Source organism: Accipiter gentilis, chromosome 5, assembly GCF_929443795.1.
Source record: "Accipiter gentilis chromosome 5, bAccGen1.1, whole genome shotgun sequence".
NCBI classification, from domain to species: Eukaryota; Metazoa; Chordata; class Aves; order Accipitriformes; family Accipitridae; genus Astur; species Astur gentilis.
This window is the reverse complement of record NC_064884.1, coordinates 6,029,313-6,143,013: the sequence shown is the minus strand read 5'-3', so window position 1 is coordinate 6,143,013 and position 113,701 is coordinate 6,029,313. Positions and strand designations below refer to the sequence as shown.

General features: G+C 41.7%; 2 protein-coding genes across 5 annotated transcripts; both read right to left on the bottom strand.

The window, feature by feature from the left end:
• Nucleotides 1–33,859: 33,859 nt before the first annotated feature.
• On the bottom strand, nucleotides 33,860–94,214 carry SIK2 (salt inducible kinase 2). 3 transcript variants are annotated; one of them, XM_049799801.1, is made up of 15 exons: nucleotides 93,970–94,214; nucleotides 83,371–83,487; nucleotides 80,175–80,238; nucleotides 65,349–65,510; nucleotides 51,900–52,024; nucleotides 49,619–49,742; nucleotides 47,298–47,518; nucleotides 45,676–45,828; nucleotides 43,066–43,230; nucleotides 39,569–39,797; nucleotides 38,538–38,822; nucleotides 38,195–38,358; nucleotides 37,004–37,120; nucleotides 36,276–36,367; nucleotides 33,860–34,677 (listed from the first exon to the last, which is right to left on the bottom strand). In XM_049799801.1, the coding sequence occupies exons 1-15, from the start codon at nucleotides 94,117–94,119 to the stop codon at nucleotides 34,095–34,097; spliced, it is 2,751 nt and encodes a 916-aa protein (XP_049655758.1). In that variant the 5' UTR covers nucleotides 94,120–94,214; the 3' UTR covers nucleotides 33,860–34,094. The 3 variants fall into 3 exon arrangements, with proteins under 3 accessions (XP_049655758.1, XP_049655759.1, XP_049655760.1); XM_049799802.1 differs by lacking the exon at nucleotides 37,004–37,120; XM_049799803.1 differs by lacking the exons at nucleotides 80,175–80,238; nucleotides 93,970–94,214 and having other exon boundaries at nucleotides 83,371–83,475.
• Nucleotides 94,215–98,855: 4,641 nt separating this feature from the next.
• Nucleotides 98,856–110,908, bottom strand: LAYN (layilin). 2 transcript variants are annotated; one of them, XM_049800923.1, is made up of 8 exons: nucleotides 110,773–110,908; nucleotides 109,417–109,440; nucleotides 107,887–108,184; nucleotides 105,432–105,589; nucleotides 105,024–105,062; nucleotides 104,571–104,654; nucleotides 103,720–103,822; nucleotides 98,856–102,996 (listed from the first exon to the last, which is right to left on the bottom strand). In XM_049800923.1, the coding sequence occupies exons 1-8, from the start codon at nucleotides 110,837–110,839 to the stop codon at nucleotides 102,639–102,641; spliced, it is 1,131 nt and encodes a 376-aa protein (XP_049656880.1). In that variant the 5' UTR covers nucleotides 110,840–110,908; the 3' UTR covers nucleotides 98,856–102,638. The 2 variants fall into 2 exon arrangements, with proteins under 2 accessions (XP_049656880.1, XP_049656881.1); XM_049800924.1 differs by lacking the exon at nucleotides 109,417–109,440.
• Between the last annotated feature and the right edge of the window lie 2,793 nt (nucleotides 110,909–113,701).

Here is a 113,701-nt window from a genome sequence, read left to right as displayed (position 1 = left end):
AAAGGGTCAAACCACAAATTGCTGATCTGCCTCAGCTGGATTCCCTTCCTAGAGTTTGCCTTGGGCAGAGAGGGGTGTTGTGACCAAACCTGTTGAGTAGCACATCAGGATTGTGTAGGCAATCCACCTTTGTCTCCTTTCTGTCTTTGGAGGAAGGGCTCTTCCTATTATTCTGGCTGGGTCTGGAAAAGAAGGTATCTAGATGGCTTTCTGCAGTGCTGCTAGTGTCTGGCCTGACATGGTGACAGAAGCTGGTTTCTTGACAGAACCACAGATGGGCACAACCTTGCAGTCATGACTGTGGCTAGATCAGGTGTCTTGCATGAAGCTAAGAGATGGCGCAAGACACTCGCAGTTGGTTGGAGAATGTACAGGGGTTACAGTATTCCTAACCTCCTCTTTGCTGGCAGTATTTCTCCACCTTTAAATTGAGGCTGAGAGCACTGCAGGTTGAACAAGTGCTGCTGTGAAATACTGGGACCCAGTAAATTTCATCTTGTCTGAGCTCATCCAGTCTTTTCAACAAGGAGCACTGAGGTGGAGAGTCCCTGAGGAAGTGCCAGCAATGAGACAGATTGACAGTCTCAGAAATAGGCTGAGGGAAGTCACGATTTCCACAGAACTATTTTTTCCTGCTTGTCTGCTGCAGCAGGATTTAAGGTCCATTTCAGTTTTGCTCCTGCTTTTTCTGCCTGTTCCTGAGGTTCAGCTGCAACCTGCTCCAAAGGCAGGTGTATGTGTAAGCTGGTCATCTCCACCTAGGGCTCTGCCTGGGCTCAGGGGCATGTCAGAGGGCACTCCTGGACTCGAACTTGTGTCCAAGGATCTTCAATGCAAATTTGCTGTTTCTTGAAAGGAAAACATAAAGGACACTGCATCTCCACAGAGGTGATACTTAAGATTTCCTTGACTCAGGTTCTTTTTCCTGTTCGAAGTTTTTTGTCTTCTTTCTGTAAGAAAATGATTTGAAATAATGTACTCTCTTAGAAGTCAGGAGCTGAGAGTGTGTGTGAAGAAGTAGGGGCAAAGGAGTTGAGGTGTGTGGAGCAGATACCTTGGACATGAGTAACAGTGAATAAAATGTTGAGGGCTGCATGTAGGCAGGGAAGGCTTCAGGCTGGCTTAGCTGGGAATGCCACGGGCCAGCTTTCAGGTGTGACTGGCGGGTCTGCACAGGAGCTGGTTGTTCTAGGACAGATTTATGGCATGCTAGCAGCTGGTCTGTCGTATCTAGAGTGCAGCTGCTGTTTGACAACTCTTCCCTCCATAGGGATGGGGAAGCACTTTCACTTGCCATGTTGCATTGGTGGGAGGAGTTATTTCCAAAGCAGACTCTGCATCCTCTGAGTGATACCAAAGGGACCGGACCGAAGTTTGGTACCTGAGACAGTGATGGTCACTGTCAACAGCAGCTGTTTCCTCTCCCCTATTCCCCCGGCTTGTCTCTAGTGAGCGTAATGCTTAGACAGTTCTTAGTTGTGGCCTTACTGGTAACAGCTCTTTCCTTGCTAATTGTACTAATCTCAGAAGTAGGGATTATCTTAGTATTTGAGTCCACCTCACATCCAACAAAAGGTATTGAGTCAGTAGGTTCTGTTTTTATTTTGTTGCTGTAAGAAGGGCTCAAACTAGCAGTGGAGAGAGGCCCTGGTAATGAAATTCTGCAGTTTTGTGTTCCTAGCTCTCCCGGCACTGCTGGAGGAAAGAGCTGTGAATTTCTTTCTCCTCCAGCATCTGTCAGAACCTGAGCATTATCGCAGCCCTGCTGAGATTCAGCGCATGTCCCCGTGAATAACTGCACATGTCTCTATCCACTCGCCTGGAGAGGTACTAATGAGGCCCCATCTGTCTGCTTTGCAAATTCCAGCTATGTCTGCTAAGCAGCAAAAAAAGGTCAGGGTGGATGTGCAGAGTGAGAGAGCATCATGGCCTAGCAGGACTCTCGATCAATGCCTTCCTGCCCAATTCTTCATCCAGAGGGTAACTGCTGTGGAAGACTGGAGAACTGCAGCCAGGACTGGACAGAGGTGCATTTTGTTGTGGGATCAGTGAAGAGGCAGGGTCTGAGGCTGGATGCAGAGGCAGAGACTCCCTGGTCTCCTCAAAACAAGTGCATATGACTGGATGCCTGACTAGAGAGAGACTAGACAAGAGAGCCAGCAGCCTGGGTTCTCATGCAATACTGTCACTCACTTGTCCTGTAACTCCATGAATCCTGCTTGGGAGGTGAATTACTAGGTAAATGTTTAAACATGATTGACAAAACAGGCTTCAGACAACTTTTTCTAGAAAGGGACAAGCTTCTCTGTGTTCCTCCCAGCACAGAGAAGGCTGCTCTGGCCTTCTCTGGTTTCTAATAGTCCACGTGACATTGTAGGACTTGTCCTGCCTGGAGTGCGCAAAGAGGCATTCTCTGGGAAGTTTCCTCTGTCCTTTGTTGAAATGGGCTGGTTGGGAAGACTGTCTAGCGGAGAACAGGGTGGAGAGCTGATGACTGCAATTATTTTGCCTCAGAACATGCTGTCCAGGTGCTGCCCTATGCTGCAGAGCCCAGCCCTGTTTTCTCCCTCATACAAAGAGGCAGCTGTTTTGACCTTTCCTGTTTTAAATCCTCCCCTCCTATTTGGCTGGGGAAGCTGCACTTTCAACACATTGTGTCTTGAGTCAGCAAGAAACAACAGGGCTGCTGGATGTGGTTTTTGTGGTAAATTCATAAGCAGTTGCCCATGCTACCAGGTCTGGTTTGAGACCAGCCCAGTGCTCAAGGCATAGTAGCAGCAATCTGTAGACTTGGGTTTTCACCTTGATTTTGGGACAGGTAGCTTTCCACATCCCTGACGTTCTTTTCCACTGCTGCAAAATATTTGAGGTAGGTGCAGTCCTTGCCCACATTTCACAGTGCATTGCACCATGGTTCCTGGACTCTGCTCAGTGCTGCTGCAGGTGTGAGAGAAACCAAAGGGTCAAAGCAAGATGTGTCATTATCAGGCTCCTGGCTTCTTTTCTGTTTCAAGAGAGGGAGTGGGGTGGTTGGCTTTCCCTGGGAGGAGGCTTTTATACTTCTTCTGCACAGCCCAGTTTGCTCCAGCTTCTCTGCTGGCTCTGACTGCACCTCTGAAGAGACAGAGCCTGCTGGTACCCTGCTGGCTTGAACCCACTGCAGCTGGACTTAGGCCCTCCTCTAACTCACAGCTTCTCGAGAATACGCTCTGGGGACAGGCAGGAGCTTTCCAGCAGCTTTATGCAATGCTGTCTGAATCATGCAATAAACAAGTCCAAACCCTATTATTAGACTTTGGAAACTGCTGCCTTAGAGACAGGTTTGCTTATAAATATCCATTATTTTCTCTCTGGATCTTCACTAGGGAAGCTGGCACAAAAAGGGATCTCTGCTTCTCCAGAATCTGCCTGCCACTGCTGTTATTATTGCTTCTTCCCACCTGAGCTCATCCTCCTTGCTTTTCCAGCCTCCCAAGTTCTAGCTGTGCTAATGAGACATCTGCTCCAATGTCAGCAGGGTGGAAAACGCCAGCTATTTTGGAGGGTGACAGGAAAACACAAGTGATAAGCAACTAGGCAGAGCACTTGCCACGGTCACTGCAATGTGTAGGTATGCAAACCTGCTGCATTGGTGGCTAAAGCAGAAGTACTGGGTCCAGTTCCCTACTCAGCTCCAACAACACCCTGCATGACTGTGAGAAAGCCCCAATGCCTCATGAAACAGGGATGACAGCACTTCCTTTCTCTGCCTTGTTTGAGGAGGGACAGATTTAAGGCTTGCCAAAAGTCAGTGGAAATGGTGACTTCAACAAGCTTTGCAGCAGGCCTCTGGACTGCACAGGCTGTCTTGTAACGTGAATACATCTGGCCTAACAGGACTGCTGTCTCATTCAAGGCTGTTAGGTTTCCCATCCAAATGAAATAGCAGCCTTCTCCCCATGCCAAATCTACCCAGCACAGATTCTCCCAACTCTCCTGCCTGCCGGTGCTGCTGCGCTCTCTGCCTCTTTCAGTGGTCTGGCATGAGTACTTTTAGCTGTAAGGTGCTTTATCTTCCCTTGCAAAGCTGATTTTGTATCTTGTGCACACAGTATTTGCTCCAGGGAATTGGGTTCAGCTTTCTGTCAGAACCCAGGGCTCCTCTTCTTACCTACACTTGTTAGGTAATGCTCTGCTATACATAAAAGCCCCAAAGCTGCTCAGACTGCACCCTGTGTCATTCTCTCTATAAACTGGGGCAGGCACAGAATAGCCAGAACATGCCGTAGGCTTGGAGAAGGGATAAAGGAGGTATTTTTAAAATGATTAAAGAAATGGCCAGCTCCCCTCCAGTGGCTGTTGCTGTTAAGGGTGTGGGGGAGGGCTTGTTTGGGAGCTAAAATCTCAAAAACATTTCTCATTCTTTCTCCAGGTGACTGCCTTGCAGCCCTGTATTACCTCTGTTTCTTCTAGCTGAGCCTGGCAAAACAGGTCTGTCTACCAGGTTGGGCAGTACACTCTGCAGTGCAAACACAACACTTGCATGTTGCCATGCTCCCCACACCCTGCAGCCTGCTTTGCAAACAGCTGGAGCCAGTGTCTGGTGCTGCATCCCTAGTGCAGTGAGGAGGTGAGAGGGAGGAGACAGTATTGCACGTCTCCAGTTGGCTACCTGTGCATCTGTTTGCTGGGGTCCTCTTTCTACATATCTTCTTTGCCTGCAGATATGTCTTCGTCAGGGGAGTGTTCAGAGAACTCAAAGGCTTCCCTCCTCTTTGACACAGGGATGGGTGTAGAAGGCAATGGGTAGTGTCTTTAAGGAGACGGGGTGCTCGGATCACTCACCAAGAGACACCAGGGAGATTTAGAGAGAAATGTGTACAGCTGTCTGGCCTAGGCCGGTTATACTGGGTACCAGGCAGAAACGAATGGCTTCCATGAAGAAGGAGAGTGATGCAGGGCTATAAATCTCTGCCTCAGGCTTGCTGGTGAATTCCAGGGAGTGGCCGAGCAGAGGGGGTGGTAGAAGTGAAAGAGCAAAGGGAGCATGTGTGTAGGGTGTAGCAATAGGAAGAGGCTTTTGTAGTTTTTCAGCCAGATATATACAGTGAGGGTGGTGTAAGGCATAGAGACTGTAGGGGAGACAGGACAGGAGGTGGAACCATGTGGAAGCAGAGGTGTGCTTGTGTGAAGGAATTATGTTGGCTGAGGCATCTGAGGGAAAGAGTTGGAGGACCAGCCCTGCAGAAAACATGTTCATTTCCACTCAGCTTCCAAGCATTTTTATGATCCTTCAGCTTTTCTTACTTTCCATACAGCATTCTCTGCAGGCTGGTGGTCAGTGGTGGCAGCTCTAGGAGATGGGGACGGCAGTTTGCAAAAGGAGAGCTTTATTCTTCTTCAGTTCTGTTAAGATGGTCTGCCTTTGGAGGCCATGGCCGACAGAAGCTCATATAAGGAACTGGGAATCACAACTAACAGCTGGGAATCTCTGTTTTAAGCTTCCTCCCTTCCAGTCCCAAGGCACTGGGTCCCTTGTGGGAACCTTGCTGAATTTCACCACCCCACTCCGGCTGGGAAACGCAGCTCCAGCCTCTTCCTCAGGCCCCCAGGAGAGGGCACCGTGCTCCACCAGAAGTGGGGAGAGACGGGGTCTTCAGGGCTGCCTGCTGGGCTGAAACTCTTGGGGATGGGGTGGGGAGTTGGGGTTTTTGCTACAGGTAAGACCTTGGGTTTCAGGACGGCAACCTTGCAGCTGTGTGGCAAGGCTGACCTTGCTGGGATCCCACTGGGAGCGGGGGAGGAGGTCAGCAGCTGACGCCTGGGTGTTTTCTCTCCAGAGGGACAGATTATAATAGAGCTCCCTGCCACTATGCTCTGATAGCCTGCTCCTGGCCTCCAGGACCTTTGTGCTCTGGCCCGAGACGACATCACAGGAGGATGCAAGATGCTCCTGGAGGGGCTCAAGCCAGCAGCTGGGCTCTGGTGCTGTGTGGAGACAGGGCCTGGAGGGCTCTTCCTACACAGGTGGGCAGCAGGCTATGCCCAGCATGCTGGGCAGGCAGGTCATTGCACCCTCCTCTCTGCTTCAGTAGGGATGTGAGGGAGGAGGTGATGCTGGCTGTTGTTCTCCCTCTCTGCAACCACAATTATGTATCCCTTGTTGCTATGATAGCAGTGAAGTTTCAGTTTAGTTGGTTCAGGTGGCTTTATGGCAGCCAGACCCTGAATGAAGAGGATGCACCAGCCCTTCCTCAGGGGGTGCAGAAGTGCTCATAGCTGGAGAGGGAGAACATCCCTCTCTTTACATCCTTAGGGTAGTCTCCTGCACTATGGTCAGTACTTCAGCTTTCCAGAACACACTGTTCCTCCTCGTTGTTTCAGTAGCTTCTGTAAAGTCCTTTCGTTGTGATGGTCCTGTCTGTGAGGTTGTAATACAGCCAGCTTGTGTGTGTGTATGTGTGTGTGTGTCTGAGCATCCCACCAAACATCACTCAGGTCTCCTGTTCCATCACAGGAATGCATCTCTGGCCTTAGTTGGCCAAGGTAGGTAAGCACTGTGCTGCCTGTTGCGTGGGGCAGTCTGAACCCAGCCTGCACCTGGCATGCATGAGGCTAGGAAGCTGCAGACTTCTCACCTTCAAATCCTGGGTGCTGGACTGAGTGAGAGCAGAGTGCCTTGCCTGAAATCTTGCAGTCAGTGGAAAAGTTTTGAGCATATGTGTATGCACATGTTGAATTTCTGTGCAAGTTGGACTGCTGCCTGGCTGGGGGAGAGCCTCCTCCACTGCCTGTGGAGTGTGTGGTGTGCTTTCCAGATTTCTACAGACGTTTAAAGCCACACACAATTGATAGTACAACCAGGCAGGGTGGGAGATGGAGGTGCTGAACAAGCAGGGAGTGAGGAAACTTGATGCCACCCCACCATGCTGAGACTTTCCCTTCTCCCTTCCTCAGGGATTGCTGATGGTCCCTTTGCTACTGGGCATAAGATATGAGAAGCTAAACCAGGGCCTTTGGGCAAAGCAAGTCCCCTCCCATTCTTGAAGCAACCCAGAAAACTTCCCTGCCTAACTGGGATTATTTCTGGATCTCATTTTCTCTAGAGTTGACACTTATTGATAGATAATCCATGTCTGTAAGGAAAACTAATGATGAACTGCTTCCTTTCAATTAGGCTCCCTGTCCTCTATCTTGCAGAATTTGCTAACAAATATATTATCTTTCTGGCAGTCCAAAATAAATAGTTGGCCTCATGTGGGAGCTGGTGCAGAATGCAAGGCTGTACTTGTCTTCACCAGCACTAGGAGGCCTGGAGATCGGAGTCATTTTGAAGGAATAGATGCAATCCTCATTCACTTTTTTGGCCACAGACAGGTGAGAGGGAATAGTAGTAACTTAGGCAGAGAAGAAATGGGTGGTCTGATTTCTATATTTTGTGAGAATGTGGAGAACAAGGCAGAACTTCTAAGTGCAGGACTTTTTTTTTTTTTTTTTTTTTGACATCAGAAAAACTCCCTGGAATTTTGGCTACGGCATATATTCCATGGTGTTCAGGCAGGAAGGTGTTTTCTCCTAAACACAGGGAAAGAAAAGATTACAGGGAGCTTGCCAACAGCCTCGGGGTTAATGGGACATCCTCTTAAATGTCAGTTATGGTCTAACACGCCTGCTGCATTAATGATTTACAGGAATAGCAGTGTGTATGTGTCTGAGCTTTCATTGTGAGAGCGACTGTGATGTCTGTGAGAGTCAGATGACTCTAGAGCTGTGTTACAACTCCCAAAAGCCTTCTTTTACTTTGACTGTCTGGTAGTTACCATGTAGGGCACTCCAATTACACTAGTAAAGGACTGTGCATGAGAAGGCCTGTGAATAGTAATGTTTTTTACTGGTGACTTCACAGATGCATTTCTGTGGACTTTGTACCTAACAGTGGGGTGATGAAAACTGTTGACGTGCTTTTGTGCTTGGTCTTCATGCCCTAAATAGCTTTGGCCAGTTCTCCATCAGCTGACTGAAATGCTGATGGTGCTTAGACAGCAAATACTGCTAAGGAAAGCTGGTGCAGGAAACAGCTGAGTCGTTCAACCTCTTGAAAGGACTCCTTGACAAAAGAGGGCAGACCAGTGTCCAACATCTGTCCAGGAGGAGCTGGGTTTAGTTTCCTGTTCTGCTGGAGCACTTGATGTTTCTGGCAATCTGTCCTAACTCTGTGGCCATCCTCCTCGGCTGGGACAGGGAGGTGTGCAGACAACCCAATCCTGCTTACCCTTGGTGTCATGTGAATTCCTTTTATGTTTTTAGCTTACTCTCTAGAGGCTGCAGACAGGCTCTGGGATTCCTTTGTTCATGAACAGAGCCATTGTGCAGATCAGCTGTCCAGTGCCACCTCCCAGAAATATTTGCTAAGAAACTTCCTTGTAGTGTTTTGTAAGCCCAGTGTGCTTGCTAACTTGTGAGGGCTTCTCCTCTGTGCCAGAACTGCCCTCACTAAAAAGGAGGATGAGCTGGCTTTTTCCAGTTAACTAGTCAATATTTACTCTTCTAGGCAAGCTGTTAAAATGCTGTTGCTCTCTTGTTTTGGTATTTGTTTCTCCTGTCTTGCTGGAATATCGCCCCAAAGTCTCCCACACTGGCAGCTCTTGTTTGTGTAGCAATGACATGTGGGCGTTCATAAAAGACAAGGTTGTGGGAGCCTTCCAATGATTGCCAGGTCATGTTTTCATTTTCTGTTCTGAGTGTGGAGTGTGTTTCAGCCCATCTGCTTCAAGAAAGGCTGGAGTTTGGGAAGAGACAGCCACAGGATCATTTCAATCCCAAGGTGAAATCTTGCTTCCACTAAAATCCATGAGAAAAATCCTGTTGACTTCAGTGGAGTTTATTTGCATCCTCTGTTATCAGGAGAAAGGCATCCCAGATCTAGTTTTGGCAATTCCCATCTCCCCAATTTCCTGTCTTCCTTTTTGTGCTGTATGCTGGGGCTGCAGCCCTAGTGTTCCCCTGCATGTCCGAGGCAGCACCCTGAAACAATGACTGAACACATAATAAAAAGTGAGACATTATGACCCTGCTGAGTATGAGGGGTCAGCCTGTGTCAGGGGCATCAGGAAAGCCCTGTCTCCTCTGTCCTTCAGTACAGTGATGCTGGTGTGCAGGTGGCTTGTCCCTCAGGCCTTTTGCTGAGTTCAGTTCAGCCAAGGCAGGAGTTATGAAGATAGTTCCACCTTAGACTGATAGAAATTAAGCTGGCACTCCTCTTCCATCTCCCCCTCGCCCTAAGTATTATAGCATGGTTTTGATCTGTAGTCTTAGAATGATTTTGTATTTGCTAGATGGAAGGATACATGGCATTGAAAGGATGTACAACTTGTATATGGTGATAAATCTCAACCTAAAGCTCTGTGCCACAGATCCATAATTCTCCCATGCAGACCTGTTCTCGGCAGGATACTGGGGCATTCCTCTTCAAAACCCCAGGGGAAAAATGTTTTTAAATGACATTTATTAAAACTGTTTGTGTGTTAATGCTTTCCCACAGAAAGTGACAACTCTTTGGACTTCTCAGATAACCGTGAGTCTTCCCAGTATAGAAAGGGAGCAGAGATGCCTTAAATTAAGAAAACTCCTTTGAACATGTCTGAACAGATCAGTGCAGACAGATTTCCACTCTGATACCATGTTTCTGGCAGTTGGCATGTAAGCCAGCTCCCATACAGAAAACATATATCAAGTTAGCAAACTGTTGCACCTGTAGTTTGCTGAGGCAGAGTGGTTAGGACAGTTCTGGAATAGCCAGCTCAGCACATGCACTGGAGGGGTCAGTTCTGGCTGCATTTTTCTATGCCATCAAGTCCTTTGCATGTGTACTGTAATAATGCTAAGTTGGGCTCTGGTGATGAGAGTCCACACTTGTATTACTTACCTGCAGTGTAAAAGTAACAAGGATGCTCTCAAGCAATAGCTTTTTTGGAAGTCCTGATAGAAAACCTTGGCCAAACCCTGTCTTAATGGATTTTTTGTGTATGCACCACTTGGATATAACTTGTGTGTAACACTAGCTGGAGCTTTGTCACTGCAAGTCCTTGGTCTAGCAGTCCTCTATGTTCAATTATTGTGACACTTAATTTCCTTATTACTGCAATTTCCTATAAAGCCCAAGCATTTTTTAAAGAGAGGAATTACATTTGCTGCCCTACCTTTCAGTGCACTTGCTGTTGCCTTTCCGGTTCACTAACAAGAAGCTTGAATATCTTCACCGTGCAAATTGTTTAGTTTGTCAAATTTATTTGGCTCCAGTAAGAAACTTTTCTCCTCCACTAGTAGGGGAAAGCAGCATGGTCCTTAATTGCATTCTGCAACTTAGCCAAGTGAAATCTATCTTTATGCCCCTGGAGCTGAAGCCAAAAAAAATACCCCCCACTGGTCCCTCATGCTTTGCAACTCCTCACTGAATGAGCCTGTTTCCAAGTGCTTGTCTCTCCTGAGATTTGTAACCATGGGGTAGTTAGCTTGATGGAGAAGATTTAAAGCTCTTGCATGCAGAAGTCCACATTGGTTTGAAGGGTGATTTGCACTAGTTTATCTTTGTTTAAAAGTCCAGGTAGACAAGACTGGAAAGAGTTTTAGTGAGAGAGGAAGAGGATGCCCTGGACAGTTTCCAAAACCGTATCTCACTGGTGTGTATTATGTTTGTGTTGGTGGCTAGATAAAAACCCCTGGCTTGTGACTAAAGGCACTGAACTCACTCAGGTCTGGAGTTCAACATATAACTTTCCTCCTGTGATAGGTTGTAAGTGTAAGTCCACACCATCACCTCCCATCTGTCTGGATGTACAGTAGCAATGGTATTCTTCCTTCTGATTGAGTATGAAAGCCTCCCTGATCATTGCAGCTCCAATGGACTCCCCAGAAAGTCCTCTACAAAGTCACTTCAGTGCATCAGTTACCTCCCGTTCTGTCCTCCAAACTCCACTATGCCGTAAGGTCAAAAAACGGGTCCAGTGGTGTTGTGCTAACCAGCAGGGCTCCTTGTCCTTTGGCCAGTCTCATTGTCTGTCGCGAACTGCAGTCTCTGGCCTCAGAGAGTGAGCTCAGGACAACTGTGCCTTAGTCCTGTTTCTGTGTGGGGCTAACAGTTCTGGGATGGCTCTGCCTCAGAACTGTGAAAGTAGAAATTATTCATAAAAAAGGCGTTCACTTGCTGGTACCTTTTGGTACCAGCTGGATTAATCTCTCTTGTTGGTAATTATTTGTTCAAATCATATCAATTTTAGTTTGGTTGGCTTCTGTTCTTCCCTTCTGTCCTTTGCACTTTTAACTATTTTGAGAGGTTTATTCAAAATCAGTTTCATAAATTCTTACCCCTTGCTGATGGAGTCAAAAGTACAAGCCACACAGGTTGGAGAGTGGGGAGAAAAAATCCTGGGAAGCCTTGAAGAGAGTCCTAGAAACTGTGTGGAAAATCATGGAACCTTTTCAGGTACTATTTATATCCTTGCAGGGCAGGGAGGGGATTAAAAGCTTGGGGGCTCATCCAGCCCCAAAGACAGGTTGTCGTGATTTTGTCTTTCAGTAGTGCAACTGGGAATGTGTTTTCCTAAACCTATCAGAGTATTAAAGCCCCAATTAGACTGAATTTTAGGAACGCAATGAGAACCATTTGCAGCAGCTATGGGGCAAAGTGAAATAGGCATTTTTCGTGCAGCTGTGGAGTACACAGTTCTCCTTTTGCACAACTTCTGTTGCTTTGACTGCTTTATTCCAGAGAGCTGGTATACCACAGCACTGGGAGCAATTTCACAAGCTAGAAAATCAGCTTCCAGTGCCTGCTTCGCTGGCAATATGGGCAGATTAGTTTGGTTGGAGGGAAAGGGGTTCTCCACCTCTTACAGGTGTATAGTGTTAGGTAATAACTTAAGAAATGCTGTGGCATGTTTTTCTTGAAGGGAGACTTTTGGATGGTTACATTCCTTTGACTGATGATAATTTACAAAGCTTAAGTGGAATTTTTCAGGTGATGCTGGGTTGACTTGGTGTGTGATTAATGAGCAATTATGAGTAGATATAAGTAACAGTGGATTTAAGTATGTGTAGATGCTATAATTAAAAACTAATAATATTTATTAATATTTAATTATAGATGACAAAGGTTGCCATATAATTCTGTAGGACTTGACTGATATTCTTGGGGAGGGACCAGCTCCTCTGTTTAATTACAACAGTGTCTAGGGAGTAAAACCCTGCCTAGACCACTGTTGGTCTTAATGTGTGAACTTAGTGGCTGGAGCCTAGTTAGCTTGCTGGGAAGTGCCTGGCTTTCATGACAGTGTCTTTCCGTAAGTACACTAGGTGTCTTCACAAACAGAAAGGCAGGATGACCCCATAACAGGGCACTGTGGACACAAAAGGTTGTCTTAGAGCCTCTTTGCTCATAGTGTCTAGGACATACTCATGGAAGTAGGTGCTATGCACTCTGAGTAACATGTCAGACCTGGTCCTAAATGAAACATGTCTTCAAAAGTGAAACAAGACAGTAAAGGTGGAGTGATGGGTAGAGGAGATTAGTAAGAATCTGGTTCGTAAACGCGGAAAATCTTTAATGCAATGGGTGCTTTATTCATGCTGTGTGAATTCAGGTTGCCAAATGGAGCAAATGCTTTCTTTGGAAGGAAGGTTAAAATAGAATTTGTTCGTGTTTGCAAAGCTCTTTGCACTGGAAAAGTAGAGTTTCAGTTTATAGCACTAGCTCCTTTTCAAAGGTGGTTTCCAGCATGCTGGCTGGAGGGGAGGCATCTGGTAGTTCAACATCACCAGGAAAATACAGCTCAGATGGGGTGAAACTACAGTAAATGGAATGGGGCCTTGTGTGTATGGTATGTGCCTCTCTGAATGCTGGCATGTACCTATTGAGAGCTCCTGGCACCTCCTACCTCTGGGATCTCTGCCAGAAGTGCACTTTGTATGAGATACAGCACAGGAGACTGCAGATTAGCAGCTTTCAGCTAGGTGCTTACTTTAGCAGTCAGGCTCCCCCAGATACTTAAAAACTTGTTACTGATAAAAGAAGCAGGTAATTGCCTAATCCAGAGGGGAGGACAGGTCAGGAAAGCAATGTGAAGAGAGTTTTTTACTGTCTTTGGGAGGGAAGCTGAGCCACAAAATGCCACAGTCTCCAGCAAGCATAGTGGCAAAGTTGAGAAATTAAGTGCATGTCTCTTGAGTCCCAGCCTGGAGCTTTCTTGGATGAGGCTGTGCCATGTCCTGTTGAATGCAACATCCTGCCTTACAAAACAGTGGCAGCAAGGAGATTGAACGCTGCTTGCATGGGAGATGACTTACTGACTGCAGATGGTTAAGTACCTCTGGGGGAAGACGGACTTCAGGTGGTTGCTGCAGTCAAGGAAGCAGGACTACAGGAAAAATTCCCTGCTGCTCTGTAATGCTGCTCCCTACTTTCTTTGGGCTGCTGGGTCCCCATACAAGGCTCCAGTTTTTTCCATGTTTTCATATTGCTGATTGCCTCTAAAAGTTGGCATCTCTAAAGTCTTTTTAGAAGGAGATAATCCTAGATGCAAAAATATTTAAGGAAGACACATGTATTTGCCTGTGTGCCAGCATCAGTGATTTGTGAATGACTGAGCACCACACCTTCTGGAGGGACAGGAGTTGCTGGAAAACTGAGCTCCTGTGCCCTTTTAGTAAGGACACCCTTGTAATGCTTTTTTTTGCACAGCACCTGGGGGAGCAGAGGCTTTGGTGGGGCAGCTGAGCGCTCCTACGGTGTAAACATGCACCTGTTACATTGCAGCAGATCTGCTGGGCCCCAGGCTGCTGCAGCTATGTTCCCTCGCCAGCTGTAATTTGCTGGTACAATCCTGTATTGTCAGTCATCAGGTCCTAAGACCGAGAGAGCCCCAGATGCCAAGTTCATCAGGTGAAGGCTTCGACTCCAACACTCCTATGCTGGGCAAACAGGAAAGCCTGTACTACTAAACAGGTTGAAGGAAACTGGCTTTTACCAATTGCAATTGTAAACATGCCCTGGGTTTCAGCACAGGGTCTCCAGGGTCAGAACAGCTCCTCTCTACAGGAAAGGTGTTTCTTTGAACTGCTGGGCTCCCAAAAACCACCTGAAAAGCGTCTTTAGAACCCTTTATAATAATGCATTTGGCTTGGGACCAGCTCCTGAGTTCAGCAGAGATTCTGGTTGTGTTATTGTTGTTGGAGTTTTGTTGTTGTTTTACTGTAGCAATAACTATTACCAAACAGCAGCCTTTTGGTCAGGAAAGTAACCAAGGAGAAAGGCTGAGCAAACGGACTCCCTGTTTTAAGTAAATGCTGGTATGTTCAGTACTCACAGTCCACAAAGTAACACAGAAAATGTGTTGCTGGGCCTCCTCCGATGTTCTCCTGGCTTGTAAAAGTTCAGCTTTTTATAGTAAAAAATTACATTCTGAAAGGTTAGGCAAGCAAGCAAGTAAGAGAGAGTGTATGACTTGTGTGGTTTCCCCCTTCCCTTGCAAAGCAGCTGCCAAAATTTGATTTAAACATTGATGTGTGAGTTTATAAGAAACCATGAGCTCATTCCTGGGGAATCTAATGGCATGAAGGACCAGACTGAACCAGCCAAAATCTGATTTCCATGGTGCCCTGATAACAATGGGCCTGACCATGAATGGGGCTCCCTGAAGGTTTTCTGTTTGCTCCAGTGCATCCTCCCTTAGATGTGTCTCTAAGGGGGTACCAGGAGATGCTTAATTTCATATTGGTGAGAGAAATGTAAAAGTTGATTATTTTATTATTATTATGGAAACATGACGAAGTCTTGTTGGGCAGATGCTCAAGTCTTGCGTTCTTTCAGGGAAAACTATTTGGGAAAGTCCTAGCCTGGAAGAAGTCTCTGCAGGTTTTGCACACACCAGCAGGCTGATGTAAATGTCTCACCCATGTGTTTATCTTGATCTGCTTACACATGTAGAAGGGACAGCAGCTATATCTCCACTACGATTTCTACCTGCTGTGAAAGACACTTCTTTGAATGAGAGAGTAACATCAGTGAAAGACAGCCCCCCATGCAAGCAGCATTGCCTAAACAGAAAAGGCAGCAAAAGAGCAGGAAGGAGATTAATTGTGAGGGCAGGGAGGAGACATGTCTGAGGTCCCTCCAAAGCAGTAGTGGTGGCAGGTCTTGGAAAGCTGCCTTCTGTTCATAACCATGGTCATGACAGCACTGTGCTTCAGCTGTGCTAGGCCAGATATCTGCTTAGTTCAAGAGCTTTGATTTTGGTGGAATTCCAGATTTTTCATGGAAGCTCTTTGGTTTTATATGAAAGGCTCCTCAGAAAACTGCCCTTGCATCCCACAACCTACTGTGTGTAAGAAGGGAAATGTTTACCTGAATCCCTGCTATGGGACTCTTCACCTGTCTCTGAGATAGCTACCTTACTTAGTGAAAGCTGCGAACACCCCTGTGCTAATATACTTCAGTTCTCTTATTTTTGCCTTTGGTTTACTGAGCAACAGTAAAGACAAAATGTTTTTATGCTCCTTCCTTTCCGGGAATGGGACAAAATGACAAGTTCTCTCAAAACAGCCCCACTTCCAAAGTGTGCACTTCCCTAAAGACAAAGGGTGAAATCCTTGAACACTGAAGTGAAATTAGAACTTTGCCTGACTTCAGTGGAACCAGAGCTCCACTACTGAGGACCTGAGCTTTTGTTCTGCCTCTAAAGGAGTGTATTTAAGCTGCTGTGATCACTTGAGTGAGATGAATAATCCTAATAGCCTCTAACTGATTTGTTTCCTGGAAGGTACAACAAATACAAGACCGTCAACATGAAAAGGGAAACCAGACTTGTTTATTTTAGAGGCTACCTTGTCTACATGTAGTTGACTCTGCTATTGGGCAGTGATGTCATTCACAGCGCAAGTGCTTGGTGAAGGGTCTGGTGTTAAAGCAGATGGTGTGATGGGAGTGGACATTTCTTACAAACAACCTTTTAAAATGAAATTACCCAAGGCTGAGAAATTTTAAGCATCTCTCTGCCTACAGGCAGAGCAGGCAGGGAACTTGCTTTCCAGAGCTGGAAAATGTGTTTTATGGGGCTTATCCTTTTGGGTTGCTCTTCCCTGTTCCAGCTGGTGCTTTGTTCCTGTCTGTATTCTCTAAGCAACAGTCTTTCAGGCATGACTATATTAACTCCAGCAACTCCCCTGTAGGCAGGTCAATGTTTCAGACCACTGCAGAGAGGGAACAGTTGTACAGGAAGCTAAAGGTATCACCTGTACACCCATGAAAAGTTGGAGTTACAGGATAATTCCCAAGAGAGCCATTCAGCATTGGGTACCGTAGCTTTCCAGAAATCCCGAGAAAGTGATTTGCCCTTCAGCTAGCAGCAGTTTCTCTCTGTTGGGAACTGACAAGTTCATCCTTCAAGTCCTCAACTGTAGGCCCACAGAACTCTATCAGTTTCAGAGCCAGTATGGCAAAGCACGTGTTTCTCCCTGCCTTTGTCTAACATTCACCTTGGTTAGTGAATAAATGGGGGCATTGGTGGACCTTCTCCAGGGAAACCCTCAGAAATGTGTAGCTAAGCCAGATTAAAGTGCCATGCAGCAGTGGGGAATATGTGACTCTGCTAAATTTACACACCATCTCACTTGTTGGGTATTTTTGTGTGACCTTGGAAATACCCTTGGTGCCTGGAGCTAAGCTTGTCACTAAGGCCTTATCCTCACAATCTGGTTAGAAAAGTCAGATTGTTCCCAGTTATATTTTTAAAACCATTCAGTTGAGGTTTTGGATATTTTCTTTTATTATAAAATATGGAGTGTTACTTTCTGTTTCAAAAAAAAAATAATGTTTTTTTTACTTTACAGAGAATTTCTGTCCTTTGAGACTGCAGACTTGGTAGTACTGTCTCCAAAATCCGCTCTGACAGAACAAATCCCTCCCAGCAAACCCTTTAGCCTCACCTGCCTTGTGACTGAGACCTACTTCAAAAACAGGGAGAAGGGCACTACTGAAAACAAAATGCAGTGGCTGATCCTGGCTCCAAACACCCTGGGTGCTTGAACTGCCTGTTGGCAGCAGGAGATCAGATGCTACTGGCCATCAGCTGCCCCTCCTCTTAAGAAATGTTTTGGCCATTTTTCTTTCTGTTTAGATACAGCCTCAATTGGTGCACTAGCCCAATAACCCCTCACATGCTGTCTTCACTCTACAAAAAATGCTGTGTTTCTGGAGAGCGAGGGGAGCGTGTTCTGAGCTATTGTGTGAAACCCAGCATAACCCAAATCCTGGGGTCCTTGCTGGTTATGGAAAGACCTTTGCATAGAAACAGTGCCTGTGAGGGCAACGTCCTGACTTTTTTCTATTTTATGAACCAAACTCTAGATACCAGCATCACACTGAGGGATGCTCTCCACAGATTAGGGCACTTGGTAATAAGAAAGAGCTTTTTACGTGCCTTACGTTGTCTCTTCCTGAAGCTCTCCTTTGTGCTTGCAAAAACTGATTGGATCATGTCAGCCTTACCCCAGTGGCTTTTGCACCAAGAACACCACTAGGACATGTGAATTGTTGCAGGTGTGCAGCAGCCAGACCATGCAGAGTCTCCAAAGCATGGCCCCCTGCCCCTCTGGGCTGGTGGGCAGCACAGTCCTCAGCCTTCATTCTGTGCTTCTGGAGCACCTGTGCCTGCCTGGCTGCTGCTAACAAGCCCTGATTGCCACCACCTGGGTGGCACTGAGCACTCAAGAAGTTTCTCTGTGGTTAAGTTGGACGTAGGTGGAGGATGTGGTGACTGTGCTGTGTGGGTTTGTTGATAGCTAGAGGCATAGAGGTAAGATGGGAGGAATGAGGGGGGTTTGACTGTGGGGTGGAGGTGTGTTGGGAGGAAGCTCTCTAGCTGGCTGGGAGGGTGGCTGAAGTGTGGCTGAGGGCTCCAAAGGTACATTAAGGTGCTCTGCTGATTGAAGCAGGTCACTGCCAGACAGGATTGAGGGCTGGTGTGTTGGCAGGACAGTGAGCTGCACCTCTGGCTGCAGGGAGCCTTGTTTATTCTGAGTCTGTGTAGAGCTTGTGCTGTGTGAGATGTGGCTGTGCTTGGCAAAAACAGTAGTGGCTCCACAGCACCAGTGACTCCCTGTAACCACAACCTGTGATGCTGTGTTTCTGTATCCTGTTTGTAACATGTCTTTGTTGGGCACTGTATAGACAGAGCCCTGAGTGGCTCCTAGTCTTGCCTAGGAGGTGGTTCCTGGAAGCCTACAGTCAGATGCCAATAGCCATGACAATGCTCTCTGTTCAGGGAAAACAGAATGCCCTTGTTTATGTAGATGACTTGATTTGAGAGTTGAGGATTGCTGTGGAGAAGTAGCTACTAAGTATAGGTCCTTCTGGTTACCAGGTGAAGTGGTGTGGCTGTTTCCCTTTGTTGCTTTATAACTGAATGTCTCTGAGCTGCTCAATGACTACAGGAGGTCTATTGGCCTGTAAAGTAGGTTTCCCCCATCCCCCAGTGACCCAGCTAGGAACAATGGAGGCCACACAGTACAAAGAGTGCTGTAATAAAGCTGCCAGAAGCTGATGTTGCTTTCTTCTCTGAGTTTTTCCAGACTTATTTTTAGGCAGTTTACAATAAATTCTTTTGGAGAAAAAAAAATAAAAATTGCCATTGTGGCTTCTAAGAACTGTTGATATAAAAATCAGCCCTTTTAAAGACTGGTATTCTGGGACAAATACCCCAGGGAAAGACAAAAATCTAGATATGTCATGCCAGGGCTCTAGGCAACAAGTTCAAAATAAAGCAGAAATGCATGGGTATTTCTTGCACTTTGTACTTTTTACTCAGTCTCCAGTTCTGAGTCAAGGGTAATACATGTATGAGCTGCTTATGAACCTTTGTTTTTTTTTTGTGTTCCTGTGTTTATCTTGATCAAATCATGTCATCTGAGCAGGTCAGAAGGGAGTTATCGGGGCTTCTTGGAGTTAAGAAATGCTTGTTCGGGGAGCAGACTGTCTTTGTAGGCTCTTTGAAGTAGGTTCTGTGAGCCTTCCTGACAGTGATTTTTGGAAAGCTTTCCCCAAAATTCTGGTTGTCATTGTAACTGCTTCTGCTGAAATGAAGTGAATGGCACTCGGAGTGTTTGCTTTCCAAGTCCATTTTGCTCTATGGAGTATTAAATGCACCAGTTAATTGTCATTGAACAATATTTAGGCTAAATTGTTCTGGAGAACTGAGAAACATCTAATCTTTTTAGACTGGCAGTACTGAATCAGAGCTCTGGCATCTCTTCAAATATGTGATTACTTTAAAGAAACGTTAATAAAACGAGGTGAAGTGCTTGGGGCCACAAGAGTGTCTTTGGAGCTAGAGGTTAAGGGCCTGGATTAAATTAGAAAGGCTAAAGGTTCTAGGAGGAGGTCAGAGTCTTGCTTATTTAACTGGAGCTTGGCATTAGAGTGCTATGTGGCAACCTGAGGTATTAAGGGGAAAGATAGCCTTCTGGCTTCGTGATACCTTGGCTGGGTTTTGCTTACTCTCACTCTTGTTAGAGGCTTTCTGAGGAAACAGTAAGTGTCTTTTGACTTTTATTTTCACAGACAATGCTGTAAACATATAGCGTTAACTTCTCCTGCCCTGTACAGCTTGGTAGGAGCCTCAACAGTTCAGTGCCAGGCACAGCTGCTCATTCAGGGCAGCACAATCAAACAGGTCCAGGGAGGAGCAGGGTCCCGTGTGCGTGCACGCTCTTTGTTCAGGAGCACACAGCCAGTGTTTTGTTTGACTTGGCCTAATCCAGTCCTTGATCCAGGCTTGTCTGGAGCCACGCAGGTCTTGGAGGTTGCTGGGCTTGGCTCTGTCAGAACAGAGGGTGAGGGTCTGGATACTACAGCATCATCTTGCAGCTGGGGGGTGCTCACGGAGACCCTCAGTCATTTGCTGTTTCTGCTGCAAAAGGGTCATTTATCTTGTGGCTAGAAATAGGGAATCCTGAGTTGGTATGCCTTGTAGCAATAAGCCTTACTGTGGTGAGGTCTGTGTGCAGGTGTGCTGGCTGTGGGCATGTTTTTCTAAGGTTTAGAGTAGGATGTGCAGAGTGTACCTCTCTGTGAGCCTGCTGCTTATGCTGAGTGGGAATCATTTGCTGCTGGGTATAAGACTATCTGGTTTGTGCCTCAGTGACTTAGGCTCTAGGCAATTGCTGACAGACCAGGACTCCTAGTATGGAGCTGTTGGGTTTGGGGGTTTTTGTGTGTGTGTGTGCTTTTGTTGTTGTTTGTTTTTTGGGGGTTTGGTGTTAGGATGTGGTGTTTTTTTGTTTGGTTGTTTGGGTTTTTTTTTAACTCGCTGCATCCAGAGGAGTTGGTGGATCCTGTGGCAGGGCAAATTTGGTGGCTATTTCTATTTCCATCAGTAGCTCTGCAAATTCTGTCTGGCTTGCCACTGCTCCAGCCATCTTCCTGGGGAAGAGCTTGCTCGGTGCATGAAAAGGGTTAAAGTAATTCAGAACCTTCCTTGGCTTTCTGTGCTAAATTACCTTAAAGTTTTGACAAGTAGGATGGCCCAGACAGATGTGTTGACATGGCAACCGCTCCAAGGAAACGCTTGTCAAGAAAGGAGAGCAGCTGGCCCCCAGACATGACAAGGTACTGCAAGCGGGAAGCTGCAGCCATTGCCATTGATGTGCCCCCAGATCTTGCTGTCAGTGCCCTGATTAGTGTGACTAATTCATACATCTCTCCAACAGCCTTTAATGTAGCTGCAGTGACGTGAGCAGTGCTAACAAGACTCCACCACTAATTTGCTGCATTAATAACGTCCTTCTGCTTTTGCTCATAGCAAGTGTATCCAGGGAAAGAGGTTAAAGCCAGGTTTTCTGCATGGGTGGTTCCAGTTGTTGTTCCCCTTTTCACCTCAGACAGACTGATACGCTTGGAGCTTACAGTCTGCTAGGCTGGTAATGTGGGGTGGGAGTACATGCCTGAACTCTGACAGGCAGGACCCCTGGTTTTAGCTCCTCTTCTGCCTTCTCTGAAGGCAGCAGACCCAGCTTGCTGGAGAAACAGTGTGACCTAGTGGCTAGGGTGCTGGGCAGGGGTTTGGGAGATGCTGTGCACTCACTTGCCAGCTTTGGCACTGTTTCTCCGAGCAGAGGTGGGGGCGATTCTGCCTTTATAGGTATTTAAAGAATTACTTGCCTGAGTATCTGCTATTAATGTACCTACCATTTTCTGGGTGCTGTAGTCTGAGACCCTGACAGTATTTGCTAGCCAACACTGCTGTGCAGTTCGCTTTGGTTGCTGCAAATCCCCCATGCAGACCAGCCTTGGTGGGCTGTCTGGTTGAAGGAGAGGACCCCAGATCTTGCAGACCCTAAAAGGGAACTCTCCTGCCTTTGTGGACACATAAGCTCCTGATTCCCCAGACCAGCAGAAAAGTGGCCTCTCCAAGCAACTAAGATATAAGCTGTTAGCTGCAAACAGAACAGCCTGTCCAGGAATAGGGAAGGTTGCCTTTGCTCTCTTCTGAGAGGTTTTGCTATTTGACATCTGTGTATCATTGTACCCAGCTCTTGGTACGTGACCTGAGCAATGGTGCTGTATACTGTGCTTTCAAAGAAGGAGACAACCCTGAGCCCCAAGAAGCTTAATGTATTTATTTTTTCTTGGGGGGTGCTGGTCCTGGAGAATATTTGCTGATCTGATGTAGCATTTTCCATGCAAGCAGACACCTGGGTTTCCCAGACTGCTTTGCAGCACAGTGTGCTCAGCAGGCTCTGTGGAATGGGTAATGCATACCCAGGTGATTTCAGTACATGGTATTATTTACCCTATTGACGTCAGCAGCTGCGTGCTCTCAGCTTCTCTCCGCTATAGCAGCCTGCAGGAGACAAGCTGCAGAGAGCTTATGAACTCCCTAAATGTGCCTAACCTTTCCAGAACTCAGCATATAATTCTCAGCTAAGTAAATGTCCATTTGTGAGTATTTTGAGAACAAACCTCTTATGAGCTTTCTGTGTGCAACTCATTTTGCTCCTGTTCTGCAAACCAACACCACATAGATTCTTAAAAAAAACACTGTAGCCTTTATTTGCTGATAAGTCAGTTCAGCAGGGACTGTTACATAAAACCATTTACAGCATTTTCCTTGCAGAAAATTGCCACATTTAAGTACCTTTTTGGGCAAAGAGATTTCTTCTCAAACAGCTGTATTTAAACTCTTTCATAACACGGAGTTGCAGCTTATGGGAAATGGAGCCTTCCCATTAGGGATGTTGTATTGATTCTTCGCTGGAAAGCCCTGGAAAAATGGACAGAACTCTTGAAATAAACTGGAAAGATAATATCTGGTGTATGAGTCGTCTTTTGCTGAATAGCCTTTTATTGATATCGATGCTTGTAGGGGAACAGAGAGAAATCAGTGTGTCTCGCAGCATAACTCCATTTTCCTTTTAGCAGCAGGTTGGGCATGGACAGAGTGTTTTGGGCATCCTGGTATTGTCATGTGGTGCTGCTGTTGTGTGCTTCAGTCTCAGCTTTGATTATAAAGTCTGGCTGCAGTAGTTTGGGTTAGAAAAAGCAGCTTTGATGTCAGCTGAGTGTAACTGGAGCAGAGGAGAGCTGTCTGCCTGGGTTTGCAGACAGTTTTTGAAACAAGCCACTGTGAGCCACTTGGTGAATTGCCCCTCTCATCTCTGTAGCTTTGTGAGGCCGGGTGGGAGGTGACAAAGGTTCCTGTTGCATACTCCTGCTGTCTTTGGCTGGTGGAAGAGGGACGATCCCACACATAGGCTGTGCTCTTTAGAAACAGTTGCAGATAATAATGTTGTGGCAATATAGCAAACCACAGTGCAAGTTCTTAACAGGAGGGGAAGGTGATTTTATTTTAAAACAAAGCCTGACTTGAATTGCTTACACCCCTGTACCCACATGCTCATGAGCATGTCACCATGATGTGTGTATGTATATATGTGTGTGTGTATATATATATATATATATATAGCCACGTGGTCTGTTTGGGATTCCCTGCAATGATGCTGAGGACAGGGATGGTGCCTTAGGGCATCCTGCTTGCATTTCCATGGTTATTCTTAGATTGGTGGTCATGTGTGGGTTTTGGATAAGCCTTTTGACCCCTTTAGGAGCTGCAAGGTTCAGTTTCTCAATCTTTACACCCCTCCTGGGCCCCACCTGGCTCTCTGAACCCCCAGGATTAACTTCTCATCCTTTGTAATATTTGTGGGTTTTCTAACATAATACACAGTTTTGCTGTTTGATGTTAGCTTGTGGAAAGTGAATTACTGGCACTGAATGGTATTCTCTGTCGAAACTGTAGATTTGACTTTTCATTTGGGGTCTTTTCTTTAAAATTAGAGGATACTGTGAGCTAGACATGTCTCTTCCCTGGTTTCAGTTTCCAGTCTGTCTTGGGATTTTACACTCAGATTAACCTAAAATTTCTTGGTCTGTCTGCATGTCCATGTTCTAATTACTCTTTGTTCTACTAATTTTCAACCACTGAGAATCAGAATAACCTGTCCAAATTGGGTTAATATCATGTTTAGTTCACACAGAGTATATTCCTTTAGACTTGGAAACGTTAGTCAGTGGCATAATGTTATTCTCTGTATCTTGAGGTGTAAGCAATAGTGCAGATGCCTTGCAATCACCTCCTGTAATCCTTAAAGCAGTGGAGGCAGAAACATGCATTATTTTGCCATTAACAGTAAGAGGTGCATGAATCTCCACTGAAAGAGTGAGCTTACCTTGATTGGTGAAGCTTTCAAATTGGATTTTTTTTTTTCTCTGCCCTTCCTACATGCTTTTACCTCCCTCCTGATCATCCTGCTCTAGTTTTTCTTGTGTCTTCCTTCACCTGTGGTATTTGTTTATAAGGAGGGTTATTTCTGTTAAATGCTGGAGGTTCATCTGTTTATATTTACAAAAGGGCCTCCCCATTTAGACTGTAGATTGTGGGGGTTTGGGGTGTCAGTTTCAAACACACAACAAAGTCTCCTACTCCCATATGAATACTGGAGGGCTCTGTAACCCCTCTGAAAAAGGAATCGCTACCAGACAATATTCATTGCTGTGGGCTGTTATTGTCCACTTAGTCTAACATGTACTTGTAAGCCTGTGTGCAGTCTGACAGCCTACTGGGGTGGCACAGGGAGGTGACTTGTGTCTTTGTCTTGCCTCTTCTTCTGCACATTTCAATTTTGGATCCAATCTCTTGGCACCTGTTTCTATTTTTGCTGTTCCACACTGCTACTTAACTTATCTTTTTCTAGTTATCATGTAAAAATGTTATGACATCAGTTTATCAATTCCTCCTTTTCCTGTCTGCCTTGGTCCTGTTGTTTCTGTTGTGCCAAAATAACAGCCATTACTAGTTGCTCCATGTGCCCCAGGCTGGCTGCTGCTTTAGCTGCTAAATCTGCCTTATTTCTTAGTTCATTTTCCTGATTCTTATTCCTTTGAGTTTTTGTGTACCTAATTCACAGTTGATTCCCTGTGAGAGTCACCCAATTAGAAGTTTCTTTTCATCATATTTAAAATGAGATTTCTGCTATCTGACCTCCAGCCCAAACATGCAATATAATATTCCCATCAGAAAATAATCTGAATCAGCAAAAATCACAATGCTTTTGTTGTCTTAACTTGCAATTCTCTACACTCAGTTGACCTGCTTGGCAATGTTCCTCATATTTTTGTCTCCATGAGGGTCAGGGCTACAGAATTTATGCACCATTTCCAGTTTTGCACTTCAAGTGTCCAGTAGTGGAGGGGGAAATGGAGGAGGGGGGAATTAATTTCTGCTATAATTTTATATTCAGTCTTGCGTGTTCTTCAATTTTATGTTTAGGGTGTTCTCATAAATAATTAAGTAGTCATGCTCTACTCCCTCATTAGAAAATACACAAATTAAGAGATTAAGTTCTAGCCTCTGTTTGTCATATAGTATTGCATTCAGTCATGTCCTCTGTAGTGGCAGCTAAATATACTTGCAAGTCTCATCTTGCATTGCATTCCCTGCTTCAGTATTTGTGAAGTCTGATTATCATTGGTCTGTTGCTGTTGTGCCTTTTTGTTTCAGCTCTCTGCTTCTGAGAATATTCTTCTCTGTGTTCTGACCCTTTTAGGGGGCATGCCATTAAAGGCAAAGAGGGTGCCCTTTCTCTCCATTTACTTTATATAAAGTAAAGATTTTACAAATACTTATGTGTTTGCATAGAACAGTATTTACTAAATATGCCTTATCAGACAGGTCTGCATGTCTGAAACTGCTTTAGCCGTCCAATGAGCAAGTCCTTCTCTTGGATCAGCTCCTTCAGCAATATCCTCTAGGAACCTTTAAAGAGCTTACCCACTCTGTCCATCTTAGGGATAAATTATCTGAGTCGTTGCTTTTTTTTGGTGTGAACGTAAACTTAGTTGAGCCTTTTCAGATCTACTAGAGAACTTGCAAAATGCAGCCCTCTGTCTTTCAGGATGTGCACATCTGATGTGGCTGCCAACTTTCTATTTAAGCAGTTCCAGTCTAAGTAGATCCAGCTGCTATTTGATGTGGCGATTAATTGTAAAATTAATCCACAATATTTTTTTTTGTTTGTTTATAAGTAATGCAGCCCTCTGCCCATCAGCTCCATTCTTATTTGGAAATAACAGCCGTTAGGATAAGACTGGTTGGTTGGTTTTATTTTTTCTCAAATTCCCTAAACCAGCCATAGCATAAAGCCTGGCATATGTGTTTCCCCTTTGCGTTGTCCAACAATTAAGTCTATACACATTCCACCTACACCTTGTGTTCTTCAGTTAATGTGGAAAATAGTGTTGCAACAATGTGAGATCTTAGAAGAGGGGAAAATGTGATTTCAATTTAAAATAAACTTGATCTCACTTGCACTTTCATGCCCACATGCTCGCAAGCACCAAGATGTGTGTATCCACGTGATTTGGTCAGGATTCCTTGCAATGATGGAAGATGGGGTGATGCCTATGGCATCTTCCTTGGGTCTCCTGGATTCTTAGATTGGCAGTGAGATGCTGGTTTTGGATGTACCCTTTTAGGAGCTAACAGTGATCTGTCTCTCAAACTGCTTCACTCTTCTACCCCCCACTTATTCTGTGAGCTGTCAGGATTAACTCACCATGTGCCGAGATCTGAATGTGCTGTTAATCTAGATGCCATCTACACCTTCTGTTCTTAAAGCCCTTCTTCCACACTTTGTTCTTTTCAGTGCTTTCACACCTGGATGTTCCCATTCATTCTCCATTCACATCAGCCCTCATGTTTATGTCATGTTTCTCTAGGCAGTGGGCAGCAGGAGGGGAATAGTACCCTCACCTCCTGGAGGCTGAGTTGAGAAGGGGCAAAGGAGAAGAACTGAATCTAAAAAGCACGTGGTCCCAATGAAAAAGGGATCGTTTGTCAGGAGACAAAACCTCCAAAGTCTTTCTCGTGTCATGAGACAGTCCTTTGCCTGGCTTGTGTGCTGCTCTTCAACTTCAAGCTCTGCTTTGTTGATTGCATTTGCCACCTCACAAGGGCTAGATGAAGGTATGGTCAGCAGCAGACATGAAATAAACTCGTCCTTCTTAGTGCTGCAGGGTGTTGGGCCTGTCAAGAAGAGGTGCTGGTGAAGCATTTATTATTTTGGTGCTTGCTTTTATGGGCCTGATGTTTTGCTGTGGGAGAAAGTCTGCCTCTTGGGAGGAGCTGTAGGAAGGAAACCAGCTTGTACTTGCATGCACAGTCCTGCACTGGCTGTTGCTGTAAAGCAGATGACTTCTGTCAGTGCTATAACGTTTGGCTCCAAGTGTCACAATTCCTTGACACGTGAGCAAAGTGCACATCAGCATGGGTGTTGTGTGCAGGCTTTGCACAAGCTGGGAAGAAGCATGGCTGTGATGTGGAGTATTCCTCTGGGCAGCACAGGACTGGGCAATGCTGTTGATCTGAAGGACTATGCTGAGCTCTGCAGCTTGTCTATGATGTTTCAGATAATCCTGAGTTAGTATCTCAGCAGAGCTGGTGAGGGAGGGGAGACTTCATCTTTAGCCGACAAACCTGCTGTTATCAGGAAGTCAGCCAACTCTGTTTTGCAGCTGGATAGGTGCATCCTTCCAGTGTCCAAGTCAGTATAGCTCCAGGTAAATGCATGCAGCCTTGTTGCCGTTTGCTGTTTACCTATCCAAGTATACAAATCTGCCTCTACTGGGAGAAACAGTCTAGATTTGGCTGAAGCCCTGCAAGACTAAAGCTTCCAGCTGTTGGCTGTATCGCTGTTGGAGCTTTTCTGGCCACATGCCTGCATTCTCATCTGCAGAAGTCCTTCCTGCTTTGTGCATGCAGAGGATCAGGTTTTTGCAGTGCATGTGTTGTAGGGGTTTGTGTCTTTTTGAGCTGTTATTGAGAGTACTTGCTACCTGCTCCTGCAGCCTTCTCCAAGATGGTCACCCTTTCCTTCTTTCTAATGTACCAGTTCTTTCATGGGCTTTCTCTCTGCTCTTCCTTCAACTAATTCTACCACTCCACCCCCACACTGCTTTGCTTTGCTCTATACAAAAAGGACTTGGTGATGAAGCTTTTCAAGGTTTATCCTGCATGTGTTTAGGAATTCAGTGCAAGGTGAGCAGAGGCTGAAGCTCATACCCATAGAGATGTTATGCACCAAATTCAGATGCAGTTTTAAAGCTACACTCAGATTGTAAAAGCCTCATCAGCAGAAGAGATGTGCATGTGTTCTGCTTTCACCCAGTGCATAAACTGTGCTGATAGTCGGCTGCTGCCTTGTGTGTATTGTGTTCCTGTGACAGCCTTGCTGCTGATCCATCTGCCAGGGACTTAAATGAGCACTGTCAGCCAGATAATGCTGAAAAGGAAAGCTCTGCTGGCCTGAGGCCCAGCAGAGAAATGCTGTGCTTTGCAACTCTGCAAGGGATTTAAAGGCTCTGACCTAGTCTTAAGTCAGAACTTATCCCAGTGAGGGAGAGGGCTTTCTCCTGTCTCCACTGGGATAAGGAGGGCTTAGCTTTTGCATTGTGCGGTGGGGGGGAGTGGAGTGTCTTCCAGACAGCTTTTAAGGTTAGTTGAGGTAACACCTTAAGGTGGGACCTTCTCTGGTTTTGCTTTGGCTGCTAGCAGTGAAAGACTGTGTCTGTATGGGAAAGTGTGTTTGTGTTCTTTTTCCTGTCCTGTGTATAGCCTGTTTGTGGTGCTGTTGGGGAAGGAGTGACTAACAGTCCCTGTCTCTGTGCAGCTTGAGTCATCCTGTGATCTCTGACTTGACGTCTCTGGTTAAGCGGGACATGCAGGCAGATATGGCGCTTCACCCTTCTTGCTTGGATCATTGCCTAAGACTGTATCAGGAGTTTTGGGAGTCAGCAGAGGACTAGGGTGTGTGGGAAAGCAATCGTGTTGCACGTGTTGAGCTTGGTGTTAAGGCACAGCATTACCAGTATCCTGTCTGGGTGCGTCTGATTCATGGGAACGTGGATGATCAGTGAATTGGTCAGTACTGTTACAAATTCTGTTGCAAATTGTTTTGTGTCCCAGTGGGTCATACTAACTGCTCAGCTGCAGCTGTTCATGGCCAGTTGTAGCTGAGGTTGCTACAACAAATGCAACAGGGATGGCAGTTTTGGTGTGGAAAGACAGGTGAATCTGCTGTGTACTACAGTAACTTTTGCTTGACGTCCCTGAGCACCACACTTTTCTTCCTATTGGAAGCGTTTCTTCAATAAACCCTGAGGGTCACAGGAGTGTTGCTAGTGATGTTAAGAAAAGAGCTATAAAGATTTTAATTTTTTTTTTCACATATATACATACATGTCATGACTTTTTGTGTCCTATAACTGTTGTTTCAGTCCTATGAAGAACTGTAACGTTTTCCTGATGTTAGTTACCTTCTGGTCTCTGTTCCCTCTGTGAAGAGCATGGCATTTTGCTTTTCCACAGAGCCTCTTCTGGAGTTGCCTGTTCTCTTTGTGAATGTAGACTTTCTGCCTAAATTACCAGAGAACAGATAAGGTTCACTTTCAGTTTTCATCCTCAACAGGACAGTGGTGTAGTGCTTCAAGAAATAGAGCAAGACAAATTTTTCACTGTTGCTTATAGTTCTAGAGGAAAGAAATGTCTATTCTTGGACGAAAGTCCTAGATTGTCTTAGGCTAAGTCAAAGTAAGCCTATTAACACCCCAGATCAGGGTAAAAGGCTTTAAGGAAAGTAGTTAACAGGAGATGCAATTAATGAATATCAATGTCTTCCATTCTTGGGAGTGGGGCTTTTCTTCTCAGGTCTCTTTACAGGCCAATTCAAACTTGCTGTCTGAGCAGAGAAGGGGGAGAGCAGTAAACATGATGAGTAATCTTAGTGTTTCTGATTCCATAGAAGAAAAGTTTTCCCCACTGTTTACCTACTGTTTTTTGATCTCAAGTAATTTTGAACGAGTCTTCTATTAATGGTAGTGGAAAGTACTGTAATGGTGTTGTGGCAGGAAGTTTTCCAGTCTCTACAAAAGACTGCAGTGTCCCATGCAGTGCCTCGATTCTTTGGTCTGCCTTAAACCTTGTTTGTATGTGGACTGCAGAAATACAAACCCTTGGCAGTTGGTAGCATAACTAGCTCGGTAGGACCTAGTTGTAATTTACTGTTGCATGAGTAGCTTTCCAAAACACTCTTAATTTAGGAACAGTCAGTAAAATCGCCATGTGGTACTGACACCTATTTCCAATCAATACAGTCCTGTACAGCTATGGAAATATAACCATTGTAAGAGACGCTGGATGGTATAACCATATCTATAGCATTAGATTGTACTAATCAATTTTTTTAAATGAAGAATTAAATTAGTGGAAAGTATGTGTGGTCCAGATAATGTAATTAACTTTAAAAAGAACCTGTTCTTCAGTTCCCTAACAGCTGTTCCTATGCTATCTAGAATGGCTGTAACAGGAACCTATCTTTTTTTTTTTAAACCTTTTTCTTTACAGAGAAAGGTAAGAGTTTAGGACACTGTTTTTATTTGACTCCATTTATTTTTAGTGAGAAATTGAGTTGCTTTTGTTTATCCCAGGAAAGAGTCGATTTAATTTTTTGAGGTTCCCCCATCCTGTCCCGAACTACTTTGCTTTGCAGAGTTGCTAAAACAAAATATCATAGAGAATGTACAGAGGAGGAATGTTTTTACAGGTAAAGATAATGTGGAAAACTAGAAAAGCAGGTAAGCAGATCTGTCTTGTGGACACAATCTTTTTTTTTTTTTTTGATTGTACTTGATGTAACAGGAGACAGATGAAAAATCTAACCTAAAGAAATTTCACAGCAACTTTGGAGTCTTGGGGAAACTGTTTCAGTATGATGTCTAAAAAGAAAAGTCTAATTTTTCTTCTGTGAGGTAGTAATTCTGATCCCAAGCAGCTCCCCCTGTAAGTGCTTTTTCTGGTCAAATTGAGGCTGGTACTCTTCTCAGTAGAGCATGGAATGACATAGTGGTGTGCTGTGATTATGTTAGTAGGGAAATTATGATGGATTCCCTCTGGCACTACCCAAGCCCCCATCCCCTTCACCCAGTGTTCCTAGGGTTTAGCATTATATGATCAGCATTAAACTGCTCTTGTAGCATGTCTTGGATAGGGTATACTGATTAATGTGGAAAAACATCACAACTGATAGTAGTTTTGAGAATAGGTTTCCTCTTTCAAAGTCAAGGCGTTATACCACTGACAGATGACCTTGCCTGTGTTGAAGGCATGTTCCTGCACTGTTTGACGTTCCAAGGCATAGCAGGCAGTAAAGAAATGCAGCTTTTTTTGTTGAAGCTATTAGAATACTTTGTCCCCATTCATATTTGCCTTCAAAAGTCAGTGATATCAACTACCCCAAGTATGTCAAAATGATAGGAAGCAAACTTCAGTCTAGCAAATCCAGCCTTTGCAGTAGATGTTCATTTTCTTGTCATTTGTAACTTGGTGCCTCAGAGAGAAAATAACCTCAATATAATACATGAGGCCACTAAGAACACAACAGTGGCAGGGGCTGCTTCAGCTCACTAGATATTTAAAAATGAAATGCACATACTCTTTATTTTGTATTAATACACTGTAATTGCTTTACAGAGTCCAGCATATCAGTTGCATGTAAATACTACAGATGAACTTACCAAACTGGAGCTCACAAAACTAGTGCATTTATCCCAAAGCAGAGACTAAACCCTCTAACTCCTTAAAAAAATACATTAAAGAACGTACCACACACACACACATATTGCACTTTTCTCCATGTGAAATTTTTACCCCATATACATCACACCAAAGTCTCTTCAAAGGAGTAATACAAGATAATAAAAGCTAATAATTATTACTCTAACAGTAGTGTACACAGTTCTCTAATGTTAGACACGATGGATTTGAAGAAAAAAGCCACTTCAAAGTAGTATGAAGTGAGTGCCCAATGGATAGTCTGCCATATTAGAAGGCATTAGAAGCCTTTTATTCTAATTGGCTTGAAGGAAATTACATGAAATGTTAAATATGCTTGAGGGGAAGAGTCAGTCTAAACTATATTAAAAAACATTGTAGCTTCCCCCTTACCAGCACCGCAAAGCTCAGACTAGTTGGCACATCCTGATAAATGAATGGCAGAACTCAAGAACAGAATTATTTTTATCTTCAAGTCCTGAAATGTACAGTATCCTAAAGCTGGATGGGGAAGGAAGTGGTTATAGTTATGGCAGTAACCCAGCTCCTGGAGCAGAACTGGGCCTGACTCCATAGGTATTGTGTGTCCTGTTAGCAGTTCTCACTGCATAGTTCCTTGAGTGCTTGGTCAGATATTAAAATACCAGAAAGTGTTTATTATGCTGTGGGGTAGGGAAGAAGGAATGAAAGGACAGGAACCTCTTTTTCTTTTTTTGCAGTAGTGAAATGCCTGATCTGTTATGCTGCAGTATTTGTCAAGCCGTTTCCCTTCCCTTTGTTAGTCACTGAAGGTGTCATAGGGGTTTCTGTGTTCCAGAGCTATTTACTCTGTCAGATGAGTTTCCTTTTGAAGGGAAACTACACAATAAAAACCTTTTCTCTCTCAGCTATTTACAGTAGAGCTTTCTAGCCCTCTTTCATCTTACATCATGTAATTAGTGTATGGATGTGATCTCTGTTCTTTAAACTTTGCTTTTCTGATGCCTTGAGAATCACTGTGATATCAGAGGTAGAAGCTGAGCACTTACAGATTGAGTCCAGCTGCACAACTGGACCAATATCAGAGTAGGCTACAAAGCAACAGGAGTTCTCTATTTGTAGTACACAGGAAGCAAGGTGCCTTCTGTCAGTTGTTTAAACCCTTCTCTCCTTCACACAGCCTACAATGCACTATTCCACACTTAAATGTGGTCTTATTGCTGTAAAGGCTGGCTGATTATCCACCTTTCTGCACCCCTTCATTATTTGTAGAATCAAAGACCTTGGCTCACCAAACTTCCCAGCAAAGAGTGGTGGTTTCTACATATGTGACCAGCACAGTTTCTCTGCCATTCTTTGTGCTTTAATAAATCTGCAATTGTGCTTAATGTTTGCTCAGAAGGCGGCTGAACTGTCTAGCTGTGAGCCTTGGTTGTCTATCATCCTGTAATGTCCCACAATACTTAAAGGCTGGAGCCAAAACCCAAACTAGAGATCTAAGCTTTCTGCAGATTCCTAAACAATCCTCCTATGACTTGCATTTCATGGCTGAAAGTTCTGGAGACACAAACTGCTTGTTGAGTTTAGTATTTCTTGAAATGGTTGATACATCAACAGTTCGTGATGCTAAATATTGCTGTAATACTTTCAATGTTATATATACATGAACAATCAAAACACTAAGGAAGTTAAACATAATGTTCCACATGGTGGAACATGTGCTCTGAAGGGACTTTGGCTATAGCAAGGATGTAAATGGGGTATTGTCTACTTGCTTCAGAAAAAAGCATATAGGCTGATAAAGAACTGAAAAAGGCACAGCACTATCACTTCACAGGGTTGTTTTTTTTTTTTTAAGCTCATTGTTTTTATCCTTAAGTTCTAAAACCCTAAATAATTGTCCAAATATACAAAGCTCAATAAACCACCAGCAACACATACTGCAAATTCAAAACACAGTTTGTTTGCTTGTTTTTAAAATGCAACAGAAGGACAGATGGATCCTTTCCAGTGATCGGAACTTCTCCAAGACAGAGCCCTCCACAAAGGCCTGTCAGCAAAAAGGGCTGATTTCAAAAGCCACCCAGGTGGATTTTTTTTTTTTTAAATGCCATTGGCTGCAGCTCTTGATTTTTCTCATGGTACTTCTTAGCTTCTATCTCTGTTAGCTAATCCTTTATCCTTTTGTACTCTGATCCCCACCCAGAGGTCTCTACAAACCACTGTGGTGCCCTGTGTCAGTTCCAGGTATCGTTTGACAAAGTCAAGATGTCACTTAGCAGAGATCCAGAAGCTTCCCTTGGTGGACAATTAAGAGTTCCTTGGCAGGCTTGGGAAATACTGTTTACTTGCTAGCAGGAGGAGGTGGAGGCTGCCCGAGATGCCTGGTGGTCTCAAAGACTTACCTTGGAGTAGTTCCAGATCAGTAGCTTAACCAGCAATTGGATGCCAAAGTGCAACTTTCCTTTAATTCCACATCATACTACTGTTTCAAGAGTATTACAGTTGCCATCAGCGCAGACCCAAATGTACCCTGAATTTAAATGAAAACCTATTGCTTTTATTGCCAAGAAGTACAGCACATTGTGCACTCATTCTTGTTTCTCCAAGTGAATGTTAGATGAATGCTGACAAACTCCCCAAATTTTTTTTAGAAGGGGCTACTTCCTTCCTCTAAAAGTCACTTTTTTGTGGGATGAAACTGCACAATCTTTTCTCTAGCCCCTGCCACCAGCAAGAGGAGCTAATGGCCAAACACTTCTCACCACCTCCTTTTTTTCCAGTCAGGTGGATTTTTAGTTCCCCTGTTAATTCAAGGTTTAAGAAATTACCATCAACTTTGGGGTAGGAACAAAAAAAACCCAAAAATTCACATGCTTCTCCATTTGTCCTGTCTTCTACTCTCATGTTAGTCACCCCATGGTATTAATTCACCAGGACATAGCCACTGTGCTGGGGATCTACAGTCTCCATCATTTCACAATCAAAAAGTCCAGGCAATTCTGACAGGGTTAATGCATCATAGTTTGACTGGGACTCATGAGATGCTGAGCTGCTCTGGCTGTCAGGCAATGCTACACTGCTCTGTTGTACTGGGTCCATGGCATACTGGCACTGATCTGGGTAGTCTGGCTCAGAAGAGGTGACAACAGGCAATTCACAAGTCTGATATGAATATTGTAAAGACTGTGGTGGCTGCTGCACCTGAACAGGTGATGACAAGCGTGATGAGCTGGTGATCTGGGAGGGTGGCAGTGGATCCAGCTGTACCTTCTGGTATTGACTGAGGAAGGGGTCATATTGCATTTGTTCTGAGGAAGGCTCTATCACAGGGCTCAGAGGCTGCTGCAGGCTGAACTGGGTTGATTGCTGCTGCTGTTGCTGCTCCTCCTGGCATGAAAGTGGCAGTTGACTTGACCTTGGGTATGAACTCTCAGCTATTTGCATCTGGTTAAAATAGGCCTGCAGCTGAGACTGCTTCTGGAGAAAGAGTCTCTTCTGATGCAGCCTGAATCAAGGACATAAACAGCAATTATTTTCACCTTCTGAAGTGTTAAGGTGCTAGCATAAGTCTTGCATGCTAGTCACTCAAACAGTTCCAGCAGGGAGTGAAGTACAGAACTGGAAGATTCCTGGGCAATCTTGTTTATTAAATTTTACAGCAGACCAGAATCTTCACCTTTCAGCAAATGTACAGAGGCTCAGTTTGTAGACCTCCTTTTGCTAACATTTTTAATACCCTAGTAAATTTCTCCTGTGCAATTAAGTTAACCCCATGCACTGTTTAACTTTGTTTGCTAAGAATAAGATGTATTGTATTTGTATTTCAAGCCTGCTCTTCACTGCACTGTGGAACTTGGGAGCTGACTTGAGTATCACTGGCTACTAATGCAAATGAAGAAAGTCTCCTTCCCCCCATATTCTTTTTCTCTCAACTGCACTGCTCCCTATGAACTTTTATGAAACTCCATGTTTTTGACTCGCTACAAACAGTAAGAATTTACAACATAACGCAAGGTTATAGCTACCTTTGACAAATTCCTGTGATATGACAAAGTGGAGGTCTCCTCCCAGCCAATTCCCAAAGCATGCAGAAATAGGAAGCCCACTACTGATGCAAGCCAATAGTGTTCAGAAAATGAATCTATTGCTTCCCAGCTTATTTCTCTATGCAGACCTTCTATTCTTAAAATACACCAAGCTGCTCTCAGTACTGTTAGTTAAATTCTTGATTAGGATTAATCAACTCTACAGTTGTCAGGAGTGGCCATAAGCTAAAAAGTAATTACAGATTGCATGCTTTCTGGAAATCTAGTAATTTTATACCTCTGCTCCTCAGTCCTTTTGTTCCAGAACACATGTAGCTAGGTTGTTATTTTCCTTTCTCTTTCTGTGATTCTTTTGCACAACTCGGGGATAGTAACTGTCTTTAGTATCTATCTTGCTTACTTGTTTGATAATTAACAAATGATGAGCTCATGAAGAGCTTACAGACCTTTAACTTGGCAATTAAAATCTTGTCTGCTGCAATACGTACAGTTATCTATTCACTCTTTACTGTAACTTTTTCAGAGGAGCATCACTTCTAAACTAATATTATGAGACAAGGAAAAATTGATTTACTTTACTGTAGAATTATTTGGTCATGGGAATGAGACAGGAAATACCTTAATGACTGCAGGGCTTCCCAGCAGGCAGAAATAGATGATCTGTGTTCTGACTTATGATAAATACTGCAATATGTAGGTTATAAACAGTGGGTGGTTGAGAGGATGAGGGTGAAATTAAGTACAACAATGTAAGTAGTAGGGTAGCTTCCTCCTATGCTTCTATACACCCATTAGCACTAAATGAAGCATGCAGGTATTTGCCGTTTACCTGCACCCTAGTAGTGTTAGCTGATAAAGAGCTCATAGCACAGAAATTTGTAAGCACATGGCAGGACTATTGTCCTTCTTTTAAAAGGAGGACTGTGTCCTTACAAATTTTAAAGTGGAAGTTTCCTTTTCCAAATAATTTCTAAATGGACAAATATTGTTCCAGTTCTTTTATTACTCTTGAGAGTAAGAATAAATAATATATCTGCATAGTTTGAAAGCTTCTTACCTGTGTTCCTGTAACTGCTGTTCCAGACTCCGGGGCAATTCTTTGCAATATAGCTGGCAAGTATTCTGAGCTTTTGATAGCAGAGTGGTTTTCTGCAAGAAAAGCAATGCTGTTTCAAATTGCATTTGGATTTAATGCATTAGTCTAGAAAGCAAGTGAAAGAAGATTGTCTGCCTTTATGACAACAGAACTACTATCTAAAACCACAGCCACTACTGCTTATTGCCTTCTAACCTTTAGACAAAGAATATCTTTGCATGATAGATTGTATGATAAAAATCCATAGAAAAATTTCTTCCCAAGTGAAAGAGAAGCTGCAAGCTAGAAAAAAGTTTTTTATAAACTAAAGCTATATGAAAATTGGTTTAAAAAGAAGGGGGGGGAAGGGAACAGTAAGCCCCAGGGGGTCAGAAGTGGCTCCTCAGATGGTGATGCATAACCTTTATGGGGTGCAACACAGATAATAATTATTCACTAGCAGTTACTTTGAATTGCTTTAATAACACTATACAGTAACAGACTGAGTAGGAAAACAGCAGTAATACAGTACACTTTTTGCATAATTAGGGTCAGTGTCTGACAAAAGAAAAATATAGCATAATTTCAAATTCAGCTGTTCTCTGCTAATTTAGCCTTTGACTGATTTTCCTGAGTAATAAGATCTAAAAGGCTAGTCTGCTGTGTAGTAACAGCAGCTTGTTTAATTTAGTGCAAGGGAGGTATGATACCTGGAGCCTCTGTTGTAAGTACTGTGTTTCTAAGCTCTGCCGCCTGGATAATAATGGGGGATGTGCACCATTAGGGAAAGCAGAGGCAGCTTCCTGCTGCTGCTGAGATGCTTCCTCCTGCAGAGAGAAGAGGAACAAGTTTCATCCCCATAAAAGGCTTTTCTGCCTCAACCCTTTCTTTAAGGATTTCCCCTGACAGGTTTCATAGTTGCCATATGGACTGTGCTCTGGTGTCACTTGCCACTTTCCCTGCATGGTGAGGAGCCTAAATTACAAAGCTAGCTGTGCTGCAAAATGGCAAGGGCTTAGATCTGTAACTAGAATGATATTAGTATATAATGTATTTTCTGACTTGCCCTCTGAAATAGTAAATGTACAGGGTTAGAAAACCATCCAAACTCTGAATGTGCTTTTGTGCAGCTCTCATTTCACAGCTTCAAAACAGAAGGTGAAAAGCTTTCAATAGTGGTGAAGAGGATAAGCATGGAGTAGGCATCTCTAGCAAGCTGGAGAATGCTGACATGGGAGGGGAGTGAATGGTTGTTATAAGAATACTATGAGCACTGTAGCATGTTTACATCAAGTGAGAAATTCTTGTGAAAACATAACAACTTTGTGGTTGTCAGAACTGAAGTTTTCCAGCAGTCAGAAAGTAACAGCTGGAGCTCTAGGAATAAATAGCAGGCTTCACCTGGAACATTAGGTGCTTACAGTGCCTGTGTACTTCTTACCAGTTTTATTTCTGGGGTTTAACAGAAACTTATTCCTGTTTGCTGTGACCTGTTCCATTTGAAACAAGTAACTAGGGAGCTGGTAGAAGGTATTCAGCATTTTACTATGCAAACCAGGCTAATTTATCACTCTGCTTTTGCACTTCTTACAACTATACCAGACCAACTCCAACCAGGAAAGATGTTATTGGGCTTCTTAAATCTAAAAAATCCTTCAGATTAAAAGTAGTAATAAAATGTTGGATTTGGAAAGCTAACAGGGCCATATCACTGACACCATGAGGATAGTAAAGGCTAGCCTACAAATGCCCATTCTCTATTCTGCAGAAGATGGAAAGGAGAAGAGGTAACTTTATCTGTAAGTTAGCTCTTCTCAGATCTCTGGAAAACCTTATCTTCTCCTTATCAGTCCCAAAGCATTAACACCTAAAAGATGGAGCTTGATTTCTGGTTTAAGTACCTGTGGAGGACTATTAATGAGGTCCTGCAACTGGGTGGCAGCTGATGTCAGAGAAGGTGGTTCTTCTGATCCCATCTGTTCATACAGCAACTGGACTTTGTTCAGTTCCAGGATTCCTTTGGTTCGTGCCAGATTCTGGAGGTGCTGTCTAAATGCTACAATTCCTGGAGAAGAGTTGAGCAAAATCCTTGTCAGAAAATCAGTTAATTTATATCTGGTTAGCGCAGCAAACATGAGATAAGCTGAGTAACAAACAAGTCACAAGGTGGCTTGGTGCTTCTGTGTATGGAGTACATTTACTACCATGTCTAGGTATAATGTGTCATGACAATAGTATAATTACCTTGTGTGAGGGATGTGTCAGAAGCTCTACGCCCCTCTCGGAAACTGACAGGAGAGCGATTGTGGGTCTCTCGCTTTTGGGAAGTGAGTGCCTGCATGGCTGGATTGGCAGGTCTCAGACCTATGAAAGGTGTTGTCATTCTGGGTGCTTGTTGGTTTGTTAGCACTATTTCTTTCAAGGAAGGGGTGTCTTCCAGGAATTTAATATCTCTCTGAATGGATCCCATGTCATACTCTGAATCAATACTGCCCAGAGACGAGTTTTCATCCAATGAGTAGACTTTCCCTGTGACAAAAAAAACAAAAGCCAGAATAAAAGGAAAGTGCAGCAAAAATTTAGCAAAGCAAAGGAATTGCCACAGGCTCAAGCTATTCCTGCCAACAGTGACTGTCTTAGAGGAAATGAAACAAAAAAATCAAGTTTCATAAAGTAATTGTAATTTAACAATTGCAGTACCAGAATGGGGACTTGCTACTGGCTTTTGCACTATTGCAGCAATAAGGTGCTATGCAGATAGTGTTCACTTCTTGTTTGGAGATCATTCAGTGGTTTGGTTGGTTGTTTTTTTTCCTCCCCATAGATATTCCTGACAAGACTGTAGTGTGACCTGAAAGGCTTGGTCATCTTGCTGGTGAATTCTCAGGAATACCTGAGAATTTAGAGGTTTTTGTTTCCCCACTGTCCTCTTCTGCCAGCACATCTTTAGCGGGTGAATAATTTGGGGACAGTTAGTTATGTGAAAAAGAACAACCTGCCAGAATTTACCAGGTGCTATTGGGGTTGTACATGTCTGTGGCCAGCTGTGTATTTGCTGCATTAGTTTTATACTGTCTGTGCATCCTGTTTGGGGGTATTGTGCTGTGGTTTTTTTTTTTCCCCTTTGGCCATTACAGCAAATGCTAAGCAATAAACCCAAGAAACTCTGTCTTATACTTGCCACTCTTAAAACCTAGTGTTTTCATCCTGGGCTTATTAGATTGAGTGCTGAGAGCAGGAAATGACCTTTGAGATGTCTGTACTAACTTCTGTACCTGTGCCTGGCATCATCACCAGCTGGTTGGTAACTTCTGCCAGAGTGTGACGTCGCTTCCCACAGCGAGCTGCTTGAAGGGCTGCAAATGCCTGTGCGGGGTCATCCTCTGACTCGCCTTCTGTCTCTATTCCTTCATCAATAGAAGTTTCCATCATGCTGGTAGGCAGTGATTGGCATCCTTTCCTAATCACCACAGGAGGTACAGGATCTAGCAGGCACCCATTTACCTAAATGGCACAAGGAGAAGATGGACATCTTTCAGTTATGTACATAGAGCATCACCCGGAAGTGCAGGAAATCTCTGCCTATCACGTAAAGTGAAGGCAGCCTGGATATTTAAAATGCATGAACCTCCCTATAATCTACTGAGTTAAGTAAGACTTGTTAAGAATTGCATGTGACAAGCAAATCCCTCCAGGTTAGACCACCACTAACATTCTCTTAGTACTCAGCTCCCTAAATATATTCTTATATCCACAGTAGTATGTTCTCCAGGGCTGCTTTTTTTTTTTTTCTTCTAAGAGTTATTAAAAACCTTTGCCAGCTTAGTCACAAAAATAGGATACTTCTGGAATGTTGTTTCCCCTTACTATACCTATTGTGCTCATTTATCATGCTCAGATAAGCTCTAAGAAAAAATAGTCTTGTATTTAATTCTGCAGCATTCTTGAAGAGACATGTTCAAGAATAATACATTAATACACCCTTTCCAGCAAAAGTCCATTTGATTCATGGTGCTCCTCTGCAAACAAAGCTTGCCTAGAAAGGCTGTGGAATCCCCCTCCTTGGGTTCGCTCAACTTGATAAAGCTCTGAGCAACCTCATCTAGCTTTCATGTTAGACCTGCTTTTAGCAGGAGGTTGGACTAGAGGGCCTTTAGAGGTACCTTTCCAACCTAAAATACTCCTAGGATTTTAATTCTGTTTTTATTCTCTGAATCAGTTTGTCCTGAATCCTTCTGTACCTTAACTAATTCTTTGCCATATGCAACTGCTTGTGTTTTGAGGACCATGGCCTGCATGTCATGCAATTTTGGGGTGGGTATTCTGTTCTGGAATACTTTTGAAGGTCTAATTAGTGTCCTGTTGCACAAGCCACTCCTACCATTTTGGTAGGATCAGGTTGCGTAAAGTATGGATGAAACAATGCATTCATTTAGCATAAAACCTGGCACTGTTACAGGTGATTTTATATAAACTGTTGACTGAACCATTCCTGAATTTTCTTCCAAGTTCTTCAGTATTTCAAAACCAAGTGTGTTTGGAAAGAAGTTTCACTGCATTAACAATAGCTGTTAACAAATGGTCTTGCAAGCAGACTATATGGTAGTATTCTAGGAAAATATTTAAAGCAGTATCAAGAAATAGCTATATTTTGAGCATCAGTAAAATGATGATGCCTGTACAGGAAAATCCTGTATCTGCTGCCTCTAATTTAATGGATTATATATTTAGGCTTAATTTCTTGCACACCTTATTTTCCATTTGTGACTTTCCTATTCAAATGCCTTCTACTGATCTGGCAGCAAAAGCACTGGAAATACTATTTAGTGAACTGCTGGAAAGGAAAAAAAGAACCAATACCATGTGGGCAATTGGCTCTCTACAGTTTACCACGGCACATGGATCAGAGCTTGGAAGTCTTTAGCAGACATGTTCTATAATACTTAAGACACTGAATATTCCCAAGTCAATTGTGATTTGACGCCTCACTGTTGTCACCATTTGTTGGTCTACTCTGTCCAAACAGCATCTATAAAAGCAAAGGGGGATGCAAAATAAAGTTTATTTTAATTTCCAAATGTCTTTGAACTGCCTTTTGCTTTCCAGCTGTAAGAGACCACACAAGGAGTTACTTAAAACAGCGATGAGGATCCAGGGCCACATTCTTAGTGTTGGTAACTAACCAGTAAGTGAGCAATAAAAGCTTCAAAATGGCAAGCATGAAGTCAAAGCCCTAGCTGGCACCAGACAAAATACAATATGCTGGAATTAAAGTTACAATGTGATGTGATATGAGAGAGAACAACAGAAGTTTCATGACAATCATAATATACTTCATAAATGTAATTCTTTTAAGCTATTTCCCCTTCCTCACAAAAGCTCTAACTGCTAACTCACATGTATTTCACTTATTCTTTGCTACCCTGCAGAGTATTGTCACAGACCTCAAAGCTGAATGGCAAAATGGATCAGACTGTAGATCCCTTAAGACACTTAAGCTGTAACCATACATTTGTAAGGCTGTGGAGCCGTCACATCCTATTAGTTGAGTTCAGTTAAGTCTGTTAACTGTGGAGGTGGGGAAAGCCTACACAAAGTCTTCCAGTCTGATTACAGGAAACAAAACCTACTGGATGGACCTGTGATTTTATATGGTCTCCAGTGAAGATTTTACAGGCGTTCCTAGTTACAGAAATGGCCTAGCTGAGAACTGCTACAACCTGAGACGCTGCAGTTCTAATAGTTTTTGACAGTCAGAAGGTCCTTCTGGGTATTTACTATTCAACAAAAAATTAACAAAAATGTAACTCTTTTGGCTAGCTTATGAAATTGGCAGAGATACAGAATTTTGGGTGCATGGTATTTTAATTGCTTTAGCTGGCAATGGAAGCTTATGTTTAAGTTTCCATTATACCTTCCTGTTCTCATTTGTCTGAATTTTTGGATGAGTAGCTGAGTTAGGTTACTGTAGATACTCAGCAATGAACCCCTTATATTTGAAGCTATATATGAGGAGTCTTCATCAGGGCTCTTAAAAATACATTTGAGAAGAAGAAAAAACCAACCACTGTTGTAGGTTGATTTTTCTTTTACAAATGACAGTGTGGTAAGATTGGAATGTAAGCAAGTAACACAAGAGGCAGATTAGTGATCAAAAAGACACAGCTGTTTGAAGTTATATGCAAGGAAGAAGTAGAAAGAATCTGGAATACCTAGAACTCCGACACTCAGAGAATACTTAAATTTAGGTAAACAGGCACAATGTGTTTTGTCCAGCTAGTACAAGAAATGCACAAGTCAAGTGTTCAGATACTAAAGGTCTTTGTATTTGACATTCTGTCTATCCTGAGAGGTTACCCAGGAATGAGAACTTGTTGGAGACTGGAGTTTCGGGGACAGCATATGCTTAAGAGTAAGTGCCTGGAAGCATGCTGAGAACATTGGTTCTTTGACAAAAAGGCTACTGAAAGCAGAGAGAAGCAGCAGGATTCTCCAGCTCAGCTGCCTGCAAGTGTCAAAGCATAGGAGGCATATTAAGGTCAATGAAGTGACATTAGTTTGGATTAGCAAATGCTCTGGTCCTGACTCCACAGTGCTTTGTGCTAGGATGATGAACTCTACCCTGTCAGAAGGAACTGGTCTTCAATTAACTATTGAAGATCTACAGCTACTATCACTAGCTGTGCTTTTCATAGGCAGTCATTTAAAAGGCAACAATATTTTTTAGTCTTAATGATTTTTGACAAAACACTAGGGTGATTTTAACTTGTACCTTTGGTGTCTCAACTCTTTCTTCCTCCATAAATGCTGTCTCTCCCTGGCAGTTAGATGGAGGGAATGAAAAGGCTTCTGCTCCTGAAGCTGAGGGAAGACCTGGAGACTGCAACAACCTTGCATTTTGTGAATGCAAGTTAACTGAGGGTACCACAGCTTGTGCCTAAAAAAGATTTTAAGAACTCCAAAACCAGAACAATTTTAGGTAGAAAACAACACACAGTCATGAATTAAAAATAAACAATATCTAGTCCATTTCTGAAGCAGCAGAAGTATAAGATTTATTTCCTCATTCTTGATGAATTACATTCTTAGTCTTTAGACTTTAAAAAAAGTACACACACACACCCCCCAAACCACACAAACACATACCAAACCCCAAACATCATTAAGCCAGCTGCTTAGGGAAGCTGAGCACTTACGAGTAGTAAAGACAGCATTTGGTACCCTTTGGTGCCCTCCAACTTCTGACATGCTAGAATTCCTTTTTATATTCAGTACAAAACCCCTTAATAATATTACCATGAGGCATAGGGCTAGTTTCAGTGCTTTTTCTAACATGCACTGATTCCTGTAGAAAAAAAGCATGAGAAAGAATAGAGCAGGCTGGATCTAAAAGAAGGTATTTCAGAGAGAGCACTGTTGAAGGGAGAGGTGTGCCTCAGGGAAGGCAAGCATGGCACAATTAGGAAAACAGTGGTTTTCACTATTTCTTAACCTTCATTTCCTGAAGTGCAGTATCCATACAACTTGCCTGTCCAAAAGGAAACAAGCAGCCTTATACAGGAGCCTGTGGTGCCACCGTGTGTGAAAACAAATTATCTTGTTACTCAGGATAACTGCAAGATTGCTTGCAGTCCTGAGGAAAAAGTGCTAATGCGGCTATGAAGTACAAGAATTTAGTACAATAAGGAACTACCTTCTAGGAGTTTTTTTTTCTTCTTCCTTGTTCATCTGTCTCCACCTGCTTTTAGTACATCTTATAATTAATAATCTGCTTTTGAATCCTGTGTCTTTCTATCATTAGAACTACTATCGAAGAAAAGAGCTGATTTTAATCTTTGTCAGCCATATTGTTCCTGGACCTATGTTTTCATAGCTGAAACTATTTGACTTTCATTTCAACAGAATCCAAAATCAAATTTGATCCAGCAAAAAAGGAGCAGCATAGTTGTGATTCCTCCTAGAAGTAGAGTCTGGGCACTTGTTCTATACAGCAGCAATACAGTATCTAGGAGGCTGTGAACTTGAGAGAATATTTACTTGAGACTACAATAAATTTGAGTCATCTTAGGCCAAGTCTTTCATGTTTCCAGTTATGCATTAATAGAAATCAAAAGCTGTACAATGTCTGTGTATCTTAATGAAACAAAAGAGCATGTAAAAAAAGCTGAGAATTACTGGAATAAGACACGATAAACTGTACATGACCTTTCTTTCTGAAGAAAATTACTAGGAAAGAAGCAGACTGAATAGCCTTACAGCCTGTGCTGAATCAGTCAGTATAATTAGAGAGGATACTAAGTGGACAGCCTTCTGCAATGGAAGGGCTGACACCAGATGTAAGGAGCACCCAGAATTGCTCTTGATAAAATACACGTGACATCCTTAAGACTTAAATCAGTTAGTCAGTCATCACATTGGCTCTATGCACATAGAGGTTTTATGTCTGTGCTGCAAAGTCTCCCATGAAATTGGACTCCTGCTGGGTCACAGGAGGAAAAAGTGATGCAAATCTTAAAAGAAATGACATTATTTAGGAACAAATCTCTGAGTCTTGAGCCATTAAGAATCTCATGACAATGATATTTTTATTGGGTACTTAAGATATCACAATGAATTGGCATCTTAACCTGATAGGTTGATCCTAGTATTTTCTTTTGGGTACCTCTTTACTATTCTTTGCCATGCTTCATTTCATGGGAGACAGAAAAACCTATCTAGAGAACAGCAGGGGAGAAAGTAATTTTATTTTCAACAGGTCCCTTTAGAGTGACTATGTTTATAACACAATGTAAAGCCTGCATGCTTTTAGCCCCCATGCTAGCATAGCTCTTCATAAATTCAACAGCTCATTTGTCAATCACACTAAAGATACTCCAAGTGTTGCAGAGTCTCCAGAAATGGTATTTCTCTTTTTAACCCATGACTTCCCAGCAAAAGATTTGAAATTCTCAAAAATGAAAGTGTTCCAATTAGAAGCACAAGCATAGTACTTTCCCTTTAAGTGGGAAATAAACTGGGAGTTAAGGTTAAACCATGCAGATACCCATTAATGCCAAAACCATTGTTTGCATTTTGGGCTTCAGAATGCAGTCAACTTCCCTTTCTCATTTAAATCTTATCCAGTCCCCTCCAAACTTTTTTTTTTTTTTTGGGGGGGGTGGGGGGGAGGAAGGAGGCATGCCAGACAACTGATTTTCATCATACAGTTCTGACAGGAGGCAAATCCAAAAATGTCTTTCCAAAATGATACAGCAAGTCTATATACTATAGAAATTGGAAAACAGCAATGGATTCTAAGTGAATCTATGTAGAAACACCATTTTGAAAGAGAAGAATGTCTTGCACAGTCTTAAGCCCACCTCTGCTAGGAATGACACCTTACCTTGGCTACTGTCTGCTCAGCGATGGTGCTTGGCCGACGCTGACGAGCATCAAGTCTCTGTTCCACAGGGAAGCTACTCCGATGTGATTTGAGTCTTTCCACTAACAAGTAATAGATAGCAGCAAAGTGGTTATAACTCTTGTTCTGCAGAGACTGAAAAAGAGATGCACAGAAGTGTGGGTGCAGCCAGATATACGTTATCTTTTATATTCTACAAGACCAGGAAGGAAGAATTGCAGGGGCGGGGGCGCAATATTTAAGAGGCTGTGTTGTAGGCAAATGTTCTGAATTGAGAAAGTTTCAAACCAGAATGCCAGGCAAAGAAAAGCATCAGTCTTAGTTCACTGGTGAGCTTGCTATGTTCTGGGTTGCAAGAGTACTTGTAGCTAACATTCAGGTGCTACTCTGAACCCTCAAAAATTTGAACCTGGAGAAACGGCTGAGCTCTAGGACCTCTTGAATATGTTGGCCATTCCAAGTGACTAGAAGCAATGGGGGACTGAGCCTCCGCAAAGTAGAGAAACTAGCCTCTTCTAGTAGAAAGTAGTCAAACCGCCAAACCACAATGGTTTAAAGTATCAATCATTCTAAAGGAAATGATTGTGTTAACTCCATGGAGAGTCTTGGCATTTATGTTTGGTAAGAAGCATGATTTGGGATTGGAAGAGACATTCAACAGCTTACTGCTTATACATTCCTATTTGAATTTCATTTTTTACCCTCTTAGAAGTTCAAAATGAATTTACTTTCAGTTTGGATTTCCCCTCTTCTCCATTTGACAAGTAATGATTTATACAACCCAACCCAGGAAATCTAACAATGTGAAACCTAATATGGCTCCTTTATTTTACTACTTTGCTTAAGAATCAATTTAGCTAACAAACAAATCTCTAGAAATGACCAACTGTAAACAGCAGCAAGTATCACCATTCCAACAGGCAGCCCTATTGGGCCACCATTTTTTACATAGTGCATACTATATTTCTCTGCATCCCCTAGCTTAAAAAAATTCATGTTGCAATTGCTTTAAATGTGTGCTTGTTTAAATTAAAGTAAATAGTTAATACACTGGAAGAACACTACCTACTCCTGGAATACTCCGTGACCAGAATACATTCTTTTTCATGGGTTCTAATTTGGATTCCTGACACAGAGGAGTATCCTTTCTCTCATGGTGCTGCCTTTTCATTGACATGTTTTCCTCTATGGGCAAAGGATGCCTTGGACTGAAATGTGGTGTGGCTGGCACACAGGTGAAGTTGTCTGTGGGCCTACTGCACAATGTTTTGCCTGCAGTTTGCATAACACAGACACCTTCTCTCTGCTAGGGAAGATCTTTAGGAAACTTTCTGGAGGGATGTCTCTCCTTTTCCTGATCAGTTTGCTAGCATGGACTGAGACATCAGTAGGACAGGGAGGCAGCAGTACAGCATGTTTAAAATGTTTGCCCTTGCTAGGGTCTGACCAGGTAAAATATACCACTGGTGGGTTTTTTTCTTACCCTTCTGCACCACTGCTGAAATAAAGAATGTTGCAAGCAACTCGGGTAATAAATTCTAGTCATAAATACAGAACAGGAGACCTTCCCCATAGGGACAAATACCTGTTTGAGTCTATTTTACCTCAATAGTTTTCTGTTGGTCTATTCCAAGGCTGTGCATTAGCCGTAAGACCTGCTCATTATACTCTCCAATGGAAGGTTCATTCTCCTCTCCTGGTGGATAAAGAATAGGTCTCTGTGCAGGAACTTCTATAAGCATCCACTTGTGCTCCTTAATCTGAGCAATAGTTAACCGTTTGGATGGGTCTAGGACCAACATTCTTCTAATTAGGTGTTCACACTCTGTTGGGAAAAAAAAAGTTACCAAACAGTTAAGTGGTACTTGCATATCTTCACCCAAGACCTACCAATACAGAGCATGACAACAGGAAACTGCCTTACTTCTACCTAACTTCTGTGCTAAATACATTTCCTGAAGGCTAAAAAAAAAATCTCTCAAAACAAGATTAAAAGTCACATTAAGATGGACAAAACCCCAACTTCTCTGAATGCATGGTATGGCTAACAGTGCCATTCTTTCTACACAGCTCCCACATGAGGGTAACAGTAATATTTAGTACCTCTTTGAAGCTGCTTGTGCTGTTCTAAGTATAGTGCTAATATTAACTGATAAAGCTTCAAACAACCTCTGCTAAGTGTGGTGGGGAGTAATTAGCATCCTTCTCCAGCACAGTTTGAAATAGCTTGTCCAGGCTCGTAAAACAAAGGATTGGCAAAACAAGGGATAGTGTCTGGATATTTTTTTTATTTCCTATTTCCACCCTAGTGGTCTCAAAAACAAAGGTAAAATAACATCTCTGTGCCTGTGAATAGTAGCTAGTGGGTCTGCAGGTTTATCTGTTTTAATTCCAGGATCAAAGCACAATCCGTTGTCTTAGGTGCCAGAATAATTCTGAACACACAAAACCATTGCTGCTTTCTGACTACTACATGCTGCACAGCACTAAAACCATTATTTTTCTTCAGATCTCAGTTGGTTTTTGGAAGATGAGGGCACAAGAGACAAATGTGCAGTTTGTATGTGACAGGAAGTCATTGTAAGTTCCTTCAAGGGAGCTTATCAGTCTGCCATGCATTTCTAGCTGACCATGATCTGGCTACAGTACAGTTGTTATAAGTCAGTCCATTCAGGTAGTTATGACAAATAGTTTAGTGAGAGATTTCTGGCTATTTATTCCTATTTAGCAAAACTGTGAAAACAAGAAAGATAAGAGGCACACCCTTCCCCACTCCCTGCATCACCATGTGATCAGCAAGGGAAGCAGCAAACAGCCTGTGAAACAGCTGATCTATACTGCAGTCACAGCAATGATCGCAACTCACACAAAGGTACCTGGATCTAGCTTGCATACGCATGTCAGCTAAGTGACAGAAACATAATACAGTTCAGTGCCAGCTGCAAAATGTGCCCAGGAAGCTGAGGGGTTGCCGTAGTGCCATAATGGCATTGCTAAAAGCAATCGAGTGCACTATAGCTACACTGTAGTGGCTATTTTCAGAGGTGGTGCACAGGAGTACCTGGCACTAGAAAGAAAAAGGGGAAGACCAGAATGTTTTACACCACAGAACCCTTAACAACAGGACTGAAAAACGTATTTTTAATTCCCATTAAAAAAAAGAGCACAGAAACTAGTGTATCGGAAGAGGATTTGATTCAGAAAGGTTCTGAAGTAATCTGGTAGAGATTACTCTACGAGGTCTAGAGACCCTTTAATATAGGTTAAGCTGAAGGACACCATCAAACCCTGTGTAAAAATGGCCCCACTTGTTCTTGTCTGAACAGGCATGAGGGAGAGTGAAGCCCAACAGATGGGGCAATTAAGTGAGGGAAAGATCTCACAGCCACATGTGGGAGTGCCAGATACATGATGATGAGAACATCGCATGTGAACTGGTAGTGCGCTGTTTTGCTTTTGTTAGCAGACACTGTCAAAAACCAGGAAACACCCAATCCACAACTTAGGTTTCACAGTGATATTGCTCTCAGCTTATTTTCTTTCCACATTAAAATGTATATGGCCTTGCAGGAAGAAAGCCAATTGCTACACAAATGTGCCTCTCCCCCTGCATCCCCATATTTCTGTTCACAGTAGGATGAGAGATCCTTCAGCTTCCATTTCAACTCTCTCCCTGCCTATGGGCACAGCCACACTGCAATCTTCATGCATTGCACAGAGAAAAATGGGTTGGTTCTACTAGCAGCAGCCTAACTGCAAAGACATACAGCTCACCTAGGCTTATTTATGTTTCAGTGCAAAATGAAGTCTGCCATACCATAATCTAGTGTGCAGGTGCACCACCCTTTGCTGTATTGCAACAGAGATTATTCTAGAATTTACTCAAGGTTTACCACACCAAGAGCATAAGAGGACACATTATTACCTTCTGACATAAAATAAGGGATCCTGAACCTTCCTTCAAGAACTCGTTGCCTCAGTATGGGGAGTGTTGGTCCATCAAAAGGTAATGCTCCGCAGACCAAAACATAAAGAACTACACCCATGCTCTGTAAGAAAGATAATATTAATTTCATTTTTCAAGCTACAAGCAAAGTCTCTGAGGTTGGCTAGCCAAATCCTGTCACAGAAAAAATTAAAATTAGAAAACAGAAACAGGAAATTTATACAAAAAGGAGTTAGATTTCTGAAGATCCCTAAACATTAAGAACACTCCGCTAACCCAAAATGGCTAGGCTTGCAGTACCTTGTGCTGATAAGCAGGTAAACTGAAGTGTAATGGGTTAGAGACTCTGGCTGCTAGCAGGAAGCTCCACACAGATGACTGAATGATACCTGAAAAGCGAGTCCCAACTTCAGGTGAGAATTAAAGATACTTTTTATTAATCTCAATGTTGTTCAAACAAAAACAAACCTCAGACAGCAGCCGCTCAAAATAAGAAATTGTAACCTTTTACATTTACCAGTTTGCAAAAGCCTGGTTAAGAGGCACACTGGTAACTTCATGAACAGTCAGCTTCAGAGGAACACCAGCTAATAATTCTGCACAGCTGTGTGAAGTGCTGAGCATGAGGGATTATTTAATATGAGCAAGAGGAGACAATCTGGGCAAGAGCTGTCCTCTAGCTGCCAGACTCATTTTCAAAAGTATGCAAGTTAATTGGCACTGCAAGTGGAAATAGTCTTGCAGTATACGCCAAAAAAATACAGCACCACACTAGATGAAATAACCACACCAGACCCTCATGCCAATCAGCTGGCATAGATAGCCACAGCACTGGATTTCTCAAGGGGAAAAAGCAGGCATTCAACAGTCACCTTAAAACTTTGTAAATACACAGAGATTTTGAAATTTAATATATATTTTTAAAAGTCACTTTCTTCATTCCTTAACCTGCCAAAAACTGAACTGTGCATTGTTGCATTCCTCCTGCAAGCTTAGCACTTTCAGCAGACCTATTCCATGATTGGATGTTGCAATAAGACACAGAATCCTTAACTCATCTCGGAAGATAAGTGAAGATGATGATTTTATCTTAAATATAAACACATGTGCACTTCTCTGTGGGCAGGCAGATTCTTTTAATGATCTAGGATCTTAAATATTTAAAGAATATTTACCAAAGTTCAGAGATTCACTTCTGACATTCAACAGTGCCTGTGCTACTTGAAACAGTAAGCACAGCTGAGGTCTACTGTATGTCTTATTTACCAGTTACTAAAGGTTCAGAAAAGCAGTAGCCTTTTTAAAAAAAAAAAAATATCTATCTAGCTACATATATATGTGTATGTATATGCAGATACACATGCATACACACAAATATATGTATCTAAACCACAGTTTTTATTTGTTAATGCAATTAGCTTAATTTAAATTAGATTAGCAGCTGAAAGGTGACTTTCCATGAACTGCCCTGGTCACATGACAGGCTCTGACCAAATTGTCAGTGCCTGTGTTGTTACACTATGTGCAATGTTATCACTGCAGGCCTGATTCCAGAGCACAGAGTGCCAAATCGTACAGTCTCTGGTTGCTTTAGGGTTTGAATTCATCATTGTTAGTACCAGAATATTAAAATTAAAAACCAACCAAACAAAAAGACCCCAAACAAAACTAAATTAGGAATGAAAAGCAGTCTCTGACCACGCATGAAGGGTGCACAGAACTTCTTCAGTTTGTTTTGTCCCTTTTCCATTGCACGAGTGTGGGTTGCGCTCTCTATCCTCTTCCATTGGAGTAGTTAGTACACATGGAGACACACCGATTGAAAAACATGCCACATTTGTGGCACAAATGTGCTTGTTTCCAGCTCAAAGAGCAAAGCAGTCATCATCTCTATGTTTCAGTGGCTCAGAATCCCTTTTAACCTCATCAAGAGCTTACAGCCTTACAAGTTCAATTCCCACTTAACACACAAGAGACTAAATGCACTGACAAACACAAAGTTCATGCATTCAGTCAGAAGAGCTTTTGGAGGAGCTACAGTTTTTCCTCTAGTGGGCTAAACATACACCTACAGTGTATATTTAATAGCCAGATAAGTAACTTCAATTCCATTCAATCTTAAGAGGTATTTTATGACACTCAAGAAATAAAGCTGAAGAGGAACAGCTTGTCTGCAGCTTAAGAAAAATCAAAGACAATTCCTCTGTTACAGCTTCCTAAAAGTTGACTTGAATTCAGTTAAAAAAAAGAATAATGATACCCAGATATCCAGCTGGGGTCCCTCGTATTGCTGTCCTTCAAAGACTTCTGGGGCTGCATATGGTGGGCTTCCACACCATGTCGTCAGAGGCTCACCACTCTTATAGAAATTTCCAAATCCAAAATCTGTTGAGAAATTAAGGGGAAAGTCACTCCAAACTCCAGTTGCATGACAAAGAATAACTGTATGCATGGACTAAGCTTGAAAGCTCACTTTCATTTATGAAGGGCTCTATCACAAATCCTTTTATCAGTACTCCCACTGAAAAAAATTTATTGGGATGCTGACTGTCCTATACTGCTATTTTCATGACAACTACATAGTTATTAAAACACTCTGCAAAACTTCACAACCTGTAGGAGTTTTGAGTAAACTTCTACCAGTTTGCTAAATCCAAATTTATAAACAGCTACCACTAAAATTCAACAAACAGAAAATCATGCATATATATGAGCTTATTTACTTGCCAAGAGATATCTGAGATTTTGTGAGTTTTCTTTAGGTGCTCTCTAGCCTTGGATACACAACGAATTTTGACAACAAAAGCATCAACTTTGGAGATGGGAAGGAACTCTGCCAAAAGCAACAAGCATGGGAAAACACAAAACCTTTTCCTAGGAAGGAAACTCTGCTACTGGGATTGTCTACAGCCCTTTACAATCTACGACTGAAATCTACCATTCCACAAGTAAGCAATTCTTTTAAATGTTTCTTCTTATGACTTAATACGGGACCCATGGGACGTGGGTCCCATGGGACTTCAGTATTAGTCACCAGTTGTAATAATCTAGTAGTGAAAAGCAAAATGACAGCCACTTTTGCATAGAGACATAAAGTCAGATAGAGTCTGATACAATTTTTTTTTTTAGCTTCCCCTGTTGCTGCTCTCCTAGGTTGCCCCCCCTTTTTTTTTTTACTAGAACAATACAGCAACCAACATTAATATTGAGGAAGCTGGCTTAGTAACTGAACTGAAACTGATTATTTTAAAAATGCAGAATTTCAGGTGGCTGCTACCACTCCCTGGTGCTTCAATCTGTAGCTCTCTTGCCTTCCACTCCACTCTTCCCAGTGTCTTTGTAGCTCTTCACAGCCCAGATCCTCCAGTTCCTTTTATATCCTGCCATCACTCTCACTCCCTTTGCTTAGTTCATAAACCATTTGCTTTAGCATTCTTTACTCTTCCTGCCAGGATTCTAGTAGTCCTTCCTACATCCACTCAGATACCTATTCAGAATACACTCCTTCCATGACACTTGTATTAATATACAAGGCTCTTTATTCATCAGGCTTTTAATAAAAGCCATTAGAGCACAGTGTTTGGATACACCTGTTCATACCATGAATCAAAATACATGCTCCACTGAAGTCTAGTGGAGTTTTTTCATGGAATTCAATGAAGCTAACATTTCTCCCTGTTGCTCCCAGCATTACTGCTCTGTACTGCTTAGTTCTCTATTCCACTTGTCTTACAGGCCACCCTATATGTTCTCTGTGACAACAAATGCTGTTAATACTAAAGCAAAGAAGAAGTTCTCAAGGAGAGAGATCCAAATATTCTTTGGATTTATGGCTTTCAGGTAAACTGGCTTCAATTCACTAACTGGTCAGCTGTACCTCTGAAGGAAATACAGAATGGAGCATTGGCAAGTGACATGCAAAGACTGTCAAGCACTGCAACATTGTTTACGTTCGTCACTGATCTACTGTGTGAACAATGATTTAACTGCTCCCTGCCACTTTTTCCACACTGGAGTAAACTATGCAGTAGAAGGTTACAGAAGGTGTTTCTTTTCTTAAGGTGATAATGCTTTTACCCTTGTAGCTAACCAGGCTCCTGCAGAGTAATACTGCATGCTGGTGTGACTCAAGGAATCCTGTGAAAGTCAACAGTGTTGATAAACAGTAATCAGGCTGTTGATTTAGTACTATAGAGCACCAAATGCCTCAGAGGTATATTAATACAATGTGGCACTGATCAGTAGATAGCAAAACTGATAAACACTGTGGTTAGCAGACACAGTACAGGCACTGCTGGTACCACTCCATTTACTTCTATTTGTACAGGTTGTGTTACTCAGAAGAAAGAGCCTGGCTCTCTCATCATACATAATGAGCTATAAAACCACAAGAGAACCCTCAGAATCAAAGCAATACAGAGATATTAAACAAAAACTTACCAGGCTTAGATAAAGTTAACCTGGAGTTGTTTTAGAGAAGCGGTATGGAAATTGAATCAGACTACTTACACCGAGCTTAACAGTAAAGGTATTTGGTTGCTTTCCTAACAGGACAGGAGAGCTCCAGCAGTTCTTTTAACAGAACTCTTCCTGCAACATACATCAAAAATAAACATAGGTGGAAGAAGCAGTTTTGGAAACACCAGAACTGAAAAGGCTTTTAGAGCATTTTTTTCCTTCTGTCTTCCAAGATTTTCCTTAGCATGTAATAAGTATAGAATAGTTTGGGTTGAAAGGGACCTTTAAAGGTCATCTAGTCCAACCCCCCCCTGCAATAAGCAGGGAGGTCTTCAACTAGATCAGGTTGCTCAGAGCCCTGTCCAACCTGGCCTTGAGTATTTCCAGGGATGGGGCATCTACCACCTCTCTGGGCAACCTGTTCCAGCATTTCAACACTTTCATTGCAAAAAACCTTCTTCCTTTTATCTAGTCTAAATCTACCCTCTTTTAGTTTAAAACCACTCCCCCTTGTCCTGTTGTAATAGGCCCTACTAAAACGTTTGTCCCCATCTTTCTTAGAAGCCCCCTTTAAGTACTGAAAGGCCACAATAAGGTCTCTCTGCAGCTTTCTCTTCTCCAGGCTGAACAACCCCAAGTCTCTCAGCCTGTCCTCATAGGAGGCATGTTCTATCCCTCTGATCATTTCTGTAGCTCCTTCTGCAACTGTTTCCACAGGTTAAGACATACCACCCACTCCTTTAACATCTATACAGGAACCTGCAGGAATGTTTTTGCCTTTTGAGGTTCCTGCTCTGTCAAATTTGGTTACGAGCAAGCTACAGGTTCAAAAGTTATCTGAGAAACATACACACAAACAGCATGATCTCGTAGGCCTTTTGGCTGATTTCATTAATTCTTTTAACTACAAGGTCACTAAAGATTTCAGCAAGAAACCTACAAGACTTAAGAAAGAGATTTCAAGTCTTTGTGTACCACTGGTTAATTCTTATTACAAAGACTGTCTCTTTAACACCTTCCTTATCCCTGCTTCCTTACTGCACCATGCTGTTGACTCTCCATTGTATTAAACAGTACCACTAATAAAAGCAGATATTTTCAGTTGTCTTTAATGAAATGCGCTAATTAGTAATAATATAGAATCAAGACTATGCAACTATCCAGCTCTCAGTATGGAAATCTCTACAGTGGGTAACATGCACTGTAAGGTAATAAAACCAGTCACTATTCCATTTAGCAGCAATTACTGGAGGACATTCATAATACAAACTGGCCTTTTTTACATACCTTGTGTTGCTGGTCCATTTGATTCAGGTATGTAACTGGTAACTGTAGGTCAGCCACAGTTACACACACACAAATCAATGTCATTCTGTCCTCATTTTATCCTTTTTTCTAAAGATCACTTGTGGTAATCTTGAAGGAACAGCTAGACAGAGCAATCTAAATGTCTAACCTCAATTAGACCAGTTCTCAGCGGTGTTCTTCCACAAAAAATGCATCTTTAGAAACATTTTGCAACATACATAAAGCAGCTCTTTGTATTTAGGTATTTCAAGGTATTGATTATGGAATTTGTCTCTCTTATGAGGGGTTTTAGGGTGTGAAACAGCATACCACTTTTACAGGTGAGGACACTGGAACAGAGAATTTAACAGACTAGCCCAAATACAAGTAACAAATCAGTGACTGATCCAGGCCAGGGCGAAGCCTAAGTGCCTGGTCATTCTTGAAACAACAAATAGAAACCAGTCACTCTCTGCTGAAAACTTTTGCTTCAACATTTCCACAGCCTGAAATTCGATGCTGTAATTCTGCTGTAAACTTTCTGTCACTTTTAATGTACATCACATATTCTGGGCACATCTCAGTCCAGTGACCCAAATACATCAGGGTATAAGGAGAAGCGCCAAGTCTCATTTCCTTTTGTAAGCATTGGTCTTACCTGGTTTTCCCTCAGTTGTAACTATACAGTCCAATATTCTGTACATACTTCAATCCCTGTCTCAACAACTGATCAGAAATTGCCTTTTCTTTTAAATAAACTAGTCATTCTGTGAAATCTTATTACAGAGATTTCTGAATTTGCTATCATAAAAGACCAAGTCTAAAAATAAGCAGGTTACTCCTATCAGGCTAGTCCATGATTGGATGATAAAGATACTGGCTTAATTAGCAACAGCAACAAGGTCGTGTTGAAAACATAGGAAAATGGGCTGCATCTACTTTCAACTACCTGACCACACACCTGAAGCTTCTAGGTCTAACCTAGAGCCACCAAAAGACTGCTCTTTATTTGTCTAGACCCCTTAAAAATACTAGGCCAGGGGCTGAGCCTATTACAGATAATTCCATACTGGGTTGTCAAAAACTTTTCCTAGGTTGCACTAACCCTGCAATTATCCACCCAGAAAAACCTCCAATTTGAATCTGCAGGTACCCTGAAAACTCAGACAAATGAGCAGGTAACTGCTCTGGCTCCTTGTACACTCCAGGTAAAGTCCAGTAACTGCTGCAATGACAAGAGCTAAATCTCTCTGGTGCCAGTAACTCCCAAGCCATTCTCGTAATTCTTGCAGGAAAAAAAAGTATCCATTCTTTATCTGTCCTGGAAGTGATCCCAAAGTGCCTCAGTGCAGCTACACAGGACATAGTTCCAGAGACAGCTGACAATTGCACAAACAGTAACTGCACCATTTGCTGCAGGAACCCTTGTATGCAGATAAAACCTAAGCATAGGAGTAATTTTAGGACACCCACTTCCAATATGCAGCAGAGAGAGTATGGAATAGAATATTACTGCTCTTTTCTGGACAGTTCAAAACACCTGTTGAGATGGGATTTGCAAAGTCATTATAAAGGGCTAATAATAATAGCAACATGTTAAAGACCGTAGAAACTTGGCATGTCAATTCCTCTACAACAATAATTCTGCAAAGATTCAGGTCCTTAGCACTCCATGAATAAGATCTGCTTACAGTAATTCAATCCATGCAACTCTTCAGTGTCACCCACAGTTGTAGAATTAATCCTTTTTACTTGTAATCTCAAACTAACCATAACCTTTTTTTGCATTCACACAAAGCAGAAATAGGTGTATCTCTTAGATCCTTCCAGTTTTACCTTTTCCCCTTTCTCCCCAAAATGCTTTTGTTCTGAATGAGTAAATCTGTTCTAGGAAAGCTGATTTGGTCATTAGATAGCCTTGTCATCCTCCCTTCAAGACTAGAACTACAGGACTTATCTGACATCAAATCTGCTAAAATGATCCTAGTGATAAATAAGGAGGTGCAGCCCATGGCTTCAGTTTGGAAGAAAAAATTCATGAGAATCTACTGAATAAAGAGGATGATCAGAGCCTTCAGACTTAAGCAAACTGCTTGGTAAAGGGACTCTGGGGCATAAATAACTTCAAAAACATTATACTTCATGATTTATCTTAACAGATTTGATTTAGAATCTCCTTCTAAGGCAGCACAGTAGTATTTGGTAGATCAATTACTTAAAAATCTGACTAGAAATTTGAGGGCTTTTTAAAAGATAAACTCTAGTTCACATATAAATGATTGAGTTTGCTGGAAACAGTCACTGATTAAATCAGATCTACAATCACTATAGCTCCTTAGAGATTTATGTATCTGTGTCCTGACTGCTAATGATGAGCTGTCATTTTTGTGATGACATGGGATACTCCTATCCCTCATCTGTTTTTGCGTTGTCAACAATCAGACTGGAAACTTAAGACAGACAAATATTTAAGCTTCATTCTACCCTTTTAACCCAATGTCCCTATATTAATGGTGGATTCCAGATAATTAACATACTTTGTCACATGATAATATCTTACACTACTCTAAATAGCTGGTACAGGTGGAACTCTCAAGACGTTGAATCCCCAACATCAGCCCAAGGTCACTGTATTAGTTCAAAGTCAGAAAATCAGATACCCAATCTCACAGCAATGAACTTTTGGGACTTGTCCGTAATCATAGAAGAGCCCCACTGCCTATGAGTAAGAAGGCTACGATGCCAGAAAGACTATTTGGAGGTCAAACTACACGCAAGATCCACAAGTGTCATGTTCTGCAAGCACACAGAATGCCCAGCAGTTGCATGAACGGTTACACAATGGCTTCCTGGCATGTCACCATACTCTGGAGGTGCATACGGCCAAGGTCAGCTCAGATTTCAAATCTACATAGGAAACACTGAATATAACATTCATGCTATCCTTCCTTTTACATCATCCTCCAGTTCTGAAACAACTGCAACTTCAGCTGTAATAAGAGGGCAAAACAACAAAATCTTCTACCAAAAAAATCCCACAATCGCTGTATGTCATCTGCCTTTTTCCTATCACAGCTAGACTTTTCTTGTGAATTTTTTTTATTCTCTTTGAGGAGACTTTTCTTCACACATAATTGGCTTGGCAACCTTGATGATACTTCAGGAGAGATGAAGCAATTTCTTCTCTCAGAAGCATTCTGCCATCTGTGTAGGTGTCATTAAATCTGATCTCTCCCTTCACTTATCTTGAATTTGTCACGATTTTCAAAATCCTCTTAGTACTGCAGATAAATATCAATCTTTATCTCGGAACTACAGCTCCTAATCAGGTGCCACCCTCAAATCTTTGTACCGGATTCACGAGTACATGTACATATATTTGTAAGCATAGCTATAGAAAGCATGACCCGCTTAGAAATACACAAGATCGCAGTTCCTAAGAAAGTGAAACTCTTTGCCTATCCAGGCTGGATTTAAAGTTAGCTCTTTAGTAAACGTGAACATGTGGAAGCCACTTCAAAAAGAAACATGAATAAATCTGAACAGCAAAAGACAGAACAGAGTCTTAAGTATGACTGATCAACGTAAGAGAAGCTTCAGGTTTACGTTACAATTAGGATTTTTGGTTTTTTTACTATTATCTTTACATGCTTCATTTCATAACACATAATAGTTTTATTTATGGTTGCCAAAAGTAGCTCAAGAGCAAGGACATCTTAGAACTGAATATAGCATGATCCTTGCAAGGCTTTTACCTTTGCCCCCATCTCAGCAATAGAATTACAGAACTTACACTGTCGAGGCAGTGCTTCACTGGGTGGAACAGCAGCAATTTGCTTGCTTCTGATGGTCTTGTGACAGCGTAGATGATTAAGTTTTATCAGGCAAATCCATGAATGAAAGGTCTGTAAATTGATACTAAAAGGAACAGTGAAGGATGCACTCTGTATAAGCACTAAGACAATAATACTAGCTGGTGGGGTTTGGGGGTAGGGACAAGCACAAGGAGAATAGGCTGCAGAAAATGGCCAGCCTGGTTTACTCTCCCCGTCACCGCTAGATGGATCTGACAGAGTATGGAATTCCTGGTGAGTCTGTGTGCCTTATCTAGGAGTATGTCTTATAAACCTGGAAAATGGTTCCTTCTTCTTTGATCTGCAGTTCTAAAACGTTCATTTCTTCCCTTTTTCATGGGCAGGGAACACCAATATCCTTCAAGTTATGAATTTCTGCTGAAAAAATAGCATGCATTGGTAATATAAAGGACAGTAAGAGCCAGATACCTACTAATTCATACTGGACTTTTTCATGTAACATAGAACTTAAAAACAGTGTTGCATATTTCAGCAATCTGCTCTTATCTTTAGAAATCCAATTATATTCTGTTGTTGGACAAAATAATTACCCATGCAGGGAGATCAGCGTTATTTGTTAGGGTACGTAAATTATTATGGTTACCTTTTTTGTTTCCATTATGCTTTCTACGCTTATATCTTCAAATGACGTTAAACCATTTCTTAAGAACTCAAGAATTGATAGCATCCATGAAAACCATTTCAAAGAAAAAGTTCAGGATTTAGATAGGATATTGGATGCTCGGTCCATTGGGCTTCCTCAATTTTTAATTATTGCATTGTCAGTTTAGTTGTCCCACTTTTTGGAGTGTTATAATGGCCAGGATTCAATTAAGACAAAACAATCGCTAGTCTCTCATTCTCTCTTCCCCCTGCCACCTTGTTTCTACTTTGCAATTGCTGATCTACCATAATCATTCTGGATCAAAGGTAATAATTTTTAACCTAAGAACACTGTTAAGATTTCCTATTCCAGAGAAACAGATTTTAAGAACATAACTGATGTTTAAGGGCAAAATGTGCCAGTCCTCAAAAAAACATATGCCAGCCACAGAATTCTAAAAGGACTGAAATTGGACTCATTACCAGAGGACTGAGATTATATAATGGAGTGATGTTCTTAACATTTGCCTGAATCTGCATGTTAAAAAAACCCAATCATTTGCGGCATTGTGTTCAGTTGAATAAACTGTCTTTGTGCAATCTGCAAATATTGGCTCTCAACATTTGCAGTATTTTGTTTCTCAATCTCATTACCCCCTTTAGAATAATCTTGAATTTAGAAGGTATAATTTTTTGAACATACATCATTTAAATGGAATCTGTTTTCCCATTAAAAATGGAAACAGACTAAGATTTCAGACCAGTTAGCAATTTGAGAAATGGAAGCTCCCTGCCAGAGCCACTGCAACTTCTGTGGTGCATCTAGCAATATGAGGTAGTCTCTAATTTGTACAACTAAAAATCCTTTAGAAGGGATACTAGCTTCAAAGCTATAATTAATCCATTCTTCTAAAATTACCAACAGAATTCAATCTGCCTGGCTTCATAAGAGCCACATGGATCTTTTGTTTTAATAGTAATATGAGCAAAGGAGAGATACTGAGCTATTCAGGAGAGACGTACTGATAAAGGAAAGGTATGAGTGTGTTAGAAACAAACCTGACCCACTTCATGAACTGAATGCTGATCAGCCAGTTCTGACGTCAATGCATATTTTACTGTCCACCAGCAAGACAAACCAGCACTACAACCTACTTCAAAATAACAGTCTCTCCTACCTGATCTGGTTCAAACACAGTAGCTTTACCATCAAGATGGCATGATTTCTGCAGACATCTATAAGGCATCTTAATCTGGCAGTTTTGTGGGGCTGGAAGTATACAGAGAAAAGCTCACTATTCCATCCTCAATTCAGAGCTGTATTTAATTTTCACAAATGCGTGGATATTTCACTGTACAGACAATGAACAAGTTTTATTTGATGACAGCATAGCGTATCAGTGACCAGTAACTGAAATCCAGCCTTTATGATCCCTTCAAAAACCAGCAAAATGTAAAGGTTACATGAACAATCCAGCTATTGACAGGGAATAACTTCGAGAAGAGCAAAGGTTTACCTTGCTAGTGCTAGAAACAAATTCAACATCAAACCTGATGGAGACCACCTGGTATGGCATTCTTCAGCCACAACCTTCTCAGTAGATGACATTTTATCTGATTAATACCTTCTTTTATGTTACTTGTGCTAAAATTTAAGTTTGAGGCTTTTGCTCCCAACTACCTAGCATCTTCTAGAAAAGTCTATCAAACCTCTCACCTCAAGATCTTTATGCATCCTCCCTTTCTTGTCCAGTTACTAATACTGAAAACAAAGATCCTTTGAATTATATCTATCCTCTTCCTTTTAGAGCAATATTAACATAAGACTATTAAATTTCAATCCAGCCTTCTTGTTTAAGCATAAAAGACGGCAGTCTCATCAGGTCACAGTTTTAAGAACACTAATTTTTTAATCTTAAGTTTATTCTGGTAGCTGAAATACAGAGGTAACTTTATGCACGTTTCTGAATTTGACTAAAAATGTTGTATTCTTAAACAGTAAAAGCTTCAATAAAAGTTTTAGAAACATCAGAAAGAGTCAAGAGGTCCACTGGAAGTTAGGAAGAGCCTGGAATGGCCACGAGTACTGATGTGGATTCCATAGCCGCTTGGAGTGATCAGCAAGGGGCAGCCCTGGCACATAGTGCTGGTGCCCAATGCAAACACTGACACTGCAGAGCTTTCTGTCAAAATAATTTCATCAGTTACTGTGTTGATTTTCAATTCCTAGATTAATTTGAATTAGAGACTAATTCTAGCTATCAGAGGTGGGATCCTGGCTGCCCTGTGTTCTTCCACAGTTTGATAAATGAACCACTGGAAAGAGACTGTTCTCAGGGATCTGCACAGCACCAGATAACTCCAAAATCACTGATGAACCATTCTGTGGAATTCATCATCTACCTGCTTTACAGAGAAAAATAAAACAACTGACTCAGCACAAATCAGTACAAAGTTTCTAGCAGTCATAACTTTCCTCCAGCTATTTTTTCACCAAAGCTGCATAAGGGATTGCTATCAATCTTGACAAAGATACATGAAAGAATCAGACTGTATGAATCACCACCAATTATTGTGATCATTTACATACAGTTCACCTGTAATTAACTTCTTGTAATACAGAGGTAGAACACAAGAGCAGCTAAGAGGAGGAAAGAGATAGCAGCAGCTGATGGGATCTAGTAACTACCTTTTTTTAAACTACCAATATTTTTATTTGAGTTCCTGGAGAACCTATGCACTGAAATTCCCCGTGACAGAACAGTTCATGTCTCTAACCCTTCTTCGGTTAACGGGTCTCCTGAGATGCCTTTGAAATAGTGTTTTTGTGAGTCTGTGTCACGCTTGTACTGCAGTGTTCAGGGAGGCAGGGAGGGAACTTGCATCCCCGCAGTGCTAAGGACATCCATGAAAGGAATACCTCTGAATACAGCCCCATTCCAGCACAGTTGAGGCCCCTGACGAGTTCTGAAAAACTATGCCAGGCTGAACGTGACAAGCTACAGTGCAAAACACTGACGTGGAGGAAGAGAAATTAGAAGGGATGGAATGTGGTGGTGGAAATGGGGAGAAGAACAGCTGATCAGAAGATGAGGAAAGAAAGCACACATGAACAACAGCACAAAAATTCCCTTATATTTAGTTCAGTTACTCATAGTAAATGGGGTCCATGTGACTTGCAGCCCTTAGACACAGTAATTACTGAAGCCATACATTGTCCTGGTAGATACAGTTGTATGTCTGTCATAAATCTCCAGGTACTATGATTGTCAGTAGCTGCTAGAAATAAATGCAAGTTTGAAATCAGGAAAAGTGAAAGTACTCTACAAATGGTAGTGCTGATGAACCCACTAAATTAAAGCTCAAAGTACCAAAACACCTTCACTGTCAAATTCACAGCCTTATTACCAACATCTGTGAGCAAACAGTCCAGGTGTCCCTTTTAGTTTGCAGAATTTTGAGACATCACCACAAATTCAATCTCAATATTACTAGTTATTAGACATGGGCCACTTCATTATAAAGTCCAGACATCATCTCCATCCCAAAATGTTTCTTTAGCCTTCTTCAGGTATCAAATGCCCTAAATAAGAACTTATACCAGAACCGCATCTTCCTGCTACAACAGTTGCAAAAGCCTTTTACTTCATCTGATGATAGCTTTTGGTATTTTTACAGTTTGTTAGTACAAAAGCCCACAACAGAATATAGAGAAAATTAAAAGACAACCATGAACAGTTTAATATCAAATGAAATTAAAGAGGCTACTGCAAAAACTCTGTTATTAATTTATATAAAGTGTTAAATAACAATTTTTACAGCTTTTCTGAACCTGCTGCAAAATTCCCACACTGAGATGCTAAAGGGCCATGAAATACAGACAACATGCCAAAGAGCAGATTAACAGGCTTCTCTCTCTAGCTTCAGAGAATTTGTTTTCCACACTGTTCCTTCTGCCAAAAAAACCCACCTTACATTCAGATTTGATAACAAACAGTAGCCTAATACTCTTATGAAAATCACGGTTCTGGAACACACATAGCTGTACTTTCCTTTTCCTCAAATTTGATTTATCCGTCACCTAACCTTTCTGTAAACTCTTAAACCATGTGAAAAAGATGCTACAGGTGGAAAGGTGGTGGTAAAGGAATGAAGAAGTGAATATTTTAAATGTACGGACAAAACCAAAGGTCAATACAAAAGCAACAAACATATCCAGTATCTGAGACAGCTACTCCATTAATACATACATTGATAAGAAATCCTTCTTATTCCTTCAGCAAAATTCCATTTCATAGGCACAGATAACCTATGTTGTTGTTTGTTTTGTTTTTTTTATAGCAATGACTACAGGTTCCTTTTCTCTGAGTTTAAAGAGGATAAAATTCTTGCTGAAGAAATAATTTTCATCTCAAAGGTGAATGCTCATTTTAAAAGATTGTGTAGATTTCCCGTTCTGATAAAGATGACTTGAAAGGATTTAAAAGATTTTTCCTGAGGGTGAAGTTAATCCCCAGAATTCATTGCCCAGTCTTCCCAATGTTTGCTGTAGTATTGCAGAAAAAAAGTGTCAAATCTTTATGACAGATGCTAACCAGTTAAACAGGTGTTAACTTTTCCTTTTAAACCTTTAAGGACATTGTCTTCGTACTCCATAGACAAAAAGGAGTGCATCTTTTAGAGAGCTGCTGGCACATTTAATACTTTTCTGCAATTTTATCCTTACAGAAAGCATTAAAGATCAAGATACGTTTTCAGTTCATCCATTTCAGAAGTGCCAGAGGAAGTTCAAGGGTAAAATAATCCAGCAGTGATCTACAACTCAGAAATGTTTTATCCCTTTACCTTTCTCAGCCTGATTGGCTATCTAGTCACACTTCTTTCCCAGAAGTAAGAAGCTTACTCCTATACAAACCAGCTTCTTATAGCAGTTGGCCTTCCTTTACGGCTCCTGTATTATTGATGACTGAAGTTCAATAGTCCCCCAAATCAAGATGTTATCTAGCTTTACCATTTCAAGTGTCACTGGGCTAAAGTCAGCATGGAGGGATTCATGGAATTGTAATGAGTTGACAACTCCCAAAATTATTTCCTTTCTAGCAACATCTGCTGTGTCTAAATTTATAATTAAAATGAAATCATGCATGCAAAAAGAATAAAATCAATAAGCTTTCATTTTGAGTTTTTCTAATGTTGAAAGAAACTATTTGATCAACTCTGTTTTAACCTGAACATCTGGCAGCATTATAGATAGTTATGACACCCACAAAAAGTGACTATAACTCTAAAAATAATTTCCTTTTTCCTGAAAGTATAATAGAGCTAATCTAGGAATTATTTTAGCTACATGTCCTGTGATATCCCTAATGCAAAAATATTACATGTATTACTACTCTGATTTTCTGTACCTTAAGCACAGCAGGATATCCTAGGCAGCAACAATTGAATTACTGGAACGGCCTTCATAAAAATATGGTGTTACTGAATACCATCTATATTCTGAGTACCTGCTATTTTGATATTCATGTTGTTGTCAAGCAAAAGATTTTCAGCCTTCAGGTCACGGTGAACAATCTTTCGACCATGGCAATACTCCACTGCTGAGAGGATCTGCCAGAATTTGCGCCTGGCCTCAGACTCACTTAGACGGCCATGGCTGGCGAGGTAATCTGTTAAAATAAAGCAGGTTTAAATGGATTAGACAACAAGCAACAACTCTGAAACTAAATAATTTATCTCAAATAATTAGCACTCAATTAGGAAACTCAAAAAGTATTTCAGCCAATCCCAGTTTTCACCCTCCCCTCCAAAAGAATGGAAAAAAGAGTAAGAAAAAGCTGCTGTATAATGAAACTCTATCTCTGTTCCTTCTTTTATAGTTACCTGACTAGTCTGATAAATATTTTCATATAACACAACTCCTGTGGAATGGGTAATACTTGGAATAACTGGCTTCACCATCATGAGGTAATTAAAGCTTTAGACTTCTATCAGTTCATGCAAGCTTCACTCCACACTTCTCCCTCTGAAGCCTCAACAGAGGCTGTGTGGTGGCTAAAAGTAGCCATCAGGTACCCATCCTGACCTCTGTCTTCATTGCATCACAAGCAGAAAGAACATTTTGTTTTCATATTTAATTATGTTGTAAAAAATGATAGCTCTGAAACTGAAGACTTCATTTATCCTCAGGAACAAAAAACAAGTGAAGCAGCAGCTGTGTCAGTCTTGACAGAAACAGCTTCTATAGCCAATTCTATTGTTTCTCTTACGAGGCATAAAATCAAAGAATCAACTGTTAGGATGGTTTCAGAACTGCCTTCAATATCCTACAAAGAACGCAGTTAACGGCCAAGGTGTAGCAAATGCATATAAATATTGTACCCAGTGATCACAAGCCAGGGCTGAGCATATACATACATAGCAATCTCCAACCACTTGCTGCATCACAACTAGTACTGAAGATAAACAAAAAACTGAGCAGGAACTAAACTGCTGGAGCTGCTGCCAGCCCCTCCTAATTATCATTTATAGAGACAGTCCCATGAACAGGAATCATCATGTACAGACCAGCTGACATAAACATTTCTGTTTGAATTCAGTTAGCAGGTTAAACCAGCTGCTTCTGCAAGTTGAAAAGTACACACGATGTAATGGAGGTTTTGAGCCTACTTCTGTTTATTTATAAGAATCTCTGACAAAATCCATAAGTAAAATGATTAATCGTATGTTCTAAGCTAGTTATGTAATCTCAGTGATCCAAAAAGAATCGTCTTGCCCATCACAATGCCAAAGCAGAATACCTGGCTTTATTAGGTTGTGGTTTGTTTTTTTTTTAAATAAAATATTGTTTATGGGCTTTATAGGCGCTTGCAACATTTTCACTTAAGCTTTTCTGCTTGCTTTATACCAATTTGCTTCTACTTGGAGGAGTGTCCAGTACACCTGGAATTGACTGCCCCAGGGGTCACACGCAGCCCCACCATTTGCCATGGACTAATCCAGACTGCACTGGAAAAAGGTGAAGCTCTGGAACACCTGCAGTACATTGATGACATCATCATATGGAGCGACACAGCAGAAGAAGTTTTTGAGAAAGGGAATAATCCAAATCCTTCTGAAAGTCAGTTTTGCCATAAATGAAAGTAAGATCAAGGGACCTGCACAGGAGGCCAGTTTTTAGGGGAAAAAAAAAAAAAAAAGCAAGATGGGCATCATCAGATCCCAATGGATGTGATCAACAGAATAGCAGCTTTGTCTCCATTGACTAATAAATAGGAAACAGGCCTTCTTAGGTGTTGTGGGTTTTTGGAGAATGCATATTCCAAATTACAGTCTGATTGTAAGCCCTCTTTATCAAGTGGCCTAGAAGAACGATTTTAGATGGGGCCCTGAGCAACAACAGGCCTTTGAACAAATTAAACGTGAGATTGTTTATGCAGTAGCCCTTGGGCCAGTCCTGACAGGACAAGATGTTAAAAACGTGGTCTACATCACAGCTGGGGAGAATGGCCCTACCTAGGGTCTCTGGCAATAAGCACCAGGGGAGACCCGAGGCCAGCCCCTGAGGATTTGGAATCAGGGATATCGACGATCTGAAGCTTGCTATACTCCAACTAAGATATTGGCCACATATGAAGGAGTCTGAGCTGCCTCGGAAGTGGTTGGTACTGAAACACACCTCCTCTTAGCAGCCCGACTGCCAGTGCTGGGCTGGACATTCAAAGGGAGGGTCTCCTCTACACATCATGCAACTGACGCCACGTGGAGCAAGCAGGTCGCACTGATCACACAACGGGCTCTCATAGGAAACCCCAGTCGCCCAGGAATTTTAGAAGTGATCACGGACTGGCCAGAAGGCAAAGATTTTAGAATGTCACCAGAGGAGGAGGTGATGCATGCTGAAGAGGCCCTACTGTACAATAAACTGTCAGAAAATTAGAGGCAATATGCCCTGTTCACTGACAGGTCCTGTTGCATTGTGGGAAAACATCAGAGGTGGAAGGCTGCTGTATAGAGTCCTATACGACAAGTCACAGAAACTGCTGAAGGAGAAAGTGAATTGAGTCAGTTTGCAGAGGTGAAAGCCATCCAGCTGGCTTTAGACATTGCTAAAAGAGAAAACTGGCCAGTGCTCTATCTCTATACTGATGCACAGATGGTGCCAAATGTCCTTTGGGGGTGGTTACAGCAACAGAAGCAAAGCAACTAGCAGCACAGAGGTAAACCCATTTGGGCTGCTGCACTGTGGCAAGATACTGCATCCTAGTTAGAGAATCTGGTTGCAAAAGTATGTCACATAGATGTTCACATACCCAAGAGTCGGGCCACTGAAGAACATCAAAATAACCAGCAGGTGGATTGGGCCACCAAGATTGAAGTGGCTCAGATGGATCTGGACTGGCAACATAAGAGTGAGCTATTTATGGCTCAGTGGGCCCACAACACCTCAGGCCATCAGGGAAGAGATGCATCATACAGATAGGCTCGCGATCAAGGGGTGGACTTGACCATGGATACTATCGCACAAGTTATCCATGAAGGTGAAATGTGCTGCAATTAAGCAAGCCAAGTGGTTAAAGCCCCTGTGGTATGGTGGGAGGTGGCTGAAATACAAACATGGGGAGGCCTAGCAGATTGACTATATCACACTCCCACAAACCCACCAAGGCAAGCGCCATGTGCTGACAATGGTGGAAGCAACCACTGGAGGGCTGGAAACATATCCTGTGCCCCGTGCCACCGCCTGGAACACTATCCTGGGCCTTGAGAAGCAAGTCTTGTGGTGACACAGCACCCCAGAAGGAATTGAGTCAGACAACGGGACTCATTTCTGAAACAACCTCATAGACACCTGGGCCAAAGAGCATGGCATTGAGTGGGTGTATCACATTCCCTATCATGCACCAGTATCCAGGAAAGTCAAACAACACAATGGGCTGTTAAAGACTAGATTGAGAGGAAGGGGGGGTGGAACCTTCAAAAGCTGGGATACACATTTAGCAAAAGCCACCTGGTTAGTCAACACCAGAGGATCTGCCAATCGGGGTGGCCCTGCCCAGTCAGAACTCTTGCATCCTATAGAAGGGGAAAAAGTCCCTATCATGCACATAAAAAATGTTAGGGAAGACAGTCTGGGTTACTCCTGCCTCAGGCAAATGCAAACTCATTCATGGGATTGCTTTTGCTCAAGGACCTGGGTGCACTTGGTGGGTGATGCGAAAACATGGGGAAGTCTGATGTGTGCCTCAAGGGGATTTGATTTTAGGTGAGAATAACCAGAATTAAATTGTATTATGTTAGTTGCTGTTTAACCCTGCCACTGTATGTTATCATCACTATAATTGTTATATGCTATATCCATAGTACTACAGTAAGAATCACTTAGATCAAGCAAAGATGAACTTTGATAAAACTGAGCAAAGCGCAGTAGTGATGGAACCAGAACTGACTTCAGGATGCAACAATCCAACGTTGTGCACCATCCTCCTGCTGCGCCCAATGTCACCCGCTGGCCATACTGCACTGAAGCCTGATCCTGCTCTGCTGATTGAGAGGACTTTGCACCATCCCTCCTGCCCATAAAGACTGGCATGACAGTTGGAGCCCAAAGTCAGGGACTAAATGAACTCAATGAACATTTTATAAACATGGCCCATAAACTAAGGGAATGATACCTCTGTGTGTGTGTACATATATATGTGATACATATTTATCTATCTCAAAGGATGGAAAAGGTGATGATGATTGACTAGGTTGTAATGGAAAGTATGGGACCTGAGCATGATGTAGATGGTATAGAGTAAGGGGTAGATACTGTCCTGGTTTTGGCTGAGATGATAGAGTTAATTTTCTTCCTAGTAGCTGATGTAGTACTACGTTTTGGGTTCAGTACAGGAAGAATGTTGATAACACACTGATAGTTTCAGTTGTTGCCAAGTAATGTTTAAGTCAAGGATTTTTCAGCTTCTCGTGCCCAGCCAGCAAGAAGGCTAGAGGGGCACAAGAAGTTGGAAGGGGACACAGCCAGGACAGCTGACTCAAACTGGCCAAAGGGATATTACATACCATGTGACATCATGTCTAGTATATAAACTGGGAGGAGTAGGGCTGGGGGGGATTGCCGCTCAGGAACTAACTGGGTGTCAATCAGCAGGTGGTGAGCAATTGCATTATGCATCACTTCTTTATATGCCAATTCTTTTATTATTATTATTGTCATTTTATTATTGTTACTACTATCATTATTAGTTTTTTCCTTTTTGTTCTATTAAACTGTTCTTATATCAACCCGCAAGTTTTACTCCCCCCCCACTTTCTTCCCCATCCCACTGGGGAAGGGGGCGTGAGTGAGCAGCTGTGTGGTACTTAGTTGCTGGCTGTGGTTAAACCATGACACCAGAGGCAGCTTGAGCAGCTCACATTAAGCACACTCTAAAACCTGAAAATACATTTCCAGTAAAACTTCACCAATGGTGCACTTCTGCTTCATTATTACTACAGATAAGGACAAAGAAATACGTTGTTCAGGAGGAGGGGGCACAGAGCCACCCACAAACCATGAGAATTTTTTCAAATATTCAGAAAAACATTTTAAAAAATTATTTGTTGTTGGATTGTATAAAACTGACCACTTCACTGACCTTGCATTCTTATACATCACAAGTTCTCTACTGCCACTTGGGTCACTAGACTACACTGCCATTAAGTGCTCCAGACAGTGTCATATTGATTATCAAAGTGACTTATGAATTATATTTTCACTCATACCATTTAAATAAACAGATGCAATCATTAATACACCATCTTCTCAATATGGTCAGTAAAACAGGCTTATTTCAAAGATGTTTTATAGGGGCATTATTTAGGCAAAAGTTCTATACCCCATTACTGAGGTAACTTAATTTTGTTTTACTTGTGGTGGGATTGAAAGGATTTCATGTACTGCTGCTACCACCTCCCAAACACATTTTGCAAGCACAGAGATGGCTGCTCCTGAGCCATCTGAAGCAGCAGACTAGAGATCTTAGTTGCAGTATACTTACTTCAGCATCCCTCAAAAAACATCTTTAAGCAAAGCACATTAGATGTGATCTCTGGAACCTGCAGAACTGAAAACTCTCCTCAGAGCTTCTAACCTACCTAAGTCTTAATACACTGTCAGCTGGTTTAACTTGGCAAAGCACAAGAACAAACAAAAGCCTAGCAGTAAGGGGAGATCATAATATTTGCAAGCTAAATATCATTCAGTCACAAAATGACTGACAAATCATATGATATCAAGGTGAAGTCAGATATTGAAGGCACAAACTAAATTACACTGAATGCAAGCCAGCTCTTTAAGCTGTTAATACATCATTTGTTAGCAATGCAGCAAACAGGTTGATGAATCCAAGCTGTCATTTGCTTTTATGGCTCTAGCCTGTCAGGACTTATTTAAAGTTTCCAAACCACCTTGGCCTTAAGAATTCCACAAAGTCTAGTAGTCTGCATGGAACAGGTCACTTATTCTGAAATACACCTCTCTCTCCTGGAGAAGTAGAACATACCAGAGTCTATCCAAATAGGTGATGGTACGTGCAAGGATACTGTTTGTGCATTAACTAGCTTGCAAATAGGAAAAGCTGGGATACAGGCAGCGTGCCAGCCCCTGAGTTACAGAAACCACTTTAAGACAGCTGAAACTTGCTACGGACATTCTGCCACAATAGCTAGAATATGGACACTGTTTGAATATGTGCGTATATACCTCTGGAGCCAAGAACCACAACTCTTTAGTTTTTGCTGCAGATACCTCGAGCAAAGCATGTTGTACCATGCAAAGACTGAAATAGCAAAGCTACCTATGCTTTCATAAATGTATGCTTTGACAAATCTTACCCTCATACCCTCTGGCTACATATTTCTATGGTAGGTTGTTTTTGGTTTTTTTTTCCTATAATAAAATAGAAACCAGAAGCTATTTTAGATTCAGCTGGATCCACAGCAGAAAGCAGCAGGACTTTTGTCACAAGGCAGCTTCCTGTCCAGCCTTTTCAGTAGTCCAAAGTACATTTTTTACTGGACAATTGAAACATTAAGATGGTATTTACTTCAAAACATATGACTCTGAGACATTGTCTGGCAAACCCAGTGGTCAGTGCTTTTTATTTAAAATACAGTCCTTCATTTAGGTGGACAATTGTACACATTTTAAATTTGGTATGTTAAGCCTGTTAAAGAGGCACATACATACCAAAGCGAGTACAGTTAAGGATAATGAAGATGATTAAGGGACTGGATTGGTTGTCATACAAGGGGAGGCTAAGAGAGCTGTGGGCATTCAGCCTGGGGAAGACAAGGTACAGAGGGGAATCTTATGTATATAAATACTTGGCAGGAAGAAGATGACAAAGCCAGACTCTTCTCCTCAAAAAACACCCAGCAAAAGGACAAAAGGCAGTGGGAACCAACTGAGACACAGGAAATTAAATTTAAACCTAAGAAAAAGGGTGTTTTCTATGCAGGTGGTCAAATGCTGGAAGAGGTTGGCTAGAGACTGTAGTCTCCATCCATGGTTCTGAGCAACCTGCTCTGGTTGACCCTGCTCTGAGCCACAGGGCTGGACTAGACATTCTCTACAAATCCCTTCCAAACTCAACTCTTCTGTGACCTGGGTTCAGTGTGTCCACTTCAAGCTTAGTGAGGAACAAGTAATGCCTTATTAGGGGACACATTGTATTTCTAGTCTTACAAATGCTTATTAACAGGAACAGTAATAATCGGTTAGAATTTCAGCTAAGGAAATCTATGTTAAACATTAGAAAGAACCTTTATCATTAAAAAAACTCAGATCCTGAATAGCTTTGCTTTGTCTAGGAAGGTTACTGAATCTGTCTAGGGAGATTTCCAAGAATGGTGCAGCTGAAACTGCGTCAAGGCTGGGACATAGCAGATAGCTGCTCAAGCTCATTCCAGTCCAGCTTTCTGCATCTCTGCTCAAAACATGTATGAAATTGTCCAGGACAAACTGCTAGGTGAAACTATGCTCTTACAGGTACAGACATAATTAAATACCAATACTCTAAGAAATCAAAGACATGTCTGGTCTGAATGTCTCTTTCATGTGGAAGCGTTTCTGGAGATGCTTCAAGATTATTCGTCACAAACAGGCACAAGATGCTGAGAAATTGACCTTGTAAGGACAGAGGTTTATACAATGAAACATCTCTTTAAGGCTTAGAATTTATGCTTAAATACTCTAGAAAACTTGTAATACTGTCTTCTGTATCAACTGAGCAGGGATACTGCAATATTGCAAAGGACTAGTTATGAAGGGAATCTCATTCTTGAAGACAAAAGAACACTAGTACTGCTTCCCTAATGAGTAGAACGAAATCCAGTATAGAATTTAGGCCACTTAGTTAAACTGTGCATCAGTTACTGCGTGTTTCCAAGAGAAACATTCAGAAAAGTGTTAATAAAACTGTAATGAAACTGTTACTTTTTCATTTGCACAACCACAGCACACTTTGCATGACTAGTTACTGTACATATTTAATGCAAGAGTGTTTTCACATCTAGCTGCTGTTTTATGTAAGGAATGTTTTCCCAAATATTTACCAGCCTCTCTGCAAGTTCAGTGCTTTGCTATTCCAAAGTCAGATTTACTTTGAAATCTACTTCTTAGGCATGTTTGATTTCGCATGTGTAGAAGATGAGACCCATGAGACTGCCTGGGCTGATCTATTTTCCCATACAACCATTAGGCACACGTTGTGAATGCACAAGAGCCTCTTCCAAAAACAGGCTTAAGTCCCAAGGTACCCTTTGGGACAAGAGAGGCAGAGCATAAACAGGACTGACTAAAGGAGCTTATTTTGCATTTCTGTGCATTACTATCATTCCACAAGAGTAATTTTTTAAATGGGGTGGTGGATGCCCTGGCTGGCATCTGGCAAGATTAAGAAATAAACATTCTGTTTCCATTGTGAACCCTTTTGAAAGTCTAAGAATAATCTTATGGTTCTTCACAGTAAGGCAGAGAGATGCCTGTGTAACAGTAGGAGTATTAGCGCAATAATATAGCCTAACAGTGTCCTATTATTTCCTGTAGGTTCTCTGAAAGGCAGCAAGGTCCTTGCAACCTACTGTCCAACTGCAAAACAGACTGAAGGTTGTAAGAAACACCTAAACAATCGGGAAAAAATGAGATGCAAGATAACAGAGTGAGTATGCAAATGCAGTTCAGCTGCTCTTCCCAGGCACCCCACCTGGCAGTTGAAATGCTTGCCTCTTAACTATTCCTTAGTCTTTCTCTCCTTCACATTTCTTGTGTGAAGTAGAAAAAGGAAGTACCAGAAAAGTACATACATAGGTGCAGTCACTCTGACAACATGTCAAATGCTGTACTGGAGCTCTAGATGAAGAAATTGTGCTATTATCATTTGTTTGGTAGTTTCATGCTAAAACCCAGCAGGAGGCCACGTGAGGAAACTGAAGGACAAGATCAAAATCACTGCTCCTAAACTTCAGCCAAAAGCAGCACATTCCTTTAAATAGTTGCAATTGTTAAGCTTGACATAAATCACACAAGCTGGTAGTTTTGTCACGTTTACTGCTTTTAAAATGCACAGGTACTATGTCAGACAGCAAGCAAGAAGGGGTAGAAACAACCATAACTGAAAGCTTGGCTATTCCCTTTCCCCTTGCTGAACAATGACATTTCTAGGCTTAATAATCAGCTTCCCCATCCGCAGTCTGGATTCTTGTAATGTAAACAGTCACTGATGAGAAGCTAGAGAATTAGCCCTACAGAACAGGTTCACTGTAGTTAGTTTAGCTAACAGATCATCTGCATGTCAGCTGTTTTAGAGACTCCAGGTGAGAGATGCTAAAGAAGATTACAAGACAGTGGCTGTAAAGATACTTTTAAAAACTGTCATGGTTTAACACCAGCCAGCAACTAAGCACCACACAGCTGCTCTATCACTCCCCTCCTCAGCTAGACAGGGGAGAGAAAATAATACAAAAGGCTTGTGGGTCAAGATAAGGACAGGGAGAGATCACTCAACCAATTACCATCACAAGCAAAACAGACTCAACTTGGGGTAAATTTACTGCCAAACCAGAGTAGGGTAATGAGAAATAAAACCAAATCTTAAAACACCCTTTCCCCCCACCCCTCCCTTCTTCCCAGGCACAGCCTCACTCCCAAATTCTCTACCTACCCTGCCCAGCAGCACAGGGGGACAGGGAATGGGGGTTATGGTCAGTTCATCACACATTGTCTCTGCCGCTCCTTCCTCCTCAGTGGAAGACTCCTCACACTCTTCCCCTGCTGCAGCATGGGGTCCCTTCCATGGGAGGCAGTTCCCCAGGAACTTCTCCAACATGGGTTCTTCCTGCAAGCTGCAGTTCTTCATGAACTGCTCCAGCGTGGGTCCCTTCCACAGGCTGCAGTCCTTCAGGCACAGACTGCTCCAGCATGGGTCCCCTGCCAGGTCACAAGTCCTGCCAGAAAACCTGCCCCAGTATGGGCTTCTCTCTCCACAGGGCCACAGGTCCTGCCAGGAACCTGCTCCAGCACAGGCTTCTCACAGGGTCACAGTCTCCTTTGGGCATCCCCCTGCTCCGGCATGGGGTCCTTCACGGGCTGCAGGTGGAGATCTGCTGCACCGTGGACCTCCATGGGCTGCAGGGGGACAGCCTGCAGGTGAATCTCTGCTCCGGCACCAGGAGCACCTCCTTCTTCACCAACCTTGGTGTCTGCAGAACTGTTTCTTTTAAGAGTTCTCACTCCTCTCTCCAGCTGCAGTTTCTGTGCCGCAGGAGCTTTTTTCCCCCTTCTTAAATACGTTCTCCTGGAGGTACTACCACCATCACTGATGGGCTCAGCCTTGGCCAGTGTCAGGTCTGTCTCGGAGATGGCTGGCATTGGCTCTATCAGACATAGGGGAAGCTTCTAGGAGTTTCTCACAGAAGCCACTCTTGTAGCCCCCCACTACCAAAACCTTGCCATGCAAACCCAACACAAAAAAACCAGAGGAAACGGCTGGTTAAAAACTTCATAGATCTGTACAGTATTAAGCACAAGTGAAACCTTTTAAATTAAAAGGTTTTATTATGTCTGAAGACCTTTTTAAAAAACAAGTCTAAAATGTAACAGCAGTGTCTAGGCTAAACACACTATTTACTGCAATGACCATTAACTGGTAAAAGGCAAATTCAAAACAGCTGTTGAGTACAGAAAATTTCACTGAAGCTATGAAGTTAAAAATAACCCTGTCCATGAACTACCAGTCAGCACTATGAAATGATGGTTTAGCAGAGCTGAAAAGACTCGATGAGGTTTAATACCAGACTACTCACAGTGAACTTGAAAGCCTGACATGGTACTAGGAGAACATTTACCAGTTACCCACTACTGACAACCATCTTGAAGAGCATGCTCTGTTCCTTAAAGTATCTTATTCAAGAAGAAGATAGACAAGGGACTTCTATAAATTATCACAGATTTTGTACATCTCTGAGTAGCAAAGTTACTCAGAAGAGCTATCACAAAGGCTAACTTCAACCTAGGGAGTCTAATCTCTCTCTCAGCTCCTCCTGTATTCAAAGAAGGAAGAAAGGCTCCTCTGGAAGGTGAGCCAAAGTTTTGAACCATCCTCCTGAGAGGCCTCTCACTCCTCACTGATTACAGAGGGAACATACAGGAAGATCCGCCCCAACAGACTTAAGTTTGTCTTTCTCATTATACTTCTCCCACCTCACTAGCTTTTGAGTAAAAATTTAAATAAGCTGCTCTTGCCACAAACTTAGAGCAAGTTTTCATTTTGTTTTTGGTTGTTTTGTTGTTTAAGCCCCCCTTCAAGGGCAATCAAAGGTTAGTCAAAGAAGAAAATGGAGCACAATACTTAGATGCTGTCAGGAGACTGGTTAACTAAAGAAATAGCAGGTTCCACAAGTTTCTAACCATCTTGCTTCACAAGAGAAAAACAAAGTAAAATACCCCAAAAAGCAGGATCATGCATGGCAAAGTGTTAGAAACTTTGAAGATGCTTGGGTACAGGACTCCAGAAGAGCATCCCACTACTTCTGGTGTTTGAAAACTAATGTTATAGAAGGGAGACTATTTCACACATTGTTAGACTTGACATGGCAAATGCAATACACACAAAGAAGGATCAGGACAGGAAGGAGGAAAAGCTCATATAGTTCGAATCATCTTCCTACTTTTGGGAGTTTTTAAATAGTACCCTGTTTTCTCTGCTTTCTAGGTACATCAAAGTTGCCCTGCACTTGATATCCTGCTTAAGACACAAACAGTCCAGTGATGAGGGCTTAAAGGTAGAAAAAAAAAAAAACAACCCAGACAACAAGAAGGGACTTTGAACACGAGTTCTATTTCCATAAAAAATGCATCCCTCCATCCCCCCACCCCCCACTGTAAGAAAAATGAAGATCAGCCAGGCTCCACCTCTTCCATGCTCCAATCACCAGGGCCCTACATGCTGAACTCTATCCCATTGCCCTCCAAGTTCATTCTGCCTGGTGACATTGGCTGACAGTTTCAGAGAAACCTTCACAGCAACTCCAATTTTGGTATCACATCTAAAATGCGTGTGAAAACTAAGTGCCTGGGTATCAAGCATAAAAATAATGAAATTCATTTTTATTAAACAAGAAAGGTTGTTACTTCAACACCCCAGTCCAATTCATAAACAAAAGCAACAGTACCTGCTATGCATTAAATACTTCAGCTAAAAAGATTTTCTTTACCTTTGAGAATATTTCTGCTATTTTTCTATTCCTTTCTTCTGTTACTCTACTAGGACATGCTAGACTCATTCATAGAAAATAAACCCATTGTCCTGGGTACCATTCAAACTTAAAATTTTTACTACATATTGCTAGATAGCGACCATTTGCGCTTCACCTAGCACTAGACACCCCCCCCCCCCCCAATTCTAACATGTTTCTGCCATTTACCTCATTTCTTCTTCCTTCTCCAATACATACATACAGCAGCAGAACAACCCATCCTTAATTGCTAAAGCCACGCTGAGAAATTCCAATAAATCAGAAAAAAATGATTAATTTAGAAAAAACCTGCACAGAATTATTAAGTCTCTAATAATGGACCCAGAAAGACTCCTTAATTATTTTCATGAGAACACAAGGTCTAAGAGAATTAGCCAAACTGTCAGAAACATACATTAAAGGATCTGCAAACATGGAAAGTCTCAGAGCCCAGAAGGCTTTGCTTCTTCAGAATAAGCTAAGAGTTTAAGTCAAAGTTTTACAAGAAATGATACACGTTAAAGCCCAGACAAATAAGAAGGCAAAAGGAGTCACCATCCAAGTTATGTCTAGAAACTTTAGCCACGCTGACTAAAGTTTTATATTTTTTTGCCTTCTGTTAGTTTGTTTTTCCCTATGACCACCTCACTTTCTCACATAAAGCAGCAGCAAAAAAAATAATTCTCGTCATGTAAATGCAACTTAATAGTTATAGAATCTTGACTGAGTACTGAGAATGTTTCATATATGAAACCTTAAAACTACGCTAATACTAAAAACTTAACTTGATGTAGGTACAAAGGTAATTTTTAGATAGATTTTTGGCTTATACTAATCACTTATGTAAGTCTGCATACAAATCTTGAAATATAAACAACCTCCAATGTTGTAGCTCCCAAGGCAAGTAATGAGATGAATGGAAAGATTTCAGAAGAAAAAAGAAAAAAATTTGTAGGCCAGTCTGCAACTCATGGCTAGGCTTCAAGATTAGCACTGGTTTGAGAACAGCAGCTTAGAACGTGAGAAAAACAGAATCCCCTTTCTTCTTATTCAGTGTTTCCAGATGGTAATCACTGTAAAGCAAATAATGCTGTTCCTTCAGAGAAAAACACAACACAAAAAGCCAAACCAAAACAACCAAACCCACATTCCTGAGAAATACCAAGATATTCAAAGGTTACCAGACCCCAAAATAGACCTATGCTAACATGCTGTACCCAGCAATGGGAGTAACATTCTTGGTATTTTATTATCCCAGGCTTATTAGAACATTGTCTTGCTATTCTGCAGGTTGTGAACCATTTCAAACACATTTACGAATAGCAAGCTTGTCTTTGGTCAGAAAACCACAGGCTTACCCAAATTTTTTGTTGCATGTGCAGGAGGTGGAAAAAGCATTTTTACTTTGATCACTAAGACAGCTTAGTTAAGTTAAAGGCACTAACACAGATCAAAATGAAATGCATTTAACTACTTAGTGTCACATTTCATGTGTTTCTTCTTTGTGGCCTAAAAAGGAGCACTGCTATATATAGCTAGTTCTGGAAAAAAATTCAGCTTGTCCCTCCTTGAAGCTTAGAAAAATCTCAAACAATAAAAGTTGGGATATGTATGCACAGTACAATCACAGAAGATAAAATGCCTTAGAGATAACCGATAATGGCATAGCAGATGCCATAAGCCTTTTTTAAGAGTTATGACAGTTATTCAAGCTACACTGAAGGAAAGGTCAAAGGCTACAACCTGGCTACCATAACCAGGTCTGTGTTACATCCACGTAGAAGATTTTTTTTACTGTGCCCATTACCACAATCAAGAAGGGAGAGAGTGTGCAGAACTGCCTTCAATACTAGAATGAGATCTCTATTGTAGTCCAAGCTGAGCATTACAAAACAAAAAAGTTGCATCGTCAAGTATTACAACTAAAAAAATTCTGTATTTCACATAGGTTTAACACTGAAGTCCTGCTTGAGTGATGAGTTTGAGCCAAAGAACAAGAATTAATGTGAATTTGACCATGCAGGTCAACACAGACAACCTAAATTTTTTTATTATGAGTGTTAGTCCAAGTCACCCTGACACCCCCTCCTGCTCATCATGTTCTTCCTGAAAACATATTAAAAATCACCTCTGATAAATCAGTACATAACTCCACAAGAAACAGATACTTAAGTTTACCTGAAAAACTGTTTGGGCCACTGGTCATTATCAGGTTGAACATTTAAATATATTTTTCATCTCAGCTCAATACTGAAAACCTGGTGATTCTGTCAGCTGAGTGATTATCCTGCACTGTTCTGTTTAATAAGCTATGTCTTCTGCTAAAGGAACATCAGTAATTTTTAACTTTTTTCTTATGCTAGTGTACACTGTAACAGTTTTCCCTAAAGTTCTTAGCTCTAAAATGAGAAACTGACAGTTATCACACACTTCTTGAAAAATAAAAGAAAGTGACATACTACAGTAAAAGGGATCCTTGGGCAAGATAAATACAATTGACAAACTTTGGAAGTTAACATTAAAATGTTGAACATGAAAAATATTCTCTTGCTTACCGAAAATTTCTCCATTTTTGGCAAATTCTGTCACAAGGTACAACATGCTTTTGGTCTCCATCACCTGTTGATGGAGAAATCGCACATGAGATTGTTTGTGGGAAGAGCAAAAAGCAAACACCCAAATGGATACTTATTTTCATTGTTCTTCTCTGGTAAAGATGTGAAAGTCTTTGCCTTGCACAGTTATCACATTCTTTCATTTTGTTTTTTCAAGTTACCTCAACAATTTCAAGGGAAGCATTTGCATGCTAAGCACAAGGATAAGCTTTAAATACTCCATAAAGCCAGTGTACAGAGGAGGTGGTGGACAGGATTCTCAGCCACAAGTGACTAACACAAAATGATAGTATCTTCAGCAGCAAGTTTAAAGACTTTCCTTTAAGGAATCAGCCTAAAGTAATTCCCTTGCTCAACTTTTCTAACATGCTAATGGCTGGTGCTTGGGAAAGGCGACTGGGGATAATACTGACCTTTGTTACCAACAGTTCTCTAGTTATAGAAAGAAAAAGAAAAAAAACCCCAAAAACCCACAAATGAGCAGTCTTAAAACCTGGCAAAATTCAGGTAAAAGCACCACATCACAGGATCCCATTGTACAATCAGAGTACAGCTACAGAACTATCACATCCTCTGGTGGGAGGAAGAAAGAAAACCCCAAACTTTAAGCATCTACTTTCTCTTCTGGTAACTTCCAGCCTTCCTATTACAAGAACAGACTATTCACAATTCAAAAGTGTGGGAGACTGGAAGGAACAGAGAGATAAACAGGAAAAAAAGAAGGTAAGGGGAATACTTCAAAACTTTTCCATGAACAGTTGTTGACGGCCTTGAACAGAAAGGTTTCGCCCAACAATTCAGAATTCCATACTTCCATGACATAACTTGGGAAAAGGCAGCCCAGTCACTTATCTTACAGCATTCTTCCTAATGATCTACTCCTCAATTGCTTAAATAGCTACTCAGGAATGCATTGTACAAATAGCATAATCAAAAGATACATTGAAAGTGAAAAGTCCTCTACTTCAAAATAAAAAAGTCATTTAGGACTCCCCGTCAGTACAATCCAACAATATAAAACATGCAACACATTTTGGGCCTATTTCAACAACCACAGTAAAATAGTTCAGCCTGAGCTGTCTGTGGTCAAGACCTTCTTGAATGTGATTTTTGCATTTTATTTATTGCACGTGCTTGAAAGTACTACAAGACTGCTCACAAATAAAGTCTTTTTAGAGGAATGCTTAAAAAGACAAATCCTGAAAGATACACAGTTATAAAAACAGCAGAATTACTAAAAAACTGACAAGCCAGCAGACAGAACAAGATGGCAGTTCTTCAGTCTCTCCTGTACCCTTGCTGAATTCTACAACAGCTGAGCATATTATGACTGAAATGTCTGTATCTGGAAGGCAAAACAGTTTGGAAAGACTGTTTTAAACCAACATTTGGAGACAAGAAGCTGCAACAGCCTGTGGATTACATATATATGGAACCATTCTTAATCAAGCCAAGTTTGTTAGCTTCATTACCTAACTTTGAAAACCCTCAGTAGTTCCTTGACATGAGACAATTCAGAAACTTGTAGTGTGGACACAGTACAATGATGGGCACGTTATACAAGCAAACTAGTGAGACAATTTGATTGAAGGCTATTTTAAAAATAAACTCACTGATCTACCAAATGCATTCCTAACAAGCCAACCCCTTAATTAGTAAAGAGGTAAGCACTACATAATATTTACCCTTCTCTTCAAGTGATCTTGCTGATCTTCAAACTTAACTACTCTCAGACTCTCCTCTACCATTTTTGTGTTTTGTCATTCATTCAGAAGGAACTGTGGTAGATATTACTCAAGCTAGTTAGAAATTTAACTCCCTAAGATCCACCTCTACTCAATATTTTAAAGAGGAAGTACCAGTCTCTTCCCCATAAAATGAAATTAAAGCTAAACAAGTCTAAACCAGGATCTTCATCTTTATTCAGTAGAACAACTCCAACACCATAGGTCCAAGTCCTTATGCTCACATTGCCTTTACAGACATCATCAGATGAACTTAAATTCAAAGTTTGTTTTTAGCATGCACAAATCTTCATTTGTTTGTTGAGCTAGGTTTATTTGAAACAAGCAAGAGTACCTCAGAAGCACCATGTGATTTGTGAAACAGAACAAACAGACCCCAAAGGGAATATTCTCAGGAAAGCCTTAAAAGCAAGAGCTAACAAGCAGAAATGCCAGCAGCCTCAAACATTTTACCATATGCTAGCAGGAACAGAAAATGAAACAGAAGAGAAACAATGTAAAACAAATCTATATTTTACTATACAAACCACGCACACTAAGAAGAGTCACAACTAAAAACCTGCAGAAGTTTTCATTGTCTGCATTATCACAAGTACGGGTTTATTTTTTATGTAAATACACATTGTTGTACCATAATTATTCATCCTGTATGTTAAAAAGGGATGCATTCAATTCCACCACACACATAATTCATGTTAAGATAAATATCAAATAGTCCACATCCACAACAGAAGTGAAAAGCAAGATTCCAACAACAACAAAAATAAATCCAAAGAACTAGTTATCCATCTCCTAGTAAATGCACTGCAAGATAAAGTGTTTTGGAAGCTCTTGCTGGATGCATGCATTTACATCACAAGCACGTCTGCAGAATCTGGATTTACGTATCCTCATGTCTTATCTCTGGATACAAAAAGGCTGCAAGTACTGCTCAGTCTACACTCTGAGCCAAGACTCTACTAAAGAAAACCACTATATCCACACAGATCCTCCCAGCTAGTACTCACTATAGACACGTTATGCTGAATATTCCTACCCTGCTCTAGCTTACATAGTACCTTGTCTAGTAACAGACAGAAAAATCTCATTAACAGGTATTTCCAACTCAGCTCTTTCACCAACATAAAATTTACAACCTTCTGTGTATTTTCAGCAGATTTCAGGTACACTTGAGTATCTAACATGGCCAGCCTAACTGGTACCATAGAATTAAAAAGACCACAACTGATGTACTTACAAAAAAGTTAAACACTTATCCAATGCAAATCAATTCCAGAAAAGCTAAGTTTGTCACAGACTGGTGATCTGCCCGAAGTCACTGGTATAGCGCGAACTCTTCATACAGGAGCAAAAGAGGGGGAGAAGGCAAAAAAAGGCAACACTAACCATACCTGGTAGAGCTTTATAATGTGTGGATGATCAAGCATTTTCATTATCTGCACTTCTCGGTAGATCTTCTCCAGATTCACAGCATCCAGCTGAGATTTATCAATGATTTTTATTGCCACCTGCAGACAAATAGCAAAAGTGACGTTAAAACTCCCCAACATTTTCCTCATTAGTTTTTCCTCATTATAAAGGGAATAATGCAACCCCAGGTAACTGGGGGCTTTCTACTAGCTCAGAAATACACATCCCCAACTTAAAAATACAGCAGCACAATATTAAACATATCAGCAGTCCCACTAAGTAGGCTGCAGGACTATCGCCTACATCAGCATATCAGAAAGTTTTACAAGAAATGGAAGACACAGAACATGTGATGGAGGCCAGTGCTCCAATGAGCCCAGGTACAGAATACTCTTATATAAGTAGCAGTGGAAACAACTGAGGACCCTTTATGGACCAGTGTTGTAAAGACAAAAAATCTTCTTAAAAAGCCTAGTGGTGTCCATTTCTAGAGTCAAGGTAGCCAATTTGAATCCCACAAATGCAAAATGGTATCTTAAAAGAAAAACCATTGGCTCAACACAAATAATCAAAACATGGTGGATCCATGTAGTTCCAACTGTTACATGTTTATTTTAATTGTAATTAATACACTACTACATAAGGACATCTGCAGTTCATCCATTCAGGGGAAAAACTCCGTACAGATATGTTTGTCAGTCAAAACTTGCAAACAGATCTCAATTAGTTTAGAAAATAGATCTTGGTCCTACTGACCTTGTTTTTAGCCAGTACCTGCAAAGTGAATTACAGATAACTACAACTACACATGCCTAGGAGACTAAAAATTTCAAAACAGAAGGCATTTAAAAATAACTTAAACCGAGAAGAAATCAAAATATAGCTGCTATAACCATGCAAAGGATAACAATACTAAAGAGTACTGAATATATAAATGGTGTTTATTCACCCTATCACATTATTAATGCTGAAACAGTAGCAAACAATGTTAAGTCACACAAATGCTTCCAATTATAACTGCATTTCACAAATTATTGAACTATAGGAGACAGCTGCTATGCAGGAGACAAAAATCCACAGGAGGTAAACCTCATTATCTCCAGTAAGACTGATTATGGAGCCACCTGAATTCAGAATTAACTATTTATTGACTTCATTTCAGTATGCTTTTGCTTGATAACCTCTTCAAAAGTCACTTGTCTTCCCCAACCAACAGAAAAATAAGATTCTGCTGTGAATGAATAAACTGATCTAGCCTTGTAACCAGTGAAAAGCTAGTTTTGTTTTTCAGATGCAGGATGCACTTTTAGCTGAAGCAGAACAAGACTATTTTCCGGAGCAAACAGACAATTTTAAGAAACTTTTTCAAAAGACAGGTGTGAGGGTTTTTGTTTGGTTTTTTTTTTTTTTTTTTTAAAAACAATGTCCAATTAACATAGAACTCGCCAAAACTAGAGATTTATCAAAACCCAATACACATTTATAAGAATAACAATATATACAGCCATTAGACAGAAAACAAAGAAAAAAAGGTTCACATCCCAAAACATTTTCACCAGTAATCATGAATTACTCCATAGCCTTTATTCTTCAAAACATCACAGTGGACACTTTGGAAGAAGTGCTACCTAAAATGGTATTCAACCACTCCGCACTGCCCTCCTCCCCAGCTGTCACCAACTTTCTTCTATCCAATATAACATAAAGCAATTTAGGGGATCCTGATGCCTGATCTTTTCAGAACATGCTTCCCCCTGTTGTCTTCTGATAGCTATTTCTACTTAAAGCACTCTCCATAACTCACCTACTCTGCCCTCTTTCACATTACACTACATTGCACACTGAGAAGCATACAGGAACAGTGATGCTCAGGATGGCAGGTCCTAAAAGATTACGGGTCTCCCTTTGAAAGTTTGTCTTTTGACTAACCAATGCAAATAAAACATGTGGATCACCTGCTTCTGCTCCTATCTGTTACCCCCTCATCCTATTCCCATTCCTTCCAACTACAGTATTAATTTGCTGTCTTACACTCGGTGTATGTACAAAACTTGGTAACAAAGGCCTGGCTTCACGCATGCAAGGAATAAAGGACAGGCAAAAGAAGAACAGTAACATGCACGGGGCTGGACTATCCAAATGCATACTTCCCACTTGGTCTTGCCAGATTTGCACTCCCTTTGACTATTCCCTACAGCAATTGCTTATTCTCTCAGCAGGTCCCCTTTCACTTACAAAGACAGAACAGCAAGCTCCTTCCTTATTTGGTCTGATTATATGCCATGTGGCAACAGAGGATGCAAACAATCATTCACACAGCTTTAAGAAAAAGCAACATACAAAAATCATACCTTTAAGTCTCCCTGGCCTAATTTAAGATCACACCTAATAAAATGACTTCTGGTTATTATTTATTTTTTGCAGGCTGTATTGGGTCTGGCCTAAAAAGAAATCACCTCACTAGAAAGTTACCAAATGTCAAAGTAATCAAACCAAGCCACAAAAGCCAGACCATATTCTTATACATCAGGAAATACTTATTAAAAACAACCCATGCATCACATTTCTCCCCTTCCTCCAATTTATTTTGTACTGTCTCTCTGGAATCAACCAGAGACACAAGACATTCTCCACATCTGTCCCAGTTTATACCCATTATTTGGGTGACCTCCAGATTTAGGAGGAAGAGAGCCCACTTTTCAATTTACAAACCAATGAAGATATTAAACTGTAGCAATCTTGCATTCCTATCACAAAATGGTAATACATCTTTCAGTCAAGCAACAAAGTATCTCCAATCTTGGACAGAAAATGTGTTCAGGAAAGTCTAAATGCCTCCTTCATTAATCTAGAGCAACGCAAAAAAATCCTGCAGCATTTTTTTTTTATTCAAAATTTAGTGGCAATCTAATTAGAATAGCAATTTACACAGCATCAGCCTCTCAGTAACTTGAGGTATTTACAGTAGCTTCTTTCTTCACATAGACAACACAGTGTAGAAGCTTTACTGAAAAGTTCCATCACTTGCAACTTTTAAGACTGCCTCCTTCCCTGTCCCTGGTTCATTTAATTTCACTTTATGGTGCATTTTCTCTCCATAGGTAGGTGTTTTATGAAGCTCTCTTCAAATGCAAGCAAAAAAACCACCCACCAGTAACTTTCTCCTATTTATTCTTGCACATAGGAAGTGTGTGCAGTACAGAAAAGCTAATAAAAACAAAGCTATACAGGACTTCAAAGAAAAGAGGTTAGGTATAGCATAGAAGAGGAGAAAAATACCCAACACCAAACAAGTGAAATTGCAGCAAAGCAATAAATAAAGGGGGGTTTGGACAATTTGAAAAAAACCCAACCGAACCAAAAAACACAACAGCAGCCTGCACTCTGAGGCTCATGCTGAACCTTTGTCTGTCCATCACTCTATCATCAGTTTGATTAGCACAAATATTTATACTTCCTTCTTCTACACTTCTCACCCTCTCCTAGTGGGGAGGGGGAGAATTCTGCAACTGTATCACTTGCTAGTGCTAATTTTTTCCAATAGAGCTTTATTCCCATCACCTTATTCTAGTGAAAAATCTAGCTTTACAAGTACACCGACTTTTGGTGTTTTCTGCAGTACAGCTTGGCACTTCCACAGTTTGCTCTTAAATTTTGAGTATTCCTTTTACTGAAAGTACAAATATTTCAAATACAGACTGTTGCCACTTCCAACCTATCCACAAGTGTCTATGCTGTCAACCTTCTCCAGAGATATCAGGCATTATTCTGAATACTGCAGTTCCCAGCTTCTATCACCCACAAAGAGTTCCAAAAAAAAAAAAAAAAAAAAAATCAGGTTTTAACTTTGTTTTCCCAGATAACAGTATCCATTTCCCTAGAAAAACCTAGATAACTCATTTGTCCTTCAGTTTTAAGATTAAATCTTCCATTTCCACTTCAATTTCTTAATAATCAGTGCCTACTGTAGTTTTATGTTTTCCAAGGTTAATAAGACTATGCAACTATACAATGACTTCAGTTACTAAAAAGCAAGTAATTTTATATAAAATAAAAACGTGCAGAAGACATTTTTCATCTTTACATGGTTAAAATCCTTGAACAGATCTTACTTCCTGAGCGACAACCAATAAGATTTCATTAGAGGAAAGAAGCATTTAAAAAAAAAACAATAAAAAAGAATGGGTCTCATAAGTTTGGGAGGCGTGGCTACAAATCCCGATATAACCTTCACCACACTTTTTGGCCAAGAACAATGCCTCATGTTCCAATGTTTCTTACTTTCTTCCCTTTCCAGAAGTTTTCTATCCCATTTCCTTGCTGCACACATTTAGAAATACAATTCCCAAAGAGCTTTGAAAGACCGAAACCAAATCCTTCTTCTGAAAATATGGGAGCAAGATAACAAGTCTTTACATCACACATTTCTTAGAGTAGAATCGCTCCATAAAAATCCTCTTCCAATAGTTTTGAAAGATTTCTTTACCTCCCCATACCACAACTAAAAAGTGATCATAGATTTGGAACTAGTCACAGAGGTTAACACCCCACAGAAGCACACAGTAACATTGTATTGTCTATACAATCGCCCACTTACTCCCCAGATTATAACACTAACATGTATTCTGCATTTATAGCTTTTGAGTCTGAAAAGATCTGTTTTGTTTACATGCTGGGCATTCAGATACAACAATGCATCAGGGACTTGCAATAATACTTCCATGAAAACATTTTTATGAAGATATCGCCAGATAGTAATGACAGCATTCATAAAATGCTCATTAAGTCAGTTAATACTGACCTCCTGGAGGCAACTATGGAGCTAGAAAAATTATGTTATATGTGACTCCGCAAATGTTGGAGAACAAATTGCACTTTTGGAGTGCACTATGGAGCACTACAGAATGAGCCACTGTCTCAGCAGCCTACTTGCTACCTCTGTCATCATGTTAAGAGATGTATTTTGTGCTGCTACATCCATAATCTGTTCAAAAAAACACACAAACAAGACTTAGCTAGATCTTTCAGTTCACAGCTATCACTAATATATTCATAAAAGCATGTTGTGTAACCACATTAGTTTGGTTTCTCAGATATCTGAAATAATTGTAAGCACAGCTCTCTCCTAATCAAGAGTATCTTATTTGAGATGCAAGAAAGATGCAAAGCAATGAAGAACAAGCTATATTTCCCGTTTAAATAGGTTTTTAGTTTAAAACCCCCACCACATTATATCAAACCATATTTTGTCTTACAATGTGGAATTATTTGGTACTGTTAAGCAGTTGGTTTTGAACATGGAGAGTAAGAGTATGTGCCTACTTGAAGGAAAAACTTTTGCTATTTGCAATCCCTGTATGACTCTCAACATGTATATTTATATACGTGCACATAGTGGCAGGCTTCTATAGGAGAAGCAGCATAGTAGCAGCTGGCATCACTGCTTCTACAGTCAAATGCAGATTAGATGTCTTGGACTATTCTGAATCTTCAGTTTTCATGCATCTTGCCAGGGCCACAGAAAATTTAGAGAAAAAACACTTGGAAATACTTAAAATCCAGGAACTTCTTCAAAACTATGTGAGAACGAACAGTACATTCAATAGCAACAGCTCACTTTTGTCCATATCTCAGCTGTATCATGATGACAGGAAAAAGGGAAGTAATTCTTAAAGGTGGAGAAGATGCTTCAAGATAGGGAACAGTTTCCTATCTGAAAAGTGTGTTTTGTTCCTGAATATACAGCTTGCTAACAACTACTAGCATCTTGCAGATATGTTGGAACATCACTTTAATCTTTTGAAGATAACGCAGAGGGACTGACTGCACACAGAAGTGAATTCTCATTTCTCTAGTATGGTCAATCATTGCCATAGCACAAGCAAACTAACTCTAATTTGGCACATGCCAAACTAAGGACAATTACACAAGTTTTGTGACTCCAGTTTTGGCTTTTTTTTTTTTTAAATAGTTATCACTTCCCCTAAGGAAAAATAAAAGGCAACAAACCAAAAAAGCCCAACCAAACATCAATATTAGTATTAATAAATACTTCAAATGACAAAAAACAGGGAATCCCTGTTCCTTCCTTTGTCTTCCCGTCACCAGTTTTCTGCTTAAAGACTTATATTCCAAAATATCTTTGCGACTTTCATAATTCCTTTTCATTTAAAAATATTAGGAATAGCACACATTTCTTTCCCTCTTTTACTAAAGGCCTAGAGAACTGGAGTTTGCTCATCCTCATCTGACATATGGGAATTGAAACTGTCAAGCAGTGAAGGTGAAATGCTTGTCAAACAAGATGAAAGTTCTTCTATCCTTCAGCTACTCCAGCTTTCAATTTTGACTTTTTATATTGATTTAATTCTCCAACTAGTCTTGCAAAACAAAAACAAAACCCAACAAAACCAAACACCCCTCCCCAACATGTCCTAACAAGTTAACATACAAAAAGAGGTTTGTCCATGTCAGTGCAAGCTTTAAGTTTTCATGTGGGTTACGGAAATTCAGATTTGAGTTGTTAACACAATACATCCTAAAAGTAGATAAACTGCATTAAAATTAACAAACACAACTTCCTGCAACCTGGAGCAACTCCAATGTCCAACAGCAAAGCATTTGGATATCACAGATTTATAAAGGCATTAACTTCCCTTAGGGTGAAGCATATTATGTTCAACCTGATCTGCCTGCAAGCTCCCACTCTCTGCCTCCAGATACATGTTCTTTCTCACCCCCTTGCAACAGATCAAGAGCCCACAGCTGCAAGCAGTTAAATCAGCAACCTGAGTCTTCCTTTTTTTTTTGGCAACAGCATCGGTTTCTCACTGAATTACTCCACTAACCCAAACTGTGTGCACAGGGAGTTGCTGTCTCCACTCATATCATTCACTTTTAGCCATACCTAAGCACACTCGATCAGGCACTCGCAACTAAACTAGTATCACATCTTGTATCAGGAGGTAGTACTTTTCAGAGAAAAGTGCAAACCACCTGTAACATATCAGACAGATAAAAGCATAACTGGGAACCGTAAGGACATACTAGTTCTAAGGGTTTCCTTTTCATCTGAGAAGCAATGGCTAGTATTCTTCTGTAGATGACTAATCATTAGGGGGTATTAGTTACAGAATTTTGAGGGTGGGTGGGGAACAAGACTTTCACACATAGCCTATTCACAAAGACTTTCCTTCATCCTTAAAGTGCATTGCTTTTTTCCAAGTAGCACCTTCATCTGTTCCAAGAGCTTTTCACTACTGTTCATTATTTCACACATCATCATATTTCACTAGAAGCAAATATTCATCCTCTTGAACTTTATGCTTCCAATTACTTTTGTTCTCTTTTCTTAGTCTCCTCTTCTCCTTCTGAAGAGAAATTTTGCTTATTTGTGCATGCCTCATTAACAAAAGTTACCCCGAGATCACAGGATTTCTCGGCAACAGGATAAATTAGCATGGCAGGAAAGCATGTGTCATTAACTTAAATGGCAACAAACACACAATAAGCAAAGCAAAGGTCACATTCAACCATGTAGCCCCCTCTGGGGCACCCTGTACAGACTGTCAATAAAGAGGGTCATGCACTACCTCCACTATTACAAAGACATATCAATCCCCCCATTTTTCTTAATTTTCACACTTCTTTCTGTCTGACTATTTAGTAATGCATTTTTAGTGTTGCATTAATATAGGATTTAAGTTATGATTTCTGAGTTCATTTGCGTACACCATGTACTACCCTGTCCTATGTGTATGTACTTCATGCTTGGTTTCATTTTATTCTCACCTACACTTTGCTAACAATTTATGGCAACTATATTTACTATTTTCAGTTCAAGTTACAATTTTATATTCTCATATGTAGGTTTTCCAAAAAAGGATTGATTCTGTATATAATCCACAAGTGCTTACCTTTCAAGGTAATAAGATCACATCTTTTTTTTAATTTGACAGTTACTGGCTAGTCAGGGTTATATAAAAAAACCAGGCAAATATTTTTATAGGTCAAAACCAGATAAAATACAATTTCAAAGTACCGATGCTGAAAAAGCCCCAAAACAAACAGGTTCTAAATTTAAAGGGTTCAAATAGGGAGATTCAGAAGAAACTCAGACAAGGAAATAGTCCTTTTTAAAAAGGCTTTCTGAGCAAGTCAACAGCAACACAGTGCAGATCTTCCCACAGTACAGACCTTATGGTACACAGGTACAGCCTTTCCAGAACCTAATAAGCTGAATATCCTTCCACACTAAGTTTAATAAAGGCACAGATGAATTTGAGGAATTAGCAACTCAAGAAATTTCAGCAACAGTTTAGAGCAAGCTTAAAATATGAACAGCCTTCCATCTATAAACATTAATAAGCAGGACTTCCACTTTATGTGCATAGAGAACTAACACTAAATCAAGTGAGATGGTCCAAACTTGAAGTGCTTATTCAAAGTAGTATTTAGCTAGAATTAGTTTCCCCTGACATCACTAGGAGTAATCTTAATTGGGTTCCCCTTCCTCAAAGGCCACGTAAACACTTCCAGCAACTAACTCAGCAATTAAGTTCCAGATAAACATTCTCTTACTGCAGAAAGTCAATGTAGATGTACTGAAAAATGAAAAGACCTTGACACAAATCACCACCACAGGCAAATCTGCTGTAAAAATCATGCAGAAGATGAAAAAGGCTTCAGACTGGACACAAGGCTCCTCAGAAAAGGAAAGCCGATTTAAAAAATTCAAGACTGTATTAGAATGCAACAGAGTTCAGCAATTTCTTAGAACACAGATGGAAAAATCATACCAGATCTGGGGAGCTGTTAAGCTCTAAATTTTCTGTAACCTTGTTATTTTAAACAATACTAAACAAATATACTTTCTAAAATTACAAATAAAAATAAAGATTAAAGTTTTCATCCCCATCACAAAGTCTGCCAAAGAAATGAGAATTAAAAAGTAAACAACTTACTATCTTCAAGTGAAGTGTTTAGAAGGTTGGCATATGGCATCAAACTTGGGAACAGAACACTAACATTGCAAGGTCTTTGCTTGGCTCTTCAGTAATAGCAAGGAAGGATTTAAAAATAATTAACAGTTTATTACGAAACTTGAGAAATAAGACAATAAGAGAAATTTCTTTTAATACTTGGGATGCAAAGCTCATCTATCACTGCACAGCCAGAACAACGTTAGCATTGCAGGTTTGTTTTCTTTAAGTCCAAGCTAAGGGCACTTTTCATTCCTGTAAGGAATGGTTTTACCACACAAGACCACAGCACCTGAATAATTGCAGGTCTTTTCAGTTTTTTTTACCTTGTACTTCAGACAATATTTTATTTACTTTTGTCTGGTACAGAGCAGCACTGTAAGCTCTTCTTCAGTAAACAATGAAAGCAACCATAACAGAACCTTACAAAAAAGCTTACCTCTAGGTATAGTGACCAAAACTACCCAAGAAGAAAATATAAGAGGAAGCTGACCTTTCAAAGCCATTGGTCTCATCAGATACCCGTTTTTAAAAAGTGAACATGACTGCATTTTGTCCACACGGGCTTACAATCGTTTTTGTTTTAGGTAAACCAGAAGATATTAACAATCTACAGGCTAGTAATCACCTGGTAACATACACAGTGGTGGCGGGGTGGTTAAACAAAGGGGCTAAAAATGGTTGAATTTGGTTAACTGGCAGGATGATGTATTGAAGAATTCAGGACACACACACACACACACACACAAAAGTTCCTTTGCGAAAGCAGATTACCGACATAGAAGGACTGCTCATCTGCAAGTATTGTCCAGGTCAGGAAGCCGTAAAACGTTCAGGACGTGAAAGCAGGCACAAGGCAAGGTTTGAACCTTCCCTATTAACAGAGAGTTACCCCTATCTGATGGCTACCCTCACGAACTAAGCCGACAGCTGCCCGCCCCCTGCCCCCTCCCGCCCCGAGCATCCTTACTGCGATAGCAACACACCGTCTGGGGCCGGAGCCACAGGGGCACCCCGCTACAGCCACACCAGGAGCCGTTATCGCTGCCCTTGCCGGGACGATGAAAGCAAGAAAACAAACACGGACGGCGGCCAGGGCTCATGCTCCAAGGCCTGCCCGCAGCCTAACACCTCAAGTCAATAAAACATCTCCCCGCCTCCCTCCCGTGCTGGTAGGGACAAAAGGCGCAGGCAGCCTGCAAGGGCGCTGCTGCACGCCCCCGTCGAGCCACCCAGGCCGTCCCCCCCAAAAAAACCCTCAGCGGGGCCCCACAGCCCCGAGGCCAGCTGCCCGCCCCCCACCCCACAGCCTGGAGCGGAGCCCCGTAGCCCCAACGCCGGCCGCCCCTCCACGCCCCGCTAAGCCAGCCGAGCCCCGACGGCCAGCTCCCCCCAAAGCCCGCAGCAGCGCCTCACGACGGCCCCCGCCCTCCTCCAAACGCCGAGAGCTGCCGCGCCTGCGGGCACCCGAGCCCTGCCGCCCCACGCCCGGCCGGGAGAGGCCCAGGGGCCGCGGGAGGGGCCGGGCTAGGCCGGGGCAAGGGGCGACGGCGGCCCCCACCGCCTCGCCGCGTCTCGCCTCGCCGCTCCTCGCCTCACCTCGCTGCGCGTGATGCGGTGCCGCGCCAGCTTGACCACGGCGAAGTTGCCTTTGCCCAGCGTGCCCTCGATGTCGTAGAAGCCGACGCGGACGGGCCCGAGCCCGCGGGGCAGCAGCGGGGGGGGCCGCCGGGGCTCGGCCATTACCATGCTGGGCGCGGGGGGCGGCGGCGGCGGTCGATCGATCGAGCGGCGGCGGCTCCAGCGCGAACGGCGGCGGCTCGACTCTGCCCGCGGCGCTCTGGAGCGCCGCCGCCCCGCCCCCTCCGCCCTCCTCCACCAACCGCGCGTCACAGCGCGCGTCAGCGGGGGCGGAGCCTCGCCATAGCAACCGCAGCCACCGCGGCGGGGCGGCCGCCCGGCTTCGCCTCGCCTCGCCTCGCCTCGCCTCCCCTCCCCTCCCCTCCCCTCCCCTCCCCTCCCCTCCCCTCCCCGGCGGCCCCCGCGACAGGTCGGCGTGGCGCCCGCTGCTGCTCCAGCCGCTGCTGCTCCAGCCGCCGCCTGCCCCCTCGGCGCTGCTGCAGGGCACTCCGCGTTGTTGTGGGGATTGCCCGCCCCCGCTGCGTTCCGCCTCTGCGCTGCGGCCGGGGGAAAGCTCCCCCTCGTGCCCTCAGCTCCGTCGCCCCTCGCACCTGCGCGCACTGCGCGGCTACTGGAGGGGAAGGGAGGCGAGGCGAGGCCACCTGCAGCTCCTCGTTAGCGGGACGAGGAGAAACGAGGAGTCTGCCCCCAGGCGTCCCTCCAGCCCTGAATCAGGGTCTCCGTGGCCCCGAGGGTGCTCGGGGAGCAGAGCTGGGGCTGCTGCATCTGGGTCAGAGACTCTCTGGGTGGTCTGCGTAGTAGTAGTTTCCTGATGGAAATACCCTCTCCCTGGCAGTGAGCAGCATTTCCAGTGGACCAAGTTATTCCAGATCAGAAAGATGCCTTTTCTTAGTACATCAGCCTCCCCAAATGCCGATCAACATCATGCAAAACTCACCTTGAGTACGTTGTGGGCCCCACAATTTAAGAAGAACGTGAAGGTGCTTGAGTGTGTACAGAGGAGAGCAACAAATCTCGTGAAAGTGCTGGAAGGCATGTCCTGTGAGGAGTGGCTGAGCACTTCAGGCTCGTCTAGTTTGGAGAAAAGGAGGCTGAGGGTTGACCTCGTTGCTCTCTACAGCTTCCTGGGGAGGGCATGTGGAGAGGGAGGTGCTGAGCTCTTCTCCCTTGGGATCCAGTGAGAGGTCACGTGGGAATGGCTCAAAGCTGCATCAGGGGAGGTTCAGACTGGACATGAGGAAGCATTACTTTACTGAGAGGGTGGTCAAACACTGGAACAGGCTTCCTAGAGAGGTGGTTGATACCCCAAGCTTGTCAGTGTTTGAGAGGCATTTGGACAATGCCCTTAACAATGTGCTTTAACTTTTAGCCCTGAAGTGGTCAGGCAGTTGGACTAGCTGATTGTTGTAGGTCCCTTCCAACTGAACTATTCTATTCATTTCCTGCACACCTGGAAAGACAAATTTGGAAGCTTTGTTAGGCCCTTTGACATAAAATGGTTAGAGGCCCTGTAAAGTTGTCAATGTACATGTGAAAAAAGTTAAGGCCTTTATGCTAAATTTCCTTTCCAGTACTAAGTCCACCTAGTCTGCTTTACATTTGCACTTACACATTAGCTTGCTTTCATTTAAAAAATGCCATGCGCATTTCAACTCTGCAGCAATCTTTCCCAGTTCACACCTGTCCCTCTCTGATCGCTCCCTCTCCCATGACCCATTTCACGCTGGAGGACTGGTACCTTCTGACATTTGGATATGAGGAATCACCCCTGGAGGCTTTGCTCAGTTCCACTGACTGAACAAGGCACGTCCAAAAGCTGATGGTACAAGAGCACACGTGTCTGTTGAATCAGCTGCAGGTTCAGCAACAGTCACAGACCTTTTATGAACACAGAGTGCAGTGGACACAAACACAGCTCAAAACAGAGCGGGGCCACAAAAAGCAAGTGGAAGAATGCAAGAAACAAACTTCTGTCTCTTGCTTTCCCTTTGTATACAAGTCTTACGTGTAAAGCTGCCTCTTACTTGTGGAAAGTTGGTAAAATTTGTTACATGTCAAACAGCAGTGACTGTTCTGCAAAGGGAACTGAAGACCTACGTGAAAAGTTAATGCTTGTCCTTCACTGCACTTGCAGTTCATGAGATTCCTCTAACAAATGACATTTTGCGGTGATGCTGCTGACTTAGATTGCTATGGATAATAACCGTGCTGTTACTGTTCTATTTATCCCTATAAGAAGTTCTGGCAATGACTAACTGATGACTTCAGTTAGTCAGACATTCACCCTTTTAAATGATTGATAGGTGCATGAGCAAGCTTACCATAATCCTACTTGAATAGAAAATGGTGTCATCCCAAGCTGCTACTTGTGAAATTTCACTCCCGTTTCACCCTATAGGATGCTTCATTTTTTTCAGAAATCTGAAACACTGACCAAAGAATAATTCTAGCATGATGCAAGCTTGGTGTGTTAAAAGTAACTTTTTCTACATTGTGCAAAACATTGCTTAATGTTCCTTCCTGGTCACTTTATTAAAAATAAAATTTTTAGTCATAAAATATTTATTTGTTTCCTGCCCACTTTCATCCATGTAAAACCTCACCAGACTGGTGCAAAGTCAATTATTAAGTCAGATTTTGTGTTCGCAATAATAAACTTCTGCAGAAACTTTCTTGTGCTGCACAATGCCATTTTTGGCTTGAAAGTTCAGCTTACAAAAACATTTCTTAATAATGCTGCTAGAGGAACCGCAGTCACAAAAACATTCTTTGTACAGCAGCCTTTGAAGGCCATTGATGGCTTTTACTATGCTTCAAGGAAAGTGATTCCAGTGCTTCCCACAAACACTGGTACAGGGGAGCTCTGCCAGGCCACTGTCAACATTCGGCTGACTGACACAAACTGTGGAGCACACATGCCCTCTTGTGGCCAATATTCCTGTACAGACTACTACAGCTTTGATGTTCTAACTAAACGGGGATGCCAAAGAAAAGAAATTATAAAATTACCTCGCCTTCTAATAACTTCCAGAGATGCAGAGCACATGCAGCTGACTTTGCCTGAGTTCAGTAAGCCAGCAGCTCAAAAGACCAGGGCACACTCTTAGTTGCCAAAATATGGCTTTACATGTTTACACGCCTAAGAGCATTTTCCTCTCATTTCCTGTTTTTCAATGCCTAAAAGATGCTTAGTGCGCCTGCCAAAAAAAAAAAAAAAAAAAGAAAAGAGAACAGACCAGGAGTACAAGAGTAAAAGTGGATAGACACACAATTGCTTGATAAAAGAACACTAATTACTGCATTAGAAACCCTGGACATTGCGAGTGCCCAGCAATTACTACTCTCCCATACCAGGATTTTGCTTTTCAGGAGAAATGGTTACTAACTGTGTGTCATTTTCAAAACAGGTACAAGGGGGTTTTCTTGTGGGTTTTTGTTTGTTTGTTTGTTTGTTTGGGTTTTTTTGTTTGTTTGTTTTTTGTTGTTGTTGTTGTTGTTTGTTTGTTTGTTTGTTTTTTTTAAAGGGATTACCTCTTTCAGGGCTTCATCTTGCACCACTGCCCGATGGAGGAACAGAGTGAGATTGGCAGACACTCTGTGATACTGCAGATATACAGAACAGAGCCATTGTGCACATCAACCTCACCTGTAACATTCAGGAAGTGAGAGAAGCAGCTGTGGCAACTGACCAATATATTTCCATGTTTGCAATAGACAGCAATAGCACACAGATCTAGAAACATCTTCCTGCATATTTATGCATGCATATTGGCGGAACGCACTCATAGCCATGTCGTGCACTCATTTCTGTTGTTTCAGTCCCACATAAAACACCTTCTGCCAAAGCCTTTGGCACATCTTTGTTTCCTGGTGGCTTATGCAAATTGTGTTTGCTTCATTTTCCTATTTATTTATTTCCATGCAATGGAGAAGAGCAAACTTTTAGGGAACGCTGTCAAAAGCTAAATTCATTTCAGGTGCTTCATAGACAGACTTGGTTGGCAGCGAATTGTTGCTCTTCTGGAGCTGGAAATACTCACCTGCAGAGCAATAGGTGAATAATATTTGTGCTTCTGTTTGGCATGCTTCATTTGCTTGGTCATTTTCCCTCCATTACCTGGTCTCTGATAAAGAAGAAAAAAGCAAAACAAAAAAACAGATGGATCCAAAACCTGGAGTTTAGCAAATCCCTAGTGTAAAGCCAGACAAAGCAGATAGATAGAATTCTTTGTGATTTTAACAATGTACTCTGAAGAGTTCTGCCTTAGCAAGCATTTCACAGTGTCAAGATTGCCTCAACTGGCACCTTTCTTTTAGTTCTGCATTACATCTTGCATGCCTTCAGGCAAAACTCATCCAGCAGAAGACTGGACACACTTCTGTCCATCACAGTGTACACAAGGTATCCTAAACAAAGTAAATACTCTTAACGAAAACATTCAACAAAGCAAAGGAGATGAACAGAAGTCTTTCCTTGCCCCAATACTGCAGGCTATTAAATAGGGATGTTTGGCTGAGAAATGACTGAGAGTTACATGACAATCTTCAAGAGTGCTTAAGACTCCACTAAGTAAATCTGAACTAAGGATTTGAGAAGTCTAGGCAGAGCTACAAAGCTTAAAAATTTCCCTTGTCTGTTTAAATTGTAACACTGAAGACTAATTTGTCTTATCACAGTAAGTCTCCTGTGTTCAGAAGTCCTGTGCTTGACTGAGATCTGCGGACAAAAGCTTTGCTGAAAAGTTGATATAATTGCAACAAATACAGAATGGCAAAACTTGGGGTGTTGTGGGGTTTTTTTTATAGATAGACAGATAGACAAAAAGGCATTTACTATTTTTATTTGGCTTGTGAAAGGTCAAACGTGATCTGACAGAGTAAGTAAAAAGATTACTTGCCATACACAGGGCCAGGTACCAGAACTGCTTGACCAAACCGTATCTTAAATCAAATAAATTTTTATACATAATGACTTCATCTAGACATGCTTCAATATTGCTGCACATATCTGCCGGACAATAAAATTAAATTTTTGTCAATTACAAGGCCTCATTATTGTATGTCTCAAAATTGGAAATCTCAAAATTTTAAGTCTCAAAGTCACTTCAGAGTCACTCATTCTTAGATTCCAGGCATCCCTAGAAGCCTGTGAAATGCTGTTATTTCTGTTTTTCACATTGGACTGAGACACTCAGTAGTTAAGATCAGACTTAGATGGAGTACAGAGCTGAATCCAAATGGCCCCAGATACATAATAATGTCCAAAATGCTTTATTTTTTTCAGAGCAGAGGTCCAGCTGCCCAATGTTCAGTTTACTCGGTTCTCTATGTGGCACTCCCACTTCTTTCTCAGTTCAATGGGACACAATCAAATAGAACTCCATTTTTAAGGAACAGCTCCATTACTGGAATAACTGGAAACAGACTAAGTGCAGACAAAGCAAAATGTGCTGGTTTACTCAAAGCTGAACATATTTGTCTTGAGAATATATAAACCAGTATATGAAACAGCTGAGATATCAGATCAGACAGGACAGATAAATGTTAATGGCCTAATTTCGCAGTGCTTTCTACACATACACAGCTATGAACATGCAAAGATCCCTAGCAAGAAGCTATACAGCTCTGAATGCAAACCTCTAAGCATATTCATTACTTCAGTATTAACAGCAAGACTCCATTCCCATAAGAAACGCAGACTAGTCCTGTAGTGAAAAAAATCCAGAGGCCACACTGCTGCTCTCAGTACTTCATGGCTTCTGACTTATCCATAGAATCTGCCACTTGCTGCAGAACTTGTGATCCAGACTCCACATGTCCATTTAGCACCAATGTGTTCAGGTAAGGACAAACATCTTTAAAAAGCAGAAAGTGCAAAACAATGCTGTGTTGTCTGTCTAGCCTGAAGCAGCTGCAGAGCACAGGAATGGATTGTGCCTGTTCATTTCAGTGGGGGGAATCTTACATTTGTAAATGTATCTTCAGTTTTGCCGATCTCTTTTATTAATGTATTAACATTAAACATTTTACAGAAAGTAGTCCTTTATGGAACCAGATAACATGCCTATTTGATAAATTTGAATTCCCTTCCTATTCCTTTCCAAAGGCCTTGGCAATTGCAATACCTCCAACTTCATGTAAACTAACTTTTACAATGGAATTCAGCTAAAGCAAGCCCATATCCAGCAGCACATGAGATTTTGCCCAGAGCATATTCAAGTCAATATGAACCTCAGTTTTTATCCAAACTCCTGTTACACTTAGCTGCACTGACAAATGCGACAGTGCAGAGACCTTGCCCCAGGGAGTTAGCTCCAAGGTCCTACGAAGGTCGTTGAGTCCTTACAACTGAGACAAACATTGATCTGATCAAGTCTCATGAACAAAATATATATCAGGAAGCCCTAGTAAAAACCAAGGTAATCATGATTCCAGGTTGTCAGCACTGCTCCTGAGTCCCCTTTGCTCTGTTTCTTATCATATACAGTGATGCTCTCTGTACTACATGGTGTAGAAAATTACAAGCTTACAGGGAAGATGCTGGAATGACCTCTGTCTAGTGCATGGAAGACTTGTCCATGTAATGACTTCAAAATCAAAGACATCTAGTTACTTAAGAATACATGCTAATGGGCAAATTCTGTACCTTCTTGATTCCAAGTAAAGTTGTCTCGTATTCAACTTGCTGTGGGTAGCTCTAGGTATCTCTTCACCAAATCACAGTTAGGCAAGCACTGTTTAAAGCCAGGCACCCAACTTTTCATTTAGTTGCCTTGCTGCATTCTCAGTGATAAATGACATTACCCTCCCAAGCAGAAAAGACAGTGCTGTGAAAAAAGATGCATGGGACCACCCTTCTCTCTTTTCCAATACATATTCCCTATTCTTGTGATGCAAGTTATCTCCTGCAGTGTGCTTCAAAAGGCCTTAAAACATACCAATGACCAAGTTAAATTCAGTTTATCTTGGAATAAATAGTTCATCACTGCTGTTTTTAACTTTCTGCACCAGAAATCTTGTATTTATGTACAGTTGGTTAAAATAACTATACATTCTCATTTCAATTAAGAGAAATTAAACTCAGTGTAACTCTTGGAATATCCTGTTAGCCTGCTCTTGCTCCTTATACACCTTAGAGAGGATAAAACTCCAGCCTGAAGATGCCTCTGCAGACATTTGGACAGATCCTTCATACCACTTCAATGGCAAATGCATACTCTTGGTTTCTCCTAGCTCCTTAACAACTTTAGTGCTGCAAATAACAGCGAAAGAGATAATGATCTGAAAAAACCCTCAGTGTGGAGCATCATCTCTTGTCTCTTTCCCTTAGAAGTCAAGCAGTGAACTACAGACTGTGAATTCTTTCCGAGTTAAATGGTGTTCCTTCATATTCTTGCTTGTTCCCCATATCTAACAGGAAAATTCTTATGTCACCTGAATTTATACTTTGTTGTGTGGCAGTTGCTATGCCCTGCTGCCATTCATTTCTACTCCTCCAAAGGTGCAGGAAAATGGGAGGTATCTAATATTGGCTTCAAAACAATGCCTTAAAAACTATGGTAAAATAAGATATTCCCTCATGCTGTCAGAGAGGAAATTCCATGAACTATCCTCAGTACCTCACCTTAATACTTATTTAATCTATGTACTGGGATATGTGAAGTCCCTGTAAATAGACAACAGATAATTTATTATAACTGATTAGCTTGATACTTTAGTTTACCTGTCAAAATGCTGTTTCTAATCCAATTCTTTACATTCACATACCGTTTCATAAATTCCATCTCTATGGGGATTAATATCAGGATGTCAGTCTTCATGGAATTCAGTACATGTCACAAGCTGCTGTAACTCCTGAGACCAATCAGAATGCTTTGGAGTACCCCACTCCCTTCCTTTAGCATTGCAGAGAATAGAAGTCCCTTGTTCCTTGCTTTGTAATTCCTTTTGCCAGAGGACAAGTAAGGGAACACACTTAGCCTTATGACACCAAAGCACTTACTGGGATTCTTTAAAAACCAACCTAATGGTACAAGTAACACACAGTTATGTGCTGTGACTCACATACACTGCCTTGGCAGTAGGAACTAGAAGGGAGGGATAGAAGCAGAAACCACACTGGTCTCCTTTTCGTGAAGTGCCTGTCAGCGTCATAGGTAAATGGTGAGAGAGGCCAACACAGCTGGGATATGGGCTGACATGGAAACAATGACCAACCTGCAACCATGGCAGCTTTCTTGGGGGCACCTATGAGAATCCAAGTGTGACCAGCGATTGACTTTTGACTTTTAACACCTTTGAAGATGAGTAGGTCAGTTAAACAAATGGGAATTTTGGATTGTCCTTTAGTTTCAAAGGCATATCTTTGGAGTACAAAAAAGAACGAAGAGTATTAACAAGCCATTTCTGGGGCAAAAGGGGACCTGATGCAAAGCAAAATATATACATTCTTTTCAGTCTGGATCTTTAAAAACCCGCATTCTTTCAAAAAAAGAGAAGAATATAGGGACAATGCAAAACCAGGATAATCACATATACTATCATTAAAACAAGTGCATAGGGAGGGCAGGTTAACTTGTACTGATATTCACTGTTATCCATATTCCAGGCTTTTTTTGTCCATTTCCTTAATACCCATAAATCTCATTCTCCACCCAGCCTGATTCCTTGCTCCTCCCCACACGTTCTCCACACAGCTCATAGATATCATTGGTCACAAAGCCACTTTCAGTACTGGCCAATGTCACAAAGCCGCTCGTTGATGTATTCATTGCTGCATCGTCATAATCCCTGGAGAGGCTGTCAAGCACTTTATCTTCCCATGTACGGAAGGAAGAATTGTTAGCGCCAGGCCTAGTTCCGGCCAGATCTGCTTCTGATTGCTTCTTGATTACTTTGTAAATATCCAGATTTGGACTGTTCCTTCCTGGGTTAGACAGCCATGCATCTTCCTCCTTTGGGCTTGCATCTATTTGCTCTTGTCTCCTTAGGGACGGAGGAAAGAGGACAAGTCATAATATGTTTTTTTTTTTTTTTACAGAGGCAAATACAAAACAATACCACACCTCTCTTACAGTAATTTAATGATGACCCTTGAGGAAAGCAGACACTCAGAGCCTGGAGTTAGGATGACATTTGTTATTATTTGCCATTCCAGGTGTGCGGCAGCAGGCTGCATACCCGGGGTAGTCCCATGGCAGGACCTGCTGGGGCACCCTTGCACTCTGCTGCCAGCTGAGATGCTAAGGCAGCAAAGCTCAACGCTGACACCACAGCCAGCATCCCCAACAGAGGTACTGTGCACACAGGGAAAGCAAGGAGAGGAAATTGGTAAACATTATTTGCTCCAAATGTATATTCTTTTATTTCTATTACTCTGTTTTTCACTTTCAAAGGGGATCTTCTGATAAATCAGATCTTTTCTTCAATAAGAAAACTTAAGTGCTAACACTTCAAAATCATCATCTTGTTTCATGCTATTCCCTAACTACTATATGTCTGTGAAAAAAATAAAATGGCATAATGTGATTTACTTAAAAATTTACTTCACAAGTAACTCAGCCTGGAGCATCCATGCTACTTTTTAAACATTTATTTGGCTGAAAGCAGTCCTCTCCAGAGTATCTTACAGGATCCTGAAGCTAGCTGTAAAATGACTGCCAGGACAAGATATCATAGGTCCAATTGTTACAGAAAAATGTCACTTACCTCTTTGCAAAAAGCCAGAACCAGAAGATGGCTGTAAAGACCATCAGGAGAAGCAGCACAGGAATGCTGGGAATAAGGATGTAGGCAAGACTCTGAACAGGTTCTACAGGTAAAAATGAGATTCTGGCTTTTATTCACTTCCAGTTGCATTTGACATGCACAGAACTTCATAGAAAAACTAACAATAGCAAAAGGCAGCAGCATCACACCTCAATAGGCTTCTAATCTTGTTCATAATCTAGCAGTATCTACTTCTCAAAGGCAGCAAGCCTGACAGAGACCAATCATCTAGTTAAGCAGGTTAAAGTAAAAGAAGCTTAAATCTTCAAGATGAAGAACCAACAAGCCTCACTGTCCCACTGTAAGAAGGCAACAGTGGTACAAGGTAATGAGATATGCTGTCTTTTAAAAGATTAGGAACACCCAGCCAAAAGATTTCAGAGAGCAAAATATCTTTTATTATCTGTGAATTTGTAGGGGGAAAGTCAGTGTGATAAGAAGAAACTGAAAGTTTTTCATAGCTAATAATAGACTTACAAACAAAACATTAACAATTTAGACATTCTGAAGTGATTCAATAAATTAAAAGTACCTTTTTCAGACCCAAAATACTTTGCACAGCTTTAGATTTAGAACATTTTGGTAGTCAAAGCAATCAGTTTACATTTGTCCTGGAAAGGATTTGAAGGAATTTATTTTTTTTTTTTCAGATGCAGTTGCCTAAATTCAGTCTTCTACATTTAGGGTCAAACACTTCAAACTGAAATGTTGACTGTTTACAGCCACATGTGAGAAATGTGGGTGTGCATAGTTAGAGAGAGAGCAGGCCAGCTGTTGAACGCACAACATACCTTTGGCTTCTACAACTGTTACATTAGCATCTTTCTTATGGCGTTCTTCTGGGAATACTGGATTCAAGGGCTCTGTTGCAAAATCTGGAAAGAAGCAGCTTAATTAATACTGCAGATGTTATTTGAAAGAGTTTAAGAATCATAAAAAGTGAAGGTGAGAGGAGATTGAAGAGACTGCCAGCTGCAAAGATGTGCAAGGTGTACTGGTACTCTTTTTGCTTAGATTTCTGCAGCATGACCAACAGTTCCAGATACTGCATCAACAACAGCAAGACTGTGTTCTTGAAGAATGGATTATAGAATAGCACAAGGAAAGTGCAAACTGCAGGGAAGCTTCTTGCTTGTTAAGTTTTCAGTCTGTGAGTGTCCTTGACAATGAATGTAACGGAGAGTATTTCTACTGAAAGTTAGCATATAATTAAAAAAAGCCCCAAACAAATATCTATAACTTACCTCTTTGAGAATTCTCTATTGGAGCATTTGTTGGCTTCTCTAAAAGAAAAAAGATACGCACAGTTTCCTCATAAGCTTGAGTAGGGAGACCAAGTGTACTGAATATAGTCTAATAACATGAGCATCCTTCTTTAGTGTTCTTTCTCCCTCATGCCCCATTTGAGATCTCAAATACTTTATAAAAATCCTCTGAGAATTCCTATAAGTCACAAGGCAAGTAGCTACAGATATTAGATACTGAGACTCTTTTCCCCAGGACTCACATTAAATTTAAAGATATCTGTCTCCCACCACATCTTTCCAGTGAAGCTAAGAAAGGGTTTCCCTATCTGCTACTGCAATCTCCTCATACCTCCTCTTGGGGACTGGGAGCAGGTTGGTTTCTAAAGCTACAGAATGACTCATTACCAAGAGAATATTTGCAAATGAAGTTATTTTTCATGTTGCATCTGTCATCATTCCATTGAAACATGTAAGGACCTCCGACACCTGGTGGGGCAGATGGCTGGTGGTACATCACAACACAGATTTCACTCCCACAGGATGGCTCATCTACATACCAGTTCCTAAAGAAAATACAACAAATATGTCAAGTAAGACTTGACATCACTTTCTGTAGTACTGAAGGAGCTCAGGTGGGAATACAGCATACAGGGCATGACAGAGGGCAGAATCAAAGAGGAATACAGCTCAGCACACCCCATCCCACCCTTGCCCCTGCTTCCACTGTGTAAAAGTAGGAAGAATAACAATACAATTATTTGCAGTGTACCTTCTCTCTTTGGAATTCCTAATTTTCAAAGCAAACTCAGCAAGCAAGGTATTCAACAAATACTAAGGAGTGAAGGGCTGAGTACCTCACTGCCTGAAACTCCTCTGCGAGGCTGAGTAAAAGCTCAGGAGAACTTTGACTTTCTCCATACTGCCTTTACACACCTGTGCAAAATCATCTATCAAAATGATTTTTGCTCTCTGACATCAGTGGCCAATGCTTGCAAATTTTTGACACTTATTCAATAAGAAAATGAAAAAGCTAAGCAGGATCTGTTTTTCTCTGTCTAGAAAAACACTAACAGGAAAAAACCCTGTCTTGTGGATATTTATTTTTTTTTAATAGTAAACTTCACCACTGGAAAACTGTGTAGGCCTTTCCAAGTAGAACACAGGAAAGAGGCTCCATTACTTAGTGCTCTATAATACAACCATTACCGAAGAGGCATGTTATGCATCTCGGAGAAACACTTCTAAGACTGTGTCTTGATTTTGAAAAATGTTCAATACCCACCGATTTTGGAACAAGCAATGTTCTGCATGCCAAGCACTTTCTGAAAGCTGATGCATACAGTATAAATAGTTCTAGATACACCAAGGTATTCAACGTGGGAAAAAACCCACACATGTTAAAGCAGTATTTTTTCAATCACTACAATGCCGTACTCCTCCCTCACTTCCCCTCCTAGTGCCGCCCCCCCCCTCCCCCCCCATGCCCCTGATCTTTTCCTTGGCTATATCATTCAGCATAAATAAGCTATGTCTCACCAACGAAAATAATAATAAATAATAAAGCTATGTCTGTTTCTTAGCAGCAGCAGATCTGGTTCTAGCTTCCTATTATCTACCCCCAGTATCTGAACAACAGGAGAAACTTTAATATATTAAACAGTACTAAAAGCAGCTCTGTTTCATTCATTGTTGCACAAAGCAACTAAAATTTCTTATGGGTTCCCAAAGCATAAAGCTCACAATAACAAGGTATTTTTACACGTCCAATATAAAGAAGAATGCAAAGGCAGACCTGTCATACATATGATATGTTGTCATAAAATATTTAAGAATGTTTGGGTTATTTAATGAAATTTGCAGTTCAATCATTGTAAATGTAGCAAGCAGTTAAGGATAATGAGTGAACATTGTAGAGTTTGATTTTTTTAAAATTACTTTAATCACAGGTTCAATAGTAAATATCTACCAGGCAAAACTCCCTTGAACCTGAAGTTCACTGCAGAGCTGGCACCTCGCTGCTAAGGCTTTCATCAACCTGGCAATATTTAGAGCAGATTTTCTACTTCTATACTACAGAAAGGCAGACCTTGTAGGCCTGGATCTAAGAATATCTTTAATCTAGAAAACTGTAACTCATGATTGAAATAAATCATAATTTAGCAGAACTTTTGAAGCTAAACACATTTGGTTCTACGCTGAACAGAAATGTGAAAGTAGTGAAAACAACTCCAGCAAACTTGTAATTGGTTATAAATGTTGTTGCCTTCATATTTTAGTTACAGCAAATGCTGTGCTTCTGCTTGCCTTAAGACAAGGAGGCAGAAATCTAACAAGTGGTGTGAAAATTTTAATTTTTCATGTCTACAATAAATACTGCAGCTTTCCAATTTTACTGTCTCACAGGAAGAACTGCTATTCTCTCAGCAAGTAAAAGGAGAAAGGCTCAGTGCTCAGGACATCAGGGACAAAACTTCAGGGGATCTAAAGTGCAGGAACCTTCAGGTCAAAGTACATATTTTGTCCATGCCTAATCAGAGATTTTTTTAAGACCAGATTGCTTGTTTTTCCACCTCCTTTTAGCAATCAAAAATTATCAATCTAGCCCAAGCTAGACACTCTAGGTGTCTTACATAGAGCAACAAAGAGAGAGTAGGGTCTCTAAAGGGTAATTTGTCTACCCATTACATCTGGATGGGATGAATCACTCTCTGGAGATACTACCGCTCGTCAGTGACTGCAGAAGTAACACAGATGACAGCTGGGACAACACTGCTTGATTCTTTTGAAAGAATCCTTTCTGATTGCTAAAGGCAGGTGACAGTCCCTGACCAGGTTGCTTCCCAGTCTCACAGGTACCTACCGGAACTTGGATGAGCTGCCATCTGACCAGGAGTACAGGTTCTGACACTCTGTACTATTGTCTACCTCCTCCTTTTTCCTCCTAAGCCCTATCCAAAAATCTCCATCAGAAGCTAAGAGACTCTCAATAAATTTTTCAATCAGTCTTTGCTCTGCTTCTGTTTCAATACTGACTAGATGTCCACCATCAGCTCTGCAGGCAAGGTGTGCTTCTTCATAGCTGATCCTGCGTGAAGCATCATGAAAATAAACTATTTTGTAGCATGGTTGCTGTGTTCCACCCCGGCAAACTGTCTGTCCTGCAGAAATTAAAAGAAACCTGTTACAGAAACTATGCCTGTTAGTACCAAAAGTGAAGGCCAATACTTCCATTTGCCTGAGTTTTGCACTGTACGATAGTTTATGTAGAAAATACAACACAGGTAAAAAGCCTCTTGTACTACTTCCATTTGCCTGAGTTTTGCACTGTACGATAGTTTATGTAGAAAATACAACACAGGTAAAAAGCCTCTTGTACTACTGGACTAGCAAGTGGGACCTCCGAACTTTTCTTACTGCACGTAACAGTTTAGGTTGGTCTGCACAGCACTGTTCTCTCATGTCCTGCACTTCTCAGCTCCCTCATGAATTTTCTGCGATTTGAAGACCCTAGGGGTTCCTTACAAAGAAACAATGCTGCGCCAGAGAGCAAGCCGACATGTGCAATGTTTTAAAAAGTGAGTTCCTTTACAAGGGTTCAAGGAGGCTTTTAAAAATTATTTTTAAGGAATTTAAAGGGCTAAAATTAGAGATCCTCTTACACAAGCAGAGATAATAATTTATCTTCTGGGGTGTATGTAATAGTTTCATGGAGTATATACTGCAGTGTATCAAGATGTGTTCAGACAGTCCAATTGTAAGCATTGCTCTGCACTGTAGACGTTACTGACTGCCCAGGAAGTAAACAATGTCTGTTTTCAGACTGTCATAAGCCAAGGACTTTCTCATGTGTGAAGCAGCATGGCTTATTTTGATTACAAGGAAAGCAAAGATCAAAGTGAAAAGATACATAATCTAAAATTATGCACTTCTGTTTCTCAGCAGAAGAGTCCCAATATTTAGACTGTGGAAACAAACAGTTTTGTTTTACTTGGTAAATATTTATTTTCAAATACACTGCAGACACAATCTGCTAACCTACATGTTTTTACAGAAGAAGAACATGTAGCGACATTTGTAATGTACTCAGAACAAATGGGATGTGAGGACAGGTCATTATAAACCCGTCCATGGGATATATGCTGGCTTTGCTTTATTCTTATATGTTCCTGCATGGGCACTCTCTTAGAGTGAGAATTTAAACACCTTTTGTATTGGCATTTTTGAACAGTTACGTATGCAGAATCACAGAGCCTGCTAACACTGTACACACAAATTAAAACTGGCTGTACTGTAAAAGCAGTATTTAATAATACATCTCTAGGCATAACCTGTGTTTCTCTTGGTAACTTAACACTCATGCAGACTGGGCGAAAAAGGCAGAACCCCTTACCTCTTCTCAGGGATATGTCCATTGCTATTGTGAAAGACATAAGAAAAACACAGACGGCACACTGTTATTAAAAAACTGCAGCAACTGTCTAGAAAGAGTGTCACAAACTGCCCACGGGTTGTTTTCTGATACACAAACATGATTTTTTCCCCTTTAACTGGCAGAAAGTCTCTGTCTTATCAGCCAAACTTGCCATTGCTTTCAGCTAAGGAAAAATTTATTGTAGTTGATTACTGTCCAGACTTCACTGCCAGTTAGGTTCCCAAATATAGTTCCGGTAAGAGAGGACAATTGGATATGTAGCTATAACCAATGCTGAAAGTGTTCCTCGTATTTGCCCCTTATCTCCTCATTGTCTACCTGGGATCTGCCTCAAAGCCTGCTGACTTCAGTGAGCCTTGGTAATGTGAGACTAGGGATGAGTCAATTATACTGAGAAGTAAAAATTCATGAAAAGAAATAAATCTCCAACCCCACAGCTGGCAGCTGAGCCCTCTAACTCACTCCCACAAAAGTCCTACTGCCGGCAAGAGCATGGGAGAATTAAAAATGATATTAATAGATATAATAAAACTCCTTGACTTATGTTGGAATAACATGAATATCTCACAGGTGACAGCATTCAGGCTTTCTGCTGAACATACCAGCCTACCAAGTCAGGCAGAAACTTGCCCCAGACTGGCTATTCTGTGCCCTAAAAGCAGACTAGACTACCTAGTTTGGGTACTACATCCAAAAATACTGCTGGTCCAACCTTGAGCTGCCATGTATCTGTTATTATGAAAGGCGTCTAAGTAGGTGACATTCCTTTGCGCAAAACTGGGAGGACAGACCAATAATCAAAAGAGACTTCGTAGAGGAAGAGTAAGACAAACTAGCATGGGCTGGAAATTCAGCCAGGCTGGTAATTACCACTGAGGGTGGGATGACAAGAGTAGTTCTGTTAGCCAGGGCAGCATTTAAGATTCCTAGAATGGAGGCAAAAATGCAGTAGGGAGAGCAGAACGGTTTCTCAAGGGAAGAGGCAAATGAAGCTGGACCACCGGCGTGCCCCCTTCACGACCAGGTGCTCCCACCCAACGCAGAGGATGCGGACGTCTGCCTAGGGCAGGGCTAGCTCCCGCTGGGGAGTTAGGAGGGAAAAATCACTGCTCCAGGTAGCGCCCGCACGTCCCTGCCTATGTCGCGACGGCCGCCCCAGGCAGCCAAACCCTCCCAGCGCAAAAGGGCAGGCGACGAGTCTCGACGGGGCTGCGAGCCCCGTGCCCGGCTCCCCGCCCTCCCCGGCACTCTCAGCGCTCGCCCCGCTTCGCGGAGCCGGGCAAGCGGAGAGCCCGCCAGCCCGTACCCCCTTACCGCTGAGCAGCCGTGCCCCCGCAGCCCAGCCCAGCGCGGCAGCGCACAGGGCCGCGGCCGCCAGCATCCTCCCCGGCTCCGTCGGCGTCCGCGGGGCGCCCGGCTGGCTCCACCGCCCGGCCCCATGCGAGTGGCCCGAGTCCAGCTGCCGGGCCAGAGGGGAGGGAGCCGGGAGGGGCCGTCCTCCGGGGAGGAGGGGCCGGGCCCGGCTCAGCCCCTACGCGGGTAGGAGGCGGCAGCGGCGGCGAAGACCCCCCGGGCAAAGCCCGGGGACGGGACCCGCTGCCCTCGTTGCGCGTCTCTCCGCCGCAGGCAACTGCCTCTCCCGCTGCGGGGCACACGCTAAGCCCACACCTCTTCCCGCTGCCTCCATTCGCAACTCTCCCCTATGCCGCACTTCACACACCTCATCGCTTCTGCATGTTGCCCCCCGCTCCAGCTTTAGACCCTCCCTGTCCCACACGTAAACGACAAGGCGCGAGCAGAGGAGACACCTCCCTCCACCCCAACGTGTGAGTGGGAGAAGCCCCACCTGCAGGCCCTGAAACCAAAGGCTGACCCTCCCCGTTCCGATGTGCAGCTGCCTTTCAGAAACCGCGTCAGGGCAGAAAACAGAACACGGGAACTTTGTTTCAAAGATTAATAAATGCTGAGCCTGCTTCCTGGTGGCTCGGAAGCTGGTGCACACCTGTTTCCGGGATCACTAGCTCTCCAGCTCAGATTTCAATGGCTCAGCGTCTAAGAGCTTTTTTGCAGGTTGCAGAAAGGGGCAGAGCACCAAAACGAGCAAATGCAGGAGCTCTAAGAGCTGTAGTTTCTGCTCACACAGATACTAGCTGGGGTCGATGTTTTAAAATAAATGATTTTATGAAAGACTTAAAACCTAGACCAACTCTTGGGAGTCTGGTTGGAGAAACTACTTCTGAAATCAGTATCTTAGATAGAGACAGATCCTTTAAAATATCATTAAGACCTTCCACTCCAGGTCTCCAGAGGTCAGGAATCTCAGAGGTAGGTGTTGGAGCTGAACTAAGGCTATGGCTTTGCAGCATGTGTCATGTCTGTGAAATGCACACATCAATGGTATTCTAGAACCGAACTTTTACATTTCCTAAGTCCTTGGTGATCAAGGTTTGAATTTAGTAAATAACTAGGCACTTGAGCAACTTTACAGACACGAGCAATTCAACTGGTTTCATGAACTAACATTTTGGTGAGACAGTTTTGCCCTTAATTTCATGTATTTCAGAAGACAAAACAAATCAAAATGAGGTATGTCCATGAAAGTGACATATGCATTTAACTATTTCCAAACTGTTAGGTAATACAGTTGGAAATGCCTCAAATACAGGGAAGAACCGAGCATCTGTACTGGCTAGCCTGAGTTGTAAGACTGAAGCCAGGCCTTTTATCAAGCCAATCCTCATTATCTTGATGCTCCACTAATACACTCATTCTTTGGAGAACTTTTGACAAAGGAAATCCTGTTTTGGGGAGTTTTTTCTTGTTTTGCAGACCAAAGTAACCAAAATAATTACAGTGTTTCTAGAAATCAAACAAAACCTCACCTTCTTTACAGCTGTAGGTATTTTTATAACACAGTTTAAAAGCCCTGCTAATAATTTTAGAAGTCTATCCTTTTTTTCAGTGTGTTTGCATTCTAAATCCATTGGAAAGCATTTCTGTAATGGCTCTGAAGGAAAAAAAATTTCTTCAATATATCCAAGGCAAGTAGTAGCAGCATTATCAACATGCTTTCTTGAATTACTGGTGAATAAATATTCTGCCACTTGCATTTTACAGCCTCTCCCATATCAAAAGCACAACTGAGGAATACACTGTCATACAACAGCAGCAAAGTGATTACCAAAGATTTTGCTAACTTCAACAGGAAAATGGCAGTAGCTGACAGAAGCCTTTGTTGATCTATTTTTAACAAAGGTCAACTGCAAGCATTCAAACACTAGCTATACCACTTGATAACAAAACTTAGTGTCTTTACTGTGCAACCTTAATATTACTAGCCACAGACTCTTCTGTTTGACCTGGTTTCTACTTTTGTAAAGAAATTTCCTAACATAGCCATAGCAGTTGCTCTCCATTTATAATCTTGGTAAATTTAGCACACATGAAATGCATATATTCGGTTCAACAGCCTCTTCAGATCATAGAAGTGTGCCATTTGAAAGCTGTCTAGTAAGTTCAGAAGATTTCAAGTCCTGCAAGTCAAAAATCCCAGGGCCACAGATGTCCACTGAATACAAGCCTACAACTGCCCAGGTACATATTTTGGTGCTCAAATATTTTAGCATTAATATTTCAAAAAACAATTTTGATGATATAGATTTATGCCACTGTTAGCCAGGCAAAACTGGTACTTTAATTGAGGTAGAGGGGTGCACATGTGAGAGCACCAGAAAAGAAAATGTGTTTTCCTACAGCAAATTATATCAATATATGATATCTGGCACAAACCTGAAGAAAATATATAGTCTATCTTCTTGTAAAAAGATGTAAGCATATGTCTTTCCAGTTCTAGAATTCCTAGCATCCCAAATGGTTCATTGTCACTTTTGCACTTTATTGCTCTTTTCCTTTCATGCTGACAACTTCAAAATAACCACAAACGAAACAAGCATTTTAATTTCCTGCACATGGAGAAGGCAGTAAACTGAGGCCCTGCTTTGTCTCACAGTACATTGGTGTAAAATGGCAATAAATAACAGAATTCAGAGTGATTTTGAGCCTCGATAAGCAGCTATTGGCATACATTGCTCACTGCTATAGTGCCAAGACAACAGGAAAGCAAGAGGGCAATAAAAAACTTGGTGTTTCCAAGATCAACATCAGCACATTAGGAACTAACAGTTTACTAAGTAAATAAGTTACATAATTTAAAATGTTTCTGAATTAAGCATTTATTTTAACT

What these genes read in the sequence shown, in the direction of transcription:
- SIK2 (XM_049799801.1), bottom strand. Translation starts at nt 94,119, where the DNA reads ATGGTAATGGCCGAGCCCCGGCGGCCCCCCCCGCTGCTGCCCCGCGGG. An exon ending in GGTGATGATGCCAGGCACAG is followed by an intron (nt 38,823 to 39,568) that starts GTACAGAAGTTA and finishes TTTTTGTCACAG; the next exon opens with GGAAAGTCTACTCATTGGAT. An exon ending in TCATTAATAGTCCTCCACAG is followed by an intron (nt 37,121 to 38,194) that starts GTACTTAAACCA and finishes TTCTCTCTGCAG; the next exon opens with GAGGAAGCATCTCAGCAGCA.
- LAYN (XM_049800923.1), bottom strand. Translation starts at nt 110,839, where the DNA reads ATGCTGGCGGCCGCGGCCCTGTGCGCTGCCGCGCTGGGCTGGGCTGCG. An exon ending in GGACATATCCCTGAGAAGAG is followed by an intron (nt 108,185 to 109,416) that starts GTAAGGGGTTCT and finishes TAATTTCTGCAG; the next exon opens with GACAGACAGTTTGCCGGGGT. An exon ending in TTCTGGCTTTTTGCAAAGAG is followed by an intron (nt 102,997 to 103,719) that starts GTAAGTGACATT and finishes TCCGTCCCTAAG; the next exon opens with GAGACAAGAGCAAATAGATG.